Here is a 121,896-nt window from a genome sequence, read left to right as displayed (position 1 = left end):
CTACTTCATTAAAAAAATCCCCGCTTATGAAAACAATCCCTAAGGAATTTCTTGTGGGGCATGAAGCCTCTTTTTTTCCCTTTCGAAATGACGTCACACGTCGTAAATGGGGAAATTCCCTTTTTAAGGAAGTTTTACAAACCCTCTGATGGTAACAAGAAAGTTGTTTGTCTTATCGTGCAGGGAAATGGCTTAGCAGCCAATAGTCCTGGATAATAATTGAAGATTATGGTGATGCACATGTGGTCAAAATTTCTTTTGTTGAAGTTACGTACGTGCGATATAACAAAGCATGAATAATGATAAGCAAAAACATATTTAATCAATTTTAAAGATACTTATTCCGATGAATTTCCTTTCATCAAACGTTCCAGAAGAGGGCCGACTTTTCCTTTTTGTACAAGTTGTGTTACGGACATAAACATCGGTCATGAAAAGACTGCCATCATCAGTCGTGAAGTGAAAAAAAAACATCAAGCAAGTGTCACAAAAAGTCAGTGTTCTTCAAAAATTGACGGTGTTTTCCTTCATCTTCCGATGATTTTGGGGTCATTCGCGGAGAATGTTTGTTCACAGCGTTTCTGATTGAACACAATATTTATTTTTACATCATTGAAGTTTTGGCCTCCAATTTCACTTGTTTTTTGCGTAGGAATTTTATTCCCAAGGGTTTAACTTCCATGTGTGTAAAATCCCTATTTTAATTGGACTTCAGTTTTTGAGTAGGGATTTTATTCCCTACGCTTCAACTTTTATGTTTGGAAAATCCCTATTTTATTTGGAAAAATCCCTATTGTATTTATTAGGGAGTGGTTTTAGCATAAAATACGGGTGCGCGCGAAAATCTCCCGAATTTTCATTTTCAAAAGTTGGCAGCTATGCCATTACAATTAGTGGAGGAATTCACGAAGAGCATATGCGTAAACTTGTATTGGAATCAAACCCCTCCCCTTAATATTTGTAATATCAATGGAAACATTTGGGTTTTATAGCCCCCTTCCCTCACCAATATTTCCAATGAGGGCTGCAACCAAAGCGCTTTGGCTGCAACCAGGTGTTTGGCCAGATGGAGAAAAGTACGCATTTTGGCTCTCGTCTCTAATATTGAAGAAGAGGTTAAAGGGTGAAATTTGTGGTCTCTCTGATCTGTCCCCCGGGACACTAGATCCGCCTACACCCCCCCCCCCCCACCACAGTTGCGGCCCTGTTTCGAGTACATAATGAAAATGAGTATAATGATTAAAAAAAAAAAAAGACTTCTTTGTCAACATTGTTTTCCCTTCACAACATCCTGATTTTGATCTCCATCACACTCCTGTGCAATTTTCGTCGCATGCTGTAAAACCAAGACTGCCAAAATACTTCGGTTCACAACTCGGGAAGTTCGTAAATCGAGGAGTAATTATATATATATTTTTTTAGAGGCCACATTTTTTTTTCCTTTTTTTTTTTGCACCGGGCCGCGAAATTCCTAAGCTCGGCTCTGGCCACACCATTCGTCATGATCAACTTTGGAACGCATGAGGCTAATATAAAGGCTGGACACGAGTGTGGGCCCCAGTTTCATCTAAATAAGACGTGTTTGTCGTGCCTTTTTAGGTATTTTACTTATAGAAGCATAAACGCATAGACAAAATGATTTTGAGAAATATTGCGCGAAAAAACAAAAACAAAAAAACTTTCACTACTAACTGTGACTAGAGGGTGTTTTCTATGTAAATTGCAATGCACACGGAATCCTACTAGATCTATTTTATTACTGAGACACCTGAAAACTTCCTAAATCAAGATTTTCCGAAGTTCTTCTTCGAGAGCGAACGCATGCATCTGCTCCCCCTCCAAAAAAAAGGACTCGCAACCATTAGAAGTCTTGTAATGGTTTAGTTTTTAGACAGAGGTTGATCAAATTCCATGACATCCTCATCATGTGGAAGTTTCGGGTTGAATAGTCTTCGCTGCACATTCATTCCAGGCCCACGCCGTAAAGTGCTCCTGACTCCACGCCGTACATCCGTTACAGGTCTGCGCGGTACATCCGTTACTGGTCTACGCTGTACATCCGTTGCAGGTACGCGTTGTACTGGTCTAGCATATTCTTCATATTGACGATTTCTCGCAAATTCTCTATCAGCTTGTCTGGCTCGTATAGCCCTTTCACGGGCTTCATCTTCGATTTGTTGCTGACGGCTTCTCGGCGTGACAGCTTCTGGAACTGTTTCAGGTTGATATTCCACGTCTCGAATGTTTTCGACTGGACTTTCTAAAACGGTTTCAGCTTGATATTCTACTTCTGGAATGTCTCCGATTGGACTTTCTGCAACGTTTTCAGGTTCAAACACTTCTAGGGGTTCCTGGACGTGAGTCCTTTCATCCTGTACTGTTTTATCCGTCTTCGATGTCTCTTCATCAGGGGCTATTTGAGGAGGACTTTCTGCATCCACGTAGGTTGCACCTTTGTCAGGAGCGCTGTCTTCTTCCGGGACTTCTACTGCAGGCTGGAGATCGGCTGTTTCGTCTTCCTCGTCTTCGTCGAAAAGCATATCTGCGTCGACATGCATATCTTCGTGGAATTGTTGCTGGCTTTTTGCTGACCCAAGATCCAGCGGGGCTTTAGGAATCGTGCCCGTCGTTTGAGCTATTGACTGACGTGTAAATTCTCCCTGACTCGGCGTTGTCGTATAAGCGGCTCGTTCGATTTCTTCAGCCGGATACCGTGGAATGTCGAAACTAGGAGGACGTCCCTGTCGATATCCCAGATCGTCTTCTGCAACGTATCGGTACATATTGGTATTCTGTCTGGCTCGCCTTGCGTTTTCATTCACGGACGTGATGCTGGAAAACATCGCCCTCTCCCTTTCTTCCTCCGATGGGGCATCCGCGTAATGAAGGATCATCTTCATGAAGTTTATCTCTTCTTCGAGTTTACGACCGATTTCATTGTCACTGGCCGTATTCATGTCTACGTAAACGAACTTCTGCAACCTTTCTAATTGTTTCGACAAGTGATGCTGCATGAACTGATAGCGTTGCTTTTTCATATCGACGTGCGTTTCGAGCAATCTATACGCGTCTGGTCGCCTTCGGATTTTCTCGTCTATCGCCCTATGTTTTTCCCTCATGTCTCGGAGTCTCTGCCTTAACTCCGCCAATTGACGTTCGAAATATCTGAATGTCTGCAATTTTTCGTCATCACTTCTCCGAGGATCCGCTGAAGTGACCAGAGTGTGATTGTATGCGGCCATCAGATCGATTATGTCTTCGCCGCCACATTTAACGTCATCCTCGAGCCGCGAAATAAGTGCGTCAGAAACAACGATATTATTCTCCTCGTACCGACGGGGAGGACTTGGAGCCCCTCGCATAACAATGTCGCACGGTCCAGTTCTGGGCACTGGTGACCTGCGGGCTTCCAGTGCATTCAACGCGTTCCGCAATCTCTCTACCAAGTCTCTCTGCTCCAACACGCGCTCTTCGTATTTCTGCGCATAATCTTTCCGAAACCTCAGGATGTACGATTCCTTATCACATACCGCCGCTAAAAGTACTTTTTTCTCTCTAGCTAATACACGCAGCCTTTGTATGAGGTCTTCGACCGTGCATATTATCACCCTGGAGCCGTTCGGCAATCCTGCAATACCGTCATCATCGTAGTACAGGTCGAACGTTAGCGACGGCAATTCCACGGTATCGATACTTCTATCGTTTCCGAGCCTTCTATAGAGAGCTTCTAGTTCAGCCTGTAGCGCATCCAGCTCCGCAGCTTCGGTCGTGAAAATATTCAGCCGACGACGGGCCGGAGCTCTCGCTATAGCAGCTAAACTATCTTGCAAGCCTTGACTGTCTCGCTTGAATTGCGAGTATTGATCCAGATAGATCACTCTCTGATCTTGTCTACGATCTTGGTGTAAAAGCATTTCGATGAGTCTCTGCTGTGCGTCAATCAAGTCGATCGCCTTGTTGGTGGCTCCTTCTAATCTATCCGCGGTGTCGCTCAGACAGAAGGCTTCTTCCTCGAAATCATCAAACTCGTCCATTGCTGGATAGCGAAGTGTCGATTTTGTCCAGCTTCGAGTAGAGTTTGGAGGAAATTCGAAAAAAAAAAAATTCGTCGGAAACAATTTTGTCGTCACCAAAGTCTTACGGCATCTTTCTCTTATGCCTGTGTTCGATTTAAAATTTCCCGTACGCTTCCTTTAATTTTAATTGGCTCCTCTTATTAGCTCTAAACCTGTCCGAATTCTTTCATTATTACTTATTCCTCGTTTCACCCATACATTTCCATCATTTTTAGTTCAACTCTTTCTCATTGTTTGGAGAATAATAGACGAATATATTGACATATAACAATAGAATCCCATAGCCGGAGGGTCTCCAACGTATGGCTCGCGTTGCCACATTTGGCCCTCGGAGCTTTTCGCCGTGGCCAGCCGGTCAGATTTAGAAAGTGAAACATTGAAGACAGACGATTAAGAAGAAAAGAATAATTTTATTACAACAGGGGGTTCTTAACCTTATATATCAGCGACCAAAAATCAATAAGAATGATCAACTTCGCGACCCATGGGTCTATTTTTAAGTTAAAAATGCTTATTATCAACATAATTTTTGGCGTTTTAACTGGTGGGGCTACAACAACTTCTATAGCAAAAAATCTCCACGAGAAGCTCGTGACGTCAGTGAAGTCGTACATTTCACCTGTAGACATTGGATATACTGCAAAAAAGTAGATTTCTCATACGTCGGACTGCTATATCCAATGGCTACAGGTGAAATGGACGACTTCAGTGACGTCAAAGCTTCGCGCGTAGAACTTCTGCTACGGAAGGTGTTGGGGCAGAATCAGGTGCAGAGCAGAAATAGAAAGGGAAAAAAAGAAGGAAGAAAATAAAAATGAGAGCTTAGAGAGAGAGAGAAAGGGAGTGTGTGTGTAGGTGTGGAAAGATGATGAGAATTTTTTTTCTCGTAGATGCAGTATCCAGAGCCGTAAAAATGATTTTTGCCGGCACCACCCCGAATGAATGAGCACATGCTGGAACGTGCGTGCTTGTGTTGTAAACCTAACGGGAAGTTTGTTTCTTGGGAATGCTTGTTATGTGTTCAACTGGTGCTGTATCCATCCGCCTTCCGAATTCGGAAGCAGACAACAGGGCAGTTGAAAGATATTATGCCCGCATTACACAATAAACACAATTACACAACACCAGCATTAGGGTCATTCAAGTATTTTTTCAGCATCGGGGGGGGGGGGAGGGGTTTTGGATTTTCTAACTTTTGATAACAAGGGGGGAGGGTTTGAAGGTTGTTTACGTCATCAACACCCTTTTTGAAGATATGAAATATTCTAAGCTGCTGACGAAATTTTGCTTACAAGGGGGGGGGGGAATCAGTGTTTTGCTGACGGGGGGGGGGGTCAAAAATGGCTAAAAATCTACTGATGTCATACTTGAAGGACCCCTTATGCAACAATGCCCGCATTGTTTTAAATGCTGTACGTTTGATTGCTCTCTTTGTGGACAGACGTTTTAAAACCTCAGACCAGCTTCAGCTTGCATTCGCCCCTTGAAGTTGGAAAACTATAGAAAACCAACTTAAGACTGCCACCACTATGCCATCAAAGGGAGTCCATCATGATGCCATAAGTAGCGGCTGAATGAAAATTACCTCATTTCACATTTTAATATTGTACATGTAAATTTTACAGGATATGAAGCCATAATACGAGGCATACGGAAAACTGTAGTTATATGTAGAGATGTTGGTTTTTTGGAAAGCAAAAATTCATCTCTTTCACCACGGGAACTCGAACAATCGCCCTTTCGTATTCGAGTGCTCTACCCTTAAGCTATAGAAGCAGATAGAATATTTCTTCCTTGGTGCGTATATATGCTGAATGGTACCGTGCGATGTACAGTAACAGCAATCAGCCAATGGCTCGTAAATGATATAGAGGCCACCAGATTGCGTCATATATGTAGAGAAAGATGTGCTCTGCAATTGATACAAGATATACGGAAAAATCGCTGTATGTGCAGATGCCGATTTTTTTGCAAAGAAAAATTCCAAAAAATCAGCATCTTTACATATTGCCAAATACGTATACAATATCTTGTACTGACAAGTGGAGAGGACATCTTTCTCTACGAAACCATAATCATCCATAGTTGAATGACAAAAGTACAAAAATTAACAACATTCTGAACAGTACTAAGTATACTTCAGATTTCAGAATAGAGACATGAGTAACAGGCCATTTTATAAAATAATCAAAATGGTTGACCACTTGAAAAAAAAATCCCTTCCCATTTGTTCTCGATTGACTCCTTTTTGTAGACTCGTAATGTCTGTCGCAGGTGCTGCGAAAACTTCATGGCATGTCTCAATTCCGAAACCATTTCAACATGTAGGGCTAGGTTATGACGTCCTTATCAATGGGGACATTTTGATGTCATTTGAAGCGTCCTCGTGGATCTTTGAAATCTCTCCACTTTGTTCTTATTTTCAAAAGCTCCCCAGAATTGTTATTATTTTTATTTCCTCCTTTATGCACCCCCCCCCCCCCGCTTTCAAGAATCAACGTTGAAATTAGCAGAGAACGATAATCCACATTGTCTCTATGCATGGGAGATATCGGAAAAAGACAGACCAAAGCATTTGTCTCAAGCATACCATTATTCACTCAACTCTACAGTATATCCACTTCTAGACAATGTGAAATATAGTAATTAATTTCACACTTTGGATGTTAATCGTTTCATGATTAAATGCAGGGGCGGCTTAAGCGAGGGTGCAAGGGGTGTGGTGCACCGGGCGGCAAGTTGTAAGGGCGGCAGCTTAGACTTTAGTTAAGACCTCAAAATTTAACACAGTAAAAATTCACACGACATCACACTTTTGAGTCATACCTCGGCAACGAAACGTTGAGAAAATAGACAGAGCCTCTGACCGTAGTACCAGAAACTAGAATGTAAGCTATCGGGGCAGCTCGAGACTAAATCTGTACCCATGCTGGAAGAAGAGTAAAAAGACTTAGTTTGCATAAAAACATATATTTTATATATTTTCCAGAAAAAATTATACATCATACATACGGCTCCATCATACAGTATATCAAGTATACGAGAGGGATAAAAATTTTACGATTGCTTCCAAAATTGTAGAAAATATTCATGCGTGTTTCTCTTCTACACAAAAATATCGGGGAAAAAATATCCAATTATGAAAATGTGGGACGTTTGCTGTCACGTGACAGCAAAAGTGCTGACTTAAGCTGAATTTAAAAAATTCAGATATAAAAGCCTTGTTGAAAATTTTTGAAAAACGAGACATTTTATAAAAAAAAAAAGTAGGGACGGCCAAAATCACGGGAACGTTCCGTAAAACACGGGTCATATGTTCCCACTATACATACATGTTTCTGGCCCGAGATCGACAGAAATACCGCGTATCTGGCCCGCAGAATTAAAGAGGATAGACACACACACACCCTGCTATATATTACATCTCCCGAGCTTTCAACAGAATTAAAACAGAAATCTGTTGAAAAACACCCAAAAAATAACCCAGTGAATAAATTACTGAATGAACGCCCCGAAGATATTTGCTTCAAATTTTTTTGCGCAAGCGATCGTGGGGTGGCACCACGTGTGCCATATTCCTTCACAAATTAATTTTTTTGTGTGGTAATGTTCTTTTTTTTTTTTTTTCATTATTTATCCGAATAAATTATGCATTTATAATGTTACACCAGTATGTTTATAATGATTATAATGAATAGAACACTTTTTTTTTTCACATGTGAGTTTTATTTCTCTTTCTCTTACTTTTTTGTTATTGTTCGGAAGCTATGAGGAATGAATTGAAATCGGGCAATGTTATGAATGTGAGATTCGGGGGCATTAATTAACATGCAGAGTTTTTATTTCGTTTTCCGCGTGTTGTCTTCTCTCCCCCCTCCTGTCGACTTAATATAATTATTTTCTTTTTTTATTACCGTCTAGTGAAGTGTGTCCCAATTCACCTGCAAGGATTTACTGCCCGACGAAACAGGGTCAAACGTCGAACGGCACACACTGTCTGTTACCAGCATATTCATTATTATTATTATTTTATTGTTATTATCATTATATTCTACTTATCATCCAAACGTTATACATACATTTTTTTAACCTTTTTTGAGCAGGTTCTATCTTGGAAATAAAATCTTTGCATAAGAATGGTTTTGAGATAGGAGGATGGCAGTAGCGTTAAGTCCGGGCATGTAAGTTTGGGATCCTCATGTAAGTTTGTTCTTTTTTTCCCCCTTTTTGTGCATTTTGCCTGATTTTTCATGCTAATAAAGAATAGAAGTAATTATGTGATGCTGTGCAGAGTCACACGCTTGGTGTGTTTAGGAATGCATGACCACGAAAGTGGTGTCTGCTGAACGGCTACTTTTAATCGGTCAATTGTGCCAGCAGAACACGCGCTAGATACATGCAGGATTTGTATCCAGAGAGCTTGTAGCGGTTGATCAGGTGGCATTTATGCACTCGAAATAAACAATTAACATCAGCTCCATGAGATGTAAAGCGTTCTCTTGCCTGAAATGGAAGCCCCTTCTCAACGTTCCCTTTCGTTTTCCTTTCACCCGTCACGCAGCTTCCCGAATACTAGGGTACCGTAAAAGAGCCATCAAATTGAGAAAATCATGGGCTTTACCAACACCTCCTATAACTACAGCTATAGATGACGTTGGCTTTACCCGAGTTCTTTACATCCCCCGAACGCTGCGGAAAGTGCTACACGGTCGTCAACAACAGGGGCGTGTGCAGGCTGAACCTTTGGAAGGGGCACAAAAATTTTCTTTCCGAAAAGTTTTGAGTTACTAACCTCCAAAGAGCATTTAAATTAATAGAAATTGGTTAAAATAGCATATTAAAGGTATTTTCTTTCGATATATTAATGATTTTTACCAAAATATTAATTTTTGGTCGGCTTGGAGGGGGGGGGGACAGCTCTCTGCATCCATCCCCCTCCGCGTACGCCTCTGGTCAACAGGGCCGTCTCAACAGCAAGGTCTCTCGGACAAAGCGATATTAGGGGCTCCCAAGTCAGGGATTCCAACATAAAGCTGCTTGCGGAACAATAGTTATATAGCTGTTCTGCAGAACCCTCGATGATTATGAGGCTTTTCTACGTAACTCAAACAAGTATTTGAATATTTATCCAAAAAAGTCCCTATACTGCCGTCTCGATATCTGCGCGAATGACGAAAATAAATGCTACCTTATACAATAAAGGGAATGTTTCTCTGTTCAGCAAAAAAAAAAAAAAAAAACAGAAGCATTCTCAGACTTTAAACGTCCATACTTTGCAAAATTATTCACCATGAAAAACTCTCGTCCATAACCAATAAGCGAGTAAAAATGCGCCTTCTGGAAAATATTGAAAACAAGTAAACATAGTACAATATATATATTTGTATACATGCATTTGTATTTATATATATAGTATATTACTAGGGCTCAGATTTTTATGACTTTGCATATACCCCTATTTTTTATAATAGTGAATTTGTTTAATGATTTTCATCATTTTAGAGCATTTTTCTTGAATTTAAGGCATATTTTCATATTTAATTAATATAAATAATAATATAATCCTGGCGCATTAATTTGCATATTTTAGCGTAACTATGAAGAGATTTTTTTTGCCTAAGATCATTTCATGGAATTGGTGATTTTAGCAATAATTGGCAATTTTACTTAATTTTCACATAGTTTTTGTCAATGATTGTCGTTTTTTCTGCGAAATTATCGACTACTGGCAGTTTTATTTCTGTAACTTTGACGTCATTTTTTTTCAATGATAGGCTATTTCCTGCATAATTTACCGTATTTTTGTCGTGGAAATATATGGTCAGCCTATTTACAAAAACATATTTGTAGGTTTTTACGGCTTATTTTTAGGTCTTTTAGGGCATAAATACATTTTTTTGTGGAGAATATTCTGTCGGTTTTTAGGTCATGATAATTCCTAGCCCTATATAGTATATTACATATGAACTATCATTGAACTGGAACTACCACTACTACTCAATCGTGCATGCACCTCGAACACATTCCTCTACGGAATTTCTAACGACTCGGCACATGCCCATGTGTTTTCTGAGTGCATGTATGGCCCTAACATATTTATATTGTCGAGTTGCACTTGTTTCGTGTTCATGCTGCCATCTGTCTTCCATTTCCTGAAGTAAAAGATGGAAATGCTTCAATTTTCCATGTTATGTGTCAGTGTCATGTTGTAGGTCTGTCTGCTCTCTCAGAGAAACATTCAAATGGGAGACCGGCTTAAACTAACGTTAGTAAGATGCGCGCAAGAGTAGTCCAGAACATCCTCCTTGGCTTTTCGAAATTGTAATCATGAAGAATATAGTCTGGACTCAGTTTAAAATTAATAATACTTAAAATTTTTAAGTATTATTCGTTTAATTTTTTTTTATTATTGTAAAAAACGTATTTATCAATATCACATTATCATGACTTTTTCTACGCTGTTAATTAATCAGAAACCCGTCACCAATTTCAATCGAAGAATCACAACAGTTTTATTTTTTTATTTGATAGGTAGCAGCAGTTGTTCCAGTCAGCGATGTTTCTTACACATAATATGTATACAGGATGATTACTTAATTCATCTTGCCGCGCTTTACTGGCAAACCTTTATTCTAGAGGCATACTTCTAATTAGAAAAAAAAATATCCGAATAAAACGTATAATATTAGCTCAGATACGTCATTCACGTTGCAAGTGTGGTTGTATAGTTATACAAATACAAATACAACGCCACAACAGGCAAATTACCCAACGAGGTGGCTGACTTAAGAACATCATGGATCCCCGAGGCATTTTTTGGAGGCCCTACCTACTACTGCTACACCACACTTGCATCCCGCCCACACCCCCCCGCGGAACCCCAACGAATCGGTACATGCGGAAATGTGCGTGTACGTTTAGTGAAACCTGACGTGAAGTTTTTTGTTTCTCTGTAATGCTTGTTATGTGTAGTGCTGCCATCTGGCACCAGTTTTTCTAACTATGAGTGAGAAAACTAAAAAATAATAATTTTTTATACGGGAACTGTCCTGAAAAACCCAATTATTAGAAATTTGTTTCCCTGTCTTTCCTGATGCCAACAAAAAAAAAGTCTACGTTTCTAATCGCAACATTCGCTGAGATATACGATTTCGAAAAACGGAAGAAAGTTTGGAAAAAAAACAGCGTTAAATTCGAGTGAAACGGTTTTCCCGTAATTTTTATTGATACGTTTCAGGTTGCCTGCAATGAATACTGATATCATCATGAGACAATGGAACAGTTCAGTATACCATACGCTGATTGATTAAAAGGCGAGGAATGCCGCAATTGAATGTTCGCTATCATTTGATGTGCACCAAAATACACAAAATCGCGCTTTATTCTCTCGGCTGTTACAAAATGTTGTTTTGATGACACGATTTCATTGCCATCAAAAAAACAAAAGAGTAAAAATTGATGGAATTCCCGTGCACTAAACGATGTGTGAAACTCGTGCAATGGTCGTACATACTCTAATGCTTCATTACAGAACTGTGCGTGCGAAGAGAGCTCTTCTCTTCATCCCCTCTTTTTTGTTGGTTAGTTGTTATTATGATCCGAGGCTTCCGAAGGCATTGCGTAAACCGTTTATTAATGTCGTGTCGATAGCTGGTGCCACGTAAACACGAATGAAGGAATTCGTCCGTGCATGAAAATGTTCGTGTTTCGAACCAAATTTCACTACCGTCGTATACAACAGGCAATATATCCCCCTTTTTTTTGTTTTTCCCTGAAATGCTGTAAATCGGAAATTTTTTCGATTCACTAAAGGACGCTCATTGTGAGAGATATTGTGTTATTATTTATTTTATATTTATTTCATTTTTGGTGAGCGTGTTTTATAGTTCTTTTTGTGAAATTGGTAGAAAAACAATTCTTTCCTTTACTGCATGATAGAGGGATTAAAAAAAAAAGAGCGGAATATCATCGAGTGTTATTTTTGATGTGTGTGTGCGCGATGCTCGTTTCACTCATCGGATGATGATTGCGAGGCCTTGAATTTCCGAAAAGAAAGCCTTTCAGACCGTATGCGATAGTCATTGACTCGTAAGATAGCAAGCGTCCGTTCTCAGTTTGTGTGTTTTATCAACGTGCTTCTGTGGCTTTAAAAAAAAAATAACGTAAGGGATTTCCGCTAGAAACCAAAGTAAGTAATTATTTGATGTGCCATCAAAGGCAGAATCTTTTCAAATTCGGTATTAGAAAATTAATCTTGTTGATTGAGGATTTAGTTGCGAAGCTAGAACGATATTCTACAGGAATAATTTTGATATGAATTTCAAATAATACGGAGCAGGGGTTTTCAAAGTGTGAGTCGCGAAAATATTTCAAAAATAAAAACGTCTTGATAAGAAATGTATTTTCATCTTCCGCAACGGCAGGTGGACACCACTTAATATAATCACGGATATTGTTATCACTTTCGCAAAGTACGGAACGCAGCAATACCATAACATGGGAAAAAAAATTCGTTTTTAGTTGTCACAACTTTGTGGTTTATGTTATAAATTTTTTTTTCGTAGAAAGTTTTTTTTTTGCACACTTTGAAGCTGAGCTTGAACCAGATTCATTATTTTTCCTTATAAGTTATCGTTATCGGTTTGAAAGATTATTTAGGTCAGAGGTTTCTCTAATTGTCAGAAATTTCCATACTTAGTTCACAATGTCATAATCGGGTGTGATAACCGCTATGATCCATGTACGCGCGGCGTTGCTTTCGCAATTCCTTTCCTATAGTGAAGGTCAGCGTAATCCGCAAAAATAATTTTGAAGAATAATTTCACTCCTCTCTAAAATTTTAAGGAGTATTTTTGTAAGAAGAGGGGTATTTTTATCAGTGAAAAATGACTCTAAAAAAAAAAAATTTGAAGGAGTATTTTCACTCAATGAAATTTGGAGGAGTAAAATTGAATTTCGATGCGAGAATCACGCATCTAGATGAGTATTGGCGAACGCTGGTGAAGTCATGTGGTAGGTGAGAAAAGGTTAAGTTCACGGTCAGTTTCTTTCAACTGACCACATCCACAGTTCCTCGGTCGGAAGACTTTCACAAGGGAATCCATAGAACGTACCGTGCGTTATAAAAAGTATCGTAATTCGTAATACACATTAGGAAGTTCCATTCTGACTTCCCTCTCACTTTCTGAATAAAAAAAGATTTTAACATGAATGGGGAAAAAATATTTTTTAGAACAATTGAAAAAAAAAAAGTCACGATTTAACATTTTGAAACTTGTGATGAAGAAAGAAAACAAAGCTATCCTGTTTACATACGTCCCGTTCGACCAAACGGGACATACGAAAGCCTCCTAGGTACTTCTAGGAAGCTTTGGACATACGGTCATCGTGCTTACAACCGGAATTTTTTTCGGACGTAGTTATCAATTAGTTATTTTTACCAGAAATTTCGAGTCCCGATGTAATCACAATCTCGATGGCGAAGTTTTCGCACCAGTGATTTAGAATCACCATTCCAAAACATCAAGGGTTGTTTTGTTGTAGCGACGAAATTTATCCCTTTCACTTGGTTAATTCGACGTAGAAAGTCACTGGCAAAAAAGTTCGAATTATCGAAAATTCAAATCGTCAAATTCTATCCCGGATCCGTAAAATGACTTAAAATTGCAACTTAATCACGAGCATTCACATGAGATGATAATCTTCAATTATTAAAATTTTAACATAATTTGCTTGTGTAACATTTCGAAAATGTTTCCTAAACAACCTGTAATAACTGATCTTAGCTTTTGCATCATTCCACTGTTCGGGAATCAGCATCACTGCAGAATTTCTTGCCCGTATTTGAAGCCTGATTTACGAAAACGGTTAATGATCATTCCTCATGAAACTGTTTCCCAAACTTTGCTTGTCACTCTTATGCTATCAACGAAATATATTTTCACTAACATATCACAATCTAAACTTAGCGTTACTTTCTATACTCTTAACCCTTTCAACGGCAATCCCGAGGTCTCTCGTCAAACATTATCTGCTTTATTTCAGCCAACCCGAAATATCTAGACGTCTAAAAACACGTTGAAGTTGTTTTTACAGTAAAACATGTTTTCCATTCCCCCCCCCCCCAATCAATCAACTGCCAGTGGGTAGAGCCAGCTCCTGTTCAAAGTTAGATGAGAGAAAGATGTGAGAAAACGAGACGTGTGGTGTAGTAGTAGTAGGTAGGGCAAAAATACTCCAAAAAATGGCTCGGGGATCCATGATGTTCTTAAGTCAGCCACCTCGTTGGGCAATTTGCCTGTTGTGGCGTTGTATTTCTATTTGAGACTGTGTGTAAAGCTCCCCCTCCCCTTAATTCTTTCAGCACTGTAAAGAAATACTGTACGTTCTCAGTGTATAAATAATACAAAAAGATTTTTTCCCAAAAGAAAGCATTTCTCTTCCTAGAAAGCCACACACGTCATGTCAGGTGTTTTTGTACCATAGTGAGGGAAATAAAAGCGATGGGAGGAAAATTATCTTGTTGGGAGGAAGCAGTTATCAGTTCCACACACACAATCGCGAAAAAAAATAATTCTTGAAAATGGTTGGCAATTTGTGAAGGTTTCGCAATTTCAAATGTGGCAATTATAATGCGGATCAGGATAAATTTAAAAACCGCTTAAAGGGTAGGATTAATGATAACAAAGAGATTCAGATTTTGAAGTTTGAAGTTACTAGTTGAAAAGGTTGGTATTAAGTGTTGCAGTCTCGATGCTTTCCACCTGAACAATGTTAAAATGGACATTGACTTATCAAAAAAAAAAAAAAAGAGGAAAAACAGAATTTTCAAACTTTTATTAGTCTTTAAAAATATATGTATTGCATTTAATAAATTCATCGAGAAAAGCAGTCTGGCTTCTTGTAGAAAGATTTCTCCAAACTAAATTTGCTAGTAAAAAAAAATCATGATTTTTTTTCCCCTAAATTCGAATTAGCCAAAAAATTCGAAAAAGTTCGAACTAAACAAAAAATGCAAGTCAACATTAAATTAAACAGAAAACTCAAGGGGAGTTCGCGAAAGTTCGAATTATCCGAAATTAGAATTGACCAAGTTCTAATGTATAACAGAATTAAAATTAAGTTCTAATTCATAACACAATGTACAATTCATAACTACTATGTTTACTGTGAAGTTGCAAAGTTTATCTCAAAAATATATGTCTTGGACTTCGCAAGACATAACGCTTGAAATTTGAACGAATTATCTCTTATTATTATAGACAATTCCGTTTTAAATATTCGATTACGGAGAAAAATAACAAGTATTTTATGCAACTTCTTGACAAATCCAATGTCAATCAAACCGCAGAAACTGATTAGAAGAAAACATTTTGTCGATTTACAACGAATCAATCGAGCAATAATAATGATAATGGAAACATTCGGTTACATATAATTCGTTCATTATTCGCTATGAAGGTTCATTTCTTCGGAGTCACACGAACTTGGTGATGGCCACGGGATCAAATGTGGGTCAAGTGCAAATTACGGAGAGAAGCGTAAAAAGTGATTCTCTTGACCCGTTTGAAACAGTATCAAAGCAAATGAAACGTGTCAAGGTTGCAAAAAAACACAATCACGGAATAAAAAAATTCAATTCGCTAATTCCACCGTGATTTTTTTTTTCTATAATGAATTTACATTGAAAAAAAATCACTCTACACTTAATACCTAATTTACCAATGCTTTTGGCATTTAATTGAATTTTCCAATTCTAAAAATAGTTTTCCTCTTTCCACGAAAGCAATTTCGATTCCAAAACTGCAATTTTCAATGACGACAATAACAATGAAGCACCTTGGACTAATTGATGTTACGCAAAGACGCGGGGTCTTTCGTTAACCAATTTTGAGAACCTTGTATGTTTCTTGGATTCGCCCTGCATTTTCAATATGGTTTATACAGCTGACGTCATAAAGGTGTCAAACACACCAACATCCCTATGTGTTGTATCTTCATTGTCTTTATGAGACTCGTTCTTTTTTTTTACTAAGTTTCTCTTTAGTGAAATTATCAGCCAAAAAAAAAAAATCATACCGGTTGAATTATGAGTTAACATCTTCACTAAAATAATTCTTCTTCCTTTAAAGAGCCGATGAAAGAGTCGATTCTACATTGATTCTACAAAATCTTCCTCCCTGCATCACTGTATGTATATAACTATTTATAATTTTATTTCTCTTTTCCTATATAATTATTTCTATTTATGTTTCATATATATAATAATTGTTCTATTGTACGGTGAATCTCTCCAGGAATAAATGTGAAATACAGTAAAAGTCCGTCCGTTATAACGAGTGCTCACGGGGAAAATTGAGGTTAGAACAGACTTCTCGTTATAAGCGAATTTCCATTTGTATTGCTCTATCAGGTTATAAAATTGCAGAAAATCGCTACTGTATCTGCATTAAAATGTCTTTCGGATAGTTTTGTTTCAATATTTAACGAATGAACAGAACTCTCTAGTCATGAAATTGATTTTTAGTCTAACTGCTGTTAGAGCATAGAGCATGAGCCATGATAAATGATAGTAATTATGCTTTTAGTTCAACTCTTCGGGTGAAAAAAGAGAAAAACAACTTTTGGAATTTTTTTTCTACGTTATAGCCTCAGAATTTTCAATTCGTTATATCCGAATAGTTGTAGTATCTTAAATATTAGTACTTAGCAGTATTAGACAATCACTCGTCATAGCGAGATATTCGTTACAACGGACTTTTCACTATTATAGCTATCGAATAAATTCAGCTAAATTATTGGCCCTTATTTCTTGAGGCAAAGATTTTTTAGAATATCTAGTAAATTTATTGTACACAGTCGATGCTCTTTGTAACGACCATGCTTTATTGCGACCGATCCGTTACAACGACCGGTACGATAAGAACCAATTTTTTAATATCCATTTTCCATGTTATTTCATAATATTCCCATTTCATTTCCAATATAACGACCCACAAAGATGATTCAATCCAATATAACGCCCGACCTCAGCTACCCCTTCCCCTTCTTTTTGTATAAAATGTACAAAGACGTTTAAAGGTATAGTATTGCGTGTTTGGGACCAGAAGATTTGCACGTAAAAGCAGCATGCAGTTCGTAAATTGAAGATTCGCATTATTCGAGCGCTTTGACTGTATTATTATTTTTTAACCTGATGCATTTTCCCTGCAACTACATGCAGCATAACAAAAAAAATTAATAATTTAATTTTTTATTCCATCTTAGTATGAATTCTCTCAGGCCACTAATTTTTTTAAAACTTTCAATATAACGTCCATTTTTCATGGAACGAGTGGGGTCGTTATAACGAATTTGGATTTTATGAAAAATGAAAAATTATATTTAAGGTAGATTCCCTTGCCCCTAAGCTCAGAGAACCCTCAGGTTTGATCCTATGGGAAAGGGCATGTCGAATTAATTCACTCATCCTAGTTGGTCAGCTCAATTTTTCGTCTCACCCATTGATATACAGTAGGCATTCGTTATAACGACGCCTCTCATTCCATAAAAAATGGGCGTTATATCGAACGTTTAAAAAAAATTGACTTCTTAAGAGAATTCATATTTGGACGGACTAAAAAAATTACAATTTCAGTGAAAATGCATCAGGTTCAAAAATTATTAACAAAGTTGCAATAATTAGGTACATGCACGCACCTATGCACGGAATTTTGCAATATCAAATTTCCCACGGTTCACATACAATTTCGATACACGAAAAACACGAATTTCGCACTTTTCTTTGCAAAACAAAGAGGCGGAGGAGAGCTGAGTGCGGGCGTTGCATTGAACCGAATGGTCTTTGCAGGTCGTTATATTGAATGGAAAAATAACATGGGATAATGATAAAAAATTTGGGACTTCCCGTACCGGCCGAAGGCATCGAATGGTCGCAATAACGCATAGACGCAATGGCGTATTTACTGGAGGAGTGGGGGGGGGAGGCTTAGCGTGATGTAGCCCAGGGCAGCAAGTTCAGAGGGGGGCAGAAAATTTGAGGAATGAGTGGCCAAGAAAATTAGTAGAATGGGAGAAGGACGGCGAAATTTGTATAACACTCAATAAATTCACTTCTACTCAAATAGCAAAGGAGGTAGGTAGCAATAGGTCAGTGAGTGAGCAAAAGAACGACCAAGAGAGTTTGCAAGCACGTGAGCGAGCAAAAGAGTGACTTCGAGCTTGAGCTACCATGTGAATTACCAAACGAGTGATCAGGTCAGTGACTAACCTAGAGCGTGTGCAAGTATGCGGATGACTGAAACAGTGTGCAAGTATGCGGATGACTGAAACAGTGTGCAAGCATGTGCGCGTCTAAAATAGCAACTTTCGAGACACGGCTGTACTTGCAGGAGTAGGTGGGGGGGGGAGGGGTTATTAAGGGGGTTATAGCACAGGGTGGCGAATTCGAAAAAAGAGTAGCAAGAAAATTTGACGAGAATGGGAGAAGGGCGGCAAAATTCGTGTAGCCCACAGGCGGGAAAACCACAAATGAGCATTTGCATAAATAGCGTAGATTGTACAACGCAAATACGCCTTTTACTAATTCGCATATTTTGTGTGCTTAATGTATGGTCTCTTCTATTTCGCAGAGCAGCTTGAAGAGGAGCACAATAAGTTCTCAAGATGGATGTCGTGACATCTCTGGGAGCGGCGGATTACTCCCTATTCGCCCTAATGCTTCTCATATCGGCTGCCATTGGAATTTATTTCGGGTTCACGGGCGAGAAGCAACACTCGACCGAAGAGTTTTTGCTCGCCGGCAAAAACATGTCCATCGTCCCAGTGGCATTCTCGCTGATGGCATCCTTCTTGTCGGCTATAACAGTGATCGGGACACCGGCGGAAATGTACCGGTACGGAATAAACATGGCGTACCTCAACATCGGATTCATAGTTGGAATATTTGTGTCGGGGTACCTCTTTTTGCCTGTGTTCTTCGACTTGCAAGCGTCTACCGTTTATGAGGTTAGTAACATAGAATTTTTCACTGCATTCTTTATTATAGTGGGCGAAATTCTAGGGGAATCGAAAGATACACATGCCGAATAAAATTTACTGCATTTAAAATTACCCGTTAAAGAAGAAATACAGAATTTTTGTAGTAAACAATTTGGTTCGTGTGTTTCTTCACAATTCAGTAATTTAATTTTTTTTCCAACGTCTGTGCAAAGCATGCATCAGCGTTTCTCAACTTTTCTGTTCTTGAGAAACCCGTAAAATAATTTCCATGTATATTCTTGGGAACAATTGAAGTAATACCCATGAGTCCCGTTCACATGTGCAAGATTGGGGGTCGCTTTGGTGATAATTACTGGCATGACAACTTTTTTCCCCTCGTAGGGAAGAAAAAGGTGGCAGAGAAGCTCATAAAAAAAAATCCATCTTTTTTGGGGTGGATTGGGGGTCGACACCGACCTTCTCTCCCATAATCCTTTGCGCCGCGAAAACTACTATAAGCTCCATCGTCAGCCATCTTGAATCAATCACTTCCGTTCAACCCACGTAACCAGTGACGACTTCCGGAAAGAAGAGGGGGATTACCGGCATAAACTAAACGTCATGTGAATGGTTTGTAGTGAAAGTCCCCGTTACCGGGAACTTCCCGGGATGTTTTATTGCACATGTGAACGGGGCTATGTTATAAAGAATCCATGAAGTAATTTTCACGTTCTGGGGAGCTCTTGGAATAATATCAACTTCCTACGAAGTTGATTCATACTTGTCGATTTCAATTGATAATTAATTAAAATCAGAAGCTGTACCTGCAATAACACGCCCAACTACAGATCCTATGTATAAAACAACATAAAAGCTTTTCGAGATAAAGCATGAAACGCTCTTGAATTGAACAAGAGCATTGAACTTATATTGTGTGTGTGTGGTATAGTGAATATGCAGCGAAATGTTGTGCTGCGGAGAAATGCACTAGAAGTGACTTTTCTCAGGAGCGAAATCGTATAGAGAAGTTTTATTTGAGAGCATTCTTAAAAATTTTTGATATCTTCGCGAGGAATATGTGTTTTTGATTAAAAAAAACAAAAAAACATGAATATGTGAATGTAGGTACCGATAAAGTGATTTTTCAGTAGCCCGACACAGCCAAGTGTGTGTGTGTGATTCTAGCGATCATACGCATCCGGAGTTATAAGTAATGTCGATTCGTTAGTCTCATCGGAAACGTGCGAAAACTTTTGATGTTTATTATGCGAATAAATTTAATCCGTTTTTTTCCCCTTCTCCATAGTATCTCCAGAAACGGTTCGGACCTACCATGAGAACACTTACGTCTTTTGCTTTTGTGGCTCAAATGGTAAGAAATAAATAATAATATATATATATAATGTACTGTGTTTTAAATTTTTATCTTTGTCATAAATTTCGTGCAAAAAATTTGATTATTCAAAGGAATTCGGCTTTCATGAAGAGTCATAAGACTCAATAGGAAGAATAGTAAAGCCCGTAAGAAAATTTAAGTGGAGTGATTGAAGAATGTGCATAAGTCGGGTTTATAAAGTACTGTATTCAGAATATATTTGGTGTATTTTCACGAATAATATTTGAAACGGGAATGAAAATTCAATAGTTGATTATAAATTGAAGTGAAATCTGAAAACGAAAGAATTGAGCTGAAATGATAACACCCCCGTAAAATGATAACTGAGTGATAGTATACCGGAGAAATGGCAGTCATCTCTAAGGAAAATCACATGCTACATTAGTAATTTGCCAACTATTTCCCATGATTAATGAGGCATAGTTGCTCTTTGCAACCAACTTAATCGGATTTATTCTCAAAGTTGTATATGTTTTTTCACAAAAACAGTTTAATAAAAAAATAATCAGAGTTGATCGGTATTACCCATAAACAAGTGAGGAAATAATACAAAACAAGTTTTTATAAGCGTGAATGTACAGTCAAATCCCGTTATAACGAATTCCAAGATACCGGAGAAATCACTTCGTTATAAAGGAATCCCAGGTTTTTTGCATTATTCCTATGTAAACTTATCTGGGGGATTAGAAAAGTGTTCGTTAAAATGAGATTTTCGCTATAACGGTATTCGTTAAAACGGGATTCGACTGAAATATTTAATTAATAAGTTAAATTGATATAAGTTCAGTTAATATTTAATTAATAATAACAGTGAACAAATATATAACTAGCTTTTACTGTAGAAGACACAAATGTATTTCTCGGCAGTTTCCCATTATCTTCTAACCCCATCTTTCCATCTGTTCCGAATTTTCACAGTGAACGCACATTTCTGAATTCGCACAGTAAATGAACTGACTGTCATTACTCCAAGAGCAGGCCGTGCCATAAAACAGAAAAGTAAAAGAATGGTTTAATCAGCTGCTGAAAGAATATCATCATTGAATAGGGCCAATACTGTAGCGTCATGTGAGATAGAAGTTATATGGCAATGAAGAAAAATGAGTTCACGTACCTTGATCGTAAACAGTGAATTCTTACGACGCACGACGTTATGGAGCACATTCCAATTCAGAAGCCGAAGAAATACATTATATACTAACAAGATGGCAATAGTTGTTCCCTACACGGCTGCGGGACTGCGGCACTTGTCAGGGCTACTCTACAGCATTGCATATTGGAGAAATATTAGTGACCGGCATTGACCCCGTCTCCCTCTAACAAATTAAAATTATTATTATGGTCGTAAATTTTTATACGACCCCTAATCAAAAATCGGCAATTAGTAAAATTTTGCGCTTCTCTTTATTAATACCAAAAAAAGAAATATTTCTCAGTGACATTGGGAGAAAAATTCATCGAGATATTGCCGATTGGCATTCTTGTTTTTTGCCATTTTTTTATGACTACCATTGTATTTCCTTTCAGACAGTCATTTTATCATGTAAAAAGTGGCAAGAATTGAATTTCATTGATTAATCACTCCCTAATTATCATTATTCAACGAGGAGTGATACCTGTCACACAAGAATTTCTCTATTTTTTTGTTCTAATCGTTTTTAATATTCCACTCCGATTTTAAAATTGACGTGGTCATAAACGCATATCGTAATCGCTCTCATTTTGACAGTTTTCATGAAATATTCTGTACATCACACTAATGAACAATGTAAAGCTGTAGATTGCTTTATAGAAAGAAAAATAAATTCCGTGAAAATACAAATACAAATGCAAGGCCATAACAAATATGAATGTCATATATTTCTGAAATTCAGCAACCCCCCCCTCCCCCCAACTCCCAATTAATTATAAAAATGCAATTGTAAAAACTAAAAACTATATGTACATGGTAAAGTATTACACAACGAACTTCTCTCATGTGTAGAGTAGGCTATACAAAGTGCATAGTTACTAGCAAACACCGCATTTTACTGGCGAACCGGTGATCTTAGAGGCATACTTCCAATTAGACAAAGTATCCAAGTAGAACTTAGAACGTCATTCATGTTGCAAGTAGTAAAACCAGCATCTCCTAGAGATAGAAGACCTCCGCACGGGTTGCCAAGTTCATATATAACGTCACTAAGACTACCTGGCAAGTTTTCCACATTTTGAACCACAGCGTATCCTATTTCATTTCTTTTTATTTTGGCGTAGAATCTTCCTGGTTGGCTCACAAATAACACATGGTGATTGGATATGGGACATAGAAATCACCAATTCTGAGCCCGATCATTTATTTTCCGCACAACGATGATACCGGCACGAGCTGGGAATTTTTTTCCCTGAATATTCTGAGGGAAAATGGACTACTTGCTGACACCATGAGAGCAGCGTGCGGAGGCCTTCTATCTCTTGGAAGTGCTGGTAAAACACGTTTCACCCGCTTTTAATGCTGTTTCCCAACTTTCCTCTGTTTTTTGAACTGTAATTTCTCAGTGACTATCGCATTTACAAACGTGGATGTTTTTTTGTTTGTTTTTTTTTACATCAAGGGAGACATGGCAACAACTTTCTACTAGGAATTTTGAGCCCGGGATGTCCATATAAAAAGTTTTTTTTCTTTTTTTTTTAATTTTGATAATTATAAACCTCTTGCAACATGAATGACGTATCTGAGTTTTCCACGTTAGTTGTCAAAGGTCCACCTGTACAAGGCGGTGCGTGCTATCACCTATGCACCCAGCATAATTTATTCATATTATGATGACACAAAATGATTAGACTATAATTCATACATTTGGTTTTTCATGACAGATTTTGTACATGGCAGTCGTGCTGTATGCTCCAGCTCTCGCACTTAGCGCCGTAACGAACCTACCGACGTGGACATCTATTGTTTCCATCGGGGTGGTCTGCACGTTTTATTGCACACTGGTCAGTATGCCTGGATTTTTCGCAGTTTCACTAAAATTGTGATTTTGGATAGAATTCCTTTATTCCTCCCTCCAAAAAAATTAAGGGTCATCATAATTGCGTTACGAATTTTATTTCTTTTATTGCGGTCATTTATGCTCAACACCACGTCAATGTATCTACATAATATCGCATTTCGCTCAGGGAGGTATGAAAGCTGTGTTGTGGACGGACGTATTTCAAGCCATCCTTATGTTCCTCGGTCTCTTTACCGTCTTGATCAAGGGCACCATCGACGCTGGTGGGATGAGCTCGGTTATCGATAGATCCATGGATGGAGGACGAATACTTGTGCCAAGGTGAGGTAGAGATACAGATCTATATCTACAATTTATAGAAACCCCTTTTGCCACCTTAACTCGACACAATACAGGGTCGGGCAGCAGCATGTTGATATTTGATAACTCGATTGCAATATTTCATAAATAATTTTCCTATGTTCGAGGCCTTTATTTTATTTATTTTATTTTTTTGCCTTCCTCCAGCATGAATTTAGATTTCACAACGCGGTATACAGTTTGGAACATTTTCTTCTCCGGACTTGTTTTTTCAACGGGTTCCTTCAGCGCCAGTCAAGTTCAGGTCCAGAGAATGCTCACCGTAAAAAATGTCAGTCGTTCCAGAGCGTAAGTATTCATTTATAATTTATCCATCGAAAATAAAATAATAATAATAATAAAAGGATAAGAAACCCACTTAAATCAGTGTAGCTGTCAGAAAATATACTTACGAGAAAAACATTGATAATGGCAGCCGCTAATATAACTGCTAATAATTTTTATTGGTTGCTGCAGTTTTGCTTCGATGAATATTTTTGATATGAAAAGAATCGGTGGCGTATTTTGTTATTTTTAAGGATACAGAGTTTCAGCTTTGTTATTTTCACGTATGTTCAGCTTACAACGGTAAATCTTCAATTATAACATTTCACTCATAGTTCGAAAAATAGGTAGCAGATGCATAGGAGGAGATAGGCTCGGAAGTCTGGAGGGGGCACGGTCATTATTGCTGGGGGCTGCACGATGATGATGATGTTAATTCATCTATACATATATGCATTAGATGAGTCGACTTCACCTTTGATGTTGGGGGGGGGGGCAATGCCCCTCTACGTACCCCCGTATCTCCGCCCATGAGCAGATGGCAGCACTATAACAAGAATTACACAAAAAAAAGCGTCACGTTTAGGCTCGCAACACGGACATTCACATTCCAACATGTACCAATTCATTAGAAGTTCCGCAGAGGAATATGAATGAGGTGCATGTGTGGTTTAATAGTAAACAGGGTGTCCCATAAATTCCATAAATAGTTTAAAACTTCATAAAAATTGAAGGAATTGGTACATTTGAATGTGGTTTGCAGAAAAGTTATTCTCATGAAAGGGGATTTTTTTTTGATGCAGGGAGAAAAAATAGCTCACATTTTTGCGGATACAAGACGCTGCACCAAAAAGCCAGCTGGAACCAAACCTTTCTTCAATCTTTTCTGCGTCCGAAACGTTCGTAAAGCTTCAGCCGGTGGTTCGTGGTTGAGACCAAACAACTTCATCGAATCCGCTTCATTTATCAATGTAACTTAATAATGAAAACCTTATAATATAAGCCCCCAAAAACAGGAAAATTCAGAAATGAGCTGTTAATCGTACACCATGCAATTCTTAAGATTCTGATTTGCTGTCGTGCAGTGCCCTCTATCAACAGAAATTTGTTTGAGAATAACTTTTATCCAAACAAATACATCCTTCAATTTTTATGAATTTTAACTGTTTAAAAATTTATGGATACCCGGTACTTTCTGTTCTGAATATCCTAAAAAATATTCATTCTTTTTCCTAGCGCTCTATTTTGGAGCATACCCATGGGTTTGTCGTTTCATTTGCTTAACTGCTTGGTTGGATTAGTGCTTTACGCAAACTTCTACGATTGCGATCCGATCGCTTCACCGATGAAGTCCATAAAGTCGACCGATCAAGTAAGTAATGTGTTAAAATTTTCACTGACAACAATAATTGAAGGGCTTTCAGCAAGAAAGAGAGGGCGGGGTACCTTCATTTTTCTTCTATTGGACCGAAAATAAGTGAGTTCCCTTTTTTTTGTCCTTTTCTGCCCAAAGCCACAATGATGTGGCTGGAAAGCTGAGTTTCTCTATCTATTGAGAAACTCAGGAACTAAGGGGCCATTCAAGTATTACGTAAGCAGATTTTCAGCCATTTTTGACCTCCCCTTGTAAGCAAAAATCACTGCCCCCCCCCATCCCCCGTCAGCAAAATTTCGTCAGCAGCTTAGAATATTTCATATCTTCAAAAAGGGGTGTTTGATGACGTAAGAAACCTTCAAATCCCCCTCCCCCTTGTCATCAAAAGTTAGCAAATCCGAAACCCCTCTCGATGCTGACGTAATACTTGAATGACCCCTAACTACTGAAGTTACCTTCGTCTAGCATCAAACGAAAGAAACAGTTTTTCAAACAAGAAAGTGAACTTGACTCAATAGTGCGAAACATGGAGCTAACTCTGGGGTTCTCAAACTGAGATCTGCCAATAACACATAGTGTGGTATTGGCTCTGTGCCGTGGAGCGACGGCCCTAACAAAGGTTCTTCGAAGCAATTCTTCGTTAAACGTTTTTGGAAAGTCGATGATAAGCGTTGATTGGAGAATGGGGCTCTTCGGGTGAAAAAAGTTTGAGAACCCTGAGCTAACCTCTTCATGCTACCAGCCCTGCAATTCACTGACAACAAAATTGACGGAAAACAACTCGTTGCCACGTACATTCTTCGATGAGTGACCGAGACAGACAGCGAGTTACCAGGAGGGTGAGCATATTAGCTCAGTACACATTGTTGGTCACTCGCTTTCACTCTCTCATAGTCACTAACTCAAGAATACACATGTTGATACGTATGTAGCGTAAATTTTCCGCTAACCGATGTTATGATAATCAGGGGCGTAGGAAGTTTTATAGACCTGTGGGTACTCGACTAGAGATTTGGTAGGTTTCGATTTTATGAATAAATTCTGGGAGGTACTTGAACCTTAGAAGAGGTACATATAGGCCTCTTGTATCTTCTCTTAAACCTATCCCGGAAAATGCCATGAGCGCTGCAGCACCCGGGCTGTGACAACACCATCGATAGCTGAAGGCCCCCGCGTGAAGCTCGTGACGTCACTGAACTGAACTGAAAGACCGACAACAGCCCAGGCCTATCGCTTCACTGCCTTTTACCCCCGAAGGGGGGTGGGCTGAAGCGGAGAAATAGCGACCATCACCCTCCACGAGACCCCATGGTCACCCGGCAACAAGCACAACAACCCATGAGTAAGAAACCCCCAGGGCCCGGAGCACTGGCGAGCGCTCCCAAGAGAGCCATCTCCACCACTCTGGGGTCTGAGAGCCCCAGTTCCAACTCGTCAACATCCGTCGGGGCCCACACAGGGACCCCCAGCCTGCCGCCCTTAATAGGTCGAGTTCGCTCACTCGTGACGTCACTGAAGAAGGTCATCTCACCTATGGCTCAAAAAAGGGTAAAGATGGCGCATGCGTCGGCCTGCTATATCCAATGGCTATAAGTGATATGACCTTCTTCAGTGACGTCACGAGCTTCGCGCTGGGGCCTGTTACAGATGAAGTTGGCTCTGACACCACTGAGGATAATTAAAGATCGCATAATAGTAGCAGACATTTTTTTTAATCGAAAAAAATCACAAACTGATTCACAAGTGTAATAGAAACATGCTGTTCTCCGATCTTAAACGCCTTTTCGTCTGCACTGAGTTGTATTGAACAACCGAACAGATGCATTGGTAAATTCTAGTGGGACATATCGTTGCGGTGCTCGAGCTAACAATTTGTGAAACATTGGAATAGCCCCCATTATGGAGCTTTTATATAACTTTTGTTCCGATTATATTTATGCCCCGTATATACAAAAAGATTTCTCACATTTTCAATTTTATCGTTGACTCATTTTCCAGATGCTGCCGTACTTTATGATGCGTTCTCTCAGTGGATATCCGGGATTACCCGGTCTGTGCATTTGTGGTATATTCAGCGCTTCCCTGAGCACAATTTCGTCTGCCGTCAACTCTCTGTCTGCAGTGACGATGGAGGACTTCGTGCGACCATTCCTCAGGTCTCGTGGGACTTCCCAAGAAAAAGCGGCTTTTTTCGCTAAGGCCATAAGTCAGTTGAAAATGTTTCTTGTGTTATGTGTTTATAAAAGTTATTAGTTTTGACATTATTTGTGAAAAAGAAATGAATGTTTTTTTGTCAGGCTATATATAAATATATGCGGATTCTCTTTCGCTTTATTTTGTAGCCGTGTTCTACGGGACTGTTTGCATCGCTTTCACATTTCTGGTTTCAATATTCGACAACTTGATACAAGCCTCGTTAACAGTTTACGGAATGCTCGGGGGACCCGTCTTAGGCGTCTTTATGCTCGGAATGCTCACTACCAGAGCCAGAGAAAAGGTGAGAGGAATGACTTCAGTTAACAAATTTTAATGCATTAATTTTGAATGAAACAAAAAGCGGTTTTTTTTTTCTATTCTGCCGTTACCTATATATATATTCAGTGACTAATTGAACTTAAACGTACATGCATACTAAGAAATTTCTAAAAAATTGGTGGATGCCAGAACGTGTTGAGTGTGTATATTTTCAGACAACGTATTTATGTTGTCTGAATCGTTCGTGTTCTAATGGCACTGCCACCTGTCTTCAATATTAGAAGCGAAAACGGGAGGTACAAGGGTTTAACAACTGGCTAATGGGAAGATGAATTTATAAAAGAAAGTTAATTTTCCTCCGTGGGAAACCGAACCACCGTCCCCCTCTCAATCCGGACGTTACAGAAACAACGAACATATTTTTCTTTGAGCAAGTCATCTTAGCATCAGAAAGTTGTTAAAACATGTGTATGAATCGCGGAGAGTGGCATCATCTTCACATAAGTCGACATCTTACGGCCTAATAACAGTATAAATGAGCTTTTGCCTACCAGCTTACATCTCTTCGTTGAAACAGAGCGGGGAGGGGGGAGGGGCATGTTCTGGATAGGAGGAGTATAAATGAGCTATTATCTCAGTTAGTTCTGACCATGGGCACTCATAAAGGTGGGGTTGACAGCGCTCTAGGAGCGCGGGACTATTCTTGATATTTTCTTTCCACACTATTAATTTACTGTATAAATGTATTCGTGAAAAAGTATAATATATGGGGATCCGCTGAAGATCTCTGCCTAGGCTCTTTGCTGAAGTGGGGGGGGGGCATGGGCCTGACTGTCCATGTACGGCCTCGTTCAGCGTATGCATGATCCAAAGAAAAATGCTCGTTGCTTCTGTAGCGTAGTGGTCTAGCGCATTTGCCCGAATAGAGAGGGGACGGTGATTCGGTTTCAAGCGAAAACATTTGAATTTTCATATATTATTTCATCTTTTTCTCTTTCTCTCTATATATTTAATTGAAGCTGACAAAATAATATTCTGTACGTTATACAGCAGATGTTCTTAACCCATTTTCAGCCGTGACCCAAAATCAACAAAAGTTCAGCTTTGCGACCCGTGGGACTGTTTGTTCTTCGAAATTAGTATGTGATTTGTACGACCAAATCACATTTGTACCATCTCGGTAGCCCCTGCGAATCAGTGTTTAGGTCTTGACCCATAGTTCAAGAGTTCCTGGCTTTTAGTGGGGATTTGTACGACCCATCTAGGGAAGCCACGCGAACCAAATTTGGGTCGCGACCGATAGGTTAAGACCCAGTTATACAGTATAGCAGCGGTTCCCGACCTTTTTTGACTCGCGGAGCCCTTTTAAGTAAAAAAATTCTATGGCGGAGCCCGTAGGCCAATTTTTTAATTATTCATCTCAGTTATACTGATTTATTTTTATCATTTAAAAATATTTATAATTATTTTTTTAAATTTTTCTGCTTTTTTTTCAGCGGCCGCGGAGCACCGGTTGAGAACCTCTGCAGTATAGCATAATAAGAACAGATGGAGTATTCTTTTTTTGAGAGTATTGTTAACGGAATTGAGGGCTGGGCGGAGAAAGTACAAATTGCAGAAACAAAAAAGTTTTCCTTTCTCCTTAACCCTTACAGTGGCATTGACGAAATATCTCGTTTGTCTAACAATTACGAGATATTTTGCGTCCTTAAAACCATCTAATTTCGACAATGATGAGCTCAGCTAGCTCTGCAAAGGGAGACTTTGTTCTCAAACATGTTTTCCATCCACTCTCTAAACTGTCAGATCCACTGCCAGTCGGCGGAATGAGCCTTTATTTAAAGTTTGATAACAGAAAAGGAGAAGACTTCTGCTCTCTCTCTGGTTCTCTCATCATTATTCTCAGTTTTAGGGGGGGGGGGGGCATCAATATCACTGTACCACAGAATTGCGAAAAAATATTTTTTGAAAAAGGTGAGGAATTTTGCTGAGGGTTTAGTGATTTCCAATGTGGCAATTACAATGCGAATCAGGGAAATTCTGAAAACCACTTCAAGGGTTAAAAAATATGTAGGACAGAAATGCATTGTATATACAGGGGAAAAAAAGTTTGATACTGCTCATGATGCGGAAAATAATGTTTAGTGATGAATTTTTTCCCCTCCTTTCCTAGGGAGCAGTTATTGGATTGGTATCGTCCATTTTGGTATGCACATGGATCAGCTTCGGAGGATCAGCTTGGGGTCCGGCTCCAACTCCGCTTCCGATTTCTACAGACGGTTGTGAGGCGATTCCGAACATCAACGAAACTTTCATCAGCGCAACGGAGATTGAATATTTGGCGACAGGAAATCATAGTTTCGTACTTTCGTCTCCTCTTTTGTCGAACTTGACTTTCGAGACCGAAAATAATTCATCTCACGATCTGATCGTAAACAAAGACGAGTAAGGATACACATTGGTATTATTTTCCTTTTAAAATAATTTTTTTTATCAAGTTTTTTGCAGTTATGAGTAAAAAAGAAAGAACCGTAAATCGATTTTTTTTAAAATCTCATTATAACAATGACGTTAACTTGCTAACAGTCCACAGGCAGAGGCGGATTTATGGTCTTGCCGATGGGCTACACGAATTTTGCCGCCCTTCTACTATTCTAGTCGCCCTTCTACTTTCTCACACACTCTGTAAGTCACTCTTTTGGATTCGCATGCTGACATACTCTGTAGGGTACTCTTTTGATCATTTACTGACCTAGACCCTTGCTCTCTGACTCATTCCTATGCTCACACTCTCTAGGTCACTTTAGTTGCTCACTGACCTCGTCCCCTCATTTTTCAGGTCGCTCTTTTGATAATTCACTGAGCTAGTCTCTTTTGCTTTCAAATTCACTCCCAAGCTCACACTCGCTAGGTCAATCTTTTGGTCACTCACTGACCTGCTCCCTCGCTCTCTAAAATGAGAGTTAGGCCATTCCCATGAATGCACAAGCTCTTTAGGTCACTTTTTGATCTGGTCCCTCGCTCTCTAGGTCACTCTTTTGGTCATTCATATGCTTGCACACTGTTTTGGACAATCAAATGCTTTTCACATGCTCTAGATCAGTGTTTTTTAACCTGTGGTCTGCAGACTCCTGGGGGGTTCCGTGAGTACTTTGAAAGGTGTCCGCAAGATCATTTTTTCTCATTTACTTCCATTGCATTATGTGCTTTGAAGTTTTATTTCTCAATTTTTTATGATATGCAAAATAAATTAATAAACAATAAATTTTGAATTTTTAGGAAGAAGGGTAACGTTAAAATTGGTCTTCTGCTGTTTCGGGGGGGGGGGGGTGGAGTGAGGAAGGGATGTTGAGAGTCGGTTGTTGCATCAACCTTCACTACGGTCTACGGCATCAAAAAGGTTGCGAAACACTGCTCAAGATCACTCTTTTGTTCACTCACCGACTTGATCCTTCGCTCTCTAGGTCACTCATTTGGTCGTTCACATGTTTGCACACGCTCGAAGTCACACATTTGGTCATTCTCGTGCTTGAAAACTCTAGGTTACTTGTTTGGCCACCCATTAACCCAGTCCCTTGCTCTCTAGGGAAGTCGCTGTGGTGGTCGAGTGGTTATAGTGACGGACTCGCGATGCGAGGATCCGGGTTCGAACCCCACAGTGGTGGTTGGCTGAAGTTGGTTTTCTGTGGTTCCCAACTTCAAGGCGCGAATGCGAGCCAATCTCCCCGTTAAAAAAGTCTCGCCACAGAGAGCAACAGGCCTACAACGTTACAAATATTCAATCATTACACTTCACTCACAATTTGAATTATAGATGGCAGCACTGAAATATTATACACAACACTAGCTACACACTCAGACTGTTAGGTGCACTCACTTTGTTCCAGACTCTGCCACGAAGCTGGGCTGGAAGAGATCTCGGCAACGGGATAAGTCTGGTGGCAGAGACCCTGGCGTTCATTCATTCATGCTCTCCAGGGAAAAAAGCCGATTTATAGCCGGTGGATATGCATTTTGCTGCCGTTCTTCCTTTCTACTTACTTTCTTGACCACTCATTACTCAAATTTTCCGCCCTTGGCTATAGCCCGCGGTAGCGATCTAATGACCTAGAGAACGAGGGTCCAAGTCAGTGGCGTACCCAGCGGGGGAAGGGGGGGCTCCAGGTCAGTAAGCGATCAAAAGAGACCTATAGTGTGCAAGCATGGGATTTACCAATGAGTGACCAAGAAAGTGTACAAGCATGTGAATGGTTAGAATAGTGATGTGGAGAGTCTCGTTATTAATTTGACAAAGGCTTTTTTACAAGGGCGGGGAGGGAATAAGTGAGCTACAGCTAAATTTGAAGAACGAGTGGTCAAGAAAATTAGAATGAGAGAAGAACGAAAACAATTTGTGTAGCCCACGGGTGTGTTAACCATATAAATCCGAAATCCGCCTCTAAAAGTACGTGATGCTTCATGCGTACAAACTAGAACATTTCAAAACCAAGAATTGTATTCTTTTTCCCGTACTTAAAAATTGTTTCTCATATATTTCAGGTACATTTTTCCATTGTACAAGATTTCATACATTTGGGTGGCTCCATTCGGCTTTTTCATATGCTTCGCAGTTGGTTACGTATCCAGTCTAGTGATTGAATTTCTGTTTGCAGGTAAATTGATCACATCCATTAAAAGTAAAATGTTTTTTTGAAAATGAAATTTCTACGCCATCCTTAACAAAGAGATTGCCGTGAACTTGAATAGATGCAGAGGTTAATTATGTCATTATTGTCACATATTTAACCCCCACACACGCATGCGGTTTTCATTTACGCACAGAAAGATCACGTTCTTTATATGCATAACAATCTGAGTATTTATTGCACACAGTTGCTGCAGATTAATAGATTACCATCGAAACTAACAATGCTTACGAAGCAGTTTTTTTTTTTCCAGAGAAAAATCACAGCAAGTAGCGGAATATTTATAATAAAAATGGAGTGGATTAATGATAGAGCTTCATTAGATTTACAATTTATTATTTTCAAAGGGAAGTAGGAAAGATTCAAATGACTCTGAATGACCATTCGACAATGCAGAATAGCTATAGATGAAAAATTTTCACGTGCTTTTGTTTCACTTTCCTGGTTCGACAGGAAGTGCTTTTGAATTCTGATTTTTCCGTTTCACATTTACACACATATTCTGATATATATTACTTATGTTAAGCTGAAAAGCAGGATGTCTCACCGGAATTTCTGAGTCCAGCAGTCAGATGGCTCGTAAATAAAAAGGATACAGATGAAAAAGATTTGAAAATGACGGTAAGTGACTCGTGTAATGATATACTAATGACTTTATTTTAATGACTCTTGAGAACATCTGAATCCGTGAATGAAAATGTGCGAAGCCATAAATAAATATTAAAAATAAATTGTAACCAAAGTCATCGCCAGAGAAATTTATTAATATATTTCGAGGGACGACGACTAACATTTCGAGGGGCCGCTATGTGGTCGTGTGGGCATATTGTCATAGACTCGCATCGCGAGGACCCAGGTACGAACGGTATGTGGCATAGTGATGGTCGGATGAAGTTGATTTTCCGACTTCAAGACGCAAATGCGAGCCGATCTCTCGTGTAAAAAAGTATCTCCACAGAGAGCAATCATGCCTGCAACATTTAAAAATTCACGCATGATACAAGCAAAACTTGATCCACCAAGTTGTCTGCCTTCGAATTCAGAAGATGGATGGCAACACTACTTGAACACGTAAGCATTCCTAAGAAACAAGTTTCACAACACATGCGTGCATATTTCGACATGTACCAATTAATAGAGGAATATGGACGAGGTGCATATGCCTACTAAGTAGTAGTATGTCGAGGGAGGGGGAATTATAGAACAATAAATTTAGCCACCTTATATATTCTTTAAAAATCAGTCATTTTATAACATTTCGAGGGAGGGTGAACCCTCTGGTTCTCTCCCCGGCTAGGGATTTGGTTGTAACCGAGTAAATTATTATTTTATAGATATTAGCATGCACAAAATTTACGGTTTAAAGTTTTTGTAGTAAACTTCAGAGCTTTGACTTTTTTCTTCTTGAAAAAAATCATTAAACAATTGGACACCAAATCTAAAAAATTGCTATTCAAATGAATGAACTAACCATAATTATACTTCCCGATAGCAGTATTTATAACGCATATAATGAGGATTTTCACACAGACATCATAATCAATTTTTTAAAAATTAATGGTTCAGATTCCATTGAAGAAATTCCATAGCATTGAAGCATTTCTCAACTCAAACCAGATCAGATCAGCTACCTTGAATTTAAAAAAAAATTTCCGGAATATCTAGCACCTATCACACTAAATGTTTCATATTTCTTTAGCATAGATTTGCCGTTTTTCCATGAGCACCCGAGGAATTCGCTATCAGTGGCGTCGAAGCCGGGAATATAGCGTGAGCTCGAACACCCACAGAATTTCGTAGCACCTGATTAAACGACCCCAGAAATAATTCCGAAATCGAAATTTCCTATATAAAGACCGATTCGAGTAGCCACACACACAGGTGTGTAAAACACTTTCCGACGCTTCTTCTTGCTTGGATATGGTTTGTACGTCCCTCAAACCCTCGCTGAAGGAGGAAAATATATATATATATCACGTGATCAAAAAAGCATCAGGAATTTCATTTTTATTGATATAATATTGTCCATCTCATGCCAGAAGAACGAATGTGCAATGTCCTTGGGAAGAAAATGTCGTTTGAATGTTTACGCTACTCATATTACTCTATGGACGTTATTTTCCTAAAATGTTTTGTAACGCGTGTTTCAATAGGGATATCCATTCGCGTTTCAGGCACAACTTAGATAGCAAAATAAGGTATGAAACCAGCCGATCTTGGGCGGAGATACAGGGGGGCGTGGGCGGCATTGCGCATCCACCGTCAAAGGTGGAGTTGACTGATCTAATGTATATATGAATTGACATCATCGTGCCCCCCCCCCCCCAGACTTCCAAGTCTATCTCCGCCTATGCAGTGGATAAGGAAAATTTGTGCATTTTTGCTACTGACATGCGGCGTTAAGAAAAATATGTGATTGTATTCAAAACTGAGATATCCTAACCGAAATCCAAACTATTGTCGGATTATTTAATTTACTCCTGAGTAATAACAATAATACCGGTTATTTAGGGCTTTAACGGAGCCACGATAAATTTCATCCGTCTATAGGGTATCCACATGCAAAATTAATTTATTTCCAATGAAAAAAATTAGAGAAAATATAACACATCAAATGTGCTTTTTCCCGTTTTTTTCTGATGCGTACACTTATTGAAAAATTACAAATGTGTAACACAGCATAACTCTCTCTATTGTAAATAATTATCGCAGCTGAACCCGAACGTATAAAATGAATTAAACTTCTGAAAATGCTTATGTCGAACTAATTTTATAAAATTTTGTTTCTTTTAAGTCATTGAATCAGATCAAACAGTCAAAGGATGGCATACAACTTAAAGCGGTCAAAAGCAACAATTCCAAATGATCGAACACGATTCATTCATCCATTATCCTGCCCATTCACATTCCATTATAAGAAACTGAGCTTATGATTGTAGAAAGATGTTTTATTTCATTCGCATCATATTCAAGAGAAAGAACCAATTATTCATCGAGTGAAGCTCCGAATTTACTTTGGTTGTCAAATATTCCTAATTTTATCATTATCATGTGATGTGTTATATACGTACCAACAGTATATATATTGTACGTTTGTATATCTATTTTTTCCTATTCAATAAAATTAGTCTACTAAAAACTGACTAATAATTTTACAATAAACACAAACACAAATTATTGTATTACACGTTTATTAAGATCCCATTTATAAAAATATCCAAATCCAGGGAACCTATGGAAGACCGCTTAAAGAGACAAAAATCTCTATGTTATAAAATTGTACTTTTTGCTCTAAAGCTCATCACAATGTTTGAAAATTCAAAATCACATTGAACTAGTATTGTGCCATTAGCTGAAAAGGCGCCAGTTTCATTAAAATGACATAGCTATATTCAAAAAAAAAAAAGTAAAAACACATAGAATTCTATATAATTTAGATACAAATATTAATATTTCTGGTGTATCTCATATGCAGAAAGATTGTATTGATTGTGCCTGATTAAATGAAAAAATTGTTAAATTTTTTAAAAGTTAAATTCTTCCACAACATCTAAAAAGTAAAACTTTAAAAACGAGAAGATTTCTTTCATCTAACTTTAGAAATACCTTATCAAAGACAATTATAAATTTTAGATATGAAGGGTGAATGTTTCTTCACAAACGCTAAGGCGAAAACCTGATCTTTCTTTATATCTAAAATCATCTTTATATTTTATGAAATGCATCATGGGGAAAATGTCTATTCGAACTAATGTAAAAGTACATCCCATTAAAGCTATGAATATAATTTTTGAAAAGTAAATCATTTATCAAAAAAAAAGAGGAAATGTAAATGCGATAGAAAATCAAAAATAAACTTAAAAACAAATCGACAACGAACATCAGATCCGACAAAAAACAAAAATATTTCCCTTTTTTAAGGCTTAATGTTAGTTCATCGCTGCACAGGAGAACTATCACTGAGATGAGCTAACGCATATCCATCTACTGCATGCTCCGATACCTTGAAATATTGAAGATTTGACAATGTTAGAATCACTCAAAGTATAAAACTATTATACAACAGAATGAAATTAAGAAAAACCTATTAAAACTCTAATTAAAACCAACTTAGATGAAATCTGATAACCCATATAAAATTGGGCTCTAGATGACATCAGTCAATTCTACAAAAATATTCTCCTATGTGTAAATAGTAACTCTTTCTAACCTTTTTTTTAAAATTCAAAATTTATTTCATTTTCTCAGGTCCAATAAAACATGAATATTTCCCCCCCCTAAAAAATACATTTCAGTATTGAAATTCGAAAACAATTCTAATTGCCATCACTGGACATTTTGGAGGTAAAAATCTGGACACTTTTATAACTTTAAATTCAAAAATTTAGTTATGTGTATCATGCTCTATGTCCCCAACGTCCTGGAGCACTGACCCTAGCAGTAGCATATTTACTGGGGGAAGGGGGCTTAGCGGGCTACATATAGCCCAGGGAGGCAAAATTTGAGCAATGAATGGTCAAGAACACCGAATAGAAAGGGATAAAGGTGACACAATTTGTATAGCTAGTAGGTGCAATGTCATCTTAATGCATGGGTTCACACGGGCACGGCCCTGGGAATCGAATGCATAGGGGCTTCAAGAAAACGAGATCTGCGTGCCATGTTTGACAGCAAATATGTAAATTGCGAGGCAGGTATTTTTCTAGGGGATATTTCTAAGGCAGGAGCTTAAGAAAAGTCACAAGACCTGGGGGGGGGGGGATCTATGGCGCTCTTAAAACGGCTCTGCGTAGGTGATAAAACAATAAATGCACTTCCGCCTAGAGATCCAGGGACTGGGTCAAGGTGTAACCAAAGGGATGACAAAGACAGAGTTCAAGTTTGTGAGTGACTACAAGGTAGACATATGGGAGGCAGCTATACAGGTTGCCTAGGGCGGTAAATTTGCGGAATGAAGTGGTCAAGAAACTCCTTTGACTAAAATTGAACGGGGGGGGGGGGGCGGAAAAACCATTAATCCGCATCCGATATTGGAAATTTGTAAAAGAACACTGATAAGACCAATTTAAACATGTTTGATTGGTCCTAAGGTAATTTTCACAGTTATCATTGCCGGGATCTATTCTGGACATTTCTCAAGTGTAAGCGAATATATATTTTGGTGATAAAAAAAATCACCCCTCCTTTCCAGTTGGCGCCCTAAAAAATCAGCCCAATTCAGTCGGCGCCTTCTACGGCAGCGTAGTTCATAGGATTCAAGATCCAGGTCTGATCATTGTATTGAAATAAGTGTGTGTTATGTGTGTTTTATATTTTTCTATCAAGTATCCCCCAGGCTTACCAATCTGGCCCTAGAATAGTCAAGTTCGAAATTGCCTAGCAATTATCTGTCTTATCGCGCGATCGGCTTACACTGCGAGATTGGTACTCTACGAGTTGTGAAAGTGCAGTGAGAAGCTACTTGTCCACCGGGTGACGTCAAAATAACGTTTCGCTAGCTGTTGGTGACGTTTGAGGGTTCGCGGATCGTTTACGGCTTCATCCCCGATCTTACTGACTAGACGCTGCTATATGACATGCGCAAGTGACTGGCACTTCTGAGCTTAAGCGTTGACTTGCTGTTTCCACCATTCAGTGCCATTAAGCGTTCTTCATCGTAGGCTGGCTCGATATAACACCGACTCCTCAAACCTTCGTTCTTGAGCTGCTACTACACAAAGTGACGCGTCCGTAAACCCAGGACTTTCCCAAGGCTATCACAAGTTTCTCATCCCTTTATATACTAATGACTTAGACACACAGGCGTATTTACAGGACAATCGAGTTATTGTACAGGGCAGCGAATTCGAGGAATGAGCGGCCAAGAAAATTGGTTGAAAAGAAAGAACGCTTTAAGAAAATTAAATTTTGTGTAGCTCACTGGCGGCAAAACCATAAATCCGCGCCCCTAGGCTGGGATCTTTTGCGGTTTTCATGGGCCCTTCTATAGTGAATTGATTGTGTGAAAAACAAAAAATAATGAGAATTTTGCCTGAGTTGGAGCTCTGTCTGCCCGACTCTTGGGGAACGACATGCATTTCTCTGACCGTATCAGAAATGAAAATCTACATTGGTATGATTCAAATACACAATAAATTCATGCTGTAGTTATGGAAAGTTTCACAGGCAATCAGAATGAGACATGCATATCAACAATGAGAATGAAAATGAGCTCAGACAACTGATTGCAATGAAAGAGTAAACTACTGGCAGAGATTCGAACTGCAATATGCAATGCGAATTGGTATCATTCCTCACAAAGAGAAGGGTGTGAAATCCAAAAACGGAAGTGATAGGTCAGAAAAGTTAAATTACCCTGCCATCTAAAATACATTTCTGGGCAAATGCTGCAGTACAATATTGTTTCTGATCAACATTACATCAAACATGACAATGAATGGCACATTCAACAGATTATAACATACCTTTTTTGAACTTTTCCCCATAAACCATCGTACAGCAGGACTTAAATATTCAGCGGGAATGTCTGGATTTTCTCCTATGAATGAAAGAAAAGTATCATTCAAATCTGATAAAACAGATTTCCATTCTTCTCGTCATACATTTGTTTTTGATAATATTCAGCGAAAAGTTTCCGCCAATTCCTCATTCAACACGGAAGTTAGCTATAACAGAAGTCGGGCTTTATTGATAACGATCGCAACAGGCATTCAGGGTTCGTCCCAAAGAGCTTCTATTTTGGTTGAGGTCAAGACGCTGGTGTGAAAAAAAAAATTCTGTGGCCGGTTCAGTGTCGTTAAACTATTTCTTCACCCACCACATAGAGGCAGGGCATATCCTCAACGGTTTTTGACTCACCCGAAAGCCTTATCAAATTTACCGATTTATTTTATTGTCAACTGAAGTGGCCACGAAGCCCCTGGGAAATGCGCACAGAGCCCTAAGGGATCTACGGATTCACGGTAAATAACCCTCCCCACCGGTTTAGAATATCCAGGCATTTTTCTGTCAACAAGAACCACTGCCCCCCCCCCCCCCCCAATACATGTAATTAGCGAATTCCTACAATTCATCAGCTATCTTGGCAATTTTTTTAACATAGTGTGTGTAACTCATGAAACACCATACCCATTAATTTAACAGAAATATATACAAAATAGATAAAAGAAAGGAGGATTTTTCCGTATATACAAAAACACTAACAATTTTTGTTTTACTCAAAAAATTTCTTTTACAGCAGTTGTTTTTGATAATTTTTAATACATTTTACTATTATGGTTATTATGTTTTTCAATATTAAGTTAATTTTTTTAAGACAAAAAGTTAAATTTAATAATTGCTTGTTTTTTGTAATCAAATATAACATAAAAATTGAATGGAAAATCATTGGAAAGGTGATTAATAGGTCAATGGAGAATTAAAGGGTTACAAAAAATCATGTGATTGAAATTTGTAATTGAACGTGCAAAAACATTTCAAAATACCAGTTATCCGTGCAGCGACAAAACTAGCAATATATCCAACAACGAAAGATACGATGAAACCAATAGGTGTGACCCATATGTATGAAATCCTGTACAGTATAAATATGTGTCTGAAAAGAGGGGGGGGGGGAACAATTAACACTCAAAACAAGTAACATTATATTTCAATTTTATTAAATTTTACTAATAATAATCAATTATAACCTATGATTCTATTCTATAATCATTTAATTTTTTTTACGGAGGGAACGATCCGCTCAAGCAAACAAAAATAATGTATATGCAGAAATTCAAACTCTAAGGGTATTGAATTCAAGTGCACTTACTCATTAATATTTTGGTCACTACTAAGTGCAATCTGAGATGAATTCAGCAGCATTGGAGAAACAGTAGAGACATCCTTGGAAATGGCAAAAAATGTCTCATTCATTTTTTCACTCATCTCCGTTAGACAACCTTCGGTGGAAACTGGAAGAGTGACTGGCAGTGGCGCATGTGAAGATGATCCGAAGCTTATCCATGCTGACAACACAACAGCTGACAACAAACCAAAAATAACGCCCTGTTTGAATCGTATGAGGAATCAAAAAAGTTTAACGGAGTCTTAACCAAATATGAAATAGAAAAAATAAATCAGCTTCAATTTGGTAGCAACAAATATTGAAAATTTTGTTGGTAGTTGTAAGTCTTTTATCCCATAAACATGATCTAAACCTTCTAGAAAAAAATATTTCAAGACCAATGTTTGTAGAATGTTACTATACAATACCAATAAAACATACTATTTTTTGACAAAAATGAAAAAAAAAGGGTGAAAGTTTTCAAGTTAACCTTCATGATATTTCTGTCAATCTGGACTCTGTCATGAAGCTGGGCTGGAAGAAATCCAAGCAACGGGATAAGTCCGGTAACAGAGCTCTGCCGTTCATATTTAGGTGTAAAGACTATAGTTCTAATAACAACAAATCTTTGATTGTTAATAAGAAAAAAAATTAATGTAAATATACAATCAAAGGCATTTCGATATAATTTTTATAAAAAATTTTCTCAATTTGAATTTTGCAACTGGAGATTAAGCTGTTCGAAAATGAAGTATATTGACCTTTTCGTTTGCTTTGGTAGTGAGCATTCCTAGCATGAAAACTCCAAGAATTGGGCCGCCAAGCATTCCATAAACAGTGTGAGAAGCCACAGTCAGGTTCTCAAAAATTGACACCAAGAAAGCTATTACCACAAATAAAGCCCCATATCCAAGAGCTATATAGTGAAAAATAAAAATAAGCAGAGAGAAATTGAATTCCTTAACAACTAATACAGTAAACATACACAAAAAAGTGAAAAGTGCTTAAAAAACTGATAAATTCGCTGAAAAATAAAGATTAATTTCCATTTGAAACATGTTAATTCGGCTTTCTATATGCTTATGGTTGGTAGCAGACATTCATAAAATTAGAAAAGTGAAATTCTTGAACCTTAAACTGAAAATATCATGTTAAACATATAGTCAGGCTTTTGTTAGTTGGTACCAAATAAGATAAATTTCTCAAAAGTGGACACAATATTAACGTATTTATATATTACTAGCTGATACCCGGCGACGTTGCCCGCCCCGTAAAAAATGTATATATGTATAGCTTATTAATTACTTCTTAATCAAAAAAAATTCTGCATCAAGTAAGAGAAAATTACTTTTATATTTAAATATTTTAATTAAAATCTTCAGGCAATCGCTTGTGGATACACAATATTTTTTCTTTTTCCATCTGGTGTGTAGATGTACAAATTTTTGCTATTACCCACACGCGAACAGGTGACGAAAAGGTGTGAAAAACTGGGCTCAAGTAAGTTGATACCTGCCACTGCTAACAACTGGCCTTGCACTTTGTTGATTGTCATGGCAAAAGTTAAACGAATCGGGAACTGTAATCGCTTGAAAGTGAATGGCATTTCTTCGGTGATGATTGGGATACGTGGAATGAAGACTTCTTTTTCTTTGTAACATCCAGTTAGAATCGTTGCTTCGATGATGTAATTGTGCAATTTCTTCACGCAGAGTCTGTTGCCATTGCAGAGTATCGGCATCTCCAAATTTCTTAAAATCATTATAGGTGCTCCGACTTTGAGGGTCAAGTTGTGTGGTGGCACACCCGGAATATCCAAAGAGTTCAGAAATTCTGCAGGATACAGAACTGTCTGCGCTGTGTCTGTGACAGTGTCAACCGATTTGTAAGATGTGGAGTCTCCCGGAATAATTTTTAGAATTTTTCCGTTGATCTTGTTCACACTGTCATTTTTCGGTGCCAGAATCGCACTCTCACAAAGCCACTCATGGTTTCGGTGATTTTGTTGAATTTTTGGGAAGACGTGGTCTGCAAGTTCTTGAACTGAGTTTATATATATAATAACTGGCAAAATCCATTTGGGAACGTAATCAGTCCAGTGCTTGGGTCTACGGGAATTCTTCCATTGCCAAGTTTGATCAACTGATGTGAAAATGATAGCAGTGCTGAGTCATTTTGCAGTTGAACTCGCATGTTGGTGGATAATGATAATTTTTTAGCTTCGGGCCAGAGTGTTGATGTCCTAACAAACTCGAGGCGACCACCGATAGACAGAACCTTCACTTCCAACCCATCTCACTAATGGCAGTAAATTGCAATGTAGCGATATGGCCAGAGTTGGTGTTTGGTGAAGTAGAGTGCTGATGATTTGAGGCAAGCATTGAGTTCATCAGCTGGCGTAGACCATTTTTATTCCCTGTTTTATCGTCGTAGTTGTTGTTCTCTGTTGTTAGTGACGTCAGATGTCCAGCTTCTGCAGCGAATATTATTCAAACTCCTTTTAAGCACTTTTTAAATTGAAACTATACCTCAACGATGGGTGGTTGATGAGATAAAGGCCACATTAGCACTTACAGGACACCCTGTATACATGCAAGCAAAAATATCTGGCGCTTCCAGGGTTTTCTTCAATTACAGGGAGTATTGGAAAAGAGCCAAACCATTATAAAGGAATAAACTGTAATGATTGCAGCGTTAAAGGTGTGACAAACCATTGTAAAGGTATATACATGTCTGAAACGCATTGTTGGGAACCACGGTAACCAAAGTAAACGTTCCGAAAGTAATTGTTGAGGGCCCCAAAACCATTGTTGCCCGACAGTTTTTCGCCCATTTCGGGCATTTGCCCAGCTCTGACGAACTTTTAAAGTAGCCTACGGCTCAATCCCGGTTCTGTTTGGTATATATGCAAAATCTGGCGACGATCGGCCTAAAACTGTAGATTTGTATAAAGAGCATACATACATACATACATACATACATACATACTTTCACATTTATATATAAGATTTATTTATTATCTTCATACATCCATAAAAATCATATCGGCGGGAGTAGAGGGAGATTCCATTTTAATGGAGAAAACTAAACTACTCAAACGCATGTGTTTTGAAGATTTGGATTAAGAATGAGCAATGTAAATTATAGCCCACTCCTTAAGTGTGTGGACCAGGGTATGAAAAAATGATTTTAAAAAAAAGAGAAGAAAAAATCTGATTTTTTTTAATTTTAAAATTTGGTTTTTTTTTAATTTAAATTGGATTTTTTTGATTAAAATTAACTGACTGTATTAAAACAAATCTTGTTTATCATTAAGAATGCATATTTTCATATCACTTAATCTGTTTTTTTCTCCTAATCACTGAAATTTAATTATATAAGCATTATTGAATAAACTACGAACGAACTGCAAGCAAAAAATATAAACACCAAAAATCCGTGTTTATTTAACATGAAAGGTCGCTGAGCCTAAATTAACTTCACGGATTAACATTTTTCTTTTAGAAAGTGCTTTTATTCCTGAGCCCCTCCCCCTCTCCCCATTAAAGTGCATGAGTGGTGGCAACTCAGTATCACACACATGGTGCAGACATCTCAATTCGGTCGATGTACAACCAATACGAACATCGCAGAATAAACTGTTTTATGACAGAAATAACACTAGATTTCAATTATTTCGTTAGCATAAAAGTAAATCACAATTTCATAATGGAAGAAAAATTATGTTCAACTTATAGACTTCGCAAGAAATGTTGCCTTAGCCTGCGTGAGGCCTCTAGATTTCAACATGGGTCGGATGAAGTCCTCCATTGTAACAGCAGATAAAGAGTTCACAGCAGAGGAAATAGTGCTGAGTGAAGCACTGAATATCCCACATATACAAAGACCAAGCAAACCGGGATAAGTTCCAAGGGATCGCATCATGAAGTATGGTAATAACTGAAATGAAAGAAAATGAATTATTCATAAACGGTTGATAATTTTTGAATTGAAAGAAATGAAAATTTTATTCTTTTTTCAAGTGTAAATAATGAATTCTTACTAACATCAATGACGAATGCGAACGGTAATTAGTATACATTGACCAAAAACACGAAAATTTATTAGAAACTTTACTCCCCTTTGCGTACGCCAATGCTTCCCCAGCACACACACACATATATTTATTCATTTCCTCCTAGTGGCAACACCACAATCATCAAAAGGGTTGGACATACGTTTTTTCTTTGTTTTTTACTCGGGCCTGGTTTACAGTATATATTTTAATGATCATATTAAATGGGCTCTACTTAGATGACGGTGATAGAGATTACGATTTTGTTACCAATCATTCGGGGAAACTATGTTCCCATTTGACTCATGTTATGGCTTAGCTCATGGCAATGTGATTTTATTTGTACAATAAAATACAGTAAAATAATTTTCGGATAGCTAATAGAACAATCTTAAATATCCTAACCTTAATTGAGTATTTCGAATCAGAATTTAAAAGAAAATGATTTTGTCATTCCAATTGATATCGAACAACTAAAACTTGACTTAAGAAAGTTGAATATTTGCAAGCATCTATTGAATTTTATCGAGATTGAACGAAAAGACCTTTTTTTATATATTTTAAGAGTTATAGAAATGGAAAAATTAGTTTATGTATTGAATATATGCACCTGGTCGGTTGACTTGATCTCTTTGAACGGTGAAGTCACGGGATCACACTGATAAAAATTGGCATAAACAACCAGCCCAGCGATACAACACAAAACGTTGAAAAATATTGTCATAGGTATACTCAGTAGCAATGCTCTAAAATGAGAAAATGAATATAGATATTAAATACACACACATTATTATTATATACAGAAGTAGTATTTTTTCTCTTAATACTTTGAGAAATATGTAATTGTTTTTCACGCAATCATAAATCACTTTTTGCACATTTTTGCAATTATCATGACTATGATTTATGACCAATAAATTTTGACCACAGGTAGAACGTATGCACTGGAGGGGCGGGGAGGTACCCTTGAGCAGAGACTGTAGTCTTTATTTTCAGTAAAAACGAGAAAAACTGCTCATAAAGAAAGAACAAATGATGAACCCCCCTACGAGAAAATCCTGTGTACACCACTGATAATACGCTTAACTTCTTTTCTTAAGGCTGGGTTTACGCTATAAAAGTTTGATTAAAGATCCTTTATAAAACTTGAAAAATGCAACCAATGAGTCCATTGGCTCGAATGTAATTTTTCATGTTTTATAAAGTAATTTTTCTAAAACTTTTATAATGCCGGCCTTAGACTCAATAAGAAAAAATTGCATATTTGAATGTAAAAAAATGACTTTTCTTAATATTCGGGGGGGGGGGGACTGATGAAAGGAAGCGGTGTCTAGCTCTAGAATCTATTCTGGTGATGGACTTATATGCAAAAAAAAGTTTTTTTGCAGCATAAATTTACAAGAAAAATCAATTTATAATTTCAAAAGGGGGTACTCATTAAAAATCCCCAATAATAGCCTGCCGTAGAATGCATTGGCCTACATCGAATACCTCATTACTTTGTAAGGAGGTGAATATTCACGCATGACACTATCACATAATAAATTCAACACGTATTCCTGAAGTAAACATTTTTTTTGATCCATTGACTTATTTTCATGTCAAAACAGGCATTGTGATGGTAATGGTTTAAATAAATTTAGCAAATATTGGTATGACAAACATATAGTATTTAGAGATACCCTGACAAAATTACTTCCCAGAGTATATAGTCAGCTTCATGCAACATAATCAGACAGGTTCACATGCAATTCCCCCCAACCAGAGAGTTTTTAGTACATTCTCACCCAAAATGAAAATTGCATAGAAATCTTACAATCTGGAACGCTTGAAATTTTTTACTGTCAGAAGCCGTTGTATTTGAACCTGATTTCCGCTGTATGAACACATAGTGACAACAGTTCCCGATACAATAACTCCCCACAAGGTGTATCGAGTAGTAAAATTAAAGTCCATGCTGAAAAATAAAAAGAAGCAATTACTTGAACAGAAATAAAAAAAATCTCGAGTCCAAAAATTACAAACAATTATTTTCTATTGATGCTAAAATTCAAACCTTCATTTTCTCTATAATAATCATTTTTGATACAGTTGGTAATAATCATATAAACATACGCAGGGCCACCCTCACCAGACGCGGTGCTCAGTGTGAAAATAATAGAGGGGCCAGAGACGTCAATTTTTTTTTAAATTAATGAAAGAAATAATTTCAATAACCATTTAAAATTGGGACCTAATGAAAGATATTGGCATGAGATCTAATGTAAATTCAATATCCATGAATCTAAAATGAGAAATAATTAGCAGACAATCCCAGAACTCATGAAAATTCAGAATAAATGAAAGAAATAATTCCAGATGGTGAAATTTCGGAACTTCATAATTCAAGATAATTTGAATTTAACAAAGAAATTATCATTAAGTGCGGGCCCCTCTCCGCTTGGACCGGTGCGTGTCACACTCCCTCCCCCCCCCCCCCCATCCCAGGGTGGCTCTGAACATCAAGTGGAGTTATGCTTTCCTTGGTTGAAATATTCGAGTACGAGAAAAAAAAAATTATACAAATCAAATTTTTTTAGTTCAATCTTGAAAAAAAGTATTGGACGACATCAAACGAAAAATGAAAGGAATATTTTCTCTTTCCAATGTCTTTTTTTTAACACATCACTTTATTTTTATGAGAAAATGAACCATAATATCCATAACTGGCAAGGAAGCACAGCTATTCAGATTTATATGTTACGTCACTCTGAATTTGCCCGCAGGCATAAAACGACTGTAGTGCAAAAAAAAAAAAAAAAAAACCAATCCAATGAACATGCCAGATTAAAGTACAAGGTGTGAATTGGACCAGAAAAAAGACCATAAAAAATTTAATATCTATGTAGGTCAGAAAAATTAGCATGTTTATCATGAATTTATTCAGAAGTGGTCAACACATTATTGTTGTACGATATAAAGGCAAATGCCGGACAGATAGTGTATTCTAAGCATAGTAGCACACGGTTAGAGTCATCGAGCCCTGGAAGTTTATCTAATCGTTCTTTTTAATGCTATAAATTTATTAAAGAAGGGCCTGTCAAAGTTTTTGGTCCCTGGAACCTACATGAAATATAAGCAGGGTCGCAACTGGGGGTGGGGGAGAAAGCGGATCTGGTGGCACTGGCGCTGGACCAGAAAGGGCGCCGAATTCACCCTTTAACTGCTTCTACATTGCAACGGGCACCAAAATGCCCGTTTGCTCCGGGTTACAAAGTATCTAGTTGCGGCACTGAATATAAGAGCACTGATTCTAAGGTGCAAGAAAAAAAGCCTTATCATAATTTGGATACGTGAAAAAGTTTTTTCTCGATCTTCACCAATTCTGTATCATCAACAGCACATAATAGTCTTAAAAATAAATGAAAAGTACTGATGGAAAACACATTTTCGATATAATTCAGTCCATAACTAATATTCTTTTTCTTTAGCAAATTGCTTGCTTTACCTGGGAACGAATATTCTTCCACCTTCAACAGATCTGTTTATTATTTGACCAAAGCCACCAACATCTATGGTTCCCTTAATCAGGACAGTAAATAAGCCCAGGAACATCAAAATTGCTTGAAATACATCTGTCCACAGAACAGCTTTCATGCCTCCCTTCAAAACATGATCAAAACATAAATATAAAAAAAATTATCGTGAACGAAACACGTCGTGGGGCGAAATGTCGGATGCAAAATTTTCGGATCCGGAATCAGTAGACAGTTATTTTACCATATGATTATTAAGAGAAATTACATGAATCAATATGTGAGTGATACTCAAAAAACATATTTTGTGAACAATTATTTCCACCCGTTAAAAAAAAAAGTTGCGTGAACTTTAACTCAAATTGAAAATAATCAACATACCAAAGTACAGTAGAATGTGCATACAGCACCAGTCAACATTACTGACGTCCACGTGGGCAGTCTCATCACCGCACTCAATGCCAGAGATGGAGCATACAACACAACACCCATATACAATATCTGTAAAATAAATTGAATGCTTAAATATACATTATAAAACTGGCAAATGAACTCATTTCTTTCAGGGGTTGAAAAAGTATTAAATATTTTGGTGGTAAGTCAAGCAATAAATGTTTTAAATGCCATGTCATCTATCACATGCGCACTTTTTTTTAGGGACCACATTTAAATTTTGATTATTCACAGACAATTTATTTGATGGATATTTGAGTGTCACAACATTTTAAAAATTATAAATGGTTGAGAGAACCATCACAATTATTTTAATAACTGCGACATTCAAGCAAAAAGCAGATTTGTCCAAAGATTAACATATACTATACCAGGTGGCATCCTAATGTGTGGATCCACGGTGCCCGAACAAAAAAGGGACAATCCTCCCCCAGTTTTTTTAAAATATTTTATCACGAATAAAGAGGTTTTTTTTATGTATTGTAAATTGGACCCAAGGCGCCTGAAGTAATTGAGACGACCTAAACTGTGCACCCGGCCATGTTCTAAATCATGGTGACCATATGACGTAATTTTTTGCACAAAATGGAAATAATTTCAAAACTTTATAACTTACATTCCGATGATTATGACATATATTCATTTACTACTACTGCTGAATATATATATGCCATATATTCATCTGGCATACTTATTTTCAATGTGTTTTTTTTTCCAGTGAAATTCCTTGGATTCACTGCAGACTATTCAATAAAAAATCCAAAATTGGTCTCATTAAAGAAATGGCATTTAACAGTGTGGCGGGAATCATTGACGGAAAAACAATGGGTCATATACCCCGCGAGTAAGCATTTTCCTTTTTTACCAGTGGGCCAAAAAAAACCCACCGGTTAACGTGTTAGAAAAAGGCTTGATTCACTGCGATTAGCAGTAGCTCTTCACATCTCAACACACTAGAAATCTCAGTGCATTAAAGCCCCCCCCCCCCCCCACATAATATTTTTTTGAACAATTTTAACTATCATTGGGAATTTTTGGAATTTAATATCCCGTGATCAATATTTGTGTGTGTGATCCCAATTTTTCTTTATGAAATACGGTCAGATTGTGTAAATTATAATATACTTGCCATCTGTGCAGTGAATGCGAATGAAACCAAAGTACGTATTGTCCTCCCATAGCGCCTTTCCAAGTACTGAAATAAAAACAGAAAAACTGTACCATGAATCACATACTGTACATCCATTTAATAAAACTCCATATGAATTCTTCGAACAATATGGGCCTACACTGATACAACATTACACCAGAGCTGCCCTTACCAAACGTCGGGCCCGGTGTGAAAATATTAGCAGGGCCAGAGGCATCTTAATAATTTCGGGCCTTTCCCCCCCCCCCCCCGTAAGCCTAGATTTTTGTTACATTTTGTAGGAGAAAGAAATCGTGCATCCATAAATTCATACATAATTACAAAATATACAGGAATGCTGAAAAATATCCATGCAATACATATATATATATGCCTAGACAATTCAATGTAAATTTAAAAAAAATTAATGAAAATTTAAAAACTTATGAAAGAAAAATATAATTGACAGAAATTATTTCAGCACCCACGAAAATTCAGAATAAATTAAAGAAATGATTCTAAGATTGATGAAAACTCAGAATAAATGAATTGATGAAATTTCGGAGTGAATGAATTGATGGAAATTCTTGATAAATAAATTGATAAAAATTCGGAATGAATGAAAAATATTTCCAGAAATGCTGAAATTGTTCAGTATTCCGGGATTGATGAAAATTCAGAATTAAATAATAAATTGCAGAGTTGGCGGAAAATCAGAATTTACGAAAAAGTATAACTATTTCCTCCTGGGAGAAAATGCAGAAAATTCCCAAAATTATTTCTTTCTAGATAAAAATGCAGAACTTCTGCGCACAGAATTTGATATCTGTGCAGAATGACAGAATAAAATACTACCTTATTATACAGTACGAGGAATTTTTTTCTACAGCAAAAAAAAAACGATGTACACGGAAACATTATCAGACCCTAAACGTTCATATTTTGCAAAAAATGGTGCCTTGTAATTATCAACCAGAACCGATAAACGAGTATAAATGAAATTTCTTCAGTAAAAATACACTAAGAAAATATTGAAAATATAACTACAGTCAAACCCTGATTTAACAAACGAGCTGAAATCGAAATTTTTATTCGTTAAATAGAGAAAAATCATTATATCGAGGTTCAGATGAATACAAATAGGCTTATGCATACAGAAACTCCTAAAAAAATTCTTTAAATCGCGATCCGACTGTATACGGCACAGTATTATATTAAACGTAAGAAACATCATTGAAATGGAATCTCTGCTGCCACCTATCAAAGAAAAACAACTGTTATAATACTTTGATTGAAATTAGCAACCGACTTTTCATTGATATGCCGCATAAAAAATAATTGATGACATTACTAAATATTTTAAAATTTATATATATATATATTATTACTTTACTTATATGAGGAGTAATAATAATATATATATGACACGATGTCGCTCTCCACTTGTTAATGCAAGATATACAGAAAACTGGATGGTGTGAAGATATTTATTTCTGAGATGCGTTTTTTTCCCTTCAAAATAATCACCATCTCTGCCTCTACGCTTCAGTGAAGGAAAACTATCTCCTCTCTAACTTTGATGAGTGAGAACACTCGCCCGGCAAATGAGGACCCGGGGTCAACTCCCGGTAGAGCCAGAGATAATATTTGTTAAACTGTTACGTTGACTTCGAAATTTTAACAGTTGCTGTTTTGGGTATTCCAAAATAGCATTAGTAGAAACTTGTAAGTCCTCCTTGGTTTTTTGTAATTGTGAAATAGTTTGATTGTGTTCTGGATCCTTTTTAATGGCAATTACTAAGAGCCGAGGATTGACTGACTAAGTAGATTACATTTCCTTAGGGAGTGCCGAAGCGTCTTCGCCTGCCTTAATTTCGCTTAGTTGGATGCGGCTCCGTACGAGCTGCGTGAAGAGAGAAAATTTGAGTGATCTGTCTAGTTGATATAGTGTGTGAGTGAATGTAAATAGATGAAAAATAGCTAAAGCAAACAGTTTTTCGGTGCAAAGAGCCAAGGGTTGGACTTGGCAAATTTTTACGAATGCTGTTTTACTACACCTAAACAGCAATTGTTAAAATTTTGAAAAGCAAACATAATAATTTAATAAATATTATTGCTTTTAAAATATTTATCAATGTGATATCACATTTTTTTATGCGGAGCATTAATCAAAAACAGGTCACCGATTTCAATCGAAGAATTATAACAGTTATGTTTTTATTTGATAAGTGGCAACCGAGATTCTTGTTCGATGATGTTTCTTACATTTAGCATAATACTGTACTCTGTATAGTTATTTTCAATATTTTCTAGAAGGTATATTTTTGTGGATGAAATTCATTTTTGCCCATTTTTTTGGTTATGGCCAAAAGTAACTGAAAGAAAGTCACCATTTTTTTACGGTTTAGAAATATGGACGTCTAAAGTCCGAGAAAGTGCTTCCTTTAGTGTATCGCAGCGCAAAAAAAATTCCCCATATTGTATAAGGTAGCATGTTATTTTGCCATTCCACACAGATATCGAAATTCTGTGCGCAGAGAAGCAGGTCTGTAGGTGAAATAAAAGACATTGTGCCCCCCCCCCCCATCCGGAAAAAAAAAGATTCGTGGTACCACTGAAATAAACAATTTTATTTAGCTCAGCGGAATTTTTGAAGCAGACCGATGCTTAGTATTTTTTATATTTCATATATACGACAGCTGGGGTTCCAATTTAACGATACTACACTATTATTTACGTAATCCATAAGGGAGAGAAGCGTTGAAGTAGGCTTATCATAAATTCCTAAACTTGGACATGAGGAGGCATGCGCGCACGTATCTTTGGCTATGTTCCTTAGATATGTTTGCGAAGGATGGCACGATTATACCAACAATGAGAACAATTATTGTTTAACAACAAAAACCTAACCGCTTTTAGTATATGTACATTTTTAAAACGGTGATGTTCAACGGCGGAGGGGGGTATTTATTGATTATCAGCCATGGAAGTGTTGTTTCGCCATTTTTTCTTTGTTTCTGAATCATCAAAGAGTACTTGAACGGTACTTCACGCATAGACCTGCCAAGCAAGGCCCAGAAAGTCGCATGGGGCTCCACCATAATGGGATCAGGTATATGATAAATATCAGGTGCCACTTGCGCAAATGCTTCGTTTTCCCACTCGGAAATTCGAGCAATTGGAAAGGGCCACAATTTTAGGGCCCCTTCGAAGTCGGGTTTGTAGTTTTTTAGTCTGTGGGCTGTACAAATTTTGTCACCTTTCACCCTTTTTAAGAGTTTTCTTGACTACTCATTCCCTCGAAATTAGCCGCCCTGCTTAGTCCCCCCCCCCCCCCCCCCCAATGACCGAAAATATGCTTCTTTGTCTAAAATTCGGCCACTCACATACTTGCACACTCTAGGTTAGCCATACAAATAATCTGGATGCTTTTAAACGACACACCATCTCGTTAAAATTTAAAACAAAGAACAGCTTTTCGAGTATCAGTAACAAGAAAGATTTCTTCTTCGAAAGCGTTCCGGGTTTTTTCAAGGGTTCCGTGGCGTTTGATCATGCGAAACCCCAACAAAGCTGTCACGGAACTCCAGGGTTTCGCAAAGCAACAGTTGGAAACCCGTGCTATAGACCAATAACAGTTTCTTCATCTCCCGTACGCCGCTGAAATCTGGGACCCCTACACTTTCAACATTGAAAAACTTGAGTCAATCCACTCCCTTCATCCACGACTGATGGTAATCCTGTGTCTCCCGTGTCCGAACTTAAAAACAAACTTACTCTCCTGCCCCTTGCTACTCTTCGTCTTATTTCTCGATTAATCCTGTTTTATAAGATCTATCAAGGTCATCTTAACTTTGACACTTCCGGTATTCTAGCCAATCCATCCTATTTCACCAGAAGATTCGACCATTCTCTTAAAATAAAACCAATTTTTGCTTCCACTGACTGTTTTAAATACAGCTTCTTTCCTCATACCATTGGTGAATGGAACAAACTTCCCAATTCTATCGTCAACTCTCCACTGTGTCACTAGTTTTTTGCACAATATCAAACAATATCTATGTTCCACTCAACCGCATAGTTGTATATAGGCCTTGGGCCAACAATATTGTATAAATAAATTGGAAGTATGTCTCTAGGATCAACGGTTCACCAGTGAAATGCGGTGCGTGCTCCCTATATCCTTGAAAGAAATAAAGAATTGATACAAATGAAGAACTTACCTCATATGCGCTGGACGCTTGCAAACCGAAGAACACAGGGAGGAACAGAAAAGCCGAAATGACCATCCCTATCACGTAGCCGATCCTCATGTAAGCCATGGCGATACCGAACCTGTACATTTCTGCCGGTGTCCCGATGAAAGTGATGGCCGACAAGAAGGAAGCCATGAGGGAAAAGGCTACGGGAACGACCGACATGTCTTTGCCGGCAAGCAGGTATTCCTCAGTGGTTTTCTGACGACCACCGGCGAAACGAAAATAAATGCCGATACCGGCGGAGACCAGCAACATCAGGCCGAACACCGAATAGTCCAGGGCACCCATCGTGACGATATGTTGTTCTTCATCCATTTTTGATGCTTTGGCAGGCAATACACGAACTTTCCTAATGCAATTTCAAAGTTTTTCGTTCCTTCAGCAGCTGTAATGAGGAAAGCATGAAAAGTTGAGGATTATTATTTTGGTTAAAAAGAGCCTTCCACTTTGACAAATAAGTGCAAGTGCCGACATAATCGTCAAAATGAGAAATTCAGCGTACGACTCATCTTTGAAGAAATCGCAGGACAAATGTTGCTTGGAGAGGGAAGAAGATGAAGCTGTTGTATGCTCTTCTTCATCTGTGAAGGTCATATCAATGATTTATATGTGCAGTCTATATATATATAATACGATGGGGAAAAAAATAGTACGGTTTATACAAGCGAGAGAAATCCATCTACCTCCTTCTCATAATTCAATGCTGGCAATCACCACAACCATATGAAAACAATTATTTAGTCTCGCAGTGAGAAAGTCTAGCCAATCTTCCGCATCAGATTTAGATTCGTTGATCAGTCCAAAACAGTTGATGACCATCATTGGAACAAATCAAGTGCTGTATTACAGACGAAAATTTCTTTCAAGCCTTACTGGCCCGCTTTCTTTCAAACATTACAAACCCATGGCCCGAGGAGCCATCTGATGTGGCCCGTGACCTCATTTCTAATTTTGTAGAAATTAATTAAGCAGCATATTTTCCGGATGCCATCAGCAGCACATTTACACATCACTTTAGCGGCCCGCAGCAGATTTAGAGATTGCTGAAGTAACCTACAGCATATTCACAGATCACTTGAGTGACCCGCAGCACAGTTTCAGATCACTCAAGCGGCCCCGCACACGTTTTCAAATGAATGAAATATGGTCTGCTGTCTCCTAGAGGTTGAGCACCCTTAATTTAAAGCAAGGGTGCTCAACCTCTAGGAGACAGCAGACCATATTTCATTCATTCGACGTGTCGCGGGCCACTTAAGTGATCAGGGAATGGGCCGTAGCGATCTGTAAATATTCCATGGGTAATCAGTGAATGTGTCGTGGGATATTAAAGGGATCTGAAGAATATGCCTAAGGTCGCTGGAGTGATCTGAAACTGCCGCAGGTCACTCAAATGATCTATAAATATACCGTAGGTTATTTAAGTGATCTGGGAATGCCACGGGTCACTCAAGAGATGTGGAGCTGAACCGTGGATCGCTTAAGTGATATGGAAATGCACCACTTGATTCATTTTTACAAAATTGGTTTTGAAGTCACAGGCTAGCTACATCCGATTACTCCGAGAGCCACATTTGGCCCGTGGGTTGAGCATGTATGCTTTCAACCAGTGTTCGCACTTTGTAAGGAGTCCGCGGGATCATTTATTACCATTGCAATAAATATCACATTTTGTGCTGTGAGAAATTGTAATTTATTTAACTTTCATGATATGCAAATTATGAAAAAAACACAATATATATTGAATTTTACGGGAGGGTGGTGTCGAAATTGGTTGTCTGACACTAGTGGGGTACAGGGAGTATTGACCTTTACTACGGGGGTCCACGATATCGAAAAGGTTGGGAAACACCGCTTTAAACCACCACTAACCTCACCGAAATAAAGAAAACGTTCGAGAAATGACCCAATTCTTTTTTCCGCTTCCGTGGTTAGTGGTGATGAGAAAGTAAAATCTCGCCAAGGAAAAAAACAGACATGGAAAGAGAAAGGAGAAAATGATGCAACACGCAGAACGGCATTAAACCTTCAATGTTGGAGGCAGGAGTGTGTGAAACAAAAATATATACTTTAGCGATGATGACGTAATTGAACAAACGTAAAAAAAATAACTCGGCCAAAACCCATTTCCCCCCCCCCCCCACCAAAACCTTGTCTCAATAAATAATAAATTAAATTGAGTGATTTCTCACCTGAAGGTGGAACCGCATACGAATAAGAGAGCCAGAGGCTCCTGTAAAAATCTCGTGTTTTTTTTAGAAATGTTTGCCAAGAATATTCTTCCAAGGTCTAGCCTAGATAGATACATACGCGTACATAAATACAGCAAGTTTAAATGCTCACGTAGGAGCAGTGCAATTACGCGAATCGATGAGAAAAAAAAAGGGAGGTTGTAAATCCGATTCCACACCGGATGTCTCCCTGAGCTAAAAACTTGGAATATCTTTGCAGAGTTTAACCGATAAAGAGAAGGAGGAAAAAAAAGCTGTACGTTTGCTGATTTACTAACTTTAAATAAAGAATGATTTACTCTTCTATGAAAGATTAATCCAAGGATTTTTTTCTCTTCCCCCATCATTCATCTATCCAGATAGCAGGTTGTTTTTGTGTACGCAGCTGTATGGCTGCACCGTGTAAGGAATGTCTGTTTCGAATTGAATAACACTTTTCCTTCTGCAATTATGTATACATACATGATAGACGTTATAAAATCATTATCTAATGGTTTGATAACACGTACGAGAAGTATAAATTTTCTATCAGCTCATGGAATTGGACACATTACGGTAAATGTGATAAACCGGTTATATATTATACATACTTACCAACCATCTAGGTAAGTTTGATAAATTTATCACTTTTATACCGGCGAAATACGCATAATACTCACAAGCGTCGTTGGTAAATTTGATAAGTACTTGGAATTTATCGCCTTTATCTCTGATTATGCATAATACCCTAGTGTAATTGGTGAATTTGGTAATTATGAAAACAAATCCAAATGAGTTTAGTATGTGTAATGAATATAGTCGGATTAATATGATAATGGGATATGTCGGTAACCCCGATATAATGATACATGTAATGAAACATAATTGCATAGCATATCATTAGTACGATTTATTATGTTTACCATCGACGCGACGGTTGGGTACTATGCATAATCGCCGGGTAAAAGTGATTCATTTAGATAAATTTATCAAAATTCTCGGCGATTATGCATAATTAGAGGTTATGCATAATAATTGAATTTATCACAGTTGCCTTAACATGCACATTTTCGCTCATCTATTATAGTACAGGGTGGACGAGAAGTCCTGGGCAGATATTTAAAATTAACAACAAATCAACCAATTGACATAGAAAAGTGTGGTTTGCACCGAAATAGTTTCACGGCCTAAGATTTTTTTTGATAAAATTAAAAAAGATAAAATTCCGCTCACAGGTGGCACTATAAAATTAGAAATTCGACATAGCACATAAAGTGCAAGACAAATAGTGAGTTATTAATGTTTACGACAAATAAGGCGTAATTAATGTTTACGACAATTTGTGTTACATAAAAAAACTACCATATTGAAACATGAGCAGCAACCTTTCACCGGTTTAGATGTATCCGGAGCTAAAAGTGGCGCTCATATTGAAATGAGATAGTTATGTGCCACGCAAATTGCCATGCTAGGCGGTATCTTTGTTTTGTCTATAAAGATTAATTGAAGTGTTCGGCCGAACAAAGGTCTATGTCGTTCTTTCAAACTTTAGAGGAGACACAATAAAAGTCATTGCTGAATTAGGGGAAACACCTTTTTTGCATGGATAGCAGCTATGTAAAGGTGCATAGCAAATACATCTGTTGATTTCTGCAGAAACTTACTTTAGGAACGTGTAACGAAAGCTATATGAAGCGCTAATCAGTCAAAAACCGATTTCGTAAAGATAGAACATAGACCATTTTTCTGTCGAACGCTTCAATTACGCACTGTTTGTGTTGCATTTTGTATGTGTTATGCCGAGTTTTTTCGTTTTGCAGCACCACCTGAGAGTGAAAAATCTAAAGTCTTTTAATTTATATATTAAAAAAAAAAACTCTAGGCCATGATAAATATTTAAGTGCAAAAACTGCACCTTCTTATGTAAATTGATCGATTTGCTATTAATTTTTAAAAGTTGTCCAGAGGACTTCTCAACCACTCCGAAAACTTTTGAAAAATACACGCACACTGGAGTTTTCATTTATGTATAATTCCTTCTATTAAATTTAATACCGAGAGACTTGACCTTGTACCTTCGCATTACCGTTTGAATGTCGCCCTCCCTGGCCATAAAAGGCCAAGCTCGAAGATTTCAGAGTCAAATTAATTCTTCGCGTTGCTGACTTATGATTAGTATTTATGGAAAAGCAAGTTTCGCTTCTCCAAGCTGTGCGATAAAGTTGTTTAATAAGAATTATGTAACGTGATAAAACAGTTAATAAAAATTAATTGGTTTTATGGTTGCTTCATAGAAACTGAAAACTACTCAAACATGTTATACACATAAAATGCGTGTTTCAAAAAAAAAATCCAAACATTGACTGTACAGTGAGAAAAGCCTCTGAAATTATGTCGATGAAATCATAAACAACTAGATAAACATTTCACACGCACAAAATTTTCAAACTCATTTCCTCAAAGTCTAAAATCGGTGGTCTTCAACGCAGGGCTTGCGGCTCACGTGCCAACCTCGGAGCTTCTCGCTGTAAAATCCCTCATTTACTGCCAATTTTAATAATTTCCCGCAATTCTATATAAACATTTCAAACGTTTGGTTAAAGGTCACGATTTTTTTCATCCCGCTGGTGTCCGCAAAAGAGGGGGTTTTATTGTACATACTTATAGCATTTACAGAAATGCTGAAAGCACAATTATCGAGAGAGAGAAATAACTTCTCTTCGGATCATTTTCCAGAGAAAAAAATAACTTCAGGATCATCGAATTGGTTGATTTTTATTAATTTTTACAATGTGTGAATTTAAAACTTCTTCAAACTGACGATTCATTTGCTTTAAAATATTCACTAATTAAGGTTCGTTAAAATTCCAGATTTCCGGCATGAACCAATTCGTTAGAAATTCCGCAAAAGAGTGTTTACGAGATGCATGTTCGGTTAAGTGGTAGTAGTACCTCCAGATAATATTTACCTTCGATATCAGCAAGAAACAGTCGCGATGTCATCATCCTCGCACACTGATGATGCAGAAATCGCACTTGAGCAATACATTCTCAGAGAAACTTCTTTCACGTGTGCCGTGTGTCGAAACTTCGCGTACAGATGATACACACGCACAAACACTACAGGTAATAATGTGAAGTCAAAGCGGACAAAAAAAAAAAATCCCGCGCCGTCGTATTAATAGAGTTCAGGCTACAGTAGACATCTTGTGAGAGCGTTGGCTGGTTCCTATATTCCCCATAACGCGTGCTTCATCGTGAAAACACTGTTTGGGACACGTGCCAGCAGCTCATCAGCGAACAAAAACAAGGACCAAGTGTCTCTGTAAAAAAAAAAGGTGGAAGCCAAAATAGTGTGATCTATTGAAAGGAAAACTGACCCGTCAAATGCCGTCTACGAGTCCCCACATCCCGAAAAGGGCCTCCTTACATTGATTTTCTAGTAAATTAAAAAAAAATGTAAAAAGATAATTACATATAATATTAATAACGTCAAAAGTTAAAAAAACATGTCAAATTTGGGTCTCCAGGAGTGTCCCCCTCCCAAGTAAATATGCATCGGTCTCTAAATCACTCTTTCAGTCGCTCACATGCTTTCACATTCTCTGGATAGAATGCAGCAGGGCCGCCCTTACTAGACACGGAGCCCGGTGTAAAACTAATAGCGGGGCAAGAGGGGGGTCTTAATTAATTTCGCTCCTTAATAGGCCCCTTAGCTTCGATTTTATTTTTTCTGTGAGAGGGGAATCGGCATCCACAAATTCGTACATTACAAAATCACTCTTTCAGTGATTATACATATTAGTCCTATATACAGGAATGCTGATTTTTTTTCTTGCATTTAATTGTCTATATTTTTTGTTATCCGTACAAAAAAATATAATTAAATGTAAATTAACAAAAACAATTAATGAAAATTTTGAACTAAAGAAAATTTTAAATGAAAGAAATAATTCCACAACCAATTAAAATAAAGACCTAATGAAAAAAATTGTCTTGGAGATGATGAAAATTCAGAATCGATAAAATCGGAAATAAAAATAATTGACAAAGACACAATTACAGCCCCACGAAAATTCTGAAATTAATGAAAGAAACACAGTACTTCTAAAACTGGTGAACATTAAGAATGAATGAATTCCCAGATGGAAAATGCAGAGTTGCAGAATGGATGAAAATTCAGAATTCATGAAAGAAATTATTATTACCGTAAGTGCGGGAGCCCTTTGCTAACACACCTACCGCACACCCCGTAAGGGCTGCTCTAGAGTGCAGTCAGAGCCCCTATTAACCTCCACGTTGTGGGAGCCATGGCAGGAGTTTTCAATGTTCATTTCGAAGAGTATCAAATAAAATTTTTTTTTTCCTGAAAAAGATAAATTAAGAGTAGTACTGGTAAGAGAGTGGTACTCTCTACAGTAAAGAGTGGAAATTCTAAAACTATTAAACCCATTACTATTAAAAAAAAAAACTCACAAACTATTAAAATGCGAGGCCACAACAGGCAAAATGACCAACGAGATGGCTGAGAAAAACGATTAAGATGTGACAAACAAAATCGGAAATTGAAGTACAATCTATAGTATTTGTTAGAGCCGCTGTGGTGGTCGAGTGGTCATAGTGACGGACTCGCATCCGGGTTCGTGCCCCACCGTCGCCACAGTGGTGGTCGGCTGAAGTTAGTTTTCTGTGATTCCCAACTTCGAGTCGCAAATGCGAGCCGATCTCCCCGTTAAAAAGTCTCGCCACAGAGAGCAACAGTCCTACAAACAGTACAAATATTCAGTCACTGCACATCACTCACTTCACTTCTGAGATATAGATAGCAGCACTGAAAAATCATACACAACACTAGATACGCACTCAGACTATTAGGTACACATACTTGCACTTCCGGCACAACTCACTAGGTAATAAATTGCCTATGGTGATAGACCTGAGTTGTGCTCTGTTTCAAAAAAAAAAGAAAAAAAGTATTTGATAGAAGGTTGATCTCTCTAATCTATAATTTTTGGGAAGGAATTAAATTTAAAGCAATTTGTGGATGCAGGAAAGGTTTTGATATTTGAGTATCGGAAAAAATTAAAGATTTGATTAGAATATGGGGAGTGTTCAAAGTTAAAATAGTCGGGGATAATTTTGAAAAGTAGGGCTAGTCGAACTATATTATCTGCGGGAGTGGAGTGGTAGGATATAAAGTTGGCATTTGAGCTCTGTGGTTGAAAGACCAGAAGTTTAAAAATAAAGCGGGTAGATTTATTTTGGAATTAATTTAATCACAAACTATTAAAACTTGGAAATCACACGTGGGCTCACCTTTAAATTTTCAAGTCTGAGTCCAATTTATTTTAACAATTGCGTGACAAAATGGAAGATTCGTTTCAAGTATAAATGGACAATTAATCTCTTCCCGCGTTTAATAACGGCATAGCGTGACTTTCCAACGTAAATCTAGGTAAGAAATGGGCAGGAAAATGCAACATCGTTGCAAGAGAGAAATATTACATTTAAAAATCGTCTTTATGCACGAAGCACATTTTTCTAAAAATCCATCTTGCACTTAAATCCATAACCAGTTTTTAATATTGAAAAAATCAGAATATCTGGAATTTTTTCTAAACCGAATCGGTCACCATATATATATGTGATCCATATTTTACGGGAGTTTTCTGTGTTTTTCAACAGAGAGCTTATTCTATTTCGTTACTTCACTGCGATCGGGAACCATGGATAATTTTGTAATTTCAAATACAATATAAATATCTAATATTTTTAATAATAAAATGCATTTTTCAGCTTTGTAATGAGCGCCGATTTTACTGTAGCAGTATGGAATTTAAACGTAGTTTGGCTCTTTCTTTTCCATTAGTTTGTGATTTGTTTGACAAAATTTAGCATATTTCGGTAGTTCAAAAAGAAAATTATTTTATTAGCTGTTATTTTGGAGACAATCCGCATTTGTCTCGACGAAATATGATTACTCCATAACCTCTTTGTTCCAGAAGTACACATAAGTGTACCTCATTTTTAACGGTTTTAAATGATTTTTATTGATTCTTTTTTTTCAGATAAGACCTGAGGCACACATATGCGTGCTTACCTCAAATGGTCCTAGTAAAGATATCGATCTTAATTTTTTTTCTTTTTTAAATGGAAATTTTGAAGTACAATAAACATAAATCAATCAAGAAGTTTTTTTTCTTTAATAGTTTTGGCTCAGATTTGAAGAGTATCTCAAGTGAAAGAAGAGAATCCGGTGGAAATTTCACATTGAGTATTTATAAATCATTGACTACTATAAATGAAAAAAGGTGATTTAACGAATGAAAATTAAAATAGATTTCAAAATTAACTAGAAGAATAATTGATCTCAAATTTAGTAGAAAGAATAGATTTTCTTTTCTTTTTCCTCGCCATTTCAACTCAGAACAGTAAGAAGTAGTTCCACGTTCTATCAACTATAATTAAAAAACTTTCCCCCGACATAAATGAAATAAAACTTGGAGGAAAAAAAACCTTTCAAGAACATAACCAGGAGAAATCATTCAAAAATATTCAAAGCCACCAAATAAAAAAATAATAATAACTTCGTTTTTTTATTTTTTTAAATATCGTTCGTGAAATCACGAATCCCTAGGAATCTTTTCGAATACTTTCTCTATTCATTAATTGGGATCACAAGAGTACGTGGGAAAAAGAAAGAAAAGAATTGCCACGGAGAACTGGCATCATTTCAAAATAAATGATATTGTTCGATTCGTCTACTATCAAGTTTCATTTTCCATAACACCATTTAGCTTCACTGCAACACTATAATACATCCGGTATCATGTTATTCAGACATCTGCACTTCATTATAATTACCCAAACTCGTATATAATAAATAATTCTTCTGGTGCTAGATTGAAAATTCAATAACCGACTGAGACTCTTGTAAAGAAAAAAGAATCCTACAAAAAAAAAAATTAAAATGACAAATTTATAATGAATATTTCAATATAGCTCAGGGTATCTTAACTTTTTGCGTTCCGCGTGAAAATAAAATGAAGGCCACGGACCCCTTTTAAAAATAATATTCGGTATATAGCGTAGTGAAAATGATAATGCTTGGAAGAATGGAAGGAAAGAGAGGAAGGGCAGACCGAGCACCAGATGGATAGAGGAGGTGTTGTAAAGTACAGGAATGAAGTTAGCACAACTGAGACATGCTGCGAATGACAGACCAGCTTGGAGAGCCATGATATATAGTCACCAGGAGTCGGAATCGACTCGATGGTTCCTAACAATAATATAGAGTTGTAAAAACGAATTGATTGTTTTTTTCATCAAAACACACGGACCCTCTGAAATCTCTGTCCTTGGAGAGATTTCAGAGGGTCCCGAGCTCCATTGAGGTGGATTACCATAGATTAAGGATGAGTTTGTATCATTCCTACGGCAACAAAACTTAAAGAAATGGATCGAAACCGTGATTTGTATAAATTATATTTAAAGTAGGAAAATAACGATGCATTATCACGTGTGAACTCATCGGAATTCTGAATTCTAATGGACAAAATGTTATCGAGATTTTTTTTTTTTTACTATTAAATTCACTCTACACGCTATAATTTTATGACGTTCGAATGAAATAAAAATCAAAACTAGTTACTCCGATAGCATCGAATCAAAGTCAATTCGAGATGTTTGAAATAAAACTAAATGGAAAAATTATCAACAAAAATGTAGAACGACCGGATATTTCGGTTCTCGTCGTTTGACTTCCTGCCGTCTACGGTTTAATGGAGAAGAAAAATAATAACAGTAATTGAAACTTTGCTATTCTGTTGATGGGTATTTATTTCTCCAAAATTTGAGAAAAATATAAAATTGTTTTTCAATTTGAAAGAATATTTGAACCAAGACGAGAATTCAAATTCCATCGCTTTTTTTTTTTTCGTATCACTGTGTCCAGAACGCTTCACGAGAATGAATGTGAGCCATGTATCCACTTCACAGCAGAATAATAAATCACTTCGCAAGTGACCGAGTAATTCCGTGATCATTCATAACAAGCGTAAGCTTACGGTAACGGTGAAATAACTGCTTTCTCCATTGGGACAGCAATGCATTTTTCTTTTCCCGTACGGGGATTACATAACATGCAATATGCGCATATTTTGGAAATAATTTTACTTTGCCGAAAAATTCCTCCTACCAGACAGCGTTTAATTAACGAATTCCGGTTTATCACTCACGTTTCAAATATTTTATAGAAAGTTTCATGTCATTCGTGTTGTTCATATATGTTTTAAGTACTTTATGTATACGCATGTGCGTTTTTTATGTGTCGTACGTTTTTTTTATGCGTATATCTTGTACGTGTTTTTTTATGTGTACATGTGCGTTTTTTATGTGTTGTACATGTCTGCTTTTTAATTGTTTTATGTATATGTTACCACCAAAGCCCGAAGTTGGCCAGTTCATCCAGCCAATGTCCGAATTTCGGGCTTTCGCTTTGTTTTTGGCCGGCCTCTGTATTTCGATTGCTATATACAGTATATCCATGCATATGGATCATTAAAATATCGATATTCAGATAGATCCCTTTGATCGTTAGGGTTGCCTCAGCTGACCATAATTATTATGGTTAGTTATGGCTAATTATAAATGGCCATAATTATCACAAACAAATACGCCAACGTGGAGATAACCCCGACTCATAGGGATCGATATATATATATATATATAGAAGCCGGCGAAAGCCTGAATTTCGAACATTGGCTGGGTCAATTGGGTCTGCCAATTCGTGAAGATTTTCTATGTGTGATTATTAAATTAAACTCCGAGAGCATCAGGAAATTTTTGTCTGCATGGATATCATAAAAAGGAGTCGGCGAGTCCCAGAAAAGTAAAAAAATCACATGTGCATGTTTTTTAATGTAATATATGTGGGGTTTTTTAATATGCATGTGTTATTTTTTTTTTCCTTTTTTTGTAATGTGTGTTGTATTTTTTACTGTACAAAGAATTCCTTAACATAACGCAAAACTCTTTTTATCGTATGTACAATCATTTATTTTCCTCTAGATGTCGAACAACTGTTTGTCTAAAATTCGATTTTTTTATACGAAACGAATAAAATTGATCTGATATTAGAATTGAAATAAAAATTTCTTTAGACTTCCATACGTGGCTAACTTTCAAAAAAATTCAGAAGACCGTTGAAATTCAACTCTGAATCATGGGTATGTGTCTCACAATTTCAGAAATTAAATCACCTGACCAGATTTTCCCGAAACGCGATATTGTAAATACAAGCTTCACATTCAGAATGGATTAAAAAATGAGTGTTTATACATTAAAAAAAACTATTTTATCTTAACAGAACAGTTTAAGAGCTCGACATGAACCACTGACTTAATCGGGAACGCAAAATCGATTCGCCTTTTATTCGTGAACGCGCGTAAACACACTGGCCCGTTTCCAAAATGAGTGAAAAGTGCCGACTTGGACACATTTCCATGAAATTAGCATATAATCTTTCTTCCGAGGATCCTTTCTGTGGAAAGGAAGGAATCAGTGTCTATGATTATAGGTATAGGGTACATTTTTTCCCCTTCCTTTACCTGGTTTCACAGACTATTTCTATTTGAACAACTTTTATGAGCAGAAAAAAGCATTGAGAGCAGGAATGGAAATGTTAATACATGTGATAGCGATTTAAGAAAAAAATTATAAAATAAATTCGTACTCACCACAGGGTGGGAAAAACAAATCACAGTATAACTATCAAAAAAAAAAAGATCAGGTATACAATCGAATTGTTCAAATGTTCATCGTGATCGTGAACGATAGTATTGCTTTAAAAAGCAGCTCAGCTGCGCGTATTCCCGCCAAAACAAATACCAGAGAATGCATCACAGAGCGACTAGTACAGCATTAGTGCAACGTTACGTCATACGGTGAGAATCGACCATCGCATCACTGACATGGAACATGCAGCGCGCTGCACAGATGTGGCTGACTCTTCTAGAGACATCTGCCGGCGTTGAAATCTGGAGGCAGCAAACACTCTCTCTCGTTTACTTTCTCTTTTTTCCCCCTCTCCTCTTTAATTTTCTCTGAAATAAAATAGGGTTCATTTCTAATAATAATAGCATAAGCGTGGTTTTCGTGTTTAAAAAAAAAAATGTCGGGAATTTGTCTTAAAAGAGAAATGATGCGTGGAATACCATACCACAAAAAATAAATCGATTTCGATCAATGAAGGTGAAGGACGAATTCGCGAAAAAAATGAAAGTGATGAGGAGCACACCACAGATCTCAACACATTGACATATCTTCAAACACTTCTCCTGCTCTTGAAAACAACAACAAGACCATCAGAAACATTCTCTGTGCAAAAAACAAAGTTATAATGATAAAAAAATAATTTTCGCGTATGGTATTATTTTTCAAATTTGTTATTCTTACTTATAATCAAGGCAACCCTTATCAGACGCAGGACCCGGTACGAGACAAATAGAGGCCAGAGGCGTTTAAACAATTTCGTTGTCCCTCCCCCCTTAGCGCCAATTTTATATATTCTGTGGAAAAGAGGAAATATATAGAAAATTCAGAAAAAATGAAAATAATGAAAACTTTGAATAAATGGAAGAAATACTTCTAGGAATTGATGAAAATTCAATAACTCAAACAAATAATTCAAGAATTAATTAAAATTCAGAATGAATGAAAGAAAAAATTCCAGAACTGATGAAAATTCAGAATTCCAAAAATGATGAAAGTTCAGAATTTTCTAGCTGCGTCAATGAAAACAAACGTTGGTATCTTTAACTCGACGACCTTGATAAAATTTGGCAACGCGCTTGGGAGCTGCGATGCACACTTCGAAAACCAAGTAGTATAACCGTTAGTGCGAAAAGTAAATTATATCACAAGAATTTCACAATATTTCTTTCCTCACGCATACATACTTTCAAAATTACATTTCTATCGCTTATATTTTAAGCTTGAGAGCATTGCTTGTCAACCATTTCAATGTCACGGACAGTGTGTAGGTCAATTTCGACGTTGCTAACACACAACCCGTAAAATCTAAACTGCATTACGAAGGTTTTTAACAACTGGCTGTTGCGAAGATATATTTTGGAAAGAGAGAAAATTCAACTGTCCCTGCGGGAAATCGAACCCACGTCCTTTCACTTTCCGTTGAAAAACACTGCTTCAGAATATGGAAGCAAAAACTTTTCTGCTTGTGATCCCATATTTCACACAAGATAAATTTTCTTGGCCCCGAAGGAGCTACACTTCTTCTTCGATGGCCAAACATCAATGAAATAAATGATAAAACTAAAAAAGGTAATCATACTTGTTTAAATTACTGCAGCAAATGACTTTTCCGCATACGAAATGTATTTCCTAATTCTATTTTGTACCAGTTCAATTTCACATCCGCTGCTGAGATTATGGAAGTTCAACTATATGTGTTTCTTTCTCCAGGTGTTGGTTTTGAAATAACAGGACCGAGATTCCTCTGAAGAGTGAAATTTTCTCTTCCGTTTCTCGATTGTAAGCAGAGCCGCCCTTAGGGGTGTGCGACGAGTGAGATCACACCGGGTAATCGCATTTGCGGTAATAGAAATGAAATATATATATATACTAGGGGGGCTCTGCCCCCCTGCCGCCTTTGGCGGCCAACCCCCCCCCCCCACTTCTCTCCAGGACATATCTTGTTTATTTCGTCCCACTTCATCCGCGTGCTATGGAAAAGGGGAAAGGGACGTGTGAAAGCACCAGCCTACTGAAGAAGCGAATTTTAATGAAAATAATAATAAAGCAACAAAAAAACAAATGAGATTCATCAAGTATCCCCAGAAAACTTCCCCATGGGGGTCCCCAGATTCAATTCGCTGAATTTCAGTGGGGCCCCACACTGGATATATCTTGGGCTACCGATGTGTTGCAAATTTTACAATGTTAAACCACAAAAATCAATGAGATACATTCAGGGGCACCGAATTACAACCTGCCAACATTTCCATGAAGCCCTGACCTGCAAGCTTGTCGGACACCCCCCTGTGAGAATTTTTCATTTTTATCAATTTTACAACGAATAAAATCCAGGGCCCCACATCCAGTATCGGGGACACAATACGCAGATTTTTAGTGGGGCCCCAGACTGGCTATATCTCGGGTTTCGGCTGTGGCAAATTCTACAACAGAAAAGAATGAGATTCATCCAGGGCCCCCAAAATCAAACCTGTAAACATGGGGCCCCCCGACTTGGAAGCTTGTCGGTCATCCCCCGGTGCGAGTGCCATGAAAAATTTTCATTTGTATTCGTTTTACGAACGAATAAAATCCAGGGCCCCCAAACAATTACCCGGGACACCAATTCGCATACTTTTGGTGGGGCCCCAGACTGGCTTTATCTCGGGGTTCCGCTGTTGCAAATTCTACAACAGAAAAGAATGAGATTCATCCAGGGCCCCCAAAATGAAACCTGTAAACATAGGGCCCCCGACTTGGAAGCTTGTCGGTCATCCCCCGGAGCGAGTGCCATGAAAAATTTCCATTTGTATTCGTTTTACCAACGAATAAAATCCAGGGCCCCCAACCAATTACCCGGGACACCAATTCGCATACTTTTGGTGGGGCCCCAGACTGGCTTTATCTCGGGCTTCCGCTGTTGCGAATTCTACAACAGAAAAGAATGAGATTCGTCCAGGGCCCCAAAATGAAACCTGTAAACATGGGGCCCCCGACTTGGAAGCTTGTCGGTCATCCCCCGGTGCGAGTGCTATGAAAAATTTTCATTTGTATTCGTTTTACCAACGAATAAAATCCAGGGCACCCAAAATGAAACCTGTAAACATGGGCCCCGACTTGGAAGCTTGTCGGTCATCCCACGGAGCGAGTACCATGAAAAATTTTCATTTGTATTCGTTTTACCAACGAATAAAATCCAGGACCCCCCAACCAATTACCCGGGACACCAATTCGCATACTTTTGGTGGGGTCCCAGACTGGATATATCTTTTGCTTCCGCTATCAAAATTTTTCAACGTTAAAGCAGCAAGAAAACAATGAGATCCATCAAGGGACCCTGGAAATGAAAACTTTTTACTTATAAGTGAAATCTTCCCCGGGTACCCCGACCCTGTGTTGGGAGCACTGCTGTTGTGTGTGTATATTATACATATATATACCTCTCGGCATGGACCTCCCCCCCCCCCCACAAAGGAAGGGCTGGCAGGGGCCACAACGATTCTTATCACTTTTTGATTTTTCACACTATAAATTAATCACAGAGGGGCCCCTGAAAAGCTGGTTTGGGGGCTCGAAATCTAAATTCCAGCCTAAGGGCTCTGCTGTAGGATGTAGGAGCCTCTTGGTACATGCACATAACATGGTCCCGATGGGTCAAATGGGTCCCGATATGTGAATATCGACCCAATATCGATATATGAATATGAATGTACGATATATGAATGTGAATATCGATATATGAATCGAACCCACTTCCGTAACAGATTTCCGTCACTCAAAAATTTCACCCACTTCCGTCACTCGGTTGCTTAGCAACAGGCCCTTTTCGAGTTTGTTTGTGATTTTATATTATAGAATAGATATATGTATCAAAAGCATTTTTGTGATAAGTAAAGTGTCTGAGCTTCACACAATATGGAATTCTGAATTTTTTTTCATTAATTCTGATTTTTCATAAATTTTCTGAATTTCAATATTTTTTTTGCATTTTCTTTAATTTTGATTTTTCATCAATTTTCTGGTTTTTCATCAGTTCTGAAACTCTGAATTTGCATCAATTCTGGAATTCTGAATTTGCATCAATTCTGGAATTCTGAATTTGCATCAATTCTGGAATTCTGAATTTGCATCAATTCTGGAATTCTGAATTTGCATCAATTCTGGAATTCTGAATTTGCATCAATTCTGGAATTCTGAATTTGCATCAATTCTGGAATTCTGAATTTGCATCAATTCTGGAATTCTGAATCGCCATCAATTTTCTGAATTCTGGAATAATGAATCTTTACAAGCTGCGTCCCCTCCCGCACAACATATATAATCAGATCCAAGGTGCACTCTTCACTTTTTAGTGGGTGGGGGAATTTACGGTGATAGAAGTGAACAAAAATATAGTAAAAAAAATTCCCCCCCCCCCCCCCACACACACACAAATTAATCCTTTTTCATCCAAAATAAAGGAAAGACCATAAAAATAGATATTTGTGCTCTGGGTGACTAAAATTTATTTCAGTTTCTCTGGCTGTAGGCCAAAGAGATCCGGTGTCCGAACCAAACACAAAGGCCGCAAATCATTAAAAGCCCTCATCAACTCTGGAATTACTTATCTTATTAATTCTGAATTTTCTTCAACTCTGGGATTATTTCCTTCATCAGGTTCTGATTTTCAAATTTTTGGAAGATGATTCCTCTCCCTAAAAAAATATGTAATATCGGGGCTAAAGCGTCCCCCCCCCCTCCAACATATTTTTGGGCCTCCGAAATTGTCAAGACACCCTATACTCAGCTATTATTTACGCATCGAGCTCCGCGTCTGGTAAGGGCGGCCCCCATCATTACTTTATTATATTTTTGGAAATGAAGCCAGCGCCGCCCTCACCTGACGTGGGTCCGGTGCGAAAATAATAGCTGGGCCAGAGGCATCTTAATAATTTCGGTGCCCCTTACCACCGATTTCATATATTCTGGGAGAGGAGAATCGAAAATGCAGAAAATGGGAATCATGAAAATGCAGAAAATGGGAATCATGAAAATGCAGAAAATGGGAATCATGAAAATGCAGAAAATGGGAATCATGAAAATGCAGAAAATGGGAATCATGAAAATGTAGAAAATTAAAATCATGAAATTAAAAGAATTGAAATCATGAAATTAAAAGAATTGAAATCATGAAATCAAAAGAATTGAAATCAAGAAATTAGAAGAATTGAAATCATGAAATTAAAAGAATTGAAATCATGAAAATCAGAAATTTAAAATCATAAAAATGCAGAAAATGTAAATCTAGAAATTCAGAAAATTAAAATGATGAAAATTTGGAATAAATAAAAGAAATAATTAAAATAATTCAGAATTCCAAAAAAGGATGAAAATTTTGAAATTTATTGGAAAAACAATTCCAGAATTGATGAAAATTCAGAATTTATGAAACAGATTATTGTTACCGTAAGTGCGGGGCCAATACTATTCATAGAAGGCCTCGTGACGTCACTGAAGAAGGTCATCTTACCTATAGCCATCGGATATACTACAAAAAAGGGTAAAGATGGCGCACGCGTCGGCCTGCTATATCCAATGGCTATAGGCGAGATTAAAGCGAATGGGATAGGGATTTTATTCCTAAATTAGGAAGGCTCTTGGGAGAGCTATTTTCAGTGGCAATAGGTGAGATGGCCTTCTTTAGTGACATCACGAGCTTTGCGCGGAGGCCTTCTGCTGTAGATGGTGATAACGGGGCCTGGTGAGATCGTACCTGTAGCACACGCCTAAGGGCGGCTTTGAGTGACGTAAGTCTTTTCACAGAAAATTCCACCGACGATTAAGGTTGTGGGTCTATATTTCGGTATCAATAGTTACACACCAAGGCAAGAAATGTTGTTGGTCACCGTTATTCTTAGTTGCTACTCAATGTTTCTCTCTTACTTGCAGCGGTTGACATCGTGAAGAGACAAGATGGAAAAATAATTGAAATATATATATATATATATATCCCGTAGGTGAAAGCCAAAAAATTCATCACGCTCATTTTACTTAATTAATGGAGATTTGAAAACAAACAAGAACACACAAATGTCAGCCATTACCCACTTTGCTCAGTCAAAGATGTTATCTGAACATCTTTTTCTCTCTAGAGAGAGAGTTACCCTTCCCTTCATTCTTTTCTGAAAGATTTTGAATATTTCCCAGAAATTATACGAGGAAATTTTTCTCACACTCATTTATTACGAGTCTCTCTTCCCGTCCACTAATTAGTGCGAGAGTGTCGGTAGCCACCTTGACCCTCGGGTTCGTTCGTTATGGTAAGGAGAGGGCAAACCTATATAATAAAACAAAACTGCGACGCATTCATTTCATGGTGTTTTCCGGCATAAAGTCTTTAAAAAAAATTGTTTCGCGCGCGCGATTCAAAGAATCCATTCATTTCTTCTAGCTAGGTTCTTTTTTCTCTTTCCAAGTCTTTTTTTTTTCTTTTTCGCATTTCGTTCGAGCATGAAAAGTAGTGGATAAAAGCCATTTATCTCACTCTTAGCCGCATATTTACCCAGCTTTATGAATAGGAAGTGTAGTCGTGTCCATTCCTTCATCGCTGATCAAAACAAAGCAATTACTTTTGATGAATAACTCATGTTTTTGCAGCAAGCATTAGACGAGAACTTCGTATAAATACGATTCCATATTCTTTATGAACCTCGTGCACCTAAATGTACTTCAGAATATTCCGCAATACTCATTTAAATACACATATATATAATGTGGATTTCATTCTTTTCTTAGTTTTATCTGCCTTTATCATTCTTTTCATAATTTTTTCCCCTTCAACTGAAAAATTGAATTTATTCATGGACTAAAGAGCACGGAACCTCCTAAATCTACAATTTTGCATTTCATTTGAATAAGCCCTCAACGCAAACGGACGAGATACCTTGGCCCTGTGTAGATAGAAGAAATCAGTTCGAGTGCTCTCTCTCCTTTTTCGAGACTTTTTATTGGTAACCCTTGTAAACGAAAACCTTTTTTCTTTTCCTTTAACCCCTCAGGATTATCTTTTTCTTTTCTTCCTCCCTACAGCAACACCAGTAAAAAAGTGTTATTTACAAAGGGAAAGAGTGGCTGGGAAGAGAAAGAATAACAGCTCATTTTTCCCTTACTGTAAAGGTCTGTGTGTATGTAAAGGGGTTAAATGATAATTGCATTGTTAAAAATGTGAAAAATTTCATTTCACTCAGCTTTAGCAATAATCCTATAAACACTTTATAGACACCACTTAATTTTCAGATTTTATACCAAAGAAAAATAAACCTGGAAAAAGATCAAAATATGCTATTATACGTGCCATAACTATGAAATAAATTTTCAAAATGTTTTGCAGAAAAACACATTTATTGCAGCACATTAGTAAAACAGTCTTTCACACTCTATAGTAGAATTTTTCAGGTTGCCAGCTACACATGTGTATACAAAAACAGATCACAATCTGGCAATTCAAGAAATAGGAATTTGTTGCGTCAAATTCTATAAACAAGTTTTTCTTAAAGCATCTAAAATTTATATAATTTCTATACATAGTTATACAGCCGCCACTCGATTTTGAGAACGTTCCAATTTACAAGCTACTTCTTTGGTCCCAAACAATATACCATTTCTTTGAACATCTTCCCAATTCACAAATTTTCAATTTTATGAATTAAATTGTTGAAATTTTTGTTTGAGTTCACATAAAAACAGGTGTCGGCTGTATTTCAATACTTTTAGGGTAATCAATTTATTTTTTATACATCTGTAAGATGGAAGAGATTTTTTTTATAACATGGTCATGACAAACCTGGACTCATGATATTAATGCCATTAGAACACCAAAACCATTTGATTCGTAATCTAGCTCATCCGAGGACGACGTCACTCTCCACAATCCACACAAAAGTTTTTAACAGCTGGCTGATGCGAAGATATATTTTGGAAAGAGAAAATTCAACTGCCCCTGCGGGGAATCGAACCCATGCCCTTTCACTTTCCGGGTGAAAGCCTTACCCAGAAGTAGGCACTCACCCAAAAAGTGAAAGGACGTGAGTTCAATTCCCTGCAGGGGCAGTTGAATTTCCTCTTTCCAAAATATATCTTCGCATCAGCCAGTTGTTAAAAGCCTTTGTAATCAAGCTGCTAAAAATCCAGAATAAACTAAATAACATTCTTTGAACAGAAAATAAGTGAAATAATGTGTTTCTCATTTTATTACAAAAATATAAACACCTGATTAACTAAAAGCAATACTAAAATTGAAAAAAAAAAGTTTTCTATAAAACTAAAACATTATCAAATTGTTTAGGGAAAAAGAGGCTAAAAAAAATCCTGGCTACAAATATACAGAAAAAAAAGCATGACAAATTGTAACTCCATTAATATGCAAAACGAAGCTTTGGATCATAGCCAAGTTTGTCCAAATTGGGTACGCAAGCAAATTTTATCATTGGAGGAGGTCCACACATTAAAATTATGGTTTCACTTCCAGGCGATGGAAGATGCTGAGATATCATTTCTTCATTGATAAAACCACTGCTGTATTTCCAGCCTGAAAATATTAAGAATTTGAATAAAATAAGTTTATAACTTTACAGAACAAATGATACACAGAATATGATATAGCAATATCAATATTTATACATCATATCATATATATAATCATTCAATGAGATGATTCATACTTTATGGACAACAGTTATAGCATGTCTGCCAAGTGATTTTGAAAAATTACTGATCATTATAACTTAATGGTAATATGATACATAATTTGTACAGCTCATCTGCCAAGTTTATAAATAAAAATACTGAAATTAATGTTGTAACAGATATAGAAAAACGTTTAAATTACTAAAAATTTCAAAGTATTAATTTATCTTTTAAGAATTTTAACAGGATATCGAGAATGATTTTGGAAATATTTTAATAATGATGCATGAAAAAACATGTATTTGACACACAATATAGCAGGGTTACTAGTAAAAAATCTGCTTGAACATTTCTCTGACAGTAAGTCAAAATTTTCTCTGAGCAAAACTATTGAAGAAATATAATTCAAAACCTTAACTTCGCAAATGTTTTTTTGAGTTTCAGATTTTTTCTCCTTTCACTGAATTTTCCACTAACTTTTGTCGAATATTTAACATTTTCTGACTTTTGAGGTTGCTGGTAACCATGTATGGTGCAACATATTCAAGAATGTTCGTTAATCTAAAATTTGTCAAGCGCTTAATTTTATGGTAGCATCCATAAACATTCAATTTCAAGGGGTTGGGGAGGGAACAGGTGAACTTTTTAAATTACCTTCAGAAGGCCGGTCTACAGTATACCACATCTTAAATCTATCTTTGTGTTCAGCAAGGACATCTTCCAGTTCAGATCTCAAGAGGATATCATCTTCAGTCTGCAATACAAAGGGGGAAAAGCATGTAAATCCTCTCCACCCATACAGTATAATTTATAACAAAAATATGTTTAAAAAATCCCAGCAATAATAAAATTCATGTAAAAGTCAATTTTACATGATCTTTGCTTTGTGACTGAACACTTTTTATGATGCTAATTTCATTCAAATAACCAGCAGAAAATTCTGTACAAGAAACACAACCAGTTCTAGTTTCAGCAAAAAAAAAAAGTGCAATTTCATGCAGGGTATGCAGATTTAAATTAGCTTGATTAAAATTAAAATCCCAATTTAAATCACTTAATTTTCCAAAAAAAATTGATTCAAATCACAAAATTAAATTTTATTTTTTCCCTGTATTAACTTCAATGATATCAAAATATTAGTAACCTAGTATGTGTATGCATGCTATTGAAATGCTGTAAAGTTGTCAATTAAAAGAAATATAGAAAATCTGGTAAATATACACTTGAACCTAATCTTTACATACAGTGCAGAAAAACAGCTGTCCTATTTTTAGATTTTGTGCATGGAAAAATATAGGGAGAGGGAGCTAAACTTAGATATAATTGCACCAAGTACTTGCAATGCATTACAATTTGGAGCGTTAGGGTTTTCCTGATTAAAAAAAACAGATAAATTCGTTTTATACAAAGCCTTGAATTCCATGCCCCTAATTTTCAGTTTCAAATAATAGATGTTGTACCAACATAAATATCATTGGACTTGAAATTTTAATGTGAAAAAAGTTTAAAGTTTGCTTGTTTTTTACCAAAACTTGTTAAATCTGTGAAGGAATAAAAATGTGCAAATTATTAAGCAACATTATGAATATCGGAAACACTTAAATGCATCCCTCAAATACAAATACAAAGGCCACAAGAGACAAAATGCTCAACAAGGTGGCTGTAAAAAGATGCTCATAAAAAATATGGTAGTTTCACTCAAGAATGGATAGAAGCTCGACCTATCCCAATATGTTTATTGTATTTTTTTTAAACGTGCAATTGTGTTAGAATTCATGACCCTTGGAGGTAAGCTATTTCATTTATTTAAAACCCTATTAGAGAAAAACTCCCTGCGACACCGCAACCTAGAATTGTCCCTTTGTCAAAGTAGTTCATTGATGGTCCATCGTATTCATCCCGTTGAAAATTTTAAACACTTCAATCATATCCCCAATGTGTGCTCTTCCAATTTAATAGGAAGAGCACACATTGCTCTAGCCTATTCAAAAAGATGAAGTCTCTCTTCATAGCTTAAGCTCCATGTGCCACCAAGAGCACATGTGTGGCTCTTTTCACCCCCTCGACCAAGTCAATGCCTTGTGGTCCCAAAACCTAACGGCATACTACAATCCAGGACGAACTAAGTACCAGAAAAGTGGAAGGATCCACTTTAGAAGAATGGGAAGAGACCTTTCTAGCTCTTTGATGCCCAGATAGAAGACCTGGGAGTTAATGGGAATCCTGATTTTTTGTATTTGAAGTAGACTTGTCAAAATGTTGACACACACACACACATACTCTTTCCCCTCTCTCCACCCTTTCTTCATGAGCTTCTGTTCATACTATCTTTTGCATTGAGAGAAGTTCATCTTTTCATTTAAATGGATTTTTGGGAGATAATTTGTCTACTGAAAACACACCCATCTTCCCTACAGTATTATCTCTGTAAAAACCCTAATTTCTCTATATATGAAAAGAGCAGTATACATACTGCAGCTATCACATCATACATGTGATAGGAACTAGTGTGACAGTGAGTGCAGATACACAACCAGAAATTTTGTCCTACAAGCAGCCATCTATCACCCTCAGCCTTAACATGATTTTGCCAATTTTTTTCTTTTAAACCAATCACAACTCAGGTCTATCACCATTTATGGGCAATTTACTACCTAGTGAGTTGTGCCGGAGGTGTAACTGTGTGTATACCTAAGTCTGGGTGCGTATGCAGTGTTGTGCTTGGTTTTTCAGTGCTGCCATCTATACTTCAGAAGTGAAGTGAGTGATGTGTTATGAATGAATTACATTTGTGCTGTTTATAGGTCTGTTGCTTTGTGGCACGACTTTTTAATGAAGAGATCGGCTCGCATTCGCGCCTTTAAGTTGGGAACCACAGAAAACCAACTTCAGCCAACCACCACTATGGTGATGGTGGGGTTCGAACCCGGGACCTCACAACGAGAGTCCGTCACTATGACCACTCGACCAACATAGCAGCAATTTTGCCAACTGTGGCAATGGTTGTTTTTTATTGACATCACATATGCACACAAATTTTTATATTTAATTTGTTAAGACCGTAACTTTCAAGCATTTTTTTACTTGTGCATGATGAATTAGAAACAAAAGGTAAACAAATACAAATATTAAATCAACTACACAAGAAACAATCTAGTCAATAGGATATGTTTTTCATTTAGTTGATGCTGAATGACCCTTTGGTTGTGCATCGAGTGAATCGAGAAACCTTGTACCATATGCAATAATGAATTGCTACCATGCATTAAATTTAAAGACAAAGGGAATAAATGCACTTTTTCTATGAGAGAAATTTAATCCATGAAGCTAATTTGGGTTCAACGACCTCTCATGTTACATAAACACTACATAGAATTTTGATGTTCATATTGTTTGCTTGTAGTTTGTAGTTATTTCATTAATGTTGAATTAAAGTTTATCAATAAGAAGAAAAAAAGGATTGGGTGATATGAAAATATGCATTCTTAATAATTAACAAGATTTTTTAAGTTAATAAATAGTTAGTTAATTTTAATTAAAAATTTCCAATTTAAATTTAAAAAAATCTGATTTGGATCAAAAATAAAAGAAAATCACTATTTTTCCATGCTCTGATTTCATGAATTAAAATATGTAATATTGTATTGTGTTTTGTAGTTATCTACGACAATTTGTGCTTACCCAAGCACCATTGTTCATACAGCATGGAAACCAAGGACTTCCACTATTTTTAGCCCTCATTTTGCTTTGTTCTTTTCTGAGATGTGTCCAGCACACCCTTTAGCAATTACTCTGCAAATAACAGGGTTTGAGGAAATTTTGAAAATCATTAATGTAGGGAAGAACCTATATATATATTTCTATGTTCGTAGGGTCTAAGGAAGAAAAACCTTTTACAGTGAATCTTGAATGTTATTTTCTTTACAATATGCATAATTTTTCTTTTATTCTCATGTCAAAAAACAGCCGATATTCTGAAATCCTTACTCAGAGATGCACTTTAATTTCATACCACGGGATGCATTCTAAACAAATGTAGCCATTATTAGAGGTTTCACTTTATATCAAATGAAATCTTAATCACAAGGTCTACATATTTTTTTTAAAGTGAGGAAAAATTCATTAAATGTCAATAAAATATTATCGACAAAATGTCACATGAATATTTATACCTGAAAATAAATTTAAAATCCATCTCAATCTTGATGAAATAAAATAATCTGAAACTGAAGTAAGAAACTGGATTTGTTTAGGGCGGTGCAGGTAGACACCATGTTTAAAAACAGCTGTTTAAGAGAGGTTATACTGTACTGGGTGGTTATAAATAAACTGACACTACTCATACATATGTAGCGCCCATTCTGATGGAAGTATTTTAATGGAACTTGATATATAAAATACATGAACAATGGGGAAAAGAAAAATTCAATAAAACAAATAGTTCAATTTTTTACCACTTGATTAAAAAGCATTTTATTACTGTTATATTTTTCCCATGAAATACATCCACCACAACGAGCACTACATAGGTCGGGTTGTAGTAGTATGTCAGTATAATTCAGCTGAACCAAACAGATTAAATATATGTTACATATGAAATTAATTTCACCCTGGTTTTTCCAATCTCTCTGGTTTAAGCAGATTTTCTTTAAACTGGCTGACTCTTGGCCTCAGTTAGGCTGGATAAAAGAATTTCTACCATATTGGATATAGAACCCATTAATTTGATAGCTTGGCTAGTGTAAAGGTAGTATGAATTTGGCCCACTTTGCAGGAAAATCATGTTATGTTTCTACAGAAAAAATCATTTATTTAATCATAAAAAATACAATTCAAGTAATATTAATTAAATGATGCACCTGATTAGCAAAAAGAAGACTCAGATTTGTGGTGTCTTCAGGATCTTTGAAAACTCTACGAATTAATTGTAGCATTGGCGTTATACCTAATAAAAAAGAATTCAATGGAAATTATTTGATTGGTTGCTTATATAAAAAATTAATAAAAAATATAATTATTAAAATAACATTATTTTCCATTTGCAAATTTCAAAAACTTTCAATGGATTGTAAATTTCATACAGGAACCGGCTTTAATGTATTTCACTCCCCCTTTGCAGACACTCTCGATAGCAGAAAGTAAAATCAGGCAAACTCTAATCTTCTTTTTCCAAACTCTAATTTGTGAATTTTTGTTCATAAATTGGTTTTTATGTTTTGCTTATAAATTTGTTCATAAATTTATCATATTCAATGGTGATTATGTAAAATCAAAAGCTAAGCTCGCATTGGTAAATATGATAATCTGTCAATTAATTATTTAATTAACTGAACATAACTATGTTCCAGGATGATGATTCCGAATGGTAACGGTTTTATTTGCACATGTTGCTATGTCTGAAGAAAGCCAACATACCTGATAATATTGTTATGAAAATGTTTATTTCTTCTTCACACTTATTTTAATTTAATTTTTATTGCAAAATACGTGTAGTGCACGTATCATGTATGGGGGAAAAATAATTAATTGGTTTAATGAAGAGAAGAAAGGTTATAAATTTTTCCATATTTATCAGTATTTATTTGGAAATTATCAGGGCTCCCACTCAAAAAATGAGAAAAAGTAGGAAAACGCAGGACTAAAAAGTAGGATGGGGAGGGTAACCCCCTTAGACAACATAATGGGAAAAAAATTTAAATAATTAAAAAAACATTTTTTTAATTTTGAATTTTTTTTTCCCCTAGCACTATTTCAGTCAAGCCAAAGCAAAATGACTTGGTTACAAAACCAATTTTTGGCCAAAACAGTGCACTAGCAACCACAGATAATTCTTTGCTGTCTCTCCTCATATATATTACATTCTTTTTTGGAGTCTTCCAAAGTGAAGAGCTTGTAAACTCTCTTCAACAAGTCACAGCAAATTTTGAAGATGTACGTTTTTTAAGAATGACGCACCTTCGAGACCACTTTCAAAAGCACAATGCAAAATGTGTAAATTACAAGATCCGACGTAAATAAGGCAAGGTGAACCAGATAGTTTTACTGTGTTGTTCATCATTTTTTAAATTTTACTGTTTTGTTCACATTTTACTGTTCAATGCCAGTGTAATCATTTTTGACAAATGAAGCACTTGCATTTCTAGCTCTTTGCTGAGCATTGAAATATTGTTTATGCCTCTTCATGCCTTAAAAATACAGAAGACAACTGAATACTATTTGGTAGCATCAGAATCAGCAAACCTAGAATAGGCCTATGTATCCAACTGCTTTGAAATGCAAACTGTTGTTTCACCTATTTGCACCATAATTTTGAATGATGAAAGTTGCTGTCCAAGACCATACAAAATTATTTTTCCATCCAGACAGAAGTTTTAATGACTACTATACTTGTTGAACCCTCAAACTAAGCAAATGAAAAATTAATCAATCACATGCTCCACATACACCCCTCCCCTCCAAATTACCTTTAAAATGATACAATTTCTGCTTTGGCAGAATCATTAATTGCATTCTCCAACATTTGTAATATTTGGCAATATATCAATAATTTCCTGCTCAATGAAAATCAATTACACAAATTTTGTCGATAGGATTTGGTGACAAAAGTAGGACATTTTACAAAAAGTAGGACGAGTGGGAGCCCTGAATTATGCATAAACACCAGTAAAGTGATAATTGTAGTAAAATTTAACAAAACTTTCTTTATCGAGACGATTGATGATTATACATAACTACCGGTATATAATTTTTACACACACAGTAACATATAGGAATCAATTGCGACAAAAACCAAACGTCGTATAAATGAGGTTCTACTGTATATCCTACCTTCCCAATAGCAGACACTCCCTGTTAGCAGACAAAGGTTTTGGTCCCATGGGTGTCCGTTATGGAGAGGTTCTGCTGTACTAGTTTTCTTTGCAGTTCTTTGCTATCTATAGATTGGTCTGGAATTCTGCAGACATTTTGTGTTAATGAGGGGTTTTACTAGCTTTATTTGCTTTTAATATGATTACAAGTGAGATTTTGTGTAATTGTAGCGAAGAAAACAAAATAGGACTTAGTAACAAAAATTTTATGTATGTAAATTTTCTATGTAACAAATTTTTAAAAAAAAATTTGTTACATAGAAAGCAGTTTCAATTAGAGAAGAGATTTTCAACGTAAATCAATAAAAATGAAAACTTTGCAATCCAATATAGTTTTTTTTGTATCAACAATATATATTTTGTGTATATTTATATATATTTAATATATATTTTTGTGTATATTTATATATATTTAATATATATTTTTGTGTATATTTATATATATTTAATATATATTTTTGGGTATATTTATATATATTTAATATATATTTTTGTGTATATATATTATATATATATTTTGTGTATCAACATAATAGAAAACAATAAAGTCAAAAGACATTTAAAAAGAAAAAAGAACTCAACCTGTTCCTCCAGCAATCATGCCAACATTACGAGCAAAATAAATCTGAGCTGGAGATTTCTTGTCAGGCTTAATTGAAAACTTTCCTAAGAAAAGGAACAGGAATACAAATATTTGATTCAATAATTAATGAATAAATTCAAATAATATTTAAACAGGATATAAGAAAAATTATGAAAAAATTCTTGAATACAATAGAAGTTAATATACAAGTAGCTTTGACAATCAAAAGTGTGTAAAATTGTGATGATATAAATTATGGAAAAGACAGATAGAGGAAAGGTGAAAAAATTATTGCAGAAATACAAAATACGATAATAGTTTTTTTTTAACTTCTCAGCATAAATAAATAAAACTTAGTAACAAAAACTTAGTAGTAATAAATAAAACTTCCAACTTTATACTGGAATGGTAACTATAACGTGGGGTTGTTATAAGAAACGTAGACTGTAATTTATCTTTGCCCACATCTAAAGTATTTTTGCGCATTTAATAATTTTTTTCTCCTAAAGATATTGTTCTAACAACCAATAGGTTAAGACCCAAATTTTTCGCATACAACCTATATGTTATTTTTTTCTCGATATAATGTTACCCAATATATCGTTGTTTTCAGCAGAATGATGGGGTCCTTATAATGAGCATTGACTATATATTGTTCTAGAAGAAAGTTGAATAACGAAGTGCTTAATAATATTTTAAAGGAAGACAAATAACAAAGACAATTATACTGACTTTAGAATACACAGACATGGAAGTAAATGCTGATTCACAAAAAACTATATATACCTTTGCCTAGATAAACAAGCAATCCAGAAGGGCCACGGATATGAATAGAATCACTAATTTTCATTTTTTCCAAATATTGAGACATTTTTCCGCCATCAGGAAATTTTGGATGCACTCCCTTGAAGTAGACCTTTCAGAAGGAAAAAAACAAACACAAATTACAATCACAGAACATAAAAGAAGCAAATACTACTATATACAGGATGTTACAAAACGTCCAGACTTTTAGGAGAGGTACACAACATTGATATGAGCCATATCCACACAGGAAACACACAACCTAAAATAAATAGGTGACACTGTATGACAACACTTGGAACTTCATTTCAGCATGGCATATACAGTGAAACCTTGCTACAATGATACTCGATGTTACGATAAATCCCTCTACAATGATATTTTCCAAGTCTTTTTTGGAAATGTCTACTCTACTGATTGCTGTTTCTTGATATAACGATAATACTTCTACAACAATATTTTTTCTTGGTCCCCGGAGTATTGTTATATCAAGGTTTCCCTAAAGGGTAACCATCCCAGTTACTAACATCCATAGAAAAACTCCAAGTTCAAATACAGCAATCCATGCTACGTGAGTGTCAGGCATATGTTACTGTGAATGGTTAATACTTTGAACACCCCCCTTGTGAAATCATATTCTATGTCAACCAGTTATTGTGCTGCTAAATTTTACTTACTAAACTGCTTTACAGTGCTTCTGTTTTTATATTCTTCTGATTTTTGTGTATTGTATTTTCTATGGGTGTCATTTCCGATCATGCTTTTTAACACACAAATATGGTTCATATAAATGTTCTCTACCTCAAAGTTCTTACAGGGTAGATACTTTTGTTGTTTTGCCAAGTTAGAGATAGAATTTTTTTTTTAATTTCAAAAACAGGAACTTCAAATTAAAAACCATTGGAATTTTCATCTCTCATGATGTGAAAATTATACTGTATGTTGCATGCCTTTATTATTTGATTTCTTTTAGGTTTGTATTTAGATCTGCACACATATCTGCAGATTACAATCCAAAGTATCAACTCAACTGCATGACAGCATGAACCATTCAATTGAAAATGAAAAAAAAAGTAGAAGAAAAATAATGAAACAATACAGGGACTTACTTTAATTACTAGATCAACATAGCCTTTGTCATCCTCACTAGATACTGGAGTATATGGCCGAACAACTAAACTATTATCAACCTGAGCACTCAGATAAATATGCTGCCCTAAAATAAATACATGAAAAATTATAGTTAAATAATATACTTAAAATTATACTTAAAGTTTTCAATACGATGTATTGATAGCCAAATTAAAATAATAAAAATTAGTCGTCAAGTAGACTTTTTCCTCTACACTTCAGTGTTTTAAGGCACACCAACCAGATGTGTACCTAAAGTTGTATTTGAATATATATGTATATACATTAGAACCTCATAATAACGAACTCATAGGGGCTGAAGGTTGTCCATTATAATGAAAGTCTGGTTTGTAACAAATAATTCTTATAGGAGTGTAATGCTACAGGGTGTGCATCAATGAAAGTACAGTAGTTAGCTGTGAAAAGTGTTTATTACATATTACATAAAAACAGCCTCCAACATAGGTTGAATCAAAAAAAAAGCATATGTATACATTGTGTAAATCTTAATTTTTCTAGCTGGTGAGCGGTATGAATCACGTGCTGCATCCATATACATGCAAAACAAGGATCAATGCTTAATTGCGTGATTGGAAATGCTTTTTAAACGAGTTAATACTTTTTTATGCTTTTTTTAGATACTTAAAAAAAGTTTTATGTCTGTTATAGAGAGGCTCTACTGTCTATATATTGTTTTATTTAAGAAGTTTCAATTGCTTGCTGTGCTGTATTTACACTTCTTCTCACAGGTTATGTGCAACTCATGAGTTAGAAACCCCATGTGAATGTATGTTTCAATTTTATATTTTTAAACCTCTAATAACTGGAATGCAGGCAAACCCAGATTTATCTAACTCAATGAAGCAGAAAGCTTTTTTATTCATTCAATAAAGGTTGGGATGATTGAAAATATACCTACAGGGTATTAAAAAGAAAAGTGTTTAAATGGGGGAAATCAAATCTGAGTTCTACAGTGGTTGCCCAATAAATTGCCAAGAATGCAATTTTAAAGTGATTTCAAAATGATGACTTACCAACTGGAAGACCTAAAACATGTTCTGGTGTGGGTAAAGCAAATCGAAATCTTCTTGTGTCATGACTTAGTACCTAGAAATAACAGATAACTCCTTGTCAAATGTGAGAAAATTCTTTTTCCTAAGCAAGTATTCAAGATATGGCAAAATAAAATTACCAAATGAAATAAATAATAAAATGAAAGGTCTAGGCTGTTGAGTCATGAGAATTTGAATTCCTCAGACATTCACCTGCAGTTGCACCATAAAACAAATGGAATTTTTTTAGATTGGAATGTCATAACTTAGGCGTGCATAACTTCCGACCTGCCGGCCAAACATGGCCTGCAAAGGAGGTCCCACCCAGCTAGCAAAAAGTGTAATAGTAAAAAAAAATTAAAGGCCTACCATATTTTCTATATAAAAATATGGGAGATCACCAATCATTGCCAAAAGACTTGTCAGAGGTAAGTAAAGTTATAAATTACAGTGAAAAAAACAGTGTCAGAGGTAATTAAAATTGCTAACTATTGCTAAAAAACTGCCAGTGGCAGGAAATAGAAGACTACTGCAAATCGCAATGGACTGAAATGAACTTACATTTTTTGCAAATATGTGAGATTAATAACCATATTTCATAAGGCATTCACATATTTTCCTGTAATTTTGGTTGCTCTGATTAATTACAGGGGATTATACACCTGCTTATAACCTTTTCCTGCTTAGCATTTAGGACTATGAAAATAAGTCGTATACCAACTAACTAAATTTGTGGTAGCTCAGCCCATATCCTACGGAATTTCTAACCATAAAAGACAATAGCGGGAAAAGTCAATAATATCTCCATGGGCATCTGATACATATTCAATAATCACTGAGGTTAATACAAAATATATATAGGCCTACAAAGTACTCATACATATTTCAATATTTTCAAAATGCAGAAAAATGTTCCCCGCTTACAACACTTTTGAAAAGCTTTATAAACAGGATCTACACTGTACATAATGAAATTACATGAATGTGCTATGAAATATAGGTCACCTTATATGCAATTGTTCCTGGGAGGGGGGGGGGGGAATGCCGCAGAAATACCACATATCTAGCACACTGACCAGCAGACTGAAAAGGTTATGCACCCCCAATCTTAAGTGTTTCTCTCTTTGACCTTAGGCCTACACAATGTGAGATGTCATGCCCTATTGAACCTGAGGCTTTATTTCTTTCTTATTAAAATCATTTGAATGTTTATCAATTTCTGTGGGGAATATCTTCAATGGTAGCAACAGTCACTTTGAATATCTTCATTGTCCAAAGATGGAGGCGGCTGGGAAGGCTGATATTTATGGGTAAACTGCATTTCTGTGAGATGCATGGGTTGTTATGGCTGCTCTGAGCTACTCCTCTACATCTGTTTCTGTGTAATTTGAAATGACTGCATAGTCAGTCTAGACCTGGCCTAAGATGCATGCAAGGGAAAGAAACTGAAAATTAGGAGGAAAAACTTGACCAACTCACTTCTTTCTCAATAAGTTCAATAGAGTACTTTACATCAGGGTTTTCCAGTAGTTTCAAATGCTTCTTCTTCTTCAAGATGTACCTTATGACAACCACTGTAGTAACAGCTGCTACTCCCACTCCAACAAGCATTGGAAGATACTGTGGAGAAAAAAACCCAGATAACACAAGTTTTTAAACTAGAATTAAAAAGAAAATGAATTTACATATTTTCAGAATAAAAATACTTTTGTGAAGTTATTAGTGACTAGATCTGATTTTCGCATGAATAAGTGGGACATTTGCCCTGGTCAACAGAGGGAACACATCTTCAAATGATAGGAAGTAGCAAAGTTGCCATTCACTTCACCTGCAGAATCCCAGTCCACCTATAAGTTTAGTAAAATGTACAATAAAACCTGGGTGAGTTTAATACCTACGGTTTCATTAAAATCTGCAGAAGTTAGAGAGATGTCCAAGATATAAATTTACAATATAGGCCTAGTGGACATTCTAGACAAACATTTCAAGCAGTGTCCTTTTAATGCATGAGCCCAAACACTTCAAGTGCAGAGAGTGTCTTATGAAAATTAGATCTGGTTGAAGAGTATGCAATCGAAAAGTATGTAAATTTGTAGACATTTCCAGTCACATAAGGGCTTCAGAAAAATTACCCTCCCCCCTCCACCCATGATGCTCTTAAAAACGTCCTGCCTTACCTGTTGCTTGCAAGCATCAAGGTGCTCCCTAATGTATTTAAGAAAGCTCAGTGGCAAAACATTAAAAAAACAATTTTTCAGAGTACCAGTATGCAGGGTAAAAAGTAAGAGAGGACAGGGTAAGTCTGGCATCCTGGGTGCACAATCAGGAAGGGTGTTGAGCTTGCTTTTTTTTTGTTCAAAATTAGGAAAAAGTGATGATTACTTTTGACCCTGGGCGACAGTAAATTTTCAAGGAAACAGATATTTTCTGGATAATATGCCAAGGTAAGCTCATAGAAAAATCATTTGTGGTCTCTGCTGGGACCCAAACCCTGTTGCAAACCAGCTAAGCATGCTCCATCTACACCACTGGAGACATGACCCTATCTTCCTTATGTAGCACAAGATGCTGAAGTAGAGGCATCAGTCAGGGCCATCTTAAGAGCATCACTGAGTCCCCGGGCCAAGTGATTTTTCTGATGCCCCACCTGGAAAATTTTCAAAAAATTCAACTACTTCTCGTTTTTCTGAGAGCCCCTCTTCTCTTGAGGAGCCTGGGTGGCCATGTGTTAAGACAGCACTGGCATCAGTCACACTTTTAACTTCAGCAAATCCCGCCCCCAGGTGGGACAGAGAGAGAGACAGTTTTTTCCTCAGCCCAATATATCATGCTTGCTCAATTTGCAAAAGGGCCTATCCGAGTTCACCTCGACATAATATTCAGAGAATATCTGTTCCCTTGATATATAAGTAAGCTGAGGAAAAAAACTGTTTCTCTCTCAGAGAAAATTTTTGTTTCTAGTTGCGACACTGACTGTATCCATCTTAGAAATGTTGTAAACTGTGATTACGTTGCAGTGTTTTGTGTAACTTTATTCATGCGATCAGTTTACTCAGGGCTTGCAAGCCCCAGACATCAGGTCAAATAGAATCGGCCAGTAAGGGCACAACAAAATTCATGGAATCAATGTTAGTGTTCACTAAAAGAGAAAAAAATGTCACCAAAACATTGAAAAGTTGGGGGGGGGGGGGAACTGATTTTGGACTGTTTTTACAGGTGAAAAATATTGCCTAAAAAAATAGCTGATGCCTAATTTTTTTTTTTTTTTTAAATTTGTCAAGACCTGGGTTTACTGCACTATACAATAATTAAAAATAACTTTTTTGTCTGCAATTTCCACCATTTGTAGCTTCAAGAACAGCTATAGTATAATCTATTTTTTCATTGGTGACATTTATTAAACGATTTCTTCCCACTTTTGTATGTTTACTATTTTTTTCCCTACTGATAATGGGTTTGAGCTAAGCAGTCTGCATGTCACTAGTACCAATAGTGAGGATCTAAAATATATTTTCTCTCATCATCTCAAAGGGATGCCATTTTTCCCATGTCGTAACGACTCTTTTGCAGGTGGTACTGTTTTTTATGGCACAATTTTCGTAATTAGGGTAGGCCTATATGTCAAGTTGAGAATTCTCTGTGACAAATTTGACTACTTTTCATACTACCCATAATTTCTCATGAATTATACAGCTATGGTAATCTAATAAGATACAGAATAATTATATTGAGACTACATTAATGGTTTCGGATGATGGCACACTAACGAAAACAAATTTTGGTTGTTAGATATCGTTGCATTTAGTTAATCTGTAAGGTTAAAAATAATTCATTAAAGTGATAAAATCAAATTAAAGCCAATATCAGTGATTGAACCTGGCTATGAATTCCACAAATAAGCATCTGCAATCAAGACAACCTTGACCATAAAAAAATATGGGTTTTTTTCTTGCTTCCCGCTATTGTCTGGTCTATTTTGATGGTTTATTTCACTGCTTCATCAGCAAGAACATGGGGGGGGGGGGGGTGTACCCAAACCATAAATGTGGTGACACAAGGCACGGAGGTGACCGCAGGGAGCTGACCTATTTCTTGGTTATTGGTTCATAATATAAATAGATTCACTTCGAAAAGAAATATAAAACTTGCGCTGCGGTAATTATTATGCGGTACCCCCCTTCCCCGCCCAATACAGTAACATATATATTTTATGTTATTCGGGATGAATTTAAAAAAAATTGATGAGTTTGGTTGGTAAATTCTGCTGGTCACAATTACGGACTCGCATCACGAGGACCCCTTTCAGGTTCGAACCCCACTGTTACTGTGATTGGCTGAAGTTGTTTTTGTCGTTTTCAACTTTAAGGTACAAATGCGAGCCAATCTTTTAGTTGAAAAAAGTCTTGCCACAGAGAGCAATACACCTATAACATACAATTATTCAAACATTACAATTCACTCATACTTAGAAAAATTGATGGCACATGACAGCGCTACACAAAAACAGACTTCATGTTAGGTTCACAACACATATATGCAGCTTCCAACATGGGCTCAGGCCTTCTTCTACCACCTGTAAAATCTCTTCAGTGATATACAATGGCAGCCACGATCTGAGGAGGATGGTAGATTCCTAAGTTATGGTATACTGTTTTCGCGTCATGTTTTCAACTACAGAGCTTTACCATACCTTTTTACGTTCAAGTTTCATCATGTTTTTTGAGTAAAATCTACTTTTTTCTCAATTTCGATTTTCACATCTACATGCCCATCATTCTTGCCTATTCAATAGCAATCACACCAACAGTGGTAAGCTATATTGGAAATTTAGTACCTTATTTTTGAATTTATCCAAAATCTCCGGTAAAGCTGGGTTTTCTTAGGAGTAGGTTTTTCAGTGCCGCGTGAACTAAATAGAACCATTTTACATCTGCAAAAACGTGCAACTTCATCACACTACATGTTTGTGCTTTCATGGTGTGGCACATCATCTGTTCTGTCATTTGCATACCCACATATTTTTCACATTTTTCACAATAAAAGAAGGGAGACACAAGAAAAATGGAGATTGGCAAAACACATGGGTGAACGATGCATTTGATCCAGAAAATGTCAGCTAATCACGCTAGACATAAAGTGCAGGCCTGATGCACTCTGTGGGAAAACAGCCTTACCACTTTTTCTGTTGATGAGTGGCCTGCATGTCCTGCTGGGTGTTTATGTTGTACACAATATAGAAAACCTGCTCCTAGGAAAGTGCGGATTTTAAGCCGGATATTTCTAGGAGCAGGCTTATCTGCGCCTCGTGAACCGAATAGGACCACTTCACATTGACAGAAACAGGTAATTATTCATGATACAGGTTTGTGTTTTCCTAGTGTGGCACTTCAGCTATTCTGTCGTCTGCATAGGGAAATAGAAAAGAAGAGAAAGAAAACCCAACAAAAGTGGAGATGGGTGGAAAATGCTGTGCATTTGACTCCCCCAGAAGCAATAGACCAATCAGCGCTGGCGAGAGAGGCGTGTTGCGCTGGGCGATTCACGTCGCGCACAGAAAACCTGCTCCTATGAAAACCCGGATTTTACAGTTCGGCTTTGGATTATCCGAGTTTGTTCCAGTTTAGATAAATTCGTGCAATCAGGATCCTACTTCAGTCTACCTAAAACTCAAAATTTAATTTAAAAAATATAAAAAGTTCCTCCTATATGCAACGTTCTTCGCGAAACTACCATTACAAGGAAATTCATGCTTACATCGGCTAAACTTTCGTTTACCTTCATAATGCCGCTGAACAACAACAATTACAACGGGAAAACGAAGGAGGGATGGCAAGTTATCTTTTTTTTCTTTTCCGCTAAAGGCAATTGCCACTTCCTCCTTCACTGCACGTTACGAACTTGGTTTGTTTACAAAAGTCACAAGCCGTAGAGTTCAAGTACCGAAATATCAAGGAGAAGTTATGAAGCGAGGAAAGTTCTCAAAAATGTTGGACTTCAGTCACTAATAACCACTCGACCACCACAGCGGCCCATGGCATCACTAAGGCTGGGACCTGACTACGGCGCGGTTGGACGCGGTTGAGGTTGGGGGGGAAGGCATCATCTATAGTTTTATTCTGTCAACGCACAGATACAACTGCAACCGCTGAGCGCGGTTTTTTCAACCGAGAAAATCCACATTTTTTGGGACGGTTGGGGTAACCGGAAAGCTGCCATCATGTATTGCAAAGGCTTGCGCTCCCTGATGACGGTTCGGCTGGACCTGCGGTTGCTCTCTTCCATTGTCTATTAAGTGGTTTGACAAGGAGGGTGACGGGATTTCGGATGCACTGGACAAAGGAATTGCTCTCCTCAGGTTGCCATAAAAATGAGGGGAAAAGACAAATTCGAAGAACTGTATGGTGAAGTTCCATGCGACGGAAACTAATTCTTTGTTTGGCGCTTTTGCACTGATAACAATAAAAAAAACCAATGAAGAAAAAATTAAATTTTTCTAACGAGTGAAATTTTTTTGCTTTCCTACATGAGCATACATTGAAACTCGGTTATAATGACATTCATAAACTAACGTGATTACGCTGAAACCGAGATGTATATTTTAGAACACTTGAATGAAATGCATTGGATCCCGATTATAACGTTTTAGCAAAAAACCAATTAGTTACCTCTTCCAAAAGAGTACAAATTACCACGGGGCCCAACCATTTATAATAAATTCATAAAAAATTAGAAGTAAAAATAATCAGACATCTGAAGGAAGATATTTTTATATTTGCAAATTCTCCATATCAAACTTTTGAAACATTTATTAAAAGCCTAAGTATGAACCGGGGATGAAATATGTCCCTAAGAGCTGCATTGTGTGTGTGTGTTTTGCTTTCATTATTCTGTCTTTTTGGTATTTATTTTTGTATCGTATATGAATGTGGCTGTCTATCTGTTGTTTTTGCAATGAAAAAAAACCTATCTAGTCCAGCGGTTCTCAACCGGTGCTCCGTGTGAACTCCCAAGGGCTCCGCGGCCCTCGAGGAAAATAAAAAAAGAACCAGTAAATTTGAAAAAAATAATTATTAATATTTTTGAATAAAAATAAATCAGTAACTATGATGAATAAATAAAAAATAGGCCTACGGGGCTCCGCCATAGAAATTATATACTGGAAAGGGCTCCGTGGGTCAAAAAAGATTGAGAACCGCTGATCTAGGCAAAACGTTGTATGCGGGTAACATCGAAGAGTGCACTAAGACAATTTTCACACCTACCGTTCTTTTCAAGCAGTTTTTGATTTACAAAGCCACAACTAGGGAGAGCGGGTCCACTGTATCGAGTGCTGAACTAAAGGGGGCGCCGAATTGCCCCTTTAACACCACTCCTTCTAACCTTTCCTTACACGGGACGCCAAAAGCTTGCTAGCTCCAGTTAAAAAAGTATCCAGCTGCGGCCCTGTGTGTACCTTAAACCCTGCAACATACATACTGATGTACACGGCCACAACGACATGCGTGGTCAGCCGGGGCAAGCACGCATTTTGGCGCCCCCTTTTGATATTGAAGGAGAGATGAAAGGTTAACATTTGCGCTCCTGTCTGGCTCGGAGTTCGGAGCATCAGTCAGTGCCGTCTTAACGCATGGGCCCACCCGAGCACGGCCCGGGTGCCTCAAGAGAAGAGGGGCCTCCCAAAAATGAGATCCGATTGAAATTTTAAAGGATTTACCATGTAGGGCCTCCTAAAAACCACTTGGTCCGGGGGGGGGGGGCCCATAATACTCTTAAGACGACCCTGGCACCAGTCCCACCTGCTCCTCTCTAGTTGCGGCCCTGATGTCGTATGTACAGGGTGTAAAGCGGGCCGGGGTAGCAAGTTCAGAGGGGCGGCAAATTTGAGTAATTCGTGGTCAAGAACTTTAAATTATAACGTGAATAGGGGGCAGAGCAATTCGAATAGCCAGCACGTGGCGAAGCCATAAATCTGTGTCTGGAAAGAGATTTAGTGTGAAGCATGTAAATAATTTCGTATAAGGGGGTGGTTGATGATGTAAGTGACCTTCAAACCCCCCTCGCCCCTTTGTCATCAAATGTCCGCAAATCCGAAACCCCGCCCCCGCCCCCCCCCCCTCGATGCTGACGTAATACTTGAATCACACCAAATGAACATTTTTGGGAACTAAAAGGTCTAATGAGTATCAGAATGTTTTTTTAAAAAAATTTGATTTTTTACAGTTTTTAAAACATGAAATTCAGAAATTTCATTCCGATTTCCTATCTGAATTTTTTTTTTCCTGACCATCAAAAGAAATATATATTTTTTTTAAACAGGAGAAAATCATTTTTTCCTTGACTTTCTTTTGGTCATATGGGGTTTCCCAAAATCACAATTATTGTGCTTAATTTCCATTAATTAGAAATTTAATTAATTGGAAATTTACTTTAATTACAAAGAAAAACGTGCTAAATTCATGGCCAATAATTTTCTTCAAGCCAAAACTTCAAAAATATGTTACTTAAATAGTTTTTTAATATATATGTTATTTAAATTAATTATGATGATTCCAGTCATCATATATAAAAAAATTTGTGCGATTTGGTCACGAATCGTAAAAGCATCAAAAATGGGTCAACTTGTAGGCTGTCTTTCTTCAACTCTGAATTAATTTCAAATGGCAAATATTGTTACAGAAAATTAAATTTCATTACATGAATATTTTTATTAGTACATACAGTAAAACCCCCTCCTTTTTGTGAACACGGACAGGACAAAAAAATTAAATACATGTAAAATGGGTGACCGTTAAAAAAGGTTTGAAATTCATACGTTTTTATATTATACATCTGTAAATTATTATTTGTCCGTAAAAGAGGGAGTATTCGTTAAGACGGGGTTTTACTGCAATGCAGCTTATGAGCACGAATTTGCGTGCTAACTGGAGCCAACTTCAGCTTGGCGAAAAAAATTTAGCCAATCCCGAGATGTCACGTGACATAAAAAAATAAAAAAACCCGGTTGCTAACAGCAGTGTGTTTTTCACGCAAAATTTCACGGTTGCTGATAAGATCAACCGCGCCAGCCGAACCGTAGTGTGCCGGCAGCCTAAAGAACACTGAGCTTAAGTAAACTTATTACTTATAGCTCAGGGGAAGAAGGTAATCTCACCTTCAAGGCGACTTGATCTCACCTATAGCCTATAAGTGGATATAGCAGGCCGATGTGTGCGCCATCTTCACCCTTTTTTGTAATTTTTCCAATGGCTATAGGTGAAATGACCTTCAGTGACGTGATGAGCTTCGCTCTGAGGCCATCTGCTGTAGATGGTGTTGCTAGTACACAGCATTTGTTGTTGGTGAACAAACAATGTTATTGTTAAAATGGATGTTGTGGTTTTGTTCTTCCACAGCTGTTTTTCGGGCTGTTTTTTCATATTATCTTGGAGAAAGCTCAACCATGGTTAAAATAGAATCTTGGACGCAATTTGAGTTCTTGTATTCTAGAAATTTCGACGGCGATTAGTTAAAGCGTGCAGGTGTCTGAGGCAAAAACAATAGATGTATGTTTCAGAGAGCAAAAAAAAACATTTTCCCAGGAAAAAAAACAAAAATAATTCAGGAAACCTGAAAAAGAGGGGAGGGGAAAACAACTTCCTTGGACCTCTTTGGGGATTACAACCTCCTTGAACCACAACATAGCTTCAGGAGATGTAAAGTAGAACCTCTCGATAACGGACACCCATGGAACCTCACTTATATGACTCTCACATTTATACGACGTTTGGCTTTGATCACCATTATTTCTTGTACATTTTAATGTTAAAACGTATATGCATATAGAAATGTCCTCTCCACTTGTCAATATTGTATTGATTCATTAAGAGACTGGTTATTTGTGGAGATGAAGATTACTAGGAAGAAAATTCATCATTGTCCCCACGGGGACTCGAACCCCGGTCTCTCGCTTGCCGGACGAGTGCTCTACCATCTAAGCAATGGAAGCAGACGTCCACGTACGGTGCCTCTCAACACATATATATACGAGCCAAGGTTGAACTATTCTACCTGCTTCCATAGCTTAGATGGTAGAGCACTCGTCCGACAAGCGAGAGACCGGGGTTCGAGTTCCCGTGGGGGCAGTGGTGAATTTTCTTCCTTGTAATCTCCACAAATAACCAGTTTCTCAATGAATCTTGTAAAACGTACATGTTGCTATGCGTGTGTAAAAGTGATACATCGTTGGTTATTCAACAATCGTCTTGATAAAGAAATCAAACCACCAAACTCTCACCTGGGAAAGTGCGAGGTTGGTGGTTTGATTCCCTAATTAGCAATTTAAAAAAAAATTGCTAATTTAAGCACATTCAGCTGTAGAGACAAATTAGGTTATTAACGACACAGACGTATCAAGTGTGATTTACTCGGTTGCAATCAGGTTTATCATTTTGATTGCTTATTGGCGTAGATTGTTTATATATTTTATTTATCCGTTATATAATTTTAGATTGACGATTGCTGATGTTCCAAGATGATTGTATGAATTTATTTACTTTCTATATATCCTGTTGCCTTCGTCTGAGGTGACTACGTTGATTTGATTCTAATAAAACTTTCCGGATACCCCGGAATATATAGATATCGAAGCACATTTCTCTAATGCTTCGATATCTCTCCGAGACGGAAGTGGTGTGTCCGGTTTTCAAAGGCCAAAGGTTCGATTTCCCACAGAGGAATGTGACTTTTATTTCCAATTGTCTTCGCTTGGTATCCAGTCATCTGTACTCCGTAAAACTGACGTTACCATTCGAATTCACCATCCTAGACCCTAGATATGTTCTGGTAATTAAATAATTAATTGACAATTAATCATATTTACCAACACAAGCTTGGAACTGAACACAATCTTAGTTGAATATGGTAAATTCTGAGCATATGACCAAAAATTGATAAATTAGCGTTTGGAAAAAATTGGAGTTCACCTGATTTTACTGTCCGCTGTTGAGAGTGTCCGCTAACTGGAAGTGAAGTATATTCAAGCCCTTTTCACACAAGACCGAGACACAGAAAAATGTCAGTTAGGGGAGGTCCTACTGCATGGGTGGCCAAACTTTCCCCCAAGCCATGTCACAATTCAGGGGCACAGGACTGTTGAATACAGAGGATTATTTTCTATGCGCGTGACACTTTACGAATCTGAATACAGTTTTTACGAGTCACAATTATTATCCGCTTTCCTGCAAAATATTGTTCAGCCAGCTGTCCTCTTATTGTCGTAAAAATGTTGAGTTTGTCATTCTTTTGAGATGTAAATTGTTTCTTCAGAGTTAAATACTATACTATACTATAGAATACTATTCTTCATAGTTAAATTTGATTATTGCAATGTAGATTGCGTATGTACATACAGTATATCAGTAGATATTCATCTTGCCTTTACCATGTTGGGCATAGACACCGGAACCTGAGGATTTAGTGTACTTCACCCCCCCCCCCCACCCCAAATAAAATTTGTAGGAGGGCTTCGCTCTTCCTCCCCCCAATAAATAATAGATATGAAATGTATTTGTATTACACAACGCAGGTCCCCTTCATGCGGAGGATCCTTGATCTCGTACAGATGGGAAGTCCAGCACCTATGCCCAAAAATCGAACAGAAAAGCATTGAAAAGAAATTCATCAAATAATTATTATTTTAAGAGTGTCTAACTTTCTTTGATTGAAAAATGAAATACAATTTGTTTAATTGTTGGAAAACGTTTGCGTGCCACTCCTGCCGTCTTGGCTCAGCGAAAAATTACTCCCTCTTGCCGAAACCCGGGATCGAACCAGGGACCTTTAGATCTTCAGTCTAACGCTCTCCCAACTGAGCTATTTCGGCACGGGCAGCAGGACGTACCACTTGTGACACGTGTGCCACGGGGTTAGCCACCCCTGTTCTCATGACCGTAACTAGGCTGGAGCAACCATGGCACTGCCCCGAGCCGAATGGGGACCTCAAAAAAAAAAAAAAAAAATTCATTTGTTTGCATAATTTTTTTCTCTTTTTAATGGGCCCCTAGAATGTACGCTACTGAGTAATAAGTCAGAGACAAAACTGAATAAAGATATTCTTTATTCAGCTTTCAATAAATTAAGTAAATTAAATAAATCATCTGTAATTATTGAAAAATAATTCTTCAATTGCCTTGGTGCCAGAGAATTTTGACATATATAGTGTATTTTTATTTGACAGATGGCAGCAGCAGCAACAATATGTTTAAGGACAAAATATGGTTACACATATTTAAGTTTTTTAATGAAACGCTCTTTGCTGTTCTCGGTCTTAGTCAATACAAAGGCCATACACTATTATTCAGATTTGGCGGTAAACATTGTCTGTTGTGTACGGGCTGATCTTGATACGTGATTTGTATCGTGCTTTTGCATCTGTGTTTCTCGCTCCCTCTCACATTGATTACGAAAAAAGAAAGATGAGGTGATGAATTTTTTTATCTTTGAATTATTCACGAATTTAAAGATATGGTGAGCGTAGATAAAGCCGAATGAAAAGCTGATACAATCATCACATTCACTCGCAAACATGGAATCGGTGAAGAATGGCGGTAATGAACCGAGATACCGACTTCGATCTTCGACTGTCGTGAAGAGAAAATCTTGCGACAACGAGAAATCGCACGAGGGGAATCGCCGGATTGACGCCAAGAAAAAGGCCAAGAAAGAAGCCACTTCGAAGAGGCAGATCTCGAATGAAAAAGCACGTGTTTCCAGTCGTAAAAAAGTGATTCCCGATCGTGAGGTGTCCCTCTTTCCAATATTCAAGAGGTCCTCATCATCCACTGTTGAGGAACAGTTATCGGAGAGACCTGATGATCAGTCCTCGGATGCTGAGATTATTGTCGTTGACTGTGCCCGAGGAGATGAAAAATGTGTGAAAAGGTCTTCACCCGAAACTTTACAACTGAATGAAGATTCATCCGAGTCTTCCCATTGGGTGGATAGCATTGTAATTGAGAATGATTATTTCCCAGTGTACAGTCACTTAGGCGCAGAATATGAAAGATTTTCATGTTCTTGTTCAAGCTTTAGAGACTCGTTTCATGACGACGATGAATTGAAAATCCCCACGTGGAATAACGCTGAACATATAATTAATGTTAATCAGCTGTGTCTCAATGATGTTGAAGAAAACTATTTCGATGAAACGGCAGATCTGTGTATGATGAACAATGAAGTCATAGATGTGGATGATCCAGATACACATGAAAATGCGTGTCATTCAATGTGGAGTGACAAGAATTATTTTCTTGGATCTAACATTTATAACAATGAAGTGACAATCAATAAAATCAAGATTTGGATGATGGATTGGATTCGGAAATTTGATAAAACTAATGAGAGATGTGATGTTTCCGATGGCGATTCAGATACTGATGAACAATTTGATAAAGCGCTCCTCATTACAGGGTTACCTGGAGTTGGTAAAACCAGCATTGTTTATCATATCGCCAATGAATTAGGATTCAAGGTTCTGGAAGTAAATGCTTCATCTGTGAGGAGTGGCCCTCATATAAATTCGCAACTTCGTGAAGCGTTTCAGTCTTATCATATGGAAAATGTGAAGAATGAGACTAATTTAAATACGATTGAAAATTCTATGTTTCCAAAAGTAACTGTGGAAAAATTGGCAGAAAATAGATCCATAGTCAATACGTGTGATGCTAAAGACATGCAAAATAATAATATTATGAAGTATTTTACATCAAATAAACAAAAAGTTGTTATAAAAGTGGACGAAAATAAAAGCTGCAATGGTCCAGTAAAGCAAAGTATCAAAAAATTGAAAGGCGGGAAAATTACAGACTTTTTAACAGCTCCCAAACACGAAATGATGAAGTCTTCTGAGACAGAAATATCCAATAAAATCTCATCCAAAAGTGTCAAGCCGGAAAAAATCATTTCATGTCAAGAGCTGGTCATAGATAAATCGAAGAAAAAAATATCAAATTTAACTGTGATTCTATTCGATGATGTTGATATAATATTTGAGGAGGACTCTGGCTTCTGGTTGGCAGTCAATAACTTTCTCAAGACATCGAAGAAACCTATAATTTTCACTGCGTCTCAGAACATTGAAATCGTTTCTCAACATATCTCTGAAGTTTTCCAAGTTTTGAAACTGAGCATCGAGGTAACAGAGTCAAACTTAAAGAGTTTCATCGCCAAGCAACCTGGCTTGAGTTCCACGCAAAGCATGTTTGATCTAGAATTTCTGATCAAGAGTTGTTCATATGATGTTCGGCGCACTCTACTCAACGCTCAATTCTGGTGTAAGCCCATAAGACGAAAGGATTCGAGCAAAGCAAAAGATTTCGAAGTTAATAGAGTAGATGGTGCAGATGCGATTGATAAGGTCATCAAATTTGCAAACAGGTACTTTTGTAACCCATTGTATTTTCGTCCGCAGTTGTTGGAAAACATCTGCCACGAAAATTACCTCGAGTTATCGAAGTTAATCATGCATGGGTATTTTTATGGATGGGATATTATTTATGAAGACTTACTCAAAATTCGCGCATCTAATGGAAGTTGTTCATTACCTGCAACAAATGTGTGCGATGAAGAGAGTAAAACCATTAATGATAGCGCTGCAGTAGAAAACAAGATCAGTGATAAAGCGCAACTAACAGCATTGAAATCTGCTGCGGAAGATCTGAGTTTTTCGGATGTGTTCAAAGGACAGTTGTGCCGAATGGGTTCTGCATCATGGAGCACAACAGCTGAAAAAGTTAAGGCTTGGTCATCTGGACTTCCGACTTGTTTTAATGATGCCGGTCAGACAGAGAATCTTTTATTGCTTGAACTAATTTCTTTAGTTGATTTGATTACTGTCCAAAAAAATAAGATTTGCTATGACTCAAACGATATATCTCAAACAAACATCTCTGGTAACTTGACTGAAAAACATCTTAAACAATCTTCTAGTTCAAGAACTAGTATGGTTTTGACCGATAGATTGAAAATTATTAACGAAGCTTTACCTTTCAGTCAACATTTGAGAGATAATTCAGTTTCATCAGATTATTATTGGACCTTAAAATATATATTCAAATTAGAAGATGAAAGGAAAAACGACATCGGTCGACGTGGCAGACGTTTTCTCCATTACTTTGATTCGATAACATTCATGTTAGATCCTTCGAGCATATTTATTTGATGGGTAGCCTAATTCTCTTTTACTGGATCAACAAGTGGGGCAGTTTTGATATTTTAGCATAGGAATTCAATGTTCTGATGAGTATTCTGGAATGATTATTTCACTATTGGTGTGGTTGTGGAATAATTGTGTAAAGCGGGTTCACATCAAAAGTGAACCAGGAAAGGACATCATTCATATTTGATCAAAACTTTCCAAAATCAATGGAACTTAATTTTTTCAGAATCACTCGAATCCAGGGCTTGACAAATCGAAATAAAATTTTGATGCCAGCCAAATTTCATGGGAGCCAATCATCCCCACTGACAAAACAGTCAAAGATTGTATATCATGTGAATTTTCTGGGACTGAAGGATTCTTTTCCATACAGACTGGCATGATTTCTGAGAATATTGTGCAGTTCTTAAACCCTCCAATTCAATTATCATACATAAAAAACTTTAGGCGCCAATGGCAACCTGGCATTTGTCATGCCCTGATGGAATCAACATTTATATTACTTTTTGGTTGTATGGAGTCAAGCGATTATGCTTATTATTCTATAGGTTCAGTGACAAGATCTATGTTTATATCATAATACAGTTAGAGCAGTATGGTGCGGTTACTTGCTCAACCAAGTCCTGTTGGTGCTTGAAAAAGGCTTTTCCTAGCCTTGCATAGAAATTGATTATCCCTCGAGTTCAAGGGAGGATTGCTGGATGCTGTAAGATGGTGGTCTATATTTTGTATGATTTTTAATTTTCCTATATTACGGTCAGCAGATTATATTAGTAGGCTTATATTTTACCAGTTTATGATTTTAGGTATTACAGCGAAAAATTCTATATATTATATATGTTTTTTTCCTGAAATGATTATTGTAAATATATATATTTTTAAAAACAAAAATACTATTTACACATTTTATTCTATTGTTTTTCACATACTGATAATGGGAAAAATATGTTTTTATTTCTCGAAGTAAAAAAGACTGAACAGAAGACACAGCATGGTTTACCCTCATGTTATATAACTGATACAGGGCCGTAACTAGGATTTTTGTTGCCCAGGACAAACATTATTTTGCTGCCCCACAACTTTAAAATTCAATGTCATTAATTTTATGTTCTTTGTTCCCACTTAAAAATGTCCCCCCACTGAATTTTACCGCCTGGGGCAGTTGCCCTCCTCTAGTTATGGCCCTCTCTGACAAATAAAAATGTTAATATACCCTATATATAATTGTCATTGTGAAAGAGCAGCCAATTCGCGAAGTGACTGGAGATCCCCGGCCAATGTTTGATGCAAGACAATTCTGCAGGCCCCACATCAATTTTTTCATTACCAATGTGATCACATTGTGACATGATTTGTATCTTATGTGAATCAATAATGGCGGCTGTGGTGTGACAAAAATGATCAAATAACCTTTATCCCTCATGGGGGAAGGGTACACCCATCTTGCCATGTGCGCTACTAGTGGTCTGATAGTACAATTACAAAGCTCAGAAACAACACAAAAGAATTGATATTAAAACAAGATAATAAATGATATAAAAGAAAAAAAGTTTAAGTAAATATATATGATTTGTGAGACATCGATATTCCGATTCCTTTGATGATTGGGGTTGCCATAGCTAATGTAGCTATAACTATATGTCATGAAAAAATATACGACTTGATGACCCTCGAATCATGTTTTTTTCGGAAGTTGTCCAGGGATCACAACCTACTTTATGAACCAGCTGGCCAAAGCCCGAAATTCAGACATTGGCCAATTTCAGGTTTCAGCAGTAACACATATCGTCTTCATGTCAGAAGCATGAATGTGCAATGTCCGGGGGAAAAAAAGAATGGGAAATGATGTTTAAATGTTTAATACTCTATGGAAGTTACTTTCCTAAAATGTTTTGTAACATGTTTTAATAGAGATACACATTTATGTTTAGGATAAAACTTAGATATCAAAATTATGTATCCAACCAGTTGATAAAAAGAAAAGGGAAAATTTACACATTCATGCTTTTGGCATGTGGAGAATGATATATATCCTATAACTTAATGAGAGAAACGGTGGCTGATTGTCATCATTTCTCTTGTTGGCTAAGTCTGGTCCTCCGTTCGAGATGTTAAAAATGACTGATATACAGTGAAAAGCTTATAAAATGATATGAGAGACCCCCCAGAGAAACGTATCATTATAAAAGAATTATCATTATAGATGTAATATATTGACTCTATGAAAAGTGCATTAGGACCAGAGTACCTATGTAATATTGTTACATAGATAATTATTGTTCTAGAGGTCATTGTTACAGGATTTTCACTGTATGTGGAATCGCATAGTTAAGTATTATGTCGTCATTTTGGCATCCCTCTCACAAAAAAACCAGCTATTCTCATTCAAAAGAAGTTTCTGGCTGTGGTTCTGAGACACAGAGATTTTGATATCCAGTTTCAGTATGCACTGAGGTGGTGCAGAAACAGAGGATTGATTTGTTCTATAACATGTATTAACACATTGTTCATCGGTCATTCATGTTTTTATACTCATACCTAGCTCATGTGATGAGTGAGCTTTTCCTTAAAAAACTAGTGCACAATGTGTTGAAATATTTTTAGTGATAGCACATACAATTAAAGCAGAATATGCCAAAAACTGACTTATGTCGCTGAACAATCTGGGAAGAATTTTAAGAAAAGTAAAGGAAACACACACTGGGAATTTTTACAGCAAAACATTTCCAGTCAGCTGACAGCAACTATTCTACAATGCAATGACTACTACAATACATTGTTCGGTTACAACGTATATATTCTGCTTTGAGTCTGCATATAATAAAGATGCAACTTAGAAAATTTGCGCTCTGGGGTTCAATAAGATTTGTGAGTGCGCATAACAATTTTACAATTTTAATAAGAAAAGTTGTTATTGAAAGTTTACCTATATTATCCAAAGCCATCATTTGGTCTTCTAAGTAAAAGTTGAACAATCATGTCCAAATCCGTTTCCCAAATGTGAAGTGATTAGATAAAAAAAACCAAAAACTTGTTTTATATATATTTTGTCGATTTTTTTTTGAAAAATATTTTTATATTCACTTTGACCTGTGTATTGATGAAATGTCCCATCTTTTAGAAATGTGTTCATAATTTTAACAGAAGAATGCCAATACTCTTAATGTTATTGCTATCTTGAAACAGATTATTGACTGTGTGCCCATCAAGAGTAGATCAGTTTCCTTCAAATTATGTGGATTTTGTTTTTAAACATATTTTAACAAATATTCTATTTAATAAAAAATGAAAAAACAAAGCAAAAGGATGAGGAAAATCTCTGTTTTAAAGGTTATTCAACTTATTTTGCTGAACTGAATCATTAAAAAAAACAAATATTTTGTACATGTTGTTTTTATCATTGAGAAATTGCCAATAGTGATAATAATTGATCTAACTTGTAGGGTGGAATGAATTAGATGTAAATGTGGAAATTTTATTGCAGAAGAAGAAAAGAAATGACGTACATGGTGATTAAAGTTCAGGGACCAAACTTTAAGAGGTGATATACGACACCCACACAAGTATTTTTGATCATAGAATGTGCTGTCAAATCGCAATAGAAAGGTGGTAGAGGGTGTTTTAGTGTCTCAACAGCACTTCCTCAAAAACATATATTTCTCCAATGGATTCATTGCGATATGTGAAATCAAACATTTAGGGTGCACATGCACCTTTGGATTGAACTGGAGTTTTTTGTTTTTGGTGCAAGGACCATCAAGGTTATGCTGTGCCAAATAATGATCAAGCAGTATAATGACTTTTGATAGAATTTGTGTTAGTTATCTAAGTTACATCATCTAGAAGGCCTATCACATTACAATACCCTGTACCCTCGAATGATTGATTGTACTTATTGCAGCAAATCCGCCACAAAAAAATATTTGCTTCTGGTAAAGTGCTGTTGCACACTCTCTAAAAAGACCCTCTACCACCTTTGCTATATGACACGAACACACATTCTATGACCAAAAAATGCTTGTTTATTTTAAACATGAAAGTTTTGGAATAGTAGTTGAATATAGTCGAATCCTGTTGTAATGAACTCCAAGAGACCGGAGAAATCACTTCGTAATAACAAAATTCCAGATCTTATACATTATTCCTATGTCAACTTTCTGGGGGGGGGGGATTATAAAATTTTTTGTTAAAACAAGATTTTTGCAATAATGGTATTCGTTAAATTTGTTAAAATAAGAATTGACTGTATTACGTCACTGGCATCCGTGTAATAGACAAAGCTTTACCCTCTACAGTCTGTGTATATTTGAATATGATTGACAAATACATGGTCAAAAACCCATTGTACCAATTTATTTGGTATTTTAAGAATAACTTATAGTGCTATTTCAGTACAAAATATAGCTATATAAGTACAATACTTTATCAAATTTCATATGCGTTCAGAGATTTATAAACCTAATTCAGAGAATCAGAAATCAAATTCAAGGTAATAACTATTTAACTTTGCTAAGCAAGATTTTCATCTGTTTATTGGCAGGCAAACTATATTTTACTTTTAATATATAACCATTTTAGCTAATTAAAAAAATTCATCCGAATTAAGTGGTTTACACTGTTAAATTACTGTGTTGCTGTATTGTTTCAATGAAAAGTATTCTAACAGCACCAATTTACATCCATTTCTGTAATAAAATTGTTTTTTTTGGCTTAACCATAGAGTGGTTAAAACTCAATTCCATTTGATGAACAAAAGTTGATAGATCCTAGCGCCTATCTTTCCTTTGGAAAATTACAGGAGACGCACACATCAAGAACAATTTAAGGACATGTACAGAATGAATACGCAAAAAAATTAGCCTATCTAAATTCTTCCTCCCATACTTTTTAACCCCTAATCTACACAAATATTCCCATATGCAAAAGAGAAAAATTTCTCCATTACGTTTTCTTCCCTGCATCACCAATGAATGATTCATTAGTCTACAGAGCTCGTCTATTCCTAATGGGAGCAATTTAAGGGTTAAATTCAAGCTTTCTTTAAGTGGATTTTCAAGTTAGCAGCACTGTATAGTTTTTTTTTTTTCAAAAATAAAAATTCATAAATCAAACAAATAATCTATTTTTTTCTAAACTTATCTGATTCTTCCCCAAAAGGGAAAAAAACCATTTAAGATAGATGATAAAGATATTTATTTTCTCTACAGTTTTATGAATACCTAGGATGATATTCATACAATAACAAGGGGGAAAAAATTATATTATTTCTAAAATTCCACACGTTAGTGTATTTTTTGGCTCTAGCATTGGAATAATTTCCACTTTGTAAATCAATGTTCTGTGTTCGTTTTTTGGTCATTGAGGTACCTGCAAGTATAAATAAGAAAAAAAAATATTATATACATATAAGAAATAAAATTTATATATTATGATCCTTCAGGTGTGCCTTTATATATATATATATATCCATTCCAATCATTTAAAATTATAATTTTGCTATAAACTTCAAATTTAATTGAGAAGAAAGAATTTAATTTCAGCTTTTGATAAGTTACTGTGAATTAATTCAGATATCTGTAATAGAAAAAAAAAATTAATTACACTCAAGAACAGTTTTGAAATAACTAGCAAAATGAAATCTCAATGAACCCACAAATTTTGCTTCATTGCTCACACTGAATTCAATGGTATTTTTGGCTAGGATGAAAATTACATACAGTGCTAAGTATAACAGAAATTCTAATTAAAATTAAATTTTAATTTGTCAATCTAAATAAAATTTAAATAATAAATCTAATGAAATAAAAAATTTTTTAAACACCCTTTTTCATCTTACTTATGAAACAATCCTCATATATAAATTTTACTGATAATTATGAAAAATAAAATAGTTTATAATGTATAAAAAAACAACTATTTATTCAAACATGTAAAACATATTAATAAAAGGATATCCTATATTATGAGTGATTCAAGCAAGGAGAGCATTTTTCCTCATTTGAAGTTTCAGTTAAGTTGCAGATTCATGGAATGTTTTATACATATATAATACTGAGAAAATAATTTTATATTTACTTTTCATTGGTCTTGGACAGTAACTAACATTCTTCATTCAAAATTATGGTGCATTTGCCTAACAAAGCAGTTGGATACGTATAGGCCTATTCTAGGTTTGATGATTCTGATGCTACCCAATAGCATTCAATTGTCTTCTGTATTGTTAGGGCATGCCAAGACAAACAATGTTTACAATGCTCAGCAAAGAGTTAGAAATGAAAGCGCTTCATTTTTCAAAAATGATTACACTGGCATTGAACAGTAAAATGTGAACAAATCCCTTTAAAAAAGAGATGGCAATGCAGTAGAACAATTTGGTTCACCTTATTTACATTGGAGGTTGTAATTTACACATTTTGCACTGTGGTTTTAAAAGTGGTCATCCCTTTTGCCAAATATTCGGTTCAGTCAAATATTTGTGCAAATCTAAGTACATCAAACTAATTTTCAAAAATTATATGTATTGAATTTTTTTGTCATAAATTAAAAATTTACTGATTATATTTTATTTTGTGGTGTACATGAAACATGTTATGTCAGGCGAGAAAGAATTTCTAGGACAAGGAAAACATGAAACTAAAAATAGAATCCTTCTGCAATAAGGTGGAAGTGAATTATACACAAGTTCACTAACTGAAAGATTTTACCTAGAGAACATAAGTATTGAGCTACTGAAAGAGGCAACAGGGACAAAGACCATCTAGAGAGCAAAAATAGGAAAATAAGTTTTAAATTTTATGATGCATTAATAGTTAAGAGTAAATTATGGTTGGTTTTTTTTTTAAATTGAATGTAAAATTGCAACAAGCATTAGAAAAAAAAATACTCTGCAAATAATATTAAAATACAATATACATATATCATTAACTTTGATTGTCAGTAGTGTGCCAAGTAATAAATTATAAGAAAATTGATATTCGGCCACCAAATATTTGGTATTCAGCCAAATAACTATTCGTCTGATCCCTAATAATAACAGTTTTAACAACTTACTCATATTTAATTAGTCTGCAGCCCTGAGTGATTTGAGCAGCTTCATTTGTTATGTGACAGGCGAGCAGTAATAAATTACGAGGCTGTACTTTCCATGCGAATCTCATGAAGAGCAATGAATATATACATAATGCTGAGAGAGAAAAAAATCATTAATTAAAAATTTATTAGGAAGCAATATAATTATTAATACTTACACATTAATTAATACTTGGGAAAATATAGACAAAATTCAGTATTTGTAAAAACTGCCTCAATTTGTCTCACAGCAGCTTTATAATTAACAATTATTTCATCAGATCATACTAAAAATGTAAATTAGTCACTGAATTTACAAATCATATTTTACATTTTTGATGCTTTATTTCATATGAATTGCATTTTGTTAAAAGAAAAATTTCCTCACAACTTACCTAGGGTCATTTTTCCACTTATAATTCTTGGGTCTTTTTTTATGTCTGATATTGCAGCAATTGGGATTCCCCAATTAGCCACTATCAAGAAAAACATTGTAAAATGTATGTAGGGAAAATGCAAATACAGAACGTGAAATAAATACCAATTTATAATGCAAGAGTACGATGATTATTTTTAGAATAAAAATATTTTTATATGCGTTAAACAAAGGGTTAAAACTGCCTTTATCAGTCTCTAGATTTCATTATTGAAGGAATTGCTGAGTGAACGATTGAGGATTATCGTCACCAAAACCACCATATTCCTCTGCGGAACGTCTAACAAATTGGTACATGTTGTGAACCTAACTGGAAGTTCGTTTCAGAGTAATGCTTGTTATGTGTAGTCGTGCCATCTACTATCAATTTTCCTAACATTTAGCGAAGTGTAATGATTGAACGATTGTACCATTGTAAACCTGTTGCTCTCTGTGGCGAAACTTTTTAATGTGGAGATAAGCACCACAAAGTTGGGAACCACAGTAAACCAACAACTGTAGGGGTGCTCTGAAAGCACATCATACATGAAAAAATAATTTCATTTGACATGCATTTGTTTAATTAGTGTTTAAAAGCAAATTTTATATATTTTTTCATTTAAATTTAGTCATTTTATAAGGATGAAAATGTAAATTATATAGTTGTGTTGACATTGGAATTTTTAATTAAACAGTATTTAAAACTTCTTTTTAATTTCAAACTTTAAATACAAAATGTTATTAACATGAACTCATGTCAACATTTTTTTATCATGTTATATCACCAAGGGTGTACCCAGGATCTGCACTAGGGGAAAAGGGACAACTCACCGATACTAAATTGATACGTCTGTGCTGTGAGTCAATTACTACACTTTAATTTCTCTTCTGGGGCAGCTGCTGCCCCATGCTGGGTACGCCCATGCATATTAGTTAAATTATTGATTATTGGTTTTGAACCCTATTAATTTATTAACTTATTTATTAGTTCATTTGCTTTCAAACACTGCTTAATGTTTTTCTTTTTCATTATGAAAATGACATGATTTAAATAAGATATCTGAAATATTATTCATATTTTACTTCAATATTCTTATTTAACTTCATATTTTATACAAATTTTGAATCATTAAAAAATGTGTCATCATGTCAGAAACTCACCTGGACCCCAGAAGTGCTATAAAGAAAAGAAATTGTAATTAAAAAAAAAGAGAAGTTTACATTTTTCATTTGAATGCAGTCATTTTATGAAGATGAAAATATTAATTATGCAAAATACACCAATCCATCATAACTCAATCAAATTAGATATGCAGCATAATCAATATTACGTGTGATCAGAGGCGCCAAAATAAAGAAAACACTGTGGGGGGGGGGGGCTGAAAGTTGCCAGTTGTCTTGTGGATATAGAACTTAGGAGAACTCTCAATCTTATGCAGGATGGGGAGTGGTGAGTTGCAATGCATATTCGTTAATTGGGGGGGGGGGGTTAAAACAGTCGCGGCCCACAAGTTCTGGTGCCTATGTGTATGATGCATGTATTATTAATATCTATACAATACACATGGTTAATCAGTACAGTTAAAATTTCTGTATGGATTGATAATAGCTTTATATGAATACCTTCTGAGCATGACTGTCTACATACATGGTCTCACCAGGGGGTGAAGATATGCGGGAGGGACAATGTCCTTCCCCAGCATCAATAACTGAATGAACTGACATCATTATTGTTTGTCCTCTGCCTATGCCAACCACCACAATCTTGTCCAACTCGTAAAGTTCCTTGGTGCATTGCTTCATTAAGGGAGATATACGATACTGCTAAGTTGGCCCTGCTTCTACAGGGCAAAGATTCACTTTGTGACCTGTTAAGGCAATTGGATAAAGTGAAAAGATAATGATTTTTTGGAGATTTTTCACGAAACCCTTATAAACGAAGGACCACAGTGTTCAGATATTTTTTACAAAAGTATGTTTGCCAAATTTGGGGAAAAAAACCAGGGAATAGTTCATGAATGAAGGAATCCATTATTTTTGTTTCAACTTCAAATAAAAATCCAGAATAAACAAGTATGAAAAGTTTTTCCCTTTTCCTCTGAAAAAAAAGAAAAGAACTTACTGTGCTGTGTTTGATGAATCAGGCAATTTCCATATATTTCCCGACAAACCCAGAACAAAATAAAACACAGATTAAACAAGATTATAACACATGAAAGGCAATATAAAATATTCAAGATTATAGTGCTTTCAATATTAAAAAAAAGAAATAATTGACATGATTCTGATTTAGAATCAGACATGGCATTTTTTTTAGAGCGCCCTATAGGTAAACGAAATGTGGAGATAAATGAAATTTTCTATAAGAAATACAAAAATATTTAATGTTGATTCATAGAATCTCCTGAGGACCACTACAGCTTCTATCTACCCCCCTTCCCCATTCCGTTTCATCGCCTACTTTGGGAAACACTGAGATAGATGGAAAATTCTTGACATCCATCTCGAATGAAAAAATCGTTATGCTTTTTCATTCCCACCACAGTGCCATGTCAACCACTGCACGTTTAAGACCACACATTCTTTTGGTGTAAGACTCAGCATCAAACTGACTTTTCCATCTGCATGTATCAAACACCAAATTACAAATGGATGGGAACACCTACAAACTGTTGGTTGTGTGAAAATTAAGGTGTAAATTAAAAAAAACTTTAATACCTTAACTTCCTGCAAATTCTAATTTATCCGATTTTGAAGCTGTTCATTCTAGCCTTAGATCAATTTTTTGTCTTTTTTTAAAGTGTGACTTGGTATTTAAAAAAACTTATCTTTACATTTCTGGCAGTACCTGGAATGAATGAAATGATTCACCATAGAAACATATGGGAACCATGTTTCGGCTACTACCACTAAACCTCACATGCACCTCGTCCACATTCCTCTGTGGAATTTCTAACAAATTGGTGCATGATATTCCTTTCATTCCAGATCAAGAAAATATGGATCCTGTTTTTTTCCTCAGCTACTACCACTAAACCACACATACACTTCATCCACATTCCTCTACAGAACTTCTAATGAATTGGTACATGTTGGAATGTGCATGTACATGTAGTGAACCTGACGTGAAGTTTGTTTTTGTGTAATGCTTATTATGTGTAGTGCCATCATCTGTTATCAGTTTTTCTAACTATGAGTGAAGTACAATGATTGAATAAGTGCATCGTTGTAGGCCTGTTGCTCTCTTTGGTGAGACTTTTTATTGAAAAATGAAAATTTCAGTTAACATACATGAATCCAGAATGAATTATATTCATTAGCTGATGTATCATTGTAACTGGGAACAGAGGTGGATTTATTGGCGGATGCAGCAGGTGAATATTCGGGAAGCTGACTTTGAAAGGGGGTGGGGGTCCCAAAAAATCCAAACTTTATACTTTTTTCAAATTATACTTTTATACTTTTTTCAAAAAAGGAGCCCAATATTTCCTTTTGCATCCAGGACCTCAACCGACTTTAATCCACCTCTGGTTCAGAAATCTTTATGCTCATTAAACTTTCAAAAAGTTTCATGTGTTTTTCCCCCCAGCAGCATCTAAACCTAGCTTTTTGCAACCACAAAAGGGAAGAAACCTTTATGGATAAAATGAAGCTTCAAATGTTTTTCACCTGCATAGATAGTCTCGAAATTCCTTGCTCTTCAAGTGGTCCATACCTCGCTTAAGAAACCTGCTGGCCATTTTGAAAGCTACAAAAATATAAATAAATAAGCATTAATAACAAAATCACACAAATTTTAAAATGCACAAAAATGAAATAAAATGTATCTTTGTTTTTTGTTGATGAATATTTTCCACCGCAATTTTTTATCATCAGCAAAAGAAAAATTTCACTGATGTGCTCTTATATAACGATACTCAAGGGACCAGAGAGTATAGGCAGAGGTAGATATGAAAGGCTGTATGGCATGATGATGTCAATTGATATGTATGCATATACCGGCTGTCAATGATGCTGGGAGTAGGGGTATGGAGCACACTGCCCCCATCTCTGCCCACGCCAGAGAGATTTAGATGGAATATATTAACACTATGAAAAGTGTATTGGTATCAGAGAGTAATATCATTATACAGTGAAATCTGTGTGTAACGAAACTGTCTATAACGATGCAGTTAAATCCCATTATAATGAACTTCAAGAGACCGGAAAAATCACTTCGTTGTAATGAAATTTTGTCATAAAAGAATTCCAGGTTTTTGCATTGTTCCTATGTAAACTCCTCCGTAGAATTAGAAAAGTATTAACTAAAACGAGATTTCTTTTTGCGATAACGGTATTCATTGAAACAGGATTCAACTGTATTTTCCTTGGTCCTGAGTGGAATTCCCATGTACTCAATGTATTTAAAACATACCAACAAAGTGATAACCACTTTTTAGATGCACCTGTCTATAATGATAATTTAACTTTTTTAGGAAGCTGGTAGTACATTATATCTCGAGATTTTATCTTGGGAAAACGACACCCCGTGGTCCAGAATGCGAGATAACAAAAGGTTGCAGCACATGAGCGATAGGAAATGATTTCAGGGGAAATGGGGGAGAGGCAAACAGATGGTTGCCTCTGCTTTAGGGTGAGCACTGTTGAACCCAAAACTGGCTGCAAAGTGTTGTCACTTGTATGGAGAAATCAGAGCCACCCTTCGGAGTGTGTGATAGTGGTCTGAAGCTTACAAGAATAATGACAGGTGCAGTTGTATTGGGCCCAGTGATTACAGTAACAGAAAAAAAAAATTAAAAGGGTGGACATAAAGACTAGAAACTTTAAAAATTCATAAAAACTGGAAAAACAACCGAAAAAAAAAATGGTTTGAAGGGTTAGCATTGCTAGGCCCCATAAATTTTTTTAAGACTGGAAAAACCTCAAAAACAGCAGATAAATGGCGCTGGTACGAGCAAATTTGGTGGAAATACGCAAATTAAAAGGTTATAAGAACTTGCGCTCCTAATCCAGAACCAGTTCGCCATTGTAAACTGTGTATGTGAACAAGGATGCTGGGTGCGAAGGATAAAGTTTTGTTTGTGAAGTTGTTTTACATGAAGCAGGAATCAGCGACCATTGCCTTGCATATATTCAGAGTTCAGAAGAATGTGAGGACTAGAAAAGGGCCTTTAACAGCGGCAGGCCTCATAAAGCTTGTTCAGCGGTTTGAGGAAACTGGAACACTGAAGAATTGTGTAAAAGCCAGACAACCATGCTTAATGAAGGCACGTTCATCGCGTGTTGCAGCCAAAAAAGAAGCCTTAGCATGCAAATCAGCTGCAGGGACCAGCAGTGCTCGTGAAACTGCCAGACGCTTGGGCTTACAACCATCCTCAGTATGCGATATTCTTTATGGAATCCTTGATCGGTACCCATACAGATTCCAGTTGTGCCATGAACTTCTATCAGCGGATACGTCCAGAGGAAAGTATTTGCGAGTTGCGCTTTCTCCAAAATGAAACATAATCCCACCTGGGTCTTTAACATCTTGTGGACAGATGAAGTTCATTTTTCGCTTCAGGGCGACGTTAATCCCCCATAACAGCCGCATCTGGGCAGCGTCCAATCCACGCAGTAACCACTGCATTCCCCAAAAGTGACTGTGCAGTGTGGGTTCACAGGTTCGGTCATCATAGAACCCTTCTTTGACATGCAGTGCCCAGTAAATAAGTGGAAAATGGCTACCTTGAATGAGCGTTATTTAACGCTTCTGCGAGAGGTTGTGCCATGTTTAATTGAAAGAGATGCTTTCTACTGTCACGTTTATGCAAGATGGAATAACTAGTCACACTGTTACTCCAGTCAAGACAGTCCTGATACAGACGTTCGGGGAAGACAAAATCATCAGCAGGCGTTGCAAGTTCCCATGGCCTCTTCGGTATCCAGATTTGACACAGACAGACTTCTGGTTATGGGGATATTTGAAATCCCGGGTGTATCTATCCAGTCCATCCAATCTGTCGGAACTGAAAGATGCGATCCAGAGAGAGGTGTCATTTATACATCCAGACCTGCTGCAATCTGCTGTTGCTGGATTTGTGACTCGCCTGCAATGTGTTATTCCCTGTGGTGCTCATGTGGAACACATACTGCTGTAATAAACAATTTGGGGCATTCTGTTTGTTATTTGCGTATCATATTTATTTGACTTGTGTATGTCAGCGCCACCTATCGGCTGTTTTTTAGTTATTTTTTCCTGTCTTAAAAAAAAATTCCTGTGACCTAGCGATGCTGGCCCTGCAAACTACTTTTATTTCAGTTACTTTTCCTGTTTTTATGAATTTTTAAAGTTTTTACAGACTTTTTGCTTGCCCTGTACATATATCAAATATATTTTAAATTTTAGGATTTTTTTCTTGTTAATTCTGAATTTTCCATCGTTCTTGATACTGTTTTTCTCCCTCACTAATTCTAAACTTTCATAAATTCTGGGATTTTTCCCTTTGATTAATTCCAAATTTTCATTGGCGAGTAGATATTGTTTAGCATTTTCCTTTGCATATTCTGTGACAATGCACGAATCATTGGAGATGCTGACCCCCCTCTCCCAAGACAAAATTTGAGCTGAGGAGCCCCAAAAATATTTTCATACACCAGGCTTCCCACTTCTCATAAGGGCGGCCCTTCGAGAAACCAGTCGTAAACTTAGTTGAAGCAGTAGGGATTAGAACTACAACTGCAAACATTTCTTCGTTTCCTAAACCATTACCTTTTTTCAACTTTTTCCAGTCATGTAGAAGTTGTGTTTTTTTTTTTTGTCGTCTTATTTCATCTAAAATTTTATTCTTAATTTGTCAACATTATGTTATATTTTACGTTATACAACTTCGTATAATGTATTATATTACATGCACATATTATACTTCACAAATATTGGATGAGTAAATGCTCAAACTGCAATACATACAATATTTTTCTTAGGTCCCTACAGTATCGTTGTAGACAAGTTTTAATGTATATGCAATTATCATCACAGATGGTATTGTCACATAATTTTCACTGCTATACAAATGGTAAATAAATATTTATAAAAACAGCATCTGGCCCACTTTAATAAATAGCAAAATACAACAATTATTTCAATGATTTAGCCCTACCCTATGATACTCACTTCTTCGATTCTATTGCTATACTCCATTTTCAAACAGTGAAATTTTCTCTCTCCTTAAAATATCGATTTGGTCAATTGTCTTATTTTGCTGCCCTGTAGTTCAGACCTTGAGACCAGGATGCAAATTTATAGGTAGTTCTGAATGACACCGTTCTAAAATTATTTTAATTTCTTGCTTAAAAATTGGCATGATAAGCAGTGGAGGTGGCAATGCAGGGGCATTGGAAGTGTTTCGAGCCTGTGGATGCTCGTCTTGTGCTATATATAACAAATTTTGATTTCTGAATCACTTCTGGGGGTGCTCAGACCCATTCTTTACATTTCTGTGGGTGCTTCATGATTTTTCTCCTTCTTACCTTCGTGGGGGGGGGGGGAAGAACAAACATCATGAATGCCCCACTAGAGCAACCATACACCCTCGGTTCCAACGCCACTGTAGCAATGTGCTTTGCTATCATCTTGTTACTATTTCTATTGTGCCTCTATTTGCAACATGGTGTTAAATAGCTGAAAGCCAATTTTAGAAAAAAATAAAAACTTGTTCGATTAATAAAATTTCCACTCTCTCACACCTTTAAGTCGAAAAATTCTACACATGATGCTGATCTCAAAAACAGGTATAAAACTCGAATCAGGTATAATGAACTCAAAAACGGCAATAGTTATATGCTTTTACATAACATGAATAAATAATAAATAAAAACTGAAATTTTGAGAGTTTCCCATGTTGAACATTAACATGATATGACACCACTGTGCTCTTTAGATGTAAAAATAGCACACCATATGGGAATTCGAAGCAAAATTAAAATATTTAATTGCAAGACACATAAACACCAATCAATATACATTTGCGGGAGCTTCAAAAATGCTCATGAGATAAACTGTTCGAAGTTGTTCAATGAATGCTGAAAATAAATAACACAATTGATTTACTAATTCGAAAGATTTATCTCATGATTTCATGAAAATTGATCATGGAAAGGAGAAATAAATCGAGAAACGCTCTTCTCTTCGAACAATGTTACCTTGAGCAAGATGTCACTTAATCGTTTTATCAAGTAGGCACTGGAGAGGATAAAGCAGACGAAAACATACAGAAATACTTGCTACTAACAAACAAATTATACAGACTATTTCGGAGTTTTAGACTTTTAATTAATTTTGCAGTGGTATATATATAAAATTAATACATACATATATATATATACATACATATATATATGTATGTGTACGTATGTTTGCTGCCAATATATCCTCGCGAAATATACAGTAATCGCCAATTGTCACAAAAAGTGATGCCAAAGGTAAACAAAATCCGCTAATCATGTGATCAAAATGACTTAAAAATCACCAAATGATGGGAAATGAAACGTTACGACAAATCGCAGTGGATTAAAATGTAGTTCATGAAAAAAAAAAAGGAAAATGTTAAGCATGACAAATATCTGAGATGAAAACTTTTATTTTTAGCCATAATTACAGGGCCGGAACTAGGATTTTCATGTCGTTTCGCCACTCCCACCACTTTAAAATTTGATAATTTTTCAGCGGTGCTTTAATTTCCTACCTCCCTGAATTTTGCCACCCGGGGCGGTTGCCCCTCCCTATAGATGGCAGCACTGAAAAATCAAACAACACTACATACGCACTCAGACAGGCAGGTATACACACAGTTGCACTTCCGGCACAACTAACCAGATAGGAAATCGCCCATAGATGGTGGTAGACCTGAGTTGTGCTCGGTTTGAAAGAAAGAAAGTTGCCCACCTCTAGTTCGGGCCCTGCATAATTACCATAATGTAATTACTAAGGTTAGAAAATAGGTAAAATCTTCGATTTCCTTAAAAATTAAAATTTAATATGGCCCTTATTTTACGAGCCATTCACGTGTTTTTGGCAATTTTGCATTCTCGATAAAAAATGCCTCGTTTTTTGTCCAGTTTTTTCAACAAAATAAACGAATTCATAAAATCATCGATAGAGATAATTTGCAATTCCTACAAGTTGCAAAAACGAATACAGTCAACCTTTACAGACTTGATTCGTTCCCGAAGTGTTCGTAACCCGAATTGCTCGCAAATCGAAGTAATTTCTCTCAAAAGAATCAATGTAAAATAAATTAATCCGTTCCTGGGACTTTTTGTGTGAATTTTTACAACAGCTCCTGTGCATAACGTTGAAACCAATAGAAATCATTAAACTTGACACTAAGAAAATAACCATATGTATGAAATAGATGAAATGAAAATTATGACAGGGTAAATTATGACTTAGCGACGAAGCCCTGAAATTTTGTGCCATCTAAATTGGTTCTGTAAGACACTTGTTGCCAAGCAAGGGCGTAGCGGGGGGGGGGGGGACTTGGGGGCCTGGCCCCCCCCCCCCGAAATGTGAGAAAATGACCGAAAAAAGGGAAAAAGATGGCCAAATCCATTGTTCTGTCACTTTGGTCCCCCCCCCAAAATGAAAGTGGTCCTCCCCCCGAACGAAATTTCTGGCTACGCTCCTGTTGCCAAGCATTGTCAATAAGAACTATGTAATGTAGGGTATTAAAATATAATATTTTTATAATTCTTTGAGTGTTAGTTAATTGTATACCAACTGCTTTGCAACAAGCATCTTTGAAAACATTCTTTGGAGTGGAGCGTATTAAATTTTATGACCTGCTGCCCCATGGGATGGAGGACGGGAGTCATATTTTTAGGGAAAGGGGTGGAAGCTGTACTCCAATAAAATATAATTATTCAATCAACTCCTCTGTCAAATAAAAAAAAATCGACATGTGGCCACAGACATGTAAAATATGCTTTTCCAGGATTTAGTCCGTTTTAATGTTTGTAAGGATTGCTTTTTGCCAGCTTGTGTGTTCGTAAACCGAATCGTTTTGAGTTGTTCGTAAACCGAGAGTTGACTGTATTTATATCATACATTTTCATCACATGAAACATTTTTTTTCCAGTAAAATACGTAATTATTCACTTCAGATTTGTTGTAGCTTTTTATATCACGCCAATAAGAAATTTTAGCTGTTAGTTGATAGTGATTTGCTCTCATTCAGCAACTTTTGTGTTGACAATTGGCGATATCCCTTATTTTAACGGGTTTGGGATTTTCTATTTCTGGTATTTTTCTAAATGAAAGGGGCCGTTCAAGTATTACGTAAGAAATTTTTTTAGCCATTTTTGACCTTGTCAGGAAAAGTAAGCAAAACGCTGACCCCCTTCCCCCTTGTCAACAAAATTTCGTCATCAGTACTGCCCCTCTGAATCCTAACGCATATTGGTGGGTTCAGAGACGTACACGAGGGGGGGGGCGGGCATAAGAGGGCTCGTGTCCCTTCCCACGATCAAAAATTTGTTTTTTTAATGCAAAAAAAAAAAATTTTTTTTAATTGAAATTTCGGAAGAAAATACCTTTATATATTATTATAATCAATTTCTGTTAATTTCAATGTTATTTGAAGGCTATGAACCCAAAATTTATCTTTAAAAAATTCATTGCGACCCACCCTCTAAGCCAGATAATGATAAATCACATAAAGGTTCTTGGGCCGCGGACCAAATATGACCCTGGGGGTTATCTTATGCGGTCTGCCCTCTTCAAACCTATTTTGGAAAAATGAACTAAGCGGCACATTTACAGATAGCTTCAGTGTCCCGTGGTACAATTCCAGAACATTTAAGCGGCCCGTGGCACATTTAGAGATTCCTTGAGTGACATGTGACGTAGTTTTAGAGCACTTAAGTGCCTCCCCCCCCCCCCCACTGCGATTCTACATCACTCAAATTACCTGCGACGCATTCTCAGATTATTTAGGTTGTGCGTGGCGCAGTTCCAGAGCACTTAAGCGGCCCGGACACATTTTCAGATCACTTAGATCCGCGAAACATTTAGAGATCATTAAAGTTACTTTGTAGGGCACTTATCAATAGGGGAAATGTAACTTCAAGTGCCCACAAACTATCGAAAGGTTTTTCCCGTTTTTGGCCAGGAAGATGCCATTAAAAATATTTCATATTTTCATAAAGGGTGGTTGATGACGTAAACATTATCCAACCCCCCCCTCCCCCCTTGTCATCAAAAGTCAGCAAATCGGAAACCACCTCCCCCCATCGATGATGACGTAATACTTGAACGGCCCCAAAAAGAGGATCTCTCCCTCTTTCTCTTGCTTTGTAAAAAAAAGTACGTAAAAAAACTATGCATCAACATCTTCAACCTGTTGCTTAGGAGCACCATGGTGCTCCTCGAAGCACAGAGAATGCTCGATGACCGTGTTTGAATTCGTGCGGGCTGATCAAGTTTCAATTAAACATCCAGTATATATATTTATAATGGTTTGCCACTTTTTCAATCCTCTCAGTAATGAGGCTTTTTGAACAGACGTCAGAATCATCATCAGAATCACTTTGAGGGTAAGGCAAAGGATGATTCCTCATAGAAATCAGTGTTGAAATTACTGATTTATTTTCCGCCACATCAATAATTTTGAAAATTGTATTGAATTCTCGATTTTTGAAATATTGAATTCGCTTAGAGATATACGAAGCCCCTTCATTAAATATGAAGTAATTAGCCAGACATACTTTTGAGTTGGATATTCGTGCACAATAACATTGATTTCAACTTTTTATGTATATCTTCTCAAAAATTAAAAATTAATGTCTTTATTGTCTTTTAATATTTAAATACATAATTCATATACAGGGGCGTAGCCAGAAATTTCGTTCGGGGGGGGGGGACCAAAGTGACAGAACAATGGATTTGGCCATCTTTTTCCCTTTTTTCGGTCATTTTCTCACATTTCGGGGGGGGGGGACCAGACCCCCATGTCCCCCCCCCGCTACGCCCTTGTTCATATAGTTTAGGATGTTTTGAAATTAATTATGGGCCCGTAAAGTACATCAAAGAAATTCCACAGCTTTAATTAAGCATTTTTTGAAGGAGAAATAGGCAGATGGGTAACTTGAAGTTCAAGGTTGCGGGAAATCGAAATACCTAGCACCCCTTAAAAAAGGGGAAAAATATATATTCAGTTTTTTCTACACGTTTCTTTAAATCTAGATTTGCTTCTTTCATGAGTCGCGCAGGAAGTCAGTCACCATATTGGTTAACTGGGACCCGGCTTATATGTCCCCCTCAAAGAAAGTATGCTTCATCCATTGCCGACAGTAGTCCCAAATAGGATGGGAATCGGCTTAAAATTCCATTCTGGTCTACGTCTTCATCCAAAAAGCCTAATTGAAGAAAACTCGGGCAGCGCCGGGTATTATAGCTAGTACATGGATAAAGAAAAACATATATATATATGAGGGGGTTGAGAATCAAAGTGGTTTAAGCCAGTACTTTACCGCACACCAACCCCTGTCATATATCGCCACATGACAATTTCCAACCAGTGGAGTTGGGTAGGACGTGAAGGTGCCATCTATCGGTGGTCACTCTAGGCTAGGTAGGCAAAGAACTTGTTTTTGACGTAGTTTAAGTCACTGGGGAGTGCATCTTTTATAACAAAATTTCCTGAAAGCTCCCAAAAAATGTCTTTTTTGAAATGTTTTTTTGCTTATAAGACGCTTCAGAGACTAAAGTGTTTCAAAAGCAAAAAAAATCATTTCAAGGAAAACTCATATTGGAAGCTTTTAGGAAAGTTTTTTTTTATGAAAAGTGACTTATATACTCCAGTGACTTAGATTACTACTACTACTACACCACACATGCACCTCGTCCATATTCCTCTGCGGAACTTTTAACGAATTGGTGCATGTTAGAATGTGCGTGTACGTGTCGTGAACCTACAGCGAAGTGTGTTTCTGTGTAATGCTTGTTATATGTAGTGCTGCCATCGATGGCAGATGGCAGCATTACACATATCAAGCATTACACTAATTACACTAAGCATTACACACTAAGACTTACACCACTGTGTTTCAGGTGCGGATCCATAGTGGGGCGATCGCCCTTCCCAAGAGCTGAATAATGTGGGGAAAAAATTTGTGTGTCCGTAAAATACGAGACTATCCACCCTACACAATCAATCGCCCCCCCTCCCCCCCGCAACGTATTTCCCTGGATCCGAAACCCGCTTTGATTCTCAACCCTCCATATGCAAACATGACACGACATGTTTTTGTGAGTACAATCAAGTTTATTTTACAAAAAGACCAGTTTTGATTATAAGAACTTAATTTAATTTTGCTTCACTTTTTCTAGGCGAAGTTTGAAATTTTATTGAATATTATTGTGTGTTTGTTTCATGGAATGTCCAAAAGGAATGGAAATTCTGCAATTGATTCCGAATTTGAAATAAAATATGAAAAATGATCATCACAAAGAGATAAAAAAATTCGCTGTGGTGTTGAAACCTTGTTACAAAAATGATAGGTATAGAAAAAAAGAATGAATAAAAGTTTTCATACTGCCTCTGATGAAGAACATGCCGTTTATATAAAATTAGTACTTCTAGGCTATTTATTAATATCAAGTACAATTATACTGGAAGAATTTACCATGTAATATTTGCATGAATATTCGCCGAAACATCAATGGTGGTATACATTTTTAATTTCACGTGTTAAAATATGTTTAAAAATATTTCAAGATTTTGAAAAAAAACGTGAAAACCTGAAAAGTGTCGAAAATAAAGCATTTGGATGAATACTCATCCAAATGTTATTGAGTACCTTTCTTTAAGTACGATAAAGAGAGACACAAATTTTACTAACTGAAATTGCTGTGATTGAAAGCCACGTAAAAATTTTAGTTTTGAATTTCCCTTTAACTGTTTATTACAGTAGAACCTCTCAATAACGGACTACCATAGGACCAAAAAGTTTGTCATAAAATGTTACTGTAAAAGTAATACGCCGGTGAGTATGCATAATAACCAATCGTCTCGATAAAAAAATTTGATTAAATTTCACTTCATTCATCACTTTTACCGGCGGTTATGCATGATTTCCAAATAATGTTGGAAAGTCTGATATAATACTGTACATGTATAAGGAAAAATTTATGACCTTTCTTCATTAAACCACTTATTTTTACCCGTACATGATACTTGCACTACATATAATTTTTCAATAAAAATTAAATCAAAATAAGTGTGAAGAAGATGAAAACATTAATAACAACATTATTATTAATGTAATGTTGGCTTTCTTCAC

At 36.6% G+C, this 121,896-nt stretch overlaps 4 protein-coding genes and 2 non-coding genes across 11 annotated transcripts; 2 read left to right on the top strand and 4 right to left on the bottom strand.

Annotated features, from left to right (window-relative positions):
• Window positions 1-12,047: 12,047 nt before the first annotated feature.
• On the top strand, window positions 12,048-35,737 carry LOC149086617 (putative sodium-dependent multivitamin transporter). Of its 4 annotated transcripts, none has more exons than XM_089230996.1 (14): window positions 12,048-12,264; window positions 16,208-16,269; window positions 18,707-19,082; window positions 20,362-20,427; window positions 23,308-23,427; window positions 23,611-23,765; window positions 23,952-24,092; window positions 25,305-25,440; window positions 27,442-27,649; window positions 27,786-27,940; window positions 30,092-30,363; window positions 32,458-32,570; window positions 33,130-33,224; window positions 35,398-35,737. In XM_089230996.1, the coding sequence occupies exons 3-14, from the start codon at window positions 18,741-18,743 to the stop codon at window positions 35,467-35,469; spliced, it is 1,875 nt and encodes a 624-aa protein (XP_089087122.1). In that variant the 5' UTR covers window positions 12,048-12,264; window positions 16,208-16,269; window positions 18,707-18,740; the 3' UTR covers window positions 35,470-35,737. The 4 variants fall into 4 exon arrangements, with proteins under 4 accessions (XP_089087122.1, XP_089087123.1, XP_089087125.1 ...); XM_089230997.1 differs by having other exon boundaries at window positions 12,157-12,264; window positions 16,208-16,265; XM_089230999.1 differs by having other exon boundaries at window positions 12,173-12,264; window positions 16,208-16,265; window positions 18,712-19,082.
• Window positions 35,738-35,778: 41 nt separating this feature from the next.
• LOC149086616 (putative sodium-dependent multivitamin transporter) lies at window positions 35,779-66,068 on the bottom strand. 2 transcript variants are annotated; one of them, XM_089231000.1, is made up of 13 exons: window positions 65,783-66,068; window positions 53,803-54,223; window positions 49,580-49,645; window positions 48,379-48,498; window positions 47,970-48,124; window positions 46,299-46,439; window positions 45,093-45,228; window positions 44,160-44,367; window positions 41,190-41,344; window positions 40,414-40,649; window positions 40,088-40,197; window positions 39,068-39,141; window positions 35,779-36,606 (listed from the first exon to the last, which is right to left on the bottom strand). In XM_089231000.1, the coding sequence occupies exons 2-13, from the start codon at window positions 54,151-54,153 to the stop codon at window positions 36,538-36,540; spliced, it is 1,821 nt and encodes a 606-aa protein (XP_089087126.1). In that variant the 5' UTR covers window positions 54,154-54,223; window positions 65,783-66,068; the 3' UTR covers window positions 35,779-36,537. The 2 variants fall into 2 exon arrangements, with proteins under 2 accessions (XP_089087126.1, XP_089087127.1); XM_089231001.1 differs by lacking the exon at window positions 65,783-66,068 and adding an exon at window positions 59,015-59,165 and having other exon boundaries at window positions 35,783-36,606.
• A 7,091-nt stretch (window positions 66,069-73,159) lies between these two features.
• Window positions 73,160-90,943, bottom strand: LOC149086615 (NADH-cytochrome b5 reductase 3-like). Of its 2 annotated transcripts, none has more exons than XM_089230994.1 (9): window positions 90,656-90,943; window positions 86,381-86,521; window positions 84,884-84,956; window positions 83,828-83,934; window positions 82,701-82,830; window positions 81,914-81,997; window positions 79,322-79,407; window positions 75,117-75,216; window positions 73,160-74,364 (listed from the first exon to the last, which is right to left on the bottom strand). In XM_089230994.1, the coding sequence occupies exons 1-9, from the start codon at window positions 90,680-90,682 to the stop codon at window positions 74,192-74,194; spliced, it is 921 nt and encodes a 306-aa protein (XP_089087120.1). In that variant the 5' UTR covers window positions 90,683-90,943; the 3' UTR covers window positions 73,160-74,191. The 2 variants fall into 2 exon arrangements, with proteins under 2 accessions (XP_089087120.1, XP_089087121.1); XM_089230995.1 differs by having other exon boundaries at window positions 90,677-90,849.
• Window positions 90,944-94,950: 4,007 nt separating this feature from the next.
• TRNAV-GAC (transfer RNA valine (anticodon GAC)) lies at window positions 94,951-95,022 on the top strand. Its single transcript has one exon. It is a non-coding gene; the product is annotated as a tRNA-Val (tRNA).
• Window positions 95,023-96,688: 1,666 nt separating this feature from the next.
• On the bottom strand, window positions 96,689-96,761 carry TRNAF-GAA (transfer RNA phenylalanine (anticodon GAA)). The gene has a single exon. It is a non-coding gene; the product is annotated as a tRNA-Phe (tRNA).
• An 8,509-nt stretch (window positions 96,762-105,270) lies between these two features.
• Window positions 105,271-109,793, bottom strand: Mpc1 (mitochondrial pyruvate carrier). The gene is made up of 5 exons (XM_089230992.1): window positions 109,700-109,793; window positions 108,739-108,754; window positions 107,558-107,638; window positions 107,145-107,277; window positions 105,271-105,461 (listed from the first exon to the last, which is right to left on the bottom strand). Exons 3-5 carry the CDS (start codon window positions 107,565-107,567, stop codon window positions 105,425-105,427), a joined length of 180 nt encoding a protein of 59 aa, XP_089087118.1. The 5' UTR covers window positions 107,568-107,638; window positions 108,739-108,754; window positions 109,700-109,793; the 3' UTR covers window positions 105,271-105,424.
• Window positions 109,794-121,896: the final 12,103 nt, after the last annotated feature.

This window comes from Pholcus phalangioides, unplaced genomic scaffold (genome assembly GCF_987345545.1).
Source record: "Pholcus phalangioides strain wild (caught in Gottingen) unplaced genomic scaffold, Ppha-v1.0 ptg000004l_1, whole genome shotgun sequence".
NCBI lineage: Eukaryota > Metazoa > Arthropoda > Arachnida > Araneae > Pholcidae > Pholcus > Pholcus phalangioides.
Note: the sequence above shows the minus strand (reverse complement) of the source record. Positions and strands in the feature narration are given on the sequence as shown.

Excerpts from the sequence above, each read along its gene's own strand:
- Mpc1 (XM_089230992.1), bottom strand. Across the intron at positions 105,462-107,144 it reads TGCAGACTAATTAAATATGA|GTACCTCAATGACCAAAAAA; the intron begins GTAAGTTGTTAA and ends TTATACTTGCAG.
- LOC149086615 (XM_089230994.1), bottom strand. The coding sequence starts at position 90,682 with ATGAAGGTAAACGAAAGTTTAGCCGAT. Across the intron at positions 83,935-84,883 it reads TGTTTTAGGTCTTCCAGTTG|GGCAGCATATTTATCTGAGT; the intron begins GTAAGTCATCAT and ends TATTTATTTTAG. Across the intron at positions 74,365-75,116 it reads TGTAGACCGGCCTTCTGAAG|GCTGGAAATACAGCAGTGGT; the intron begins GTAATTTAAAAA and ends TAATATTTTCAG.
- LOC149086617 (XM_089230996.1), top strand. The coding sequence starts at position 18,741 with ATGGATGTCGTGACATCTCTGGGAGCGGCGGATTACTCCCTATTCGCC. Across the intron at positions 24,093-25,304 it reads AATGTCAGTCGTTCCAGAGC|CGCTCTATTTTGGAGCATAC; the intron begins GTAAGTATTCAT and ends TCTTTTTCCTAG. Across the intron at positions 32,571-33,129 it reads GATTGAATTTCTGTTTGCAG|CTGAAAAGCAGGATGTCTCA; the intron begins GTAAATTGATCA and ends ACTTATGTTAAG.
- LOC149086616 (XM_089231000.1), bottom strand. The coding sequence starts at position 54,153 with ATGGATGAAGAACAACATATCGTCACGATGGGTGCCCTGGACTATTCG. Across the intron at positions 45,229-46,298 it reads AATTTCAAGCGTTCCAGATT|AGCATTGCTACTGAGTATAC; the intron begins GTAAGATTTCTA and ends TTCTCATTTTAG. Across the intron at positions 41,345-44,159 it reads ATTTCTTGCGAAGTCTATAA|CTCTTGGATATGGGGCTTTA; the intron begins GTTGAACATAAT and ends TTCACTATATAG.